General features: G+C 39.3%; 1 long non-coding RNA gene across 7 annotated transcripts; it reads left to right on the top strand.

The window, feature by feature from the left end:
* Positions 1 to 58,069: 58,069 nt before the first annotated feature.
* LOC125171317 (uncharacterized) lies at positions 58,070 to 100,718 on the top strand. 7 transcript variants are annotated; one of them, XR_007154270.1, is made up of 7 exons: positions 58,070 to 58,219; positions 74,513 to 74,554; positions 75,129 to 75,179; positions 75,612 to 75,742; positions 81,102 to 85,258; positions 99,978 to 100,072; positions 100,568 to 100,718. It is a non-coding gene; the product is annotated as an uncharacterized LOC125171317 (long non-coding RNA). The 7 variants fall into 7 exon arrangements; XR_007154262.1 differs by lacking the exons at positions 99,978 to 100,072; positions 100,568 to 100,718 and adding exons at positions 63,487 to 63,661; positions 97,243 to 98,269; XR_007154264.1 differs by lacking the exons at positions 99,978 to 100,072; positions 100,568 to 100,718 and adding an exon at positions 97,240 to 98,269.
* Positions 100,719 to 139,508: the final 38,790 nt, after the last annotated feature.

Here is a 139,508-nt window from a genome sequence, read left to right on the forward strand (position 1 = left end):
GCTTGGCCTTCAGCTGTTGTCCTTTCCAGCTAACTAGTAAATGTATTTGCATATCTGGATGGGTAGGGAGAGGTAGGTGAGAAGCTAATGTTTACGGAGAATTTAGGGTATTCACAGAGTAGCTGTGCTACATGCTTTATTTTATTTGGAGTTTCTTGGTTAACCTCTTTCAGTATTTTGCAACTTGACTCCCACTTCTTACAGAGCTTAAACTTTTTTTCGTAAACATTTAAAATCATATTTTAACACAATGGAACTTGGCGTTTTTAAGTTTACTATGATTTCCTCACATCTTCTTTTTTTACTTTAGAGAATACTAAATGAAATTTTAGCAAATCGCATTTTGAGCTCCCTGAAAAATGCTAGTTTTTTTTAAATGAAAGTGACATGACAAATTCTTACAGAATGACACCCCAAAGTTTTGGCTTAATTTTTTTTTTTAATTTGGACATTCGATGTGTTTAAAAGTAGAATACCCATGTAATTATGGCACACTAATTCTATTGGGATATTTCTTCATGTTCTAAAGTCTATGTCATGGAAATGTATTTGTCATTTTGAGAATGTTTGAGATACTTGTTACTATAGACACATTTTTAATTGGCCAGTATAAATACTTCTTGTTAAAACTTTTAATTTTTACAAAATCCAAGTTAATATTTAACACATGAAACAAAGTAAGAAATAAACCCTTAATGCCAAAATTCCACCATTAAGAAGTGCTTTTAAGTTTTCTGAACTTCATTTGAACCTTTATTTTCATTTAGGTGCCATTAAGGACTCTGAAAGGGGACTGACAGAAACATTGTCTGAAATTTGCCTCTAAAATGACTTTAACCTTTGAATGCATATTCCAGAGTAGCATTAGCAAGCAATAAAATGGGGAGAGAATTAGGAGAGAGAATGATTTCTGGAGCTCCTGTTCATGTCTGGTGTTTCTCTTCTGGCTGTATGAGTAATTGAGGTGTACAAAAACCTTGGGGACAGGATGAGTGGTGAGGTCAGTCACCAAGATGAAGAATACAAAGAAGGAAAATGTAAACTTTCTGCCCCACTTGCTTTTCCCTTTTCTCATTTTCCTCTGGGCTATTAATTCTGCCACCCAAGTCATGAACCCGGGAATGGCTTTCGTGATACTTCCTTTTCTCCGTCTCTACTCTTAGCAGTATCCGAGTCTGATGTTTCCTCCATTGTCCTTTCTCCTCTATGCCTTGGAATCCTTCACAAGGATAATTACAACAGGTTCCTTGCTGACGTTCCCCCCCCAGCCCCTGCCAGACTTCTCTCCAATCCAAATTTCATGCGGATATTAGAGATATCTCTCAAAACCACAAATATGACCATGTTACTTACATGCTTAAAAAACTTTAAAGGCTTTTCGATGCCTTTAGGATAAATCTTAATTCCTAGAGCTGGTCCTTATCTTCTGACCAAGCCTTATCTTTCACTGTGGGCCCCTTAAACTTTTACTCCTATCCAGGGTCACTGCATCTGGAGTGGTCGCTGGTATAACTTTAAGGGGGGTGCTGTTCACAGGGAGTCTGTGTTACTGACATTCCCTCTGCCTGAAGTGTCATTCTCTGCCTTGTCCTTCTTTTAAGATACATTTTTCCTGGATTTCTCTAAGTATTTCCCTTCCCTGAGAACAGAGCCCTTCTTCCTCTTTGGCCTGCCTCTACCCTGTATGTATTTCATATTTCTTTCATATTCCCTATAACTCTTAAATATTAAGTGTCCATATCTTCTTTTTTTTTTTAATTTTTTTAACTTTTTTTATTCTTATTTTTGAGACAGAGAGAGACAGAGCATGAACGGGGGAGGGTCAGAGAGAGAGGGAGACACAGAATCTGAAACAGGCTCCAGGCTCTGAGCTGTCAGCACAGAGCCCTACGCAGGGCTCGAACTCACAGACCGTGAGAACATGACCTGAGCCGAAGTCACCCACTTAACCGACTGAGCCACCCAGGCGCCCCAAGTGTCCATATCTTCTACCTCCTTCTCGTCTACACCCCTGAGTAAGGAGTAAGCCTTTTGAAGACAGAATTTCTTTTATTTGTTTTTATATCCTTAGCACTGAGCACTTTGCCTACCATATGGAGGTGCTTTATATCTGGAATAAGGGTATGAGTGAATGAACAAGTGAATAAATGCAACGCAATTAACTTTGGGTTGTTACGGGCAACACTGGGTTATCTCTTTACATTCTTTCTATGTGCATTTGGCGTGTGTTTCTTTCTGTATTTGCTTTGGTCCCATCCTAACAGTACCTGTCCCTCCTGATCGTTTTCTAGTTGCTTTCCCTAAAGCTTCTGTCTCTCACAGGATTTGGCTTTCTCCTGGAGCAAGTATTATCTGCCGCCACAAGCTATCTGCTCCTTTGGATCATATTTTCCTTCCTTTGTGGGGACGACCGAAGGTTTACCGTGGCTGCGCTGCAATTGGCAGCTGTCAGAATCAAAACTCATTAATAAAAAAAAGGATAATGCTTCAAAGTACATTACATTACTCCTTCAAAGTCCTTTGTGAACATTATCTTATTAATCATCACAATAGCTCAGGGGAAGATAAACATTGTTGGTTATCTTACCTAGATCATATTTTGAAGGAACTTTTTTTTCTTGTTATTGTTTGATTATGCTATGAAATGTGGATGGTAATTTTCATATTGGCTATTTGGATATAATTTGATATGCTGATGTAAAAATTTCCCTGGATCGGTAACGTGGTTTTTATTTTTATTTTAGCTGTCTCACCCAGACTCTTGTCAAATTCTTTCCAGGGAGCTGAGCAAAGAATAACAAGCGAAAGCCTCAGATATTTCTGCTCAAGGACTGGGATTTTTGGGATAGTGTGAGACTCATTAAACCATCCTTGGTTCATGCTCTAGAAATTGAAAGCTGAATTATCTGCGCGCATAGTAGGTGCTCAAGTGATGGTCGAATGACTGAATGATGCACTCATTTATAATCTGGATGTTTAGATGAAAGGTTTATGTAGGAAATTAGTATGCCCGTCAGGAACTCCACTAGTAACTGGTATCGAATAGCTAAAAGAGTATTCTTTTAGGAAAGGAATTTTATTTAGAAAACTGGTTTAAAAAAATTCACTCAATAATTCTGTCCCCGTCTCACCTCTAGTTTCCTGTATTTCCTTTTCTCATAACACTTTTCACACATTTGATAATATATTTGTTTACAACTTTCATTTCCCTTCTATGGCAGGGACCATATCTCCTTGTGTACCTGATTTATATGGCCAGTTGAGTTGACCGTTGAATTGAAACAAGTTAACTAGAGAAATCCTCTCTGTAGAACGATTGAAAGGAGGAAAGGTTGAATGTCAAACTTCTAGGAAGGGATTGCCTAATAGTTGGGCACTGTATTCAAATTGGGCATCAGTTACGCTCAGTGCTCTTTGGTGACGAGTTTGAAATCTTTGAATAATTTGACAAATTGCACAGTCACTGGAAGATTTTTTTCCTTTAAGAAATGAGCAATGTCACAGATGATTTCGGCACTTTCTGCTTTCTAAGATGGAGGCTTATTTTGTACGAGTGTCCCGGGGGGGAATCGCCATCCGTGCAACCATACCCCTGTTATCTTTGGTGCTGCGAAAGTGTGTTGGGGTGAGACTTCATGAAATTTACCTCAGATTTCTTTCTAGTTCAGGAAAACATTTCTGACTTCATAGATTCTGTCAGCTGTGCCCACCCCATCAACATAGACTTAAAACACCAGGCTAACATCAGGCTACCATGCTAATCTGCCTTTTCTCCACACAACAGTTTTGTGGCAATGGGTGTGGAGATGAGTGCAAGGGTGGAACATTTCTCTTGTCTTGTAGTTCTGTAGTTTTATTTATTTATTTTTTAGTAATGTCTACACCCAACATGGGGCTTGAACTCATGATATCAATAGTCACAACCTCCTCTGAGCCAGTCAGCCGCCCCCTTCTTAATGGTACTACAGGTAGTGCTGGCCTCCAGGACAAAGAAGGGTGCTTTCTGAAAACCCCCTCAGTGTGAATATGCTCTGGAAAACTTTCTCCAACCCCCAGGGCATTGTGACCCATTTTTGAGAAATGCCTGAATAGAACATGCAGGCTTCTCTATATATCACTTTTTAAGATTGGGAGGTAAAACATCTTTATATCTTTCTAAAATCTTGTTCATTCTTGCCTTTTTGTCTTTCAGTAAGAAAGTTGGTACTGACATCCCATTGAGGAAGCATAGCAAAGAAGATTAAAAGTGATTTTAGACTCCAGTTAATAATGTGTAGCCTCCAAAGCTCTGTGCTGTAGAGGAAAGAATCTTAGTCAAGCCTCCCAGAAAAATAATACTTTAAAAGCAAAATTCAAATTATTAAAAAAAAAATTCTTGGTGCACCTAAGTGGCTCAGTTGGATGAGCATCTGGCTCTTGATTTCGGCTCAGGTCGTGATCCCAGGGCTATGGGATGAGTCCATGCTGAGAGCATGGAGACTGCTTTAAGATTCTCTCTCCCTCTTCCTCTGCCCTTCCCCCACTCATGCTCTCTTTCTCCCTAAAATTAAAAAAAAATTCTTCATAAATCCAGATTCCTCAGTTTCAGCTCTTAAGCTTTGCACTTAGTAGAGCTCATACTAGAATTGATTTCCTTGTTTTAACAAAGTACTATTGTTTTGATGAAGTGCCAGTGCCTCAATTGTCCATGTTTTGCACAGCAATTTTTTTTTTTTTAAGTGTTTATTTGTTTTTGAGAGAGAGACAGACAGAGTGCGAGCCGGGGAGGGGCAGAGAGAGAGGGAGACACAGAATCCGAAGCAGGCTCCGGGCTCTGAGTCGTCAGCACAGAGCCCAACAAGGGGCTCGAACTCACGAATCGTGAGATCATGACCTGAGCTGAAGTCGGACGCTTAACTGACTGAGCCACCCAGGCGCCCCTGCACAGCAATTTTAAAGTGGGTATTCAAAGCAAGTGTGACCATGGTTGCTATCTTGAGCAGTCTGCTAAATCCTCAATGCTGAAAATTCACTCAGGAAGCTTATTGCAGCTTTTGGGAGCTACAGGATTCTTCATGTAACTTGATATTCCACAGACTTTTTTTCTAAAAGAGTGGAACCTATTCTGAAGGTAAACCTTATAGCTAGGTCATGGTTTGGGTGGAGGAGCCCAAGAAGTTGACAATAAGCAAGTGGGCCAACCAGCCCCCAACTTCTTTTCAAGCATGTTGACTCCCCTGGTGATTTAGCTTTTCTTGGTCCTGAGCTCTGTCATCTGGTGATCAGGAAATCAAATGTTTTCTAGAACTCTTGAATCTCTTCCTTGCAAACCAAGCAGTCACAGTTTGAAAGCTACTACAGCAAAGTTCTAGCTAGAACTTTGCAGTTGGAAGACTGAGAAGAATTTCCAAACTGTTTACCTTTCTGTTCCTTCTAAAAGTTACAAATACCCTCTAAACTAGAGGAATAATTGGACGGCGAAGCTTGGAAGATTGATATTAGAGTTGGCAAGTTTGAAGTTGTAATATCCATGACTTATTTTGGAGAAGGAAAGCTTATAACTGGATGGCCATTCTGTTCCAGTCTTCAAGATAAATTTAATTTGATCTATAGGAGTCAATCCCTAACCTTTTGAGTTGCCAAGTGGAGGCAGGGGAAATTGATGGGGTTCATTTTTTTCAAGCATCAACTATAAGACCCAATTGAAAGACTAACAGACATCTCTTTCATGTATTGGTTTCCTCCTCCCTGGCCCTACCGCCATTTTCCTCTCCCACACCAATAGTTCCAGCTCTGATATAGATAGAGCAGTTACTTACCTTCTTAGAGTTCAATTTTCTATTCTGTAACATAAGCAGACATTGCCTAAAATGATCAATATGGCCTCTTTAGTTGCTAACAATTGATAATTACGTGGGGTCTGGTCCCCCATGACCACACAGCCATGTCAGCAGTGCCCTACACAAGTCCACAGGCCTCCATTCTCTTGGATTCCCATGTACCTGACCCTGGAGTTGTGCAACACAGTGGTCCCATGTGGGGTGGTTTGAAAGGTGTGACCAAGTTTCACCTCAGCCGTAAAAAATCCTTTCTTTCCAGATGCTTTGAAATGTTGCCACTGGAGACCCAAGTTTAAATATTATTCTCTCCAGTATGATTCTTGGACAGATAACACATTAAATCATTAACAAGTTATGTGAATTGTTTTTATTTCCTCCATCACAGGAAGACCCTAGAGAAGTTTGAGAACTCTGGGTAGATGGGATGGGGGTTGGGGGGAAAACTTCCTTTTACCTCTTATGTTCCATGGCCAGGTCTAAGCATTGGGCCGACATAAAACAGATTAACAGGGGGAAAATATACACATTTTACTTAATATTTTTGTGTACACATAAGAGTCTCCAAAGGAAAATGAAGACCCAAAGAAGCCATTAGGCCCTGAAGCTTATATACCTTTTTGAGCAAAGAACAATAAACCGTGGGGATGTGACAAGACAAAGGGGTTTGGGCTCAGGTCAGTAGATTGTGGGATAGAGACTAGGAAACATACAGGGGAAACTAATGGATGATGGGGGTTATTTTAGTAGGTCTGTTTGTACGAGGCCTCGTTGGCATGGACTCCTTGCCTTCAGTGATAAGAATGTTCTTCTTTTCCTGGCACAGGAAGGGAACCTTTCCCATGGGAAATCTGCTTACCTGCTCTTAAGTAGAAAGGGAAAGTTCAGAAAGCCCTTCCCTCATTTGCTGTTTCTCAAGTACCTTCAGCTCAAAAGAATTAGTATGTCAAAGTGGCATTTTGCAGAGGCGTGCTCTGAAGCCCTTCACGGGAGACATGGTAATGGTGAGGAAGGGGGGAGGTAAATGAAGGTTTTTGAGCCAGAAGTAACTAAATTCAAATCTTGGATCCGTTGATAAGTTGTGTGACCATGGGTCATTAATTAATTAATTAGGGCATTGTAAGCCTCAGTTTCCAAATCTGTAAGACTGTGCTATATTCCCTTGGAGAATTCTTGTGTAGACTCACCTTTATACTGCATGAAGCACCTTATATAGTTGGCGCTCACTACATAGGGCGATTACTTGTTACCTCACCGTTTCCCCTGAAGCGAGATCTGCTTTTCGACATTTCGATCATCCAGTGGAAAAAAAAACTCAAACAGAAGTCTTGATTTTCAAGGGGAAAACAGGCACACCTTCCCACTTGTGGAACAACTTTTTTATTTCATAATCCTCTGTGCCTGTGGCACAGTCGGACCGGGATGCCAAGAAGTACTTGTTCTCTGATTTTCCTCACGCATCCTCCGGTACCTCTGAGTTGTTTGGCACATGTTTTGAAATGCGAAAATGGGATGGTGCTCTCTAAACGGTAAAATCATTATGTTAAAAGCTCATTTTATTTTCTTCCATTTGAATATCAACTATAATGCTGGAGATATTGGTTTTTTTTTTAATTTTTTTAGACTGGGTTTTTTCTCTCTCTTTTTTATCTGTCTTCCATTAGAGAAGTAGTTTTTGATTGCTTACACCATTTGTTTTGTGGAAATAAGAGTCTATTGTTCTATCAGAAAAAAAAACATACTGTAATAATCATTTAGAATGAGAAGGAAGGGAAGTATTTTGGAAAAAAATAATTCCTTTCCCATATTTCTCTTAAGTTGTATATCTTGGAACTAGTTTTCCGTTGTAAGGACGTTCTCTCTTGTTTACGGAAAAAAAAAATCTCTAAGAAGACAAAACCCATAGGATTTGTCCATTTTCCTAACTAATTTTCAGGCACAATGCAAAGCTGCCATTAAGAATCTCTGTTCTTTGTCCAGTCCAATTTAAAAATATTTCTTTAGAGATTACAAAAGATTTCAAAAACATGTTAAAGGACTCTTCTTAAAAAGTTGACTCCCCTTGGGAACTTGGAAATCAGAATTTTAAACTGTTCTTCCTAGCCGCCTCTGAAATTTAATCTTGAATAGCATATTATTACCTTCCTCACAGTGGTTGCCCTGATCTCGCTTTCAGACAGCGCGAGCACAGAGATGGGAGGCGGCCAAGCGGTGTACCCCACTTGGAGGTTTTAGTCCCATTTTCTTCTTTAAATCTCAGTTCACCCTGTAGATTGTACAAGTAGAGTCTTTTTATGGACATTAGTTCCTTTTTTCTATCTAGAAATATTTGCACCGAGGCATGTTTGTTAACAATTTTTCTTTGCCTATCTTAGGTGTGTTAGTGTTTTCCTTTAGCAAACAGATCGTAAATTCCGTGAAGCTAGGGGACCCTGTATAATTCTGGAATTCCCTACGGTGCTTAGTTCAGTTCCGTGTAGCTGGCCCATAAATACTGTACTTATCCATTTATTGGTTGATTATCTGTTGGTCAATCTGTAATCCAGTAGAAAATTAGAAAGAGGCTTGGGGCTCTCTCTTTACGTTCAATTCGGCTAACGGGAAAGAATTTCGAGAGCAAAACACCCACTTATTTCTCTGGCCTCATGACACACCCCTTCCCTCCTGACTCGGTTTGAGCTGTAAAAGACAAACCAAGACAGCAGCGCTCAGTTCAGCCTTATGCTTTGAAAGATGGAGAGATGGGGCAGGTTCTCAGAACGTTTTGTGTTAGATCTGCCAGGTGTAGTTTCGTTACACCCTCAGAGGGTAAGGCAGACAAACACAGCTTTTGGATGATTTACAGAGACACTTCCTCCGCTCAGGAGAGATAATGAAGAATTGGCTGCACTTCTATTTCACAGTGTTTTGTGGGGCTCTTCTTGAAGGAGCGATGTGATCACACAGACTTATCAACGTTAGTTTGTGGGAGAGCGGGAGAGCATTAGCCTTCGTCTGCTCCAGCTCTGCCATCGTATTCCAGAGAGGCTCAGAGAGGCTCTCTGAGCGGCCAGAGGCATCACCAGGATGAGATTCTTTATCTAGTTCCCCTTCTACCTTGCTTCACCACTTCTCTTTGATAAATAAAGGGATTATCCCAGGTTCAGAGACAAGCTTCATCTTTTTCTTTTCTGATCTACCTTGCTTACTAATAAAATGGAGATACCACAGTAATGAAAATGTTTGCAATTTCCACCTGTAACTCATGGAAGTTAATGTTGAGAGTTAGATCAAAATGTGAGGCACTGGGGGCGCCTGGGCGGCTCAGTTGGTTAAAGGGTCCAACTTTGGCTCAGGTCATGATCTCACGGTTCATGGGTTCGAGCCCTGCTTCTGTCTCTGTGCTGACAGCTCAGAGCCTGGAGCCTGCTTCGGATTCTGTGTCTCCCTCTCTCTCTGTCCCTCCCCCGCTTGCACTCTGTCTCTTTCTCAAAAATAAATAAGCATTAAAAAAACAATTTAAATTTAAAAAACGTGAGGCACTGTAAGCTACTTAGAAATTTACCATATAAGGTGTAGTTTTGAAGTTAAATTTAAAAAAAAAAAAAAGGACAATCGTGGAGCAAGGCCAAAGAGTAAATATCTACCATTGTTTTCCCAGTCACTTCATGCTAATACATTTAAGTTTGTATAACAATGAATACAGGATTTTTAGAAGATGTATAAAAAGTAGCTCTTAGGCATCTTGGTGGCTCAGTCCGTTGAGCGTCTGACTCTTGATTAGGCTCAGGTTGTGATCTCACAGTGTGTGAGTTTGAGCCCCAAGTCGAGCTCTATGCTGACAGCGCAGAGCCTACTTCCATTTGTCTCTTTCTCTCTCTCTCTCTGCCTCTCCTGCATGTGCTCGCTCTCTCTCTCTATCTCAAAATAAATGGATAAACTTCCAAAAAAAAAAAAAAAGTAGTTCTGCTGGAACCAAATAGCACAGGCTTGTTTTTGTTCCCATCACCACAGTTTAAAAGGTGTGGCAGGAGAAAGCTAACAGAGAATCTCAGATAAAACACAATATTGATATTTGGCATGCTCAGATGAATTTCCACCCAAAGATACCAACCCCCTTTACCCACACTAATTATGCCTCCTCACTAGGCCAGCCCATGGCACAGCCGGGAAGTTGGCAGAGGTTGACTTTGGCTCGTTCTCCTGCCGTATGTACCCCCTTTCTTTTTTTTTTTTTTTTTTGTGCTGCTCTCCCTGTCCCTTAAAGGTGGTTCCTCAAAAGGCTTAACAACCACCTGCAATAGTGCACTTGCCATCAATCGTTAAGAAAATAGATTTCATAGGGGCGCTTGGGTGGCTTCAGTCGGTTGGGCATTCGACTTCAGCTCAGGTCAAGATCTTGCGGTCTGTGAGTTCGATCCCTGCGTCGGGCTCTGAGCTGATGGCTCAGAGCCTGGAGCCTGCTTCCGATTCTGTGTCTCCCTCTCTCTCTGCCCCTCCCCCCTTCATGCTCTGTCTCCCTCTGTCTCAAAAATAAATAAATGTTAAAAAAAAAATTAAAAAAAAAAGAAAATAGATTTCATAGGCTTTGGCTGATCTACTGAGTCAGAGTATCTGTGAGTGGAGTCCAGGAATCTGCATTTTTGACCACACCCCCCAACACCACCCCCAGGATCTTCTGCACACTGAACTCTGACAACTACTGAGCTAATAACCTCTCCAGACTCCCAGAGGTTTATGTTGCTCTGCTGACAAACCTGCTCTTCTGAACTGTAGGTCACAGGTGTGATTTAATGGGAGTGCTCACCAATGATACTGCAAATGCTTTCCTTTGTTTTAGGACAGAGGGAAACCGATCTCCTTGTGGAATACTGGGCATTTGGAGTTGAGTGAGGGAAGCGATTTTTAAAATCTTTAAATCTTTAAAATTTTAATTTATTTTTAATATTTCGTCCTTTATTTTTATCTTGCACAGAGATATTTATTGCTAAGGACGCTAGGTCAGTAGAATAGGCTTGGTGTTAGAAATCAGAGAGTCTTGGGTTTAAATCTTGACTCCATCACTTATTAACTGGGTGATCTAACCAATTTATCTAACTGTTCTTAGCTTCACTTTCTTCATTTGTAGATTGGAGATAATAATTATACACACACACACACACACACACACGTATATATATATATGTATCTATATATGTATCTATCTATCTATCTATATCTCGTGTATATATATAGATAGATAGATACTATTCTAGGAAGTAAGTGAGAGGAGCATCTGGGGTGGCTCAGTCAGTTGAGCATCTGACTTTGGCTCAGGTCATGATCTCATGCTTCATGAGTTTGAGCCCTGCATCGGGCTCTCTGCTGTCAGCATGGAGTCCACTTCGGATCCTCTGTCCCCCTCTCTCTGCCCCTCCCCCCCTCAAAAATAAACACTAAAAAAAAAAAAAAGAAGAAGTAAATGAAATGGCTGTGTTTAGAGGCTTGCCTAGGATACATTTGATGCCCCAAACATATTCTATGCCTTATACTAATTGGTTGTGATGGGAGGTAAAGTGGTAATAAAGACACAATTTCCTTCTACCAAAGAGCTTAAGTGAAATCAAGGAGAAAGATCCGTAAATTGTTTCTATAGGATGTAAGTGTTAAAGCAACATTCATTCATTTGACAAGTATTAAGTTTTTACTATATGTATTTACAGGTATCTTCCAAGTTAGGCATAGACAGTGTAGTTAGGCATAAATACGACAAAGAAGCTTCCTCATGGAGCCTATGTGAGGGGTGGAGGACAGAATATAAACTAGTGCACAAATAATTAAATGGATGACTTCAAATATTGAGAAGTGCTATGAGAGGAGAAAAGCAGGGTCATGTTAGAAAGGTATATTGGTTTTGTAGCATCGCTGTAACAAATTATCACAAACTGGGAGGCTTAAGAACAGCAGAAATTTATTCTCTCACAGTTTTAGGGGCCAGAAATCGAAAATCAAGGTTTCCGGGAGGTTCTGAGGGATATTTTGATTCATGCTTTTCTTCTAGCTTCTGCTAGTTTCTAGCAATCCTTGGCATTCTTTGGCTTATAGGAGCATAACTACCTTTTCTGCCCCCATTTTCCCATTGCCTTTTTCTCTCTGCGTCTGTGTGTCTTCTCTTCTTATCAGTACACCTGCCATTGGATTTAGGGACCACTCTAAATCTAAGATGATCTCATCTCAGGATCCTTAACTTAATTACATTTGCAAACACTTTTTTTCCAAAATAAGGTCAACTTCACAGACTTGGACATAATTTGGGGGGTGCAATGATTCACTCCACTGCAAGAGGGGGTGTGGCTGGATAAGAGGTGGGTGGGCTACCTTAGTTAGGTAGGATGGTTGGAGAAAGCCTTTCTGAGGAGGAGATACTGAGCTGAGCCTTGGATCATGGGAAGGAATCAGCCATTCAAAGAGTTCCAGTAAGAGGGAATAACATGTGTGAAGGTCCTGTGGTAGAAATGAATGTGGCAGGCTCAAGGAAAGAAAGGAAGGCCAGTGTGGATGGAGCAATCAGAGTGAAGGGGAGACAGGTAAAGATATGGGATGAGGTAAGAGGTAAGAGAGGGGCAGATCACACAGGATCTTATAGTCAATAATTTTGTGCTTGGTTTTATTATTATTGCACTAGAAAGGCAAAGGAGAAGATTTATTGGAGAGATACAGTAGGTGGACATGCAATTCTGGTGCTCAGGGGAGAAGTCTAGACCAGATACATGCTTGCTAGTCATCCAAATATAGATGGTATTTTATGCAATGGCACAGGATGTGGTCACTTAAGGAAAGAATGGCAAAAAAGAGGGACAGAGTTTTGGGTCACTTTAGTATTTACAGTTCAGGAAGAGGATTGAGCAAAAGAGAGTACGAAGGAGTGGGCTGTGGATGAGAGGTAAAAAAGAATTCTCTGGTGGTGAGGAGGCCAACAGAAGACAAGTTTGGAGAGAGAACCTGGTCAACTGTGTTGAATAGTGGAGAGAGGTGAGTAAAGTGACAATACAACACCAACCTGGCAGAATGCACATCAGTGATGTCTTGCAAACAGTGGCTTTAGTGGAGTGACGGAGTTGAAAGTTCAACTGATGTGCGTGAAGAGAAAAGTGGGACATGGGGAAATGGAGACAGTAAGTTTAAGGTAGAATCTTTTAAGACTTTTTTAAAAAAATTTTTTTTAAACATTTATTTATTTTTGAGACAGAGAGAGACAGAGCATGAACGGGGGAGGGTCAGAGAGAGGGAGACACAGAATCTGAAACCGGCTCCAGGATCTGAGCTGTCAGCACAGAGCCCGACGCGGGGCTCGAACCCATGGACCGTGAGATCATGACCTGAGCCAAAGTCGGCCGCTTAACCGACTGCGCCACCCAGGCGCCCCAAGACTTTTTTTTTTAAATAGGAATATTTGGGGGCACCTGAGTGGCTCTGTGGGTTAAGTGTCTGACTTCGACTCAGGTATGATCTCGTGGTCTGTGAGTTCAAGCCCTGCATCCGGCTCTGTGCTGACAGCTGGAGCCTGGAGCCCGCTTCGGATCCTGTGTCTCCCCCTCTCTCTGCTCCTCCCCTGCTCACCCTCTGTCTCTCAATAATAAATAAACGTTTAAAAAAAACAAAGAATAGGAAGATTTGACAGATTCCCTTTTTTAAAAAGTTTTTATTTATTTATTTTGAGAGAGAGAGAGAGAGAGAGAGAGAGCGAGAGAGCATGTGCACAAGTGTGCAAGTGGGAGAGGGGCAGAGAGAAAGGGAGAGAATCCCAGGCAGGCTCCACACTTCGCGTCACACTAACCCTGACGCAGGGCTCAAACTCAGGAACCTGAGCTGAAATCAAGAGTCAGACCCTGAACAGACTGAACCACCCAGGTGCCCCTTAAGATTTTTGTTATGGAAAGTCAACGTGTAATTTGCCATCCTAACCTGGACAGTTTTGAGACCGAAGTGCAGTGGCGGGGGGGGGGGGGGGGGGGGGGTATGTTAAGAATAAATCAAATTATGTAATGAAAAACAATCAGATTGTCAAAGCGTAATTTATATACTGTATAATTTATCCTTTCAGGCACACAGTTTGATGAATGAAATTACATGACTTTTGAAATAATTACTTGGTAGCAAATGGGCTTTAGCAAACCTGGTGGATTTGTAAAAGTTTCTTTCAAGAACCATTAAAAAAAATTCTCTCTAAAAATAAATATGTGTAACAAAAAATTTTATCCTCACTATATTGATTTTCTGAACAATAAAAACAACATAAGCAAGATAATTATTCTTGGCATATGTTCACCAAATTGGAAGGAGTCCTTTACTGTATTTCTCTCCATTATTTTTCTAGAGAATGTGCTTTTTCCAATGTATTCTTACTATCTGGAGTTTTTTCATAAAACTGCCTGCAATCTTTTTCAGTGTTGAATTTTATGATTTAAAATTTGAAATTGTGACACTTTATTTATTCTTCTTTCTAAAACAGAATTTTTTTAAATTTTTTTTTCAATGTTTTTTATTTATTTTTGGGACAGAGAGAGACAGAGCATGAACGGGGGAGGGGCAGAGAGAGAGGGAGACACAGAATCGGAAACAGGCTCCAGGCTCTGAGCCATCAGCCCAGAGCCTGACGCGGGGCTCGAACTCCCGGACCGCGAGATCGTGACCTGGCTGAAGTCGGACGCTTAACCGACTGTGCCACCCAGGCGCCCCTAAAACAGAATATTTAAAATGAAGACTATTCTCTCTCTTCTAACACTGGGATATCTGGTAAGCTTAGAGCAGATCCTGTTAATTGAGGACATCCTCACTTCTCATTTGTTCTTTTTGAGAAGGGAGAGTAGACTGCTTAAATATTTGAGCTTATTTTATTTTTACACTTATTGTCTTTTTTCCTCCACTCAAATTATCTTTCTTCTCTACTATTTTTGTAAGACAAAGCCCTCTCATACACTCATCTTCATTTATGCTTATTTTGATTATTATACAGATATTGATGCCATAAAATTATAGTCTCTCTCAATTTCTTTTTACTTCTGTATAAAACATGATTTTTTTCAATAACAAAAAAGAGCTCTATCAAAATATTCTCCCCACAAGTGAAGAAATTCTAAAACACAATTGCAGATTCTTGCAATCAAATCTTGGATGAAGAGTGAGCTCTTATCACTGAATATATTCAGTTCCTGTTTGCTCTTGTAAGGGTCAGTTTCAGTGCCTTCGTATCTGTAAGCTTTGGTTCCAATCGCTGCAATTTGTGAAAGCTCAAAATTTGAAGGTTATTTTTAATGCCCCATGTATTGACTGCTTTGATTAAAGACTTCTAGCTGATGCTAAACAAAATACAACCCAAATTCTGAAGCCTTGTTTACAGAAAGCACATTACCATCGCAGGACACTTTGGTTGATTTACAAAGTAGAATTTCAGAAACACACGCTTGGGGCACCTGGGTGTCTCAGTCTTTTAAGCATGCAACTCTTGATTTTGGCTCAGATCATAATCTCATGGTTTATGGGATTGAGCTCTGCATCGGGCTCTGGGCTGACTGCATGGAACCTGCTTGGGATTCTCTCTCCCTCTCTCTCTGCCCCTCCCTCACTCATGCCCTCTGTACCTCTCTTGAAATAAACATTAAAAAAAAGAGACACTTATGAACTCCAATTGTTGTCAGGCATTAAAGTGAAGAAGAATTTACTGCTCTGCTGAAATAATTTGTATATTCAATATTTAGTAGTTAGTTCAGTTACTTTGTGTAAATATAAAAATAATATTTCTATTATGATCAGCAGATGACCACAGGCTTTTGCATGCAGTTTTGAAGGATGGGAGTACCAGAATCAATTCCTAGAACATATCTGCTCCAAAGTTATCCAAATTAATTATCCCCATCTGCTGCTGTCTGAGCATCTTTGTTTTACCAACCCACGTTGCCCCTGAAGCAAGGGGGTAGTTACATTGTATCACAAAAGGGTCAGGGCAAAGGGGATGATTTAACAGGCTGTCTTTGAGATTTAACCAAGTGTTAAAGTGAAATTGTTGGCTGTGCCTGTGGTTCACATACTATAGCTGCAACCGAGGCAGATATTTAAAGTACGAAGCGAGGGCTCTCTCACACCCCTTCCAACGTAATTTGAAGCAACTATTAGTAATATTGCCTCATTTTAAAAAACGAAAAAGTCTGGAACAAATGGTAAACCGGACAGTATACCAGGACAGCAGGTGTAAAATAGATGTGTTCTGGGGAAACTGGTACAAATGGTCACCTTATTTATGATACAGAACAGAGAAATGAGGCTATAGTTGGAGGGAGATACGAGGTCAAAAGAGTGTGTTTGTTGCTTGTTTTTAAGATGGGAGAGACTAAGAAATGCCCTCAGTGTTACAGCGTTTGGGGTAAAGGCTCATGATGCAGACTAGAACCATCAAAAAGAACTTTTCTTCTTGGTCAAGAGACCATCCTTGGAGTAGTTTTGACTAGAATAATATCAAGGAAGGGTTGGGGATGGGTCATCACAATGGAGGGACCTGCATAGTAAAGACAGGTTAAATGAAGCAAAACCCAAAAATAGAAGCAAATTTCTTAGGAGAATATATTTATATAGGAGCAGAGAAATGGATCAAGGGAAGAATCCTAAAAATAGGTGAAAAAAAGAGTCAGTTAGACAGAGGTCAGAAGAGCACAAGGTCATGAAGCCAAAAGAGGAATTTTGAATGTGAAGGAATGACCCGCAGAATCAAGTGCAACAGAAGCCCCAGAATGTTAGAGGTGATCATTGAGAGGTCACCTGGCAACTTCCAGGGCAGTGTGGTGGGGGTGAGAGCAGCAGTGATGGAGGTCACTGTGAGGCTGGCTGGCTGCTCCCTTACCTGCAGTGAGCAGAACGCTATCTAAAAGTACAAAAGTGCAGGCTTCAAGCTTTCCATCAGAACGGGCATGGGATTCCCTGGATGGTGCCATTGGTCCGCGTTTATGTTGAGGGAAGGGATGAAGTAGAATTGGACAGGTTTGAGAAAAAGGAGATGAGATGTCAATAGAGGATACTCCCAGGGAACCCCATCTGGATTTTGTCAACCAGAAAGGATGACAAGGGCAGATGAGGAGGGGCTCTTTTTGGACTTGATGAACAAATTAAATTCTGCAGTGATAAGTTTATTTAATTGTTTACTTACCTATTGTCCCTGTCACCAATTGGAGAAAAAAAAATCCAGGAGGACAGGCACTATTTCTTTCTTTTTTTCTTTTCTTTTTAAAAATTTTATTTGAGAGAGAGAGAGAGAGAGAGAGAGAGAGAGAGCTTGAGCCGAGTAGAAGGACAGAGGGAGAAAGAGAGAAAATCCATGCTGGGAGTGAAGCCTGATGCAGGGCTTGATCCCATGACCCTGGGATCATGACTTGAATAATCAAGAGTAAATGCTCAACCAACTGAGCCACCCAGGAGCCCCAGGACAGGTACTGTTTCTGTTTTACTTAATCCTGTATACCTGGTGCCTGGCACACATGTTAAATGCTCAATCTTTGCTAGTGAATCTAAGGACTAGAAAGGTCTGTCATTTCCTGAGGCTGCAGGAGACTTCCAAATATTGGATTAGGCATTCCAACAAGACTTGTAATGAATATAAACGGTCAATCACACTGTCATTTTAAGTTATCATTTTTATTTAAGAGTAGGAGCACAGACTGTAATTCAACCTTGGGAGGCTAAAATGGAGCCCCCCAAAATATAGATACATTATTTCGCCTAATATTTTCAAGAAGCGTGTGCTAAAACAGTTGTTGGACCGTGTTTTCACTGATGAGAAAATCAGCAGCTTGCCTGTGACAATCACACAGCTGGTTTGTAGTAGTGATCTGGTCTGAACCCAGCTTTGTCGGCTTCCAAAGTCCATGTTTACGTTCTTACATAGGTGCTCTGTGGATTCATGGTTTTCAATTATGTCTGGACATTCTGATGTTTCTTCCTCTCTTTTTTTAATTTCAAAAAGTATTTTTTATTTATTTTTAGAGAGAAAGAGAGAGCGTGTGAGCAGGAGCTGGGGAGGGGCAGAGAAGAGGGAGAGAGAGAATCCCAAGCAGCAGGCTCTGCACTGTCAGTGTGGAGCCCGATGTAGGCTTGAACCCACGAACCGTGAGACTATGACCTGGTCTGAAATCAAGAGTCGGCCGCTTAACCGACTGAGCCATGCTGGCGCCCCTGATGTTTCTTTCGATTGTCACTTTGAAGTGCTTTTTGGGTGACTGACATTGGCTGCAATGCCCAGTAGAATGTGAACTCCAAGAGGGTAGGCAGTTACTTTTTATTCCCTGCCATGTTTTGCTCCCTGCAATGTTTTCCTAGCACCTGGGTCATGGTATGTGCTTAGCAACTATTTGTCGAATTGATGGAGGAATGAAAAAATACTTCCAGGAGTGCTTTTTTTCTGGTAGGTCTTTGAGGTCTGTGAACATCCACGCTTCTCGGCGGGGTGGGGAGAGTACCAGTTTCAGCTCTTGCCGCCAACTGAATAAATGATGGATATCAGGGGAGGTGGAAGAGAACGAGTTGGGGAGAGGGCCTGAGGAAGCCAAGTACACGGATGGGGATGATTTGGTGGAGTCTACCTGCTCTGCAGTTTGGCCAAGCCTTGACGAAGACGCCTGTCTGTGGTTTGTCAATAACCCTGCCACTGAGCTTGAAGCTAAGGGTGTTTGCAAATGGTTGGCTGGTCCCGATCTCTTATTCAACGTAAAGAACAGAAATCTTTCCCTAAAGTTACCTAACTGGCTTCGAGTGGTGAGGATTATGAGCAAAACAGTATTTCAAGTGATGGCGATAAGTATGTGGAAACCTACTATGTATTTAGATCAGCACAAGACAATTTAATATTTACAATGATTCTTTTATTCATTCAATAAATATGTATTTGACACCTCCTCTGGGCCAAACATTAACAAACATTATGTTACTGTATATAGCTTATAGAGAATGCTAGAGCCACTGCTGACTTTCAAACATACTAATGAGGAACTAATCACTGTTAGTATGTGCAGATTATTTAAAGCTAGTCTGAATTAATTTTGAATGCAATCCATATTTGCTCTCCTTGTTCCCTGCCTGACAGACTATTATATTAGCGCATGGACCCACTTGGGCCCCTAGAGTTGATATAAAGATTATTTTATTTCAAGATTTTAAGTAATCTCTATACCCCATGTGGGGCTCAAACTCACAACCCAACCCAAGATCAAGAGTCTCACCCTTTACCGAATGAGCCTGCCAGGCACCCTGGCATAGAGATGATTTTAAAGTGAAAATATTTGATCTACAGAAGCTGCAAATAGAAATCTTACAGGACTTTCCCTGATCTAACTGAAGCAGAGCCTCCTGAAAGCACACCTGTCATTAACCTCCCTCAGAGGAGTTTCCTGAAAATTCAGTGTCATGGAAACAGACTGACCGTTCCCATAAGCAGCAAAAACCCCAGTAGGACTTCCCATACTCTCTTACTTAAAGCCCTAAAATGGCCCCCTTTTGTTAACGTGATATAGATAAACCTTACTCATTGCTAACAACTCCCATGTGCAAGCATAAACAAACCTTATCTTTTCTCCTTTTATTCTGTCAGTTAATTTGCAGGTCCCCAATCACTAGACCCGTTGGTAGAGAGAGAATTTTCCCTCCCAACATTAGCATATTATTGCCTAGCAATTCACAGTTTAACAGTAGGATTTTTAACGATGCAGTACAGTAAATCCAAGTTATGCTTAACATTTATTACTTTCACCAGTGCTTATAGGCAAAAACACATCCGGGGACATAGTGTTTAACACTATGTGTATTTGAATACTGACTGCTCCATTGCTAGCTGTGTGACCTTGAACAAACAAATTATTCTCTCTGTGCCTCAGTTTTCTTACCCATAAAATGGGAGTAAAAATAGTACCTCAAGGGGTGGCTTTGAGGATAAAATGCATTAACAAATGTAAAGCTTTTAGAATAGGGAAGGTGTATAGTTAGGGCTCAATTAGATAGTTTTATTCCAAGGTCTCCACAGGGGTGCTGGGGGTCTTGGCCACATCTCTTGCTGATATTCTCAACAGCAGCTATCCACTGTTTCCTTATTTTGTTTCTTGACCTAAGGGAGTATTTTTGAATTAATATCAGTGTTGACATAGAATGTTCTTTTTTTTTTTTCCAGAACACTAGTGTTTACTTTTCTATAATGTTTTTTTTTTCTTTTTTTTTCTTTTTTTTTTTAATTTTTTTTTAACGTTTATTTATTTTTGAAACAGAGAGAGACAGAGCATGAACAGGGGAGGGGCAGAGAGAGAGAGGGAGACACAGAATCTGAAACAGGCTCCAGGCTCTGAGCTGTCAGCACAGAGCCCGACGTGGGGCTCGAACTCACGGACCGCGAGATCATGACCTGAGCCGAAGTTGGACGCTTAACTGACCAAGCCACACAGGCACCCCTCTATAATGTTTTTAATGAAAAATTTTGTTGAATTAATTCATTCATTTATTTTGAGAGAGAGAGAGAGAGAGAGAGAGAACACAGGTGGGGAGGGGACAGAGAAAGGGAGGGAGAGAGAATCTCAAGCAGGCTCCACATTGTAAGCGAGGAGACCAAAGCAGGGCTCAAACTCACAAACCTGATCAAGACCTGAGCCGAAGTTGGACACTCAACTGACTGAGCCACCCACATGCCCCTATATAATGTTTTTTTTATTTTTAAAACTAGCTTATGGTTTCTGAATATCTTGGGCTCATTACAGAAACTTGCAAAGTTTTTAGCATTCAAAACCAGTGGAAATGTCAGTATACTTTGAAAGGTCTATGAGGAGTGCAAACGTGAAGCCACCAGTACTGTAAATAATTACAATAAAGAAAGTAATTACACCCACTAACTGGTACTTTGCAGGCCACTCGGGTTTCCAGAACTTGGCTGTGATGAGTTAGAAACAAAAGGAGAGGAAGAATAATCTGTTTCTAAGTGTATAGAATTTTGCTAATCTTGTTTATCTGAAGTCAGGGTCAATACTCCTACAGTTTAAATAGCAGTAATAATGATTATCATTTATTGACACTTACCAAATGTCAGGTTCCCGGCTAATCTTTTCATAAACATTATCTCATATGACCTTTAATGAAATCCAGTACGATAGGTATTATTATTTCTGATCAATAAATGAGGACACTGAGCATTATAAGGTTTAAATAACATGTCTAAATTCACACGTGTAGGATGTGGTGGGTGTTCTATTTGAAGCTACTTAGGAGTATCTAATTCTATACCCAGATTACTTTTTTTTTTAAGATTATTTATTTATTTTGGGAGAGAGAGGGAGAGGGAGAATCTGAAGCAGGCTCTGCCCTGTCAGTGCAGAGCCTGACGCGGGGCTCGAACTCATGAACCGTGAGATCGTGACCTGAGCCGAAATCGAGAGTCAGATGCTTAGCCGACTGAGCCACCCAGGAGCCCCAGTAAAGCCAGACTTCTTGGGGCGCCTGAGTGGCTCAGTCGGTTAAGCATCTGACTCTCGATTTCGGCTCAGGTCACGATCTCACTGTTCATGAGTTTGAGCCTCACGTGGGGCTCTGCACTGACAGTGTGGAGCCTGCTCCGGATTCTCTCTCTCCTTCTCTCTCTGCCCCTCCCCTGAGTGGGCTCTTTCTTTCTCTCTCTCTTTCAAAAGTAAATAAATGAACATTGAACAAAAACCGAAAAACCTAAAAGCCAGACTTCTTAACCACCTCACTGAACAGCACACATGGTCTTGGTATTCCTTCCGCCCTTGGACAGCTTCTGGAGTTTGCAGAGGAACTACACGTGGGAGTCATATTTTATGCAACACAAATCTCAGAAGTGGGCATAAGTGCATATCCACGTATGCAATGTAAACAAACATTAACAACACAAAGAGTTTTACTAAAAAATACTTCTGTGAATGCAAAGGACGTTAATTTCTCTTCCTTGTTCTCATTTCCTTCCTCCTCTTTACCCTTCCTCTTCCAGCTCCTCCTCTTCCTTCTGCACAAAAGACTAGAGGCACATGAAGACAGAATATGACCCTGGTTGCAGAGGTTGACCTGATCATACGGAAAGGATTAACTTCTGACCCCAGAGATGCTTTCAGTTGCCCTCATGTTCTCATGCTTTGCTTTGTTAGCCTTCATACTTACCATGCCTCTTTCCTCTAAAGATCTCAAAGGCTCTGAAACTCATGTTATTGTCAGAGGGATGTGACTCAAATATATGCAGATTTAACTTGAAATCTTAAAGAAGCATGAGTAATTTAGGGGAAGCCTTGCTTAGTTGGTGCCGACTTGCTTCTCTTTCCTGTGGTGAGCACGAATTTTCTGAATCAGCTAGTGTACTCTCTGAAGTAGAATGGTGACCTGGCACCTCTTTTTGTTGAATCAGAGGGTGCTGTGTGCTTACTTTCCCTTTGGGTTGAGTGTCTACATGAAGATCTTTCACGAGTACTTTTTATTCGTGGAACGCATCAGATAACAAGCAGCGGCAAAGGCTAACTCCGAGGGATGCCAGCAGGACTACTTGCTCAGAGGAAATAGTTGGTGATAAAGAATCATCTGCAGCTAAAGGCTTTTATTTCCCCTTCCCAGCTTGTTTCATGTTTAAATATTGCTTATACGGGGGGGAAAAAAAGCCAGTGATATTTTGAGTGTGTGTGCATTATTTTTTAAGTCGAGGTGATTCTAATATGATCAGCAGAAATCGTGAATGACTAATTTGGGTTCTGCTTGTTACAAAAACATCTGTGTGATTTCTTTTTCTGATAAGTACATTTGATTGAGGGTATTCCAGAAAATTCTGCTTTTTACATTTAAATACTCTCGGGAAATATTTATTTATGCTTATTGTGTACAAAGCTCTGTACTAGACACTGGGGAGGGAGGTTATCGGAAGGAAAGAGGAAAGAGACGTCAAGAAAACTACAACTCTTGCAAGTGCTTAGTATCTGGAAGAGAAGGCATCACATATACACGCTGGAAGGAGGGGAGAGTGGTTGGTCTCTTATATCGACTATGTGTGATATGAAATCTCCAGTTTCCAAACAGGGACCTTGAGGTTGGAATTATCGCTGCTAACACATCTGCTTCTAGCAATACCCTTTCAGATCTTCTGATTCCAAATATTCCTGCAACCATCACACGTCATTAATCAGCCCATGCTAGATGGATGTTAGCCAAGTGAACTGAAAGTAATAGAAAATACGAAGAAGAGGGGAAAACATCTTCCAAACAATGTAAAGCTCTTTTATTTTCTAGTTTTAGTGCTAACTTCGTGCGCTTTCTGTTCTGAGCAACGGTGTCCTAACTCTCGTCTCCCTTGTTCACCTCTACCCCAAAATACAGCTACCAAGTAGCTATTTAAAAATAATCATTACTCAGGGGAAGAAATAATGAAAGAATCGTGTTAAAGTCTTTTTGCTGTGAAGGAAAAGGGAGAAGGGAAGAATTTTCTAGGGGAAAGCGAAATACATTTTTGTAGAATCTTAGACTCAAGGTGAATCTTAGCGATTGAGGTGGATATTCCTCCAGGAGAAAATTCCTACTTTCCAATCCCTGACGGTTGCTCAAGTAGTTCCAAAGGCTTCAATGCTTCACATGACTTCTGGGTGACTCCTTTTGTGTGTCCCACTCTCAAGGATTAGTCAGGTTTTTCTCAGTCGCAGGTGACAGAAAGCTGATTCAGTGTGGCATAAGCAAAAATAGGAACCTATTGCTCTATGTAAGTGGGTAGACATGGTGAACCCAGGAATTTGTAGACTGTCTTTAACAATCTTGTCTCCTCTTTTCTCTGCGTGGGTTCAATATCAGGATCCTCTTTCCATGTTGGGGCAATAATAGTTACCAGTAATGATAGATTTATATTATCTTTGCACCTAGGAATTATAGTGAGGACCCAAGCTTCTTTCGTAAAAGAGCTCCAGGGAGGGGTGCCTGGGTGGCTCAGTCGGTTGAGCGTCGACTTCAGCTCAGATCATGATCTCACAGTTCATGAGTTCCAAATGATCTCGCAGCCCACGTCGGGCTCTGTGCTGACAGCTCAGAGCCTGGATCCTGCTTCAGATTCTGTGTCTCTATGTCTCCCTCTCTCTGTGCATGCTCTGTCTCTTTCAAAAATGAATAAACATAAAAAAATAAAAATAAAAAAAAGGAGCTCGTGGCAAAAAAAAAAAAAAAAATCCCAAGAAGGGCTCTGAAGCTGAGGGGTGTGGTCCTTTCACTTAAGTGTGTGGATTTGAGAGGGGGCAGGGTAATTTCCGGAGAATTATTAGGTGGCTAAATACATATACGTCTACTATATACGTATAATTCAGCATGTTCAAAACAACTCTCCGCGTCTCACTAAATCAGCTCCTCCCTCTTTATTTTCTTCTCAGAGAATGATTGTGCTAAACCAGAACACTTAGAAGCATCCTTTTCTAACACTAGGTGTTACAGTAAGTGATGAATCACTAAATTCTACTCCCGAAATCATTAGCAGTTAACACTGCATGTTAACTAACTTGGATTTAAGTAAAATATAAGAATTAAAAAAAAAAAAGAGATATCCCTTTCTTTTAACCTCCATAACCAATCATGAAGTCTTTTCAGTTTGGTTTTAATATTTCTCAAATCTGTCCAGTTCTATTCAATCTGATTATACAATCTTTATTCGGGTTCACCATTATCTCTGGATTTCTGTGAGCCTCCTAACAGGTTCTCCCTGCCTTCTGTCTAAAGGAGTACTCTGCAATCTAAACCCATCTCTCACTGACCTTATAAAGCAAAATTCTGATTATTTTACAGCCCAGTTTAAATTACCGCAATAGCTTTCATTGCCCTCAGGATAAACACAAAACTCTTTGCATGATTGAAAAGGTCTGTCATGATTTGATCATTGTGTGTACGAGTGCCAAAGAATAAAAATGTATTTTGATTGTCCATTTTGCTTGGTGGTCATTTAAAACTTTATTTTTATAATAATAGATTTAGCATGAAGCAGAATGCAAATTTTGAATAATTTTAAGAGAAAATAATTAGGGTAGATGTGCAGCACTCACTGACATCTGGCTCTCCTCTCTTTCTGGGCACATGGATGGATTATCCTTCTTGGCCCTAAGGTTGGATGCCTAGTTCTAGCTAATGACTTGTGAGCAGATCATTTCATTGCTGATGGGAGGCCTTCCAGAGTTCTCTTTCCTTTTGACAAAGTAATTTGCAACATTTCAGATGGCTTCTTCATCAGCTTGTAATTTTTTTTTTTTTAAGAGAGTGAGAGAGCGAGAGAGAGTGTACATACGTGGGGGAGAGGGGCAGAGGGAGAAAGAGAAAATCTTTTTATTAAAAATTTTTTTATTTTTTTATCTTTAGAGACAGAGTGAGTGGGGAAGGGGCAGAGGGAGAGGGAGAGAGAATCTGAAGCAGGCTCCACACTTAGTGCAGAGCCTGACACGGAGCTCAATCCCACACCCCTGGGATCATGACCTGAGCTGAAATCAAGAGTCACCCAGGCGCCCCCACCAGCTTGTATCTTTATGTGGGAATGGCGCTAAGCAGATTCTCTAGTCAGCTTGTTAGGAACATGAAGTGAGAGCCAGAAGCAAACCTTTCTGCTTTAAGCAAGTGTTGGGGATATTTGTCACTACAGCACAACCCAGCCTATCCTGCCTGAAGGAGTAAATCTTACCCTCCCCGATTCCAAGGGGGTAATTTTTCTTATTCTTCTGCTGTTAGAAATTCAGGTGTGGTTTGAAACGTACTGCTTTATGGCATCTGGCTTAGCACCATGTGTATACTAGATGCTTAATTAGTATTCCTAGAGGAGAATTCTTTCTAAATCTCGAATGGTTTAAATGTGATCTTTTCTGAAGTTAGGGAAATATATATTTTGGCTTTTCTATATAATGATCGTAGAGAATTAATTATTGAAATGATTTGTGACACATTTTATTTCTACCCTTTCCTTCACAAATGGTGAACACTGTTTTTGGGAAACATATAGTCATAATTCCAACACGCACCCTAGTACTATTTAGAAGTCATATACCACAGCCTTTCCCCAAGTTCATTTAATAAATACCTGAGGAGTTTTCAGCATAATTAAATGTGTTTCCTTCACCATGATAAAAATGTGATACTTTCAACTCTGTGAGAAACAGGCAAATGTGACTATCTGTGGATGTGTGTGTTACCCATATATTACAATGTCTGTGTTTGAAGTTAATCTTTTCCTGAACAGGCTTAAGAGAGGTCTCAGTGAATGCTTGTAAATTTGAGTCAGTGTTGGAGAGCAGTAAAAAATAAGGAATGAGCGGATTTCGACGAGATAGCCGTTTATTGCTATAAAAGTACACTGTGCTACCCCACCCTAAAAGTCATGGCAATAGGCAGCTATGGGGGCTCATAAAGAGCTAACAACACTTACACTGAACTACAGCAAATCCTGTGATGAACAATGCTGAGGCAGGCCATAAGATTTCCCAGGGCTGGCCAAATTCTCCTTTGATCAAGGGAAGATTGTTTCGTTCAGGTACAAATGTTTGGCCCCTGAATGTTGCACATCCTCTACTGATTTTGCTTGAATTGAGCACAAATTCAAGTTTTTAAAGACAAATATTTCCACATATCTAAGTATGGCAAGAATTTCTAACCTGGGATAAAGTGTAAATAAACTCTGTTAGGATATTAGTGTATATATTTTCCATACTTTTTAAATAGCCACATTTTTATAAATGCCTTTCGAAAGAATGTGCAGTTATAAAAATAAATTATAGGGAATGTAAAGATAAATTTGTAGGGAAATGTATTTTGCTTTACCTGCAAATTCAACCTTTATGTACAATTTTGATAACAGTTTGATAACAAACAATTTTGATAACAGTTGTTATGGGGCACTAGTATTTGTTTCATAGCATGATTAGAAATTTGATTCAGGAGAAAATGTCTATTTTTATATATTTGCAGTGTTGATTCAATGATTCAACTGCCACTTTCTTCAAGAAGCTTTTTCTGTTTCATGATATCCATACAGAGATTGATCAGAGCAATTTTGTGGTGCCTGGGTGGCTTAGTCAGTTGAGCACCTGACTCTTGATTTTGGCTCAGGTCATGATTTCTCAGTTGTGGGATTGAGCCCTGTGTCGGGCCCCATGCTGAGCATGGAGCCTGCTTAAGATTCTCTCTCTCTCCCTCTGCCCCACCTCCCTGCTCTCTCTCTCTCTCTCTCTCAAAAAAGAAAAAAAAACAAAAAAACAAAAAACAGAGCAATTTTGTGTAGATACTATCTTTTTTCCTCTTTCCCTTTCCTTCCACATATATACACATCTAGTCCGTGTTATGGAAATGGAAATGATTTAAACCTAACTGTATTAGTAGTAAATTACGTATATATTAAGAGATTTTAATACAGGTGTCTTTTCAGAAAACTTTCAGTTTTCTAAAACGTTTAAATCTTCTATTTTTTGTGGTATACTAAGCTTATATATAATAAGTATCTCTTTCATCAAAAAGGTATAATAAAGCCTCCTGCAGACTGGGACTATATGCTTTTCAACTTACACATTTCATAGACTTTAATATAGAAATTTCAAACTTTTTCATAAATATGTTTTTCATTAAATAGATTAGAATACTTCACTTTTTTTTCCCTCATGAGGCTCATTTAGGTGACATAATTCACTAATTTTAAAATTAAACTGCATGTGCATTACATCTCAATAAAACTGGGATAAAAACAAAATTAAACTCTTATTATCTTACGTCCCGTAACATCTATATTTTCATTGACATTTGTCATCATTATTATAGAGAATCTGAGGGGCTGCTCGTAGTGCATAGAATTCAATCAGTGTGCGCGTGGGAGTGGGTGGGTGGAGGTGGTTCACCTTGAGCACAGGCAATGGGCGGTTGCAATGTCCGTGGAGAACTTAAAAACAACTTAAAGGCAACTAAACATCAGTGTGCTTTCATTATGACCACAGGTCAGCATCACTAAACAATGTCAGAGATCACCGATTCCTCCCAGAGTGGACCGCTTCAAAGCCTTCCTCTCACCTAGTCTTAGTATGCCAATGCTTTGGACCACAATTTAAAAAAAAAAAATTTTAATGATTATTTATTTTTGAGAGAGGGAGGGAGACAAAGTGCGAGCTGGGAGGGGCAGACAAAGAGGGAGACACAGAATCTGAAGCAGGCTCCAGGCTCTGAGCTGTCAGCACAGAGCCCGACGTGGGGCTGGAACCCAAGAACTGCGAGATCATGGTCAGGTCTATGATCATGGCCTGTGCCAAAATCAGACACTTAACCTACTGAGCCACCCAGGCACCCCCGGGCCCCGGTGTTTTAAGCTAAATTGCTTATTATTTCACAGAAGTTAGATATTTCAAAGCTTTAACATTTTATAAAAAGAATTTTACAGACTTTTGAATGATCTTTAGTTTCAAAGAATTTGGCCATCTCAAGGCAGAGAGCAGTTTTGTCTTCATTTAGTGATGATAAAGGACACTCATTGACTAGGATTCTGGGCTCAAAAAGTTGAGAGTTCTTTTGGCAGAGGCGGTGGGGGTGGGTGGCCTTTCGAAACCTAACTCCGCCCTAAATGTTCAAAAAGAACTTTTCAATGTCTTTCATATTCTCTGATCTTCTCTTTTATCTGCCTTACTGTAAATGTGGGCAACTATACTTGGCCATTAAAGATAAGCAAAGGGAGCTGGCTAGAATTGAGAAACTGGCCACAAAGAATACATGCTTGAGTAATTAAGATATCAATACATCATTTTTATAGTTCTCATAATGTGTTTGCTGAGGACATCACCACAAACAACTCACAGCATGTGATTTCACTTCATTGAAAACATTAAGGGAACAATCATAATAATGCTTTTCTCTAGTGATTCCTTGATTATTTATTATAACTTTTAATAGTCGAACAACTATGTATGAAAACTTAAAGCAACAAGGTGATTGGAATACATTTATACTGAGAAAGGTAGTGTTTTTCGGTAAAAATAAAACTGACTCTAGATCCACCATTTACTAATTGCATGGTAACTTTCAGCAAGCCAGTTAGCACCTTACAGCCCACATTTCCTGGTCTAAAAAGGGGGAATGATAGTAGCTAAAGTAACCCTCCTCTGGGGTTATTGTGGAAAGCAAGGCAAACAGTGTATGTGAAATGACTTTGAAAACTCTAAAGCAGAGTTGGCAAACTCAAGTCTACGGAAGCCAGCAGACAACACAAATGTGTGAATCAGACTTAGTGTAACAATAGGGACACTCGGGTATATGGCTGGGCTGGAGAGTCTGACCCATGATTAAAGCCATTCAAATGTAATTATTTGTTTTGTCAAATGTACCAGTCAGACAAAGCATTCTGAGTTTCACTGGTTCTAACTCTAATTCAAAAAGTTAATACAAATGTGACTTTGTATCTATGGGGATGTGTATCACACCTGTATCTGAAATAAAAGCAAAAAAATTAGCCACTGAATGTGCTTGTCTAACAGCAGAAAGGATTTAGATGGAATAATAGGGAAAACTTTCCAAAAACTTCAAAATTATATTCTCCACATATCAGCTTGGAATACAACTATGGTTATCTACAACCACATGTCTGTGTTGGCACAAAGTCCTGTATCTTCCTCCTGAGTCCTCTCCTGCCCCTCCTCAACTGTCAAAGGTCCCGGAGAAGGGACCTTAGGTGGGTCAGGGGATAGGACACAGAGTCAACAGGGGCCACTGTCCTGGCTCTTTGTTATGTTTCGGCTGCTGTCCCACATTACTGCTGAACACATGTCCTGCACAGTCAGGTCACCGGTATCCATTGGCTGTTCTGCTCTGTGCTGGCTGGCTTCAGGCCCTCCAAACTCATGGTAATGTCTCATTCTTGGTGGGCAGGTTATAGCTGCTTTGATTTACTGATAAGCTTGCCTAATTTTCTTCCCATGTACAGTTTTGTGTCAGGTGTGAAGAGTCAAAGAACTGCCTGAAACAAACAAACAAATTAATAAACAAACAATGAATGAGAGTGAAAAAGTCATGTGCAGGATAAGGTAGAACACACTTGGAGAGGAAAAGGACAGATGAAGTAATGGCAGAAAATATGATTAATATTTAACTTAAATACTAGTTACTTTGGGGGAGATTAGAATAATTAGATATTTTAATAGATTAGAGTAATTAGAGATTAGAATAGTTAGATATTTTAATAGATTAGATTTAATAATTAGAGATTATAATAATTAGATATTAGATAAAGATATTTTTCAGCTAAAAATAAATGAGTATAGAGATTGAAAACTTTTGCAGTATTCTACACAAATCATTGAAAAGAGCTGAATACCTAAAAACTCTTGCAACATTTAAAATAATCATTTATTTTTTATATAAGTAAAATAGTCACATAATCAAAATTGAAAATGTACAGAATTGTTAGTGAAGGGAAATCTTTACCCCATGTCTATCTCTTGTCTTTTTATACAAATGGTGGCATTCTCTACATATTTTATTCTATGACTTTATTTGTTTCTTTTTTTTAAATAATTACTAGTATTATTAAAGACTGTTTTGTATCTTCCAATCAATGAGCTTTTTCCTTCTTTTTCTTCTGTTTTCCAATTACTATATGGTGGGCTTTTATCTTTTTTTTGAAAAACAGCACAGCCAGCTCAAAGTCATCAAACCATATCCATATGCTCAGAACTTTTAAAAAGGCTTTTAGTCCCTCTTAACCATGAGCGGACAATCAAGGGTTACTACATATTGGAAAAATACTTCTGACATGAAAGAGACCAGACAAATAGAGCAATGGAAAAAAAAGCAACTTTGAAAAAAATGGGGGTTATTCATGAAAAAGAAAACTTAAAAATATATATAGCATTTATAACCTTAGCAAGATAAAGGAAGCAAATGTATCCATGAAATAATAAGTGCATGATATAGAAATGGAACATTCAGGGAACAAAAGGCGTTATTGGATGTTAAAAGTATGTTAATAGAAATGAAAACCTCTCTAAGTATTGGAAAAATCAGCTTGAGCTAATAGTCTAGAAATTAGAACAAAAGACAATGATTTGGAACATACAAGAGCACAGATAAGAAAAAAATCATAGCACCGTATCAGAAGAACCAATACCTCAAAAGCACAAGTTACAGAAATAGAAAACTTTAGAAAAACCAGAAAAGATGAAATCATTAATGATATGATTCAAGAAAATTTCCTATAACTCTGAGTTTCCCAATCAAGAGTTTCTATTAGTGGATGAAACTAGATCAGTAACAAGATTTTTAGGGGCATTGTCTAAATGATGAACCAATGAGAAATAAGGCAACAAAGAAAAGGTAGAGTACCAAAATTACCTTTATTACTGAAAAGGTCTAAACTGGAGAACATAACTGTGCTAGTTTCCTAAGGCTGCTGTAACATAGTATCACAAACTGAGTGGCTTAAAATAACAGAAATTTATTATCTCATAGTTCTGGAAGCTGGGAGTCTGAAATCAAGCAGGGCCTCACTACTTCTGAAACCTGTATGGGAGGATCCTTCCTCACCTCTTCTAGTTTCTGGTGTTTGTTGATAATCTTTGGTGTTCCTTAGCTTATATGCATCACTCCAATCTCTGTGTCCATTGGCACACAGCTATCTTTCCCTGTGTGTCTCTCTTCTTCTAGGGTCACCAGTTATCCTAGATTCAGGACCCTTCTAATGACCTCAACTTAGTTACATCTGCAAGGACCCTATTTCCAAATGAGGCTATATTCATCGATCCTGAGGGTTAGGACTTCAAAATATCTTTTGGGGACACAAAATTCATCCCATAATAATAAATTAGGGTGAGAGCCAAATGGACCAACTACTGAAACTCAGAATATGGCCAACTTACCTTTATAGTCATGGTGCTTTACTTTGGGGTGGGACTCTTCATATCAAGTAAAACTTATGGCATGGAGAGCAGAGAGGAGCTCTTATTCCCTGCAGTAAGTTAACTCTCAAGAAGGAAAAGCTTGAAGCAGAGCTAAGCATGCTCAGGTTTTTTTTTTTTCCCTACTGATTTTTTTAAATTTATTTTTTATTATATGAAATTTATTATCAAATTAGTTTCCATACAACACCCAGTGCTCATCCCAAAAGATGCCCTCTTCAATGCCCATCACCTACCCTTCCCTCCCTCCCACCCCCCATCAACCCTCAGTTTGTTCTCAGTTTTTAAGAGTCTCTTATGGTTTGGCTTTCTCTCCCACTCTAACCTCTTTTTTTTTTTCTTCCCCTCCCCCATGGGTTTCTGTTAAGTTTCTCAGGATCCTCATGAGAGTGAAAACATATAGTATCTGTCTTTCTCTGTATGGCTTATTTCACTTAGCATCACACTCTCCAGTTCCATCCATGTTGCTACAAAGGGCCATGTTTCATTCTTTCTCATTGCCACGTAGTACTCCATTGTGTATATAAACCACAATTTCTTTATCCATTCATCAGTTGATGGAAATTTAGGCTTTTTCCACAATTTGGCTATTGTTGAGAGTGCTGCTATAAATATTGGGGTACAAGTGCCCTATACATCGGTACTCCTGTATCACTTGGGTAAATTCCTAACAGTGCTACTGCTGGGTCATAGGGTAGGTCTATTTTTAATTTTTTGAGGAACCTCCACACTGTTTTCCAGAGTGAGCATGCTCAGTTTTTTGCAATAGATTAGCTTAAGCCACTTCTTCTCCAGGGAGATATGAGTAAAGACTGCAAAGTGACAGAAGAGTTTCCATGTAAGGAAACATCAGGAGTGAGGGGAAAGCTTTCTTCAACACAAATATCGAAAACCAATTTGGAAAAAAAGTCCATAAAATGTAAAAAAAAAAAAAAAATTCATGACAATGTGACTTTGAAACCCCAAATTATATTAGAAAGACTAGGAAGTCAGGGATAAATTTCTCATCTTGTATAGGTAAACTCAAAGTTAACATAATTCTTTTAAAATTAACAACACAAGAAACAATAGGTGTTGGCAAGGATGCGGAGAAAGGGGAACTCTCTTACACTGTTGGTGGAAATGCAAATTGGTGCGGCCACTCTGGAAAATAGTCTGGAATTTCCTCAAAAAGTTAAAAATAGAACTACCCTATGACCCAACAATTGCCCTACTACGTATTTACCCAAAGGATACAAAAATCTGATTCAAAGGGAAACATGAATCCCGATGTTTATAGCAGCACTATCGATAACAGCCAAATTATGGAAAGAGCCCAAATGTCCATTGATTGATGAATGGATAAAGAAGATGTGGTGTATATATATACATAATGGAATATTCCTCAGCCATAAAAAAGAATGAAATCTTGCCATTTGCAATGACGTGGATGGAACTAGAGTGTATTGGGCTAAACAAAATAAGTCAGAGAAAGACAAATACATTATGTTTTCACTTGCATTTGGAATTTAAGAAACAAAACAGATGCACATGGGGAAGGGAAAAAGAAAAATAGAGGGAGACAAACCATAACAGATTTAACTATAGAGAATAAACTGAGGGTTGCTGGAGGGGAGGTGGGCAGGGGGTGGGCTAAATGGGTGATAGGTACTTAGGAAAGCATTTGTTGGGATGAGCACTGGATGTTATATGTAAGTGATGAACCACTAAATTCTGCTCCTGAAACCAATGTTGCACTGTATGTTAACTAGAATTTAAATAACTACTCAAAAAAAGTTAACATCATTCTTGACTTTGAAGATCAGGAAATATATATTGTAAAATACATGTTTTTTTAAAAACTGAAATATCATTATAAGCATTAGAACATTGGCTATATACTTTCTAAAAAAACTCTAGAGAGCATAAAAATAAACAAAGTGCAGTTCATAGATTATAGAATAAAAAGAAAACATCCAAGATGAAACAAGGAAGCACAGAAAGTATTCATATATAAGACTTTAAAAGATTAAACATACCTGTTCTAACAGTAATATAAACAATATAAAGACTCCATTAGGTGTCCCAGATACTCAGTTAATTAAATCACAAAATAATAATGGTCAAAAGCTGATCAACAAGTATAAGAAAAAAAGGAAACAAGGATAACAATATTGTATACAAAAAAATCACTAATAAAATGAAATTTATAGTGCTGAACAACAACAGAGAAAGATATATGAAAGGAAACTTTGCAGGGGTGCCTGGCTGGCTCAGTTGGAGGAGTGTGCAACTCTTGATCTCAGGGTCATGAGTTTGAACCTCATGTTAAGTATAGAGTTACTTAAATAAATACAAACTTAAAAAAAAAAAGGAAACTTTACAAATAAGAGGAGAAATTGACAGAAACAATGACCATTTCTCAATCTCTCCAGAACTTCCTTCCTGCCCCTTGTCTCAGATAAGGGCATACAGAATCTGAACAATGAATTAATGAAAATGAATTGATAAGTATATAGTACATAAACAAAATTATAATTCTTTTCAAGTGTTTATGGAATATTTCCAAAATTTGATCAGATATTTGTTCATAGTCATACACTAAGTCATACACTAAGAAATGAGCCACGTTCTCTGACTGCAAGATAAAAAAACAGAAATAAACAGTAAAATTTAAGACAAAATTCAAAATTTTTCAAATGTTAAAATTATTTCTCAAATCACCACTCATTCAAATTATTATAGTCTGAGTTTAAAAAATGCATATAAATCTTTTGGGGAAAATTGGATGGTACGAAATTCCTATTCTGAAGCAAATCCATAGTCCTACATTATATGACAAGAATAAAAGGAAATATATTAAGTATTCAACTCAAGGTGGGAGAAAAAAAAACTCTGAAACAACACTAAAGAAACAAAGTCAAAATACTCTGGAGAAGATTGTTATTTTGACACTGAACCCGTCTAGTTCTAAAAATAAATATGTCTAAAACTCAGTGGGAGTGACAAACAATTTTATTTATGATTCCTCTTAATTCTGCTCCTATAAGATGCTGTTGTGTGAACTGTAGAAGTATGTTCACCTAATTACAAGATGGGTTCCAGAACAACTGAAAGAAGACGGCTAATTGGAGAAAAGGCAAATGAGGAAATATATAAAGTAGTAAATGTGGGAAGGCCAATGCAAATTCTCGATCAGAGAATTGTTTTGTTTAGGTTTTACTGATGTTTTTCAAAAACGTATTTGCAAATGACAAACCCTAGACATTCACAAAAACAAGGTAACTACCTTTCAGGAGTAGATGGAGCCATTTGTTGGGTAGATACCATTTCTGGTAGTTAATCTATTCATTACCCATGGTAGGGTATCTGATATAGGAATCTATTGCATTGCTGAAAGGTGTGCTTCCCACCTGTCCCCAGCTTTATTAAGGTATAATTGACAAGTAAAATTGTATACATTTAAAGTTTACACCATGATGATTTGCTATATGTATACATTGAGAAATATACACCATTATCAAACACATCCATCATCTCATATTGTTACTTATCTTTTTTTGTTGTTGTGAGAATGCTTAGGATTTACTCTCTTAGCAAATTCCAAGTATACAATACAGTATTATTCACTAGGTTGCTATGCTGTACATTAGATCCTTATAACTTACTCATCTTATAACTGAAACTTTGATTTAATCAACATCTCCCCATCCTCCCGCCCTTAGTCCCTGGCAACCACCGTTTTATTCTGTTTCTAGTAGTTCAATTTTTTTTTTTTTTTTTTTTTTAGATTCCACATATAAGCGATACCATGCAGAATCTGTCTTTCTGTGTGTTTGGCTTATTTCACTCAGAATAATGCCCTCCAGGTTCATGTATGTTGTCACAAATGGCAGTATTTCTTTTTTTTAAGTGACTGAAAAATACTCTAACATATGTGCATACTGTAGTTTCTGTATTAATTCATCTGTTGATGGACACTTAGGTTGTTTCATATCTTGGCTGTTATAAATTCTGCAATGAACTTGGGAGTGCAGATTACCTCTTTGAGATACTGATCTTGTTTCCTTCCATTATATGCCCAGAAGTGGAATGAGTGGATCATATGGTAGTTCTATTTTTAATTTTTTGAGGAACTTCCATAAGGAACCACTGTTCCATGGTGGCTGCACCAATTTACATTCCCGCCTACAGCGCACAAGAGTTTCCTTTTCTCCACATCCTCCTTGCCAGCATTTGTTGTCTCTTGTCTTTTTGATAGTAGCCACTCTAACAGATGTGAGGCGGTATCTTATTGTGGTTTTGATTTGCATTTCCTTGATGATTAGTGATGATGAGCACCTTGAAAAAGTATGCTTTAAATATTGAAAATACTTTGGAACATTTGGAGTAAGTATTGGAATTCTAAAATGAAGACTGAGAAAACTTGTAGGCAAGAACAGTTATCATTTTTATATTTATATTGCTAGTGATTAGCAATTTGAATTTGTGCTATAATTAGTTATTGAATGAAGCCTCCTCAGTATGTGTATATTTATTATTCCTCAAAGAAAGGAATAATTGAAAAGTATGGAGAATAGCCAAGCTACGTGATAGAACTGGGAAGAAGTTCTTTGGGAGGGAGCACGAGTGATCTCTCTGAGGCGAGAAAACCTTCCATATCTTGATCTGGCTGGTTGTTACAGAATGTATACAGAGGTAAAAATTGCTTGATCTGCCCACTAAGGGTTTGTACATTTTACTGTGTATAAATTATGCCTCAAAAGCTGAAACATTTAAAACTGAACAGATGAAAAAAGTTGCGTGCAAAAAAGCTTATTCTTTAGAATGTTCGACCAACTTTTGCTACTTGTTTCTTTTCTCCTAGTAAGCAAAAGCATTTAAATTTGACTCAGTTTTGGTGTGCAATGCATACAACACCTTTGTGAAATTTGTTAGTACAGTTTTCTATCTCCAAATAGTATATAACTCTTATACTGGCACTTGTGACAGTAAGTGCAGGGTAAATATTCAAGATCATGTTCACTTTTCCAACTTTACAAATCATCCCCTATACAAGGAGCAATCAAAATATGTGTTGAAAATGGAGGATTTATCTAATCAATTTCCTAGACACTTTAAAAAATATACTTTTATAATTCCCTTAATACTGGCTATCTTCTTGAGTCACAGCTGTGAGCAAAATATAAAGAGCACGAATTAAGACTGTTCAAGTGATTTGAACAAGGTGGTAATTTGTTCTCTAGAGATGGCTACTTTAGTCCCTTTCTCAACTTAAATCCGTTTTCTCTGTGGCTCCTGGCTGGCTCAGTCAGTAGAACATGTGATTTTCAATCTTGGGCTGAGTTCAAGCCCCACACTGGACATGAAGCTTACTTTAAAGAAAAAGAAAAAAAATCCATTTTCTGAGAACATGTAACAAATTCACAATTACAGATGGCTCATATTTTTCACTTATAGCTAGCATGTGAGGTCCAGTTATCACTTGTTGGCATTAGTATAATCTCAGAAACATTTTTCCCATGGTCAAGTTGGGTTTCAAAGATTGCATTTATCAAGTCTTGGAAATTGACAAGCATTTTGGGTGGGAGATATGTGTTACTGTCTGTGCCCTTGACTCAGCCCTGGGGTGTGGTGTTTTCATTTGGACACATTGGGTCAGATTGAATTGTACCAGCACAAATGTCTACTGAGCTTGTTTTTAAACTATGGATCTAATCTTAAGGAAGGTAAGTTTTCTAATTATTTTTAATGTTTATTTATTTTTGAGAGAGAGAGAGAGAGATAGAGTGTGAGTGGGGGAAGGGCAGAGAGAAAGACAGACACAGAATCCAAAGCGGGCCTCAGGCTCTGAGCTGTCAGCACAGAGCCCCACGTGGGGCTCAAACTCAGAAGCTGTGAGATTGTGACCTGAGCTGAAGTCTGATGCTAACCAACTGAGCCACCCAGATGCTCCTAAGTTTTCTAATTTTTGAATGGGTATGTTGGTTAGAGCAGGAGGACAGGAATACTACAAAATTATTTCTTAAAAATTAAGTAACAAAGACAATCTTTGAATATTTAACCAAATCCTTCCATATTTAGGACTCATTTATCTAGTAAGTATAAAAAGAGAATCTACAAGTTTATTACCTCAAATTGTGAACAAAGTATTTGCCAGGACTGTTAAACACATATGAGTTTAACTGTGGCATTAATGTACAACTTTGTGAGTGTAAAGGATTTTTCTTGCAAGAAATTTAATACACTTCATGCCTTAGGTGATCACCCTTAACCCTTTACTAACTCATTTATTCTACCTTGTTTAAAACTCAGCTATACTTTACTTCTTGTCATATGAATCCATTTGAATAATCTCACTCGATAGTTTTTAAAATTCTCCAAAGAGATTAATTTTAACTAATTCATCTCACTCGATAGTTTTTAAAATTCTCCAAAGAGATCAATTTTAACTAATTCATCATTTTTGTTTTACAGAGCCATTACTGGGCTCAGATTACCTCTCAAAGCAGAAAGTAATCAAACTGTATCTATCAGTATGTTAAGGAAGATATTTCTACATTGGGAAAGCTGTTGGACTAGACCTCCAAGACCCTTCAGACTCTAGGATACTAGGCCTGGATACTATTTAGGGTTAAAGTAACCAACCAGGGCTCTTGCCTGAGTATCTTCCAGGCATTTCACTTCTTTTATCTCTAATCCTCAAAACAATGTGGTAGGGTTGGTCTTCTTTTCCCTGTGCTACAAATGAGGTCACGGACACTCAGAGAGGTGCATTTAACTGGTGAGTTGTTTATCTGAAATGCAGAACTAGGTCAGTCTGATTCCGGAGTTTATATTCTTTTCATTGAACTTGCACTGGGTGCCGGGAGGATTCTGGGAAAGCACGGTGGTGTGGAAGGACATATCTTTCCATTATTTTGTTATTCTCTTTTGTGACATAGTTTATCACATGGGGAAAACAAAAAGCAAGACCAGCCTGTGTCTGAGGACTTTCTCTCTTCTCGCCCAGAGGCTGCTCCCCTGTGTCCTCTCACGGCCTATGATGTAATGACGCTCCCCTATGTTACGATGGGCTTATCCTAGTTTCTAGTGTCATTGGCTTTCTGAGCAGCAGCAAGAGGCAGGACATAGCCAAAGCAGAATGAAATGTCTGCCTGTAAGTGGGTTCCTGAGGAGTACAAAGGGACCATGTGCCTTCAGAGAGGAATCGAGGCAACACCATCCCGCACCTTCTCTAATGGGCTCAACCCATGCATGCCCTTTTTGTCAATATATGTCCAAACATATATTGGGCCTCCTGAGCCTTGCATGTGTATTAGTTGGGATTGCCCTGTTTTCTGCCTCTGGGAGTGATTCCGTCTCAATAGATAACTGCTTATCATAACCTACCTTAAAAAAAAAATAGTTTATTTCTTTTGAGAGAGAGAGGATCCCAAGCAGGCTCCACGCTCTCAGCGCAGAGCCCATTGCGGGGCTCAATCTTATGACCCGAGCTGAAAATCAAGAGTCGGAAGCTTAACTGACTGAGTCACCCAGACACCCCATATGACAACCTAACTTTCAGCTGGAAATGATACTCAGCTTGAGGGTGCCACAGTTCCATGGCTCTGATTCTCTCGCCTTTGTGGTGGCAAACAGATAATGCAGAATGCAAACAAATAAACCCAAACAATCAACAAACAAGCACACAAACAAAAGAACTCATGGGGCATGGAAACAACCTCCGATTATCTTTGCCAAAAAAAAAAAAAGTATTCATTTTTGAACCACATGCAAAGAATACACAGACTTTTGAGTCAGGTCAGTCTATATTGGAATCCATCTTTTCCATTTATTGTTCTATAATTTTGGGCAAGTCATTTAACCTCTTTGAATCTTTGTGCTTTATCCTGTTAAGTGGGGATAATAATTTTGACCTTATAAGGTTGCTGTGAGGAAAAATGAAATCCGTGCATAAAGCCCCTGACACAATCGATGGCAGTGCATCCTGGGTATACAGGCTGACTTCTCTTTCTGTCCCTCCCTCCTGAGTCTACTGGCTTCTCTAGGAGAAGGTTGCTTTAGAAGGTGAAAGGACCCTTTCTTCCCATTCATTTAGAGGCATCAAATAAGCTTTGTCTTTTAAGAATCTTGAACTGTTTATTTTGTATGAGTTTTTAAAAATAGCTTAGTTAGCAATTCAGGAAACACAATTACAAAAGGATAATCTAGACTCAACAATGACTGTGGTGGAAAAAAGAACAAAATGAAAAACAAAAGAGAAAGAAACAAGGAGAATGCTGCATACATTATTTACAAACTGGAACACTTTCTACGCACAAACTCCAGGCACCTCATTACTTTGTAAACTATATATTCTTCTCAAGTATGGGGCACTTTAAGTTAATGATGTGATCCATTCATCCTGCCATCTTTTATTTATGTTTTCTTCAACAGTGAAATGAATAGTCAGAAACAATGCCCTGCTTATTCTGTGAACAAGAAGAGGAAAGGGAAGTGTAAGTGTGTGTGTGTGTGTGCGCGCGCGCATGCGTGCGTGCATGCTTTTCCCTATGATTTAGGACTCAGGATGATTTTAACCAATACTCGCACAGGTTTATTTTTCAAACCTCTTAATAATATTTAGAAACAGAGCCTAATACTAAGGACAAAATACTAAGGCAAAAACTCTGTGGACCTCTCTGTTGAAGACCAACCCTGTTCCTCTCCTGCTTCAGTCTGATTACCTCTGGGGAATGTGCTGTTCCTTGGAACGAATCAGCCTGTACAAAATAAGAGAGGTTGAAAAGTTTAGGACGTGGAAAATATGTGGAATTTGCTCTTGAATAATGATTTGTAGTTTTCTTTTGCAATAAATATGACCAATGACCCAGATAGGAGGATGGCAATTACTTAATGAATCAAGCTTCAGAAATGTAAAAACACTTCATAATAAAAATGAAAGCAATAATAGTAGGAAGCCAAGTTAAGTAAACAAGTATAATGCTCCTTGTATCTGTAGATGTACATTTACAAATTCCAAAGCTATGACTGTGGAAGGGATTATTCTAATGATACCAGCAGTGTCCATTTCCAATGCGTGTTGAATTGGTTCTTTTGAATTTGTGGACGGATAATGTTCCATGCTGAATTTCCACACATATCTGGGAGTAAGTTAGCTGGGACGATGTGTCACTCACGTAGGACTGTGATGTAGCAGCCCCACGGCTCTGACAATCATTTACTGGTGTGCAAGTCGCAAAACTCTAACAGGTTCAGGTCTTTCAAAGTAAATCATTTCCAAGTCTGTTACAGCCTGTGTAGAAACTGCTTTTTCGCTCTGTGGTATATTTAAAATCTGCTGTCCGTGTGAAGCTGTCCTTGACTACTGACCATTCCCTTAATTTGTGAAGTGGGATATGTTTCCAAACTTTAGAGGAGAGGAAACTGCCTTTATAAAAAGGTGGGGGGAGGGGAGAGGAGGCAAAGCTGTGAATGAGCATATTCTGACCAGTGTAGAGCTGTATCTACATGGAGCCATTTTTGCCTTTTAAAAGAAAAGTCGGCAGCTATTTACCTTAAGGTATATGGTACAACTAGGTTGGTGACTTTGGGGAAATCCCAGTCTTTCTTATAAAACAAAGGATTGAATTAGCTGATATTTAAGAGCATTTCCAGCCCTAAGACACTGGGAGAGCAAAATAACATTTTCAAGGTCAAGAAAATCTTTTAGAAAAATGCAGAAAGCTATTTGGACGTTAAACAAACAAACAAACCACACTGTAGCAGCATTACCTTCCTCCCTCTTCTCCGAGTAAATTGTAGTAGGTAGAGTAATCCGAGTTATTTGATGCTGTTATCTCCAGTTGTTGATTTCTCCATGCCAACGTTTCTCAAGTATTAGCATGTATAAGGATCACCTGAGAAGCTGTTGAAAAGGCAATTGTACCTCCAGAGATTAGTTCAGTAGCTTGAGGGAGGAGTCCAGGAATCTGCATTTTATTTTATTTTATTAATTTTTAATGTTTATTTTTGAGGGAGAGAGAGAGAGAACGCAAGTGGGAGAGGGGCAGAGAGAGAGGGAGGAAGAGAATCCCAAGCAGGCTCCGTGCTGTCAGCACAGAGCCTGACGTGGGGCTTGATTTCACGAACCGTGAGATCATGACCTGAGCCAAAATCAAGAGTCGGATGCTTAACAGACTGAGCCACCCAGGTGCCCCAGGAATCTGCATTTTAAGGACATTCCAAGAAATTCTACTGCAGGGATCACTAAAAGTTACAGTATGCTCAAGGGAGAGGGGAAGTTTTCCTGGGAGTTCCTGGGAGTTATCCAGCTAGTGGGAGCAAGGGGAGTACTTCAGGAGGCTACCTCTGCTTAAAGAAACTCAGGTTCCGATGTTGGAGGTAGGGAAGTGTGCAGTGTTCATTATGAGGCTGAATCACTGCCAGAAGTTACTGGTCCCATTGAACCAAAAGCAACAAATAACAAACCTACTGAAAAAATACTGTTTGAGAAGAAAACAGTTCTAGTATGCAAGCAATTAGTAGAAAGTAAGGGCATTAATTGAAGAAGCATGAAGATAGGAGAGAATTCTTATCAAATTTCTAAAACATGCCAGGTACTCTCTTTTAATCCCTGCCACAATTTATGAGCAAAGAATTAGTCCTGTTTTGCAAATAAAGAACCCCAGACTGAGAGACCCAGTAATTCTCAATGTGACTGCACATTAGAATCACCTGGGGGGAGAGGGGGAGCTTTGAAAAATTATCCATGCCTGGCCCACGCCCCCAAAGATTCCGATATCGTTGCCCAGACATTGATATCTTTATAGCCCTGGAAATGTTGATACGCAACTGGGGGTCAGCACCACTGACGTTAGCCTATGTTAATGGGATGAAAATGATTCCCAAATGAGCACTCGCAATGGACCTCCTTTGACCTATTCTGGGAACAATTCTTCACTGTAGCCCCAACCCCCAAGGTAAGGAAGGTTGTTGAGTAAAAATCATATTTTATACAAAATGGGAAATTTTGAATAATGTAACTTATGTTATCCAGTTATTACTGTGATCCTGAAAGGTCGATATTATTGTTATGATCCTCCTTATAGGTGAGGAAACTGGGGTCTGTGTTGTTTTTAATTCTCTTACCTGCTCAGGATAAAAAATTGGAATTAAACTCAGGATATTAGAGTCTTTCTTTGGAGTATACCACTCTTCTTACCTCAGAAGTTATGTTGTCTAGTCGTCATTTTCTAAGTAACTAAAGTTTTACTATCCCAGGTAGTTGGGAATTATATTTTAAAAGACTTTCTGAAAACAGTGAAATCTTCAATGTATTTATCAAGCCTATCACAAGGTCATTTAACCTCCTGGAGGTGTTAGCTTTCATGATTGTTAAATAAAAGCAATGACATTAAACATATTTAGAGATGCCATGGTAATAAATAAATATATTGTAAATGCTTTTGGGAAAAAGATTTTATTTTACAAAATGAGGAAAAACAAGTTTTTCCCTCCATATAGAACACTAATAATATGATAGTAATTCCTTAATATTAATGTTAAAAGAAGTAACAACTTATGGATTTTTCAATAGTTTAAAATTAGGACTATGAAATAACATCAGCACTCATTTAGTAGCATTATACTTTTTTTTTCGTGATTTTCTAGTGTCTTCTTAATGCGTGTAATGCTATTGTAATCGCATCGATTTAAGGAAAGGGTGAGTAAAGTTTTCAGGATGGGGACTAGGGAGATGAGGGCATTCTTTTTTTTTTTTTTTAATTTTTAATTTTAGAGAGAGACAGAGAGACAGAGAGAGAGAGAGAGACTGATCTGGGGACAGGGGCCGAGGGAGAGAGAGAGGATCTTAAGCAGGTTCCATGCTCAGCGTAGAGCCTGACATAGGGCTCAATCCCATGACCCTCGGATCAAGAGCTGAGGTGAAATCAAGAGTCAGAGGCTCAACTGACTGAGCTGTGGTGGGTGCCCGAGGGCATTCCAAATGGAGGGGCCGTTATACGCAAGGAATGGAACAAGTGCAGTGTGACTCAGAGATAGGACAAGAAACTAGAAAGGTCAAGAAACTAGAAAGGTAAGCGGGGGAAGATCATAAAGTGCACATATGCCGAAGAAACAATTTTGAACTTTTTCTTCTAAATCTGCACTGTCCCATATGGTATCACCAGTGGCCACATGTGGCTACTGAGCATTGGAAATGCAGTTAGTCCAAATCAAAATAGGCTCTAAGCATAAAATACACTTTCATTTTCAAAGACTTAGTCTGAAAAAAAAAGTAAAATACCCAATGAATAAGTTTTATATTGATTATATATTGAAAATCTTATTGTTGCTATTTGGATCATTCAAATTAATTACACTTGTTCCTTTTATTCTTTTATTATTATTTTAAATGTTTATTTATTTTTGAGAGAGAGAGGGAGAAAGAGCACAAGTGGAAGGGCAGAGAGAGAAGGAGACACAGAATCCAAAGCGGGCTCTGGGCTCCGGGCTCCAGGCTCAAGAACCACGAGATCATGACCTGAGCCAAAGCTGGACGCTCAACCGACTGGGCCACCCAGGCACCCCACCCTTGTTCCTTTTAAATGTGGCTACTTGAAAATTTAAAGTTACTTAAGTGGCTTGCATTGTGTTTCTACCGGCCAGGACTGCTGTAGATCAGCCTTAGCAAACTATGACCTGTAGGCCAGTGCCCAGTTTTGTAGGGCCGATGAACTAAGAAATTTAAAAGAAATTGCTTTGGAGGCGCCTGGGTGGCTCTGTTGATTAAGCGCCCAACTGCGGCTCGCAGTTGGTGGGGTTCGAGCCCCGCGTCAAGTTGTGTGCTGATAGCTCAGAGCCTGGAGCCGGCTTCACAGTCCCTGTCTCCCTCTCTCTCTGCCCCTCCTCTGCTTGCACTCTCTCTTTCTCTCTTTCAAAAATAAATAAACGTTACAAAATTTTTTTTAACGTTTATTTATTTCTGAGGAAATGAAAAAAAGTTTTCTCAAGAAATTCCTTTAGAAGAAGGAAGAGGAAAAGGAGGAAGAGAGACAAAAACTGCATGTGGCTTAAAAGCCTCAAATATGTGCTGCTTGGCTCTCTACAAAAAAGGTTTTGCTGGCCTCTGCTCTAGATTCTTACCACTCTGTGTCCTGTGGAACAGGAGCACTGGCATCTCCCAGGAGCCTGTCAGAAATGCGGAACCTCAAGCTCGAACCTGGACTTACTGAGTCAGAATCTCCATGTCAACAAGACCTGCAGGTGATTCATGTGCTTGTTAAAGTGTAAGAGGTACAAGGGTAGATGATAGTCATTGGAGGATATTTCAAAAAGAGAGTGGTGGGTTTATTTTCCCACATAAAACCCCTTTCTTTTACACCTAGAATAAGTCAGTTTGTCCAAGTACTTTGTAATATTTCTGTGGAGAGTATGGATAAACATTTCATTTTCCTGAGCTGACATTGTGTCTGAGATGAATTCAACTCTATATTAAAGAAATCAACGTCATGGGGTTTGGTCTGATTCAATGACTTTCAAAAATTTTTTTGACTATGAATGACAAGGAAAATATTTTTTTATTGGGGCACCTGCGTGGCTCAGTCGGGCAAGTGTCTGACTTCAGCTCAGGTCAGGATCTCACAGTTGGTGAGTTCAAGCCCCACGTCGGGCTCTGTGCTGACAGTTTGAAGCCTGGAACCTGCTTCGGATCCTGTGTCTTCCCTCTCCCTCTGCCCTCCCCTGCTCATGCTCTGTCTCTCTCAAAAATAAATAAACATGTAAAAAAAAAACCTTAAAAAATATTTTTTATTTTCACTGGATGTCAAAGTATATATATCTATAAATATATAGAGAGATATATAAACATAGATATATTTAACTGAAATCAAAGTTACACAAAAGAGTATTTGCTTTTACTGGAGACACGCGGCCGTATTTTCTATTGTATTCTATTCTTTTCATTCCAATCCATTCCATTCTATAATACTCCATTCCATTCCATTCAAACCAGTGTATTTCTAGTCATGACGGAGTACCTGGCACTGAACTAACCTTCCCACTAGAAACAACTGTGAAATTGGGTGAAACATATCCAATGCCTGATTTGAGTCAGTCAACTATTAGGGAAGAAAACTTAAGAGGTATAGCTCGTAATCACCCATTCTGTTAGGGATAATTTCCTTATTGTGTTGCAGAGAGTTGGGGTCTGAGCTGAACATGGTCATTCCATTGAGTTTTGGAGGAGACACAGATCAGAGTTTCAAAAAGCTGACATGGCTGGAATCCATGAGTCAGGGCAACAGAAATGAGAGAGCGAAGGGATCCCAGGAGTCCTTCCTGGGGTCACCCAGGAGTCCATGGCTGAGGGCTGAGCTGTTCCTCTTGTGCAGAGAGCAGCTGAGAGCAGGTGCTGTAGAATTGGGAGCAGAATGGGCTAGGATGAAGCAGGCTGGGGGAAGGGTGTGCAGAAAGAGCTTGGAGTTCTGGCCCTGCCAGAAAGGGGAGATCACAGCACCACCCCTGGAGCCCAAAAAAGACAGCACCCAGAGGAAGACCAACTCCGACCTGCCCTAACAAAGCCAATAGCCCCAAAGCTCCAGAGGAGACAAAGTTCGTAGGGCCAGGTCTAGTTAGCTTTGGCCACACATTGCAGCCCAGTCCCGTCTGGTCAATCTGACGATCACGCCCTTGGTGGAAGGGTACAGTTGGAACTGACCAAATCAGCTATTATACCTGAGGTGGAAAGAGAACATCAGAGTGTATATTCTACTGCTACTGTATGTAGCATTTTCATAAATGAAGCCTGTTATTTTGGTTGCCCCCCCAAATATTCATTCATCCATTTATTACTTTGTTATTAAATAATTTCTGAAGAGCTATTATGTGTCTGAGATGGAGCTGGCAGTAGGGATACAGAGATTTAAAAAGACAATTCCAGCTCTCGTGATGCACACAGATAATGTGTGAAAGATAGTGTGAATCTCTATGGAGCTATTCCAGTTGAGAAGTGCAGTGGTGTCCCCTTATGTGTGGGGATGTGTTCCAATACCCCTGCGGAACGATGTCTGAAGTTGTGGATGGTACCAACCCCTATATACATATTTTCCTGTGTGTACATATCTATGATACAGTGCAATTTATAAATTAGGCACAGTAAGAGGTTAGCAATAATAACTAATCGTAAAATAAACAATTGTGACAATACAGTGTAATAAAGTTATGTGGTCTCTTCCTCAAAATATCTTATACTGTATTCATCCTTATGACGATGGTAATGTGAGATAATAAGATGCCTACGTGATGAGATGAAGTGAGGTAAATCACGTAGGCATGTGACGTAGCATTGCAGCTGCTATGGACCTTTTGACTGTATGTCAGAAGAAGGATCATGTGCTTCCAGACTGTAGTTGATCACAGGTAACTGAAAGCATGGATAAGGAGACTACTGTACGTTGACATTTTGTAATTTCCTTGTATTTGCAATTTTTTAATGTTTATTATTTTGAGAGAGAGAGAGAGAGAGAGAGAGCGCGCGCGCGCGCGCGCGAGTGCAAGTGGGGGAGGGGCAGAGAGAGAGGGAGACAGAATCCGAAGCAGTCTCCAGGCTCTGAGCTGTCAGCACAGAGCCTCATGCGGGTCTCGAACTCACAAGCAGTGAGGTCCTAATCTCAGCTGAAGTCTGACGCTTACCTGACTGAGGCATCCAGGCTCCCCAGACCTTATTCTTTTTCTTTTTTTCTTTTTTTTTAAATGTTTATTTAGTTTTGAGAGAGAGGCAGAACATGAGTGGGGGAGAGACAGAGACAGAGGGAGACACAGAATCCAAAGCAGTCTCCAGACTCCGAGCTGTTCAGCACAGGGCTCAACCGAGGGCTTGAGCTCAGGAACCATGAGGTCATGACCTAAGCCGAAGTCAGATGCTCAACCGATTGAGCCACCCAGATGTCCTTGTAATTTCCTTACATTTCTAAAAAAATTTTCCAGAGTCATATTCTTTTCCTGGTGTTAGAGTAATGTTATTCTCCCATCCCCCCCATAATTTTAGCAGTTTTACTGAATCAATAATTTATGAAATATCTGTTCTGCTGCTCAAACATTTATTGCTTTATTATTTTGGTAATATCTGAGATAATTATGCAAGTTAGCTTCCAAAATATCCTTGTTAAATGTTTAATCCTTCATTACTATATATTAATTTAGAGAGTTGAGGTTCAACTGGAGTGTAATTCTAATATTTCATTAGAACACAAAAGTTAAGGCAGTTTAGGTTAGTGTTGTTTTTGATGTTGGAGATTTTTTATCAAGGTTTGTTTGTTTGTTTTTCTTTTAATTGTGATTCAGTTAAGAAGGATTCATCTTGAAAGTAACTCAAAATAAGGGAGCCTTATTGATGTGGTGGTGATTCTGTGACATATGCCTGCAGACTGCATGGTGGGAAAGCCTGAGTTTATTGTTAATTGTTAAGGCTTCACTGTACACAGAGTGTATTGGGAGTTGTGGTCCACATAAAAATAACAGGCACAAGCTCGACTCTCTCTGATCTCTTGTTATAAGGTGTATACAAAATAGATAAACATTTATGCTGTAAGAAGTATTGGGAAAGAACTCTTTGGCAATAGTATCACTTATGCATAGTAAATCTTTCAGACAGACTCAGTTTAATCTTAACAATAATTTGTCTTAATGTGCCTGAACTGTGTGAATGTCTGCAAGTCAATTCTTGTAAAGAGGCCACATACAAAACTAAAAAAAAAAAAAAAAAGGCTTGCTGAAAAATAATCTCAAATGAAGGCCTCTTCTGTGGCCTCCTTGAATTCTTTCACATTATTAATTTTTTTTTCCTCTCCCCCACGTTCTTATTTTGGCTGGAAGGATAACTTCGAATAAAATGCTGAGAAGGAAGATGGTCACAATTTAAAAAATTCACTGGGGTTGGTTTTTGCCTACTCCTGCCTCAGTATAGAGTGGGATTGTTTGCCACACACAGTCATGGTTATAGAAATAACATGGTGTCCTCAGGTCCTACCACTGTTGGGTGAAAATCTCAAAGGGAATATAAATCACCTAAATGAGGAATCCTAATCCTTTTCACAGCTTTCATAGTTATGAAAAGGCGGTCGATTTGTAGCATGTAAGAGAGAAGATGATTTTACTTTGTTGGAATAATTCAAACATCTGCTCCTTACTTTGAATAGATTCTGATTTATGTGCCTGTACAAACTTGATATCTATAAAACCGACTCGCAATGTAATATTTTGAAATTTTATTCTCTCTTTGCTTTAGGGAGCTCCAGAACCTAGGAAGTGACTAATGATATTGCATGAGATAGATTAACTTAATTCTTTCATCATCAATTTTTGTTTGTGACTACATGGTAACAACCATAAAAATAGAGACTAAGCGTTCATTGCTTGGAGCGTTCTACTTTCCTGTTGTGCAGCAGGACGATGCAGCTATGTTCCATAATTTAAAGAATGCCTATATACTCCATGAGCATCATGATGATTCAGCAATTCAACTTTATGCAACGAAAGCAAAAAGAAGAAAAGTAGAATATTCAGATTCTGACTTAGTATGGTGCGGCCCAACACTCCCCAACCAAACACACTCAAGCTTTCAACTCAATAGAGCACCTTAATTAGGAACTACATAATATTGGAAGTACGTGTTTCAGCACAATCAGGTACTGTGTTATCTCGACAGTTTAAGACTTAAAAGAGAAACTCTTTCTTCTTTCTTCTTGCCTGATTTCCCTTAAACTCTTTCCCCTAGGAAAAGGATATTGTTTATCTTCCCCCGTGTTGATGACTCCAATAACATGTGTTGAAAGTTTGCAGAATTGCGTTGCCACTGTAGATCTATTTCTCACGTTACTCTTCAAATCGAATGTTCTGTAGTATCTAAGAGAAACAGTGTTTCCAAGTCATTGTGGTTGTCGTTAAAAAAAAAAGTTTTTTTAAAAAACTTTTAATCACTTTAATCACTTTGATCACTTTAATCAAAGTGTTCACTGTTTCTTCCATTCTTTCTCCCATTTATCACTACTTCCTCGTCCTTTGCTTTCTCATTCCAAGGAGCTTTTTATGAATTGTCTTTAGTTAGGGTATAATTTAAGTCTGATTTCATAAGCCGATTACTGTGGAACCAGATGACAGAAGAACCTCCCAGAAGAGCACACTTAATACAGGAAGTGAGGTTAATGATTCAGTGGGTGAAACTCTTATTTCTGACTCATCATGCCACCTAATAAAATGCTATATTCACAAAGGAGATTCAGTAAACGTTTGTTGACTGATTACTACACCGCTGCTAAATCCTGACTATAAGAAAAATGCCATGTAGAAATCATCAATTTCAGTTCTGAAGATTAGGAAACAGAAGCACGGACAAATCAACTGACATGTCTGGTAGAATACGTGGAGGAGTTTGTCTAGAAACATTTCTATTATTGGCTCCATTTTAGGTCCCTGTATGGTTTCCCTTTGCTCTCTTTCTCATCTCTTGAACAGGTACATTATATCACTATACATACTTACCTTCGAAGGCCTTTGTAGATATTTTTTGGAACAAGGCAGTAAAAAAGCATTAAGTCCTAAACAGGTACCAAGACATTAGATTCAGAAATGGACCTTTGCCATCTGACCAAATTGAGTGTGACACAAATTGGTGTCCAAGTTTCACGTAGTTGATCAGAAACTATGTGGTCATCTGTGACAACCGGTTCAGTCTGTCAAAGATGCAGAATTGAGTCTGCGATTGGGCAGTAGTTTCCAATTACCCTGGCAGCCTTGGAGAAGTAGTCCACTCTTGAAAACATTCTTTCGGAATTACCTTGCCTGGTTTAGTTGGCGGACCTTAAATTTTCAAAAGCTCTAGGCCGTCATGAGAATGCACGTATATCCATACTCACAATAATTTACACGGACTTTCAGCAAACTTAGAAGACCCTGAATCTATCTGAGGACTTTTCATGGTATCATAACCTATAGAATACACATTTTTGGCTTAGAGAGCCAGTGCACGTATCTACTTTTGTTCGTTCATTTGCCAATTTTGGGGGTATGGGGCTGGGGAATGGGGACCAAATTGTCAATCTTTAAATCTATGTTTATAAAATCAGTGGAAAAATTATTTCCTTTCAAAGCAGAGAGTAAATTTGTAAAAATTTGTTACTGCCATTGTACAGATTTGATTTTTTTTGCTAAAATTAGAGATTTTATCTCATTGAATGCGATTCCTAAAGTTAAACTTCTACTATCAAAAAGTCATTCTGGTATTAGAGTTCTTTCCAGTTCCAGAAATGAGAATCAAAGCATTCCATGAGGGAGAAAGGATTTATACCAGGAGTCAGCAAACTAAGGCAGGAGGACCAAATGGGTCCTACCATCTTGTTTTTATAAATAAAATTTTATTAGCATAGGGCTGCACCCATTTGTGTTTGCCTGTAGCTGCTTTTGTGCTATAGGAGCAGTTGAATAGTTGTAACAGAGATTGTGAAGGCAGCAAAGCCTAAAATATGTGTTATCTGGACCTTTTTAGAAAAGTTTACTCACTGCTGTCCTATACCAGTCTAATTAAAAGCATCATAACCTCAGTGCTATTGATTTTTGAGGCTGGATACTCTTTCTTGGGGGGGGCGGGGCAGGAGCTATCTTGTGCATTATGGGATGTTTAGTTGCATCCCTGGCCTCTTCTATCCACTGGATGCTGGAAGACCCTGAACCCCTCTGCCCCGATAGTGACAATCACCAAGGCCACCAGACATTTCCAAATGTCCCGATTGAGACCCAGTCTTTAGCTAGCTAAAGTCTCTCTTCTTGGCTACAGGAGAGAGGAGTCCATACCTTCTCCATGACTTAAGGATCTCTTCCACTGTGAAGTTTTTCATTAGAGCATTCTTTCTTTCAAAGAAGAGATCTATTCTGCTATTACATCAGTTTATCTCTCTTTTAGTTTTTCAAAGAGGTAGAATACTAGTAATTTCTACCTCTTAATTAAAAATACCTTAGGGGCGCCTGGGTGGCGCCATCGGTTAAGCGGCCGACTTCAGCTCAGGTCACGATCTCGCGGTCCGTGAGTTCGAGCCCCGTCGGGCTCTGGGCTGACGGCTCGGAGCCTGGAGCCCGTTTCGGATTCTGTGTCTCCCTCTCTCTCTGCCCCTCCCCCGTTCATGCTCTGTCTCTCTCTGTCTCAAAAATAAATAAACGTTAAAAAAAAAAAAATAAAAATACCTTAAAAAACGTTGTACTTGCTAAGAAGTCACCCCTTTCCTCATTATTATATTAGCTCTTCTTTCATCTTTTATTTGAAGCATGGTTAACACACAATGTTATGTTCGTTTCAGGCACACAACACAGTAATTTGACAACTCTGTATGTTATACCCTCATGAATATTATTACTATTAAGTGCTATCATCACTTCAAGCCCAAATAAATTAATTTTGATTTTTCTACTACGGGAAAAGAAGTAGTTATGTAAATGCAAGATATTATTACTACTCCTAGTTTTATTATTGGTTTCTTCTCTGATGCAGCTTGACCCCATTGTGTAGAACTGTCTCCATTAAGAAATTTCGTGAATGAGAAAGATTTATAACGAGTATCCCAGTCAGAGCATCACTCTCTGAGAATGTGAACCTGCTTCCTTTTCTAAACACTTCAGTTAACTGATTTCTACTCTTCTATTTTTTTAAAAAAATATTTATTTATTTTTGAGACAGAGGGAGAGAAAGAGAGTGGGGGAAGAGTTTAGAGAGGGGGAGAGAGAGAATCTCAAGCAGGCTCTGCGCTGTCAGCACAGGTCCTGACATGGGGTTCGATCCCACCAACTGTGAGATCTTGACCTGAGCCTAAATCAAGAGTCGGACACTTAACCGACTGAGCCACCCAGACACCCTTGATTCTACTCTTCTTTAAGTATTGCCTTAAGAATTATATTACAAGTATTTTTTTTTTTTTTAAGATTTTAAGCAATCTCTACACCAAACTTACAACCCTGAGATCAAGAGTTCCAGACTGTACTCACTGAGCCAGCCAGGTGCCCCTACAAGTATTTTTCTTTTCCCATCTTCATTTAATGACAAAGCCTTACACATATATATGAAATCCTGAATGTTTCTTCCATCTTTTCGTTAAAAGAGTTGCTTAAAAGAGAAACGTTCTTTAAGAATTTTCTCTTAGGCTGTCATCTAAAAATAAATCTTTCTCTTCACTTTTAGATAGATAAACAGGGTTATAACTTTAGCCATTTAAATCACATTGTTGAACCTGATGGTCTGTGTACTTTCTGATCGAAGTAGATTTTACCTTTTAATATTTATCTTGAGTGGATATGGGTGAATTGGTTTTGTGAAAAACTCTTGTAGAAATCAGGCAAGAAATACTTATTTCCTCCAGAGTCTAATCTAAGGTCGATGACATTTACACACAGAGAAAATGAAGCTATTTCATCACTTCAGAATGAACTGAAGTGATCTATCACTGCAAATATAGTTTTTAAAAAACCGCCACACACAGATTATTGAGAAAACGTAATTTAGTGGTCAGAACAAAATTAAATATTTAGAGGAGTGGGAAGTGAGTTAAAAATAAATTCATTTACTCCCATGCTAGAATGACCTGCCGTCATCCCTTCTGACTTTTACCTGATGAGGTAAATATGACCTAAGGTTCAGGAGGTTGGTTCCATACGTGTGACGACTGTGACATTGCCATGGTTCCGAGCAAAATATTGTTTCTTTGGCACTGCTCACATTGTCATTACCATTATGCAACCTTAATTTTCATGTAGTTTAAATTATAGAACCATCAGAGTTTAGTCAAGTTACCATAAAACAATCCAACAGATTGTTTGCCTCTGTATTAATAATTCTTTTCAGGGGAGATATGTTCCTTTCTTATTTGGATATAAGAAATAACTTTAAAGTATCAGGAAAACAACAGACATTAACAATGTTTTCTCTAACACGAGTGCCAAAGTGATCAAAATTCCTAACGACATGCAAGTTGGAAACATGTAATGTTTTCTTTATTTTGTCTTCAGTGATACAAGGTGGTCTCTTTTTTTTCTTTTGTTCAACAATCGAATTTCCAGAGCCGGAAAACTGTTACCCTTTCATACTTGGGTTGATAGTCACTCTGACCTTCTTACACAAAGAGTGAAAAAAAAAAATCACTCCAAACCCACAAACCAATGTTTTTATTTTGAAGAAAAACCAACTTTTTTTTTTCCATGAAAGGGACAAAAAAAGAAAGAAAGAAAGAAAGAAACCATAGCAAACAAATGTTTTGTGATTCACAATTGCACGCTATTCACAGTTGTGGTGGTTATTATCCAATTATATGTGGTTTCTCCTGTATCATCTTGTCTGTGTATTTTACGGGTGTCATTTTGTTTATTTTTGCTCTGATTATTTTAGAATTAGTACAACATATAGTATGTCTGAGTGCATCAGTTCACTTCAGGCCCAATCTTGTAAATCTCCACACCCATTTTGCATAAAAGCTCCCACAGATCAGATAAATCATGTGTTGACAACCTGCGTGTGGGTATGGTTACTTGAGGAAAGTCCTAACGCTCCTCTTTCCCCATTTTCTTCCAGTTGTTTCATTTATATTCACTCATTCATGTACTCAAAAATCATTTAGATCCTCATGACATGCCAGAGGTGGTACTTTCACATTTTCTCATTCATTCTTAGGTTGATTCTGTGGTCTCAGCGTATTTATTTTCAAGGTTTCAGGGAGGTGGAATTATCCAAGATTACATAGGTAGTATGCATGGCTCTAGGATTTGTTACTTTTCTGCAAACTGTATTTGCGTGGTTGGATTTGTATGTTTATGTGATGAGAAAAAAAGAGTTTAATAAATGGACTGTAGTGTTCCTAACTGAATCACTGTGAGGGGAAAAGATAAGGTGAAATAATTTATGTCTCAGAGCAACAGCATAAATGTCTTAATTATTAGGTTGTATATTCAAGAGAATGCAACGATTGTCTGGAAAGTGAAATGTTTGGTCAACAAAAAATGTTTTTCCTGTGTGACATTGCTATGGTTTTGACTGATCTGAGATGTTTCGGCCCTTTTGGAGTTCATGGCATAGGTTTGCCTATCTCGTCCAGTGGGGTTCTCCAGCCTACCTTCTTTGTGTCCTTTTTCTGTGCAACAGAGGAAGAGATTAGCAGGTATGTGGCATTTTGCTTGGTTTTAAATAAGTTGTATTGCATTTCTTAAAATCTTAAAAGCCGTTTAATTTTTTGATTGTATAAAACATACATAACATAAAATTTACCACCTCAGCTACTTTTTTAAATGTTTATTTATTTTTTTGAGGTGGTGGGGAAGGGCAGAGAGAGGTGGGGACAGAGGACCTGAGGAGGGCTCTGTGCTGACCGCAGAGAGCCTGATGCAGGGCTTGAACTCACAAACCGGGAGATCATGACCTGAGCCAAAGTTGGACGCTTAACCGACCGAGCCACCCAGGCACTCCCCACTTCAACCATTTTTAAGTGTGCAACTCAGGGGCACTGTTGTGCAATCCTCAACCACTATTCAGTTCCAGCACCTTTTTTCATCTCAGAAACTCTGTATCCATTAAAGAGTAACTTCCCGTTCCTCTCTCTCCCCAATATCTGACAACCTGTAATCTATTTTCTATCTCTATGAATTTGATTATTATAGGTACCTCATATAAGCAGAGTCATGCAATATTTGTCTTTTTTGAGGCTGGCTTGTTTCACTTAGCATGTTTTCGTGATTCATCCATGTGGCGCGTGTACCAGATTTCTATTACTTTTTAAGGCTGAATAATATTTCATTGTGTATAGATGCCATATTTTGTTTATTCATCCCCTTATTGAGGAACCTTTGGGTTATTTCCACCTTTTGGTCATAGTTCATGAATAATGCTGCCATGAACATTAGTGTGCATCTGAGTTCCTGCTTTCAATTCTTTTGAGTATATACCCAGAAGTGGAATTGCTGGGTCCTGTGGTAGTTTTATATTTAACTTTTTGAGGAGTCTCCAAACTGTTTTCCATAGCAGCTGCACCATTTTACATTCCTGCCAACAATGGACAAGTGTTCTAATTTCTCCACATCCTCGCCAATGCTTTCTTTCTTTCTTTCTTTCTTTCTTTCTTAATAATAGCTCTCTGAATGAGTGTATCTTTAAATTTTTAATAAAACATTTTCCATGATTATAATTAAAATATGCCCGTAGATTTTTAGACTTATTTGTTTTAAATAATGGACTCTCCCAATTTGCATCTTTTATTTCTGAGTATATGCTAAGGGCTTATTGTTGGGAGAATTTTCTGTGGTGGGTGGTGGGGGGAGGATGTCCATGTTTTGAAGCACTAAGCCTGTGCAATAGGATTCCTAATCAAATAGAACTCTGAACCCCCTGAAATTAATTTATACAGTTTATACAATCTAATCTTTGTCTGAATATTAGGCATAAACTCTGCACACTATTAGAATGCGTTCTGAGGGGGCGCCTGGGTGGCTCAGTCGGTTGAGCGTCTGACTTCAGCTCAGGTCATGATCTCACACTCCGTGAGTTCAAGCCCCACATCGGACTCTGTGCTGACAGCTCAGAGCCTGGAGCCTGCTTCAGATTCTGTGTCTCCGCCTCTCTCTGCCCCTCCCCTGCGCATGCTCTGCCTCTCTCTGTCTCAAAAACAAAACACAACAAAACACAACCATTAAAGAACACATTCTGGGAATCAAGAGAGCAGTAGCTTTTGCAGTGTAAAATTCTGGGGTAAATGAAAGACACGTACACTGTTGATTCTTCTAGGTGAACCAGATCTTCCTGATAAAAACAAAGCAGATACGGAAGATCCTGAAAACAATTAGCAACAGCCTTTATAATTATGCAAAAACGTATTGAGAAGAATGTCATCCATCACCCAGGGGCAAGCATGAGACCAGATAAATGCTTGAGGAATTGCTATGCTGTCCCTCAAAACCCCCCACCCCACCACCCATGTAAACTGTGAATGAGGAAAAGAAAACAAGGCTTTTGGTAAAATGTCCAAAGAAAACCTAATGAATAACACTTCTTTCTCATTACACCTAGGTTTCTGGAAATTGTGCTAAGAAAAATGTTCTGAGGCCTAACTACAATGACATTGTTTCTATCATGCCATATGTTTTGAGAAAATGGAGTTTTTAGCAAAGATGCTTATGACCTTTTATCTTATTCATCTAAACAGAGTTGAACATGCTTCTTTAAAAGCATCAAAAAGTTGGAATGAAAATAAGTTCTTGTTTGACTTACTTGTAAGAAGATACTAAAGCCAAGACTTGGAGTTCGCTTGAATTCTTAAGTAGATGGCCACATGTTAATGGATGTTGGGCCAAGGTGGTTTTATTTTGGGAAATTTCTAATCTTTTATGACTTGTTATGGTTCTGAAACTTCTGAAATACTATTTTTGTCACCTTAGCAAGAAATCAACAATTGAGATAGAACTTTATTTATTTATTAAAAACAATTTTTTTAAATGTTCATTTATTTTTGAGAGAGAGAGAGAGAGTGAGCAGGGGAGGGGCAGAGAAAGAGGGATACAGAATCTGAAGTAGGCTCCAGGCTCCGAGCTGTCGCCACAGAGCCTGATGCAGGATCGTGAGCCCACGAACCATGAGATCATGACCTGAGCCGAAGTCAGGTGCTCAACCGACTGAGCCACCCAGGTGCCCCTAAAGATAGAACTTTAAATTGTAAGATACACATTTGCTTCCTCCAGTAATTGAAATTTACATATTGATTTATCAGGACATTGTGCATATACATCATGTAAGTCTTTACTAGGATTTTTTATCATAATCCCAGCTAATGCAGAGCCTGGCACATGGTAATAGTGCATGTGGGAGGGAGAAACTTTTTTTTTTTAATTTTTAATGTTTATTCATTTTTGAGAGACAGAGAGTGAGGAGGAGAGGGGCAGAGAGAGAGAGGAAGACACAGAATCAGAAGCAGGCTCCAGCTCTGAGCTGTCAGCACAGAGCCTGATGCGGGGCTCGAACTCACAAGCCGTGAGATCATGACCTGAACTGAAGTCAGATACTTAACTGAGCCACCCAGGTGCCTCAAGAAGCTTCTTAATCTAGACCTGGAAGTTTAGGAAGTGAAAACAGTATTTTACAGGCTGTAATGATAGGTGGAAGGCAGTATTTGAGGAGCTTCTGGAAATGGGGAGTGATTCCTCAGAGACTAGACAGGAGGGAGGGCATTAAAAGGAGCAATTTGTGGGTCAGGATTGGAGTTGATAGCTTCCGCGTGACTCTTAGCTCATGAGTTTTCTTCTGACCCATCCCACTACCCAAGTTTCCTCTAGTCTGATGTATGTGCTCCTCCCTTTTGCTTATCTGTCATACCTGTATGTTCTCTGTGACAACACTCAGCCTACTGTCCTCTGGATGAAAGTCCTGGCAGAGCAAAAATAACCTCTTGGAGTAGTGATGTCTCTCTTCCAGAGCACTCCACGACACCACTTCTCAGCTACCACTGCTCAGTGGCTAAAGTGATTGATTTTGAGGTGGGTAGATATGTTAAATACATCTAAGAATAGATTAGTCATTAGGCACCTGAGATGTTGAAGACTGTGGCTAGCCATAGGCATTTCATCAGTCACCCTGAACCCATTTCCTTTGGTTGGTGTGGAATATTTTTAAAAAGCAGAGCACATCTCTAAAGAGACAGAAAATGGGCAGATAAAAGCTTAGGGAGCCACACGTGAGAATGCATGTTTTTCAAATTGCAATTTAGTATTTACTTCAGTGACAGGGTTTATTGGTAGGTGGAAGGTTTGATTCTTAAAAAATCTTTGAAAACGTCAGGCATTTTGAGTTCCCTCTCTATTCGTGTATATATTTTACTTGTATATATATTTGTATACTTGTATGTATGTGTGTATATGTGTACACACACATATATATATTTATAATCAGTCTCCATTCCCCGCCCTCCTGACTTTTTGCTCCCAGCAGGGTCAGGAGCGGGTCGAATTGCTGTGTTTAATCTTTACGAGGGGTTCTCTGCCACAGTGCTGCAGCTCCCTCTGTCCCCCCACCTCTCACACAAAGTCTTGGGCTGGTCCTTCTTCTGGAGAAGTGTGTGTGGTGGTGATGAGGGTGGGAAAGAAGTGCTCTGGCATTGAGATACTTTCTCTAGGGGGGGAAGGAAGGAATTTTTCTTGGATCACTATTGCCTCTATAGTTTGTTAGCTTGATCATCTGCATTTCTTCATATATAGTTCACTCGTGCTGAAATTTTAATTTGGAATACTTTGCTGTTTTGTACTGTATCTATCAAGGCTTCCAGACAAGATGCATTTTATTTCCCATGTTCTTGTGCTTGTGTGAATTTCCCAGCTGACCCTCACAGTGGTGAGCCAGGGGCAGTCTCAGCAGAAGGATGCTGAATTGGGGACAGCGGGTGTCAAATAACAGTCTTCCCCTAATGCTATCACCTTCTAGACCAGGTTACACTAAGAGGAATTTTACCCCATCATAATGAAGAGTTTTTAGAGAAAGAATATTGTGAAAAACATCATGCTATTTGAACACATAGTGCTTCAAGTATATCCGTGTGGCCATTTTAATCAAACATAGTCAGGGATACTAGGCATGTGTCACATAGAATATGAGAGACACAGCTAATCAGATCTGACCCATTTCTGTGGTACCTATCATGTGACCATCTGCCAGGTCCAGACCGCTTTACAAGATGATTCTGATGAAATTGTTAATAAAAATGGCAGACATGTATTGTGTTCACCATATTACACATGATGCTAAAGGATCTATGTGTCTGGTGGTTGTCCAATACTTTATGCAAGAGGAACTATAATTATCTCATTTTACAGATAGGGAAACTGAGGTATAGTACAGTTAAGGAGTGTGTCCGTGGTGAAGCATCTGGTAAGCAGCCAAGCTAGTCATTGAACCTTAACTCCCAGACATGCCCCATATGATACTGTGTCTCCAGGCACAGCTAGGCGGTGGCCTCCTTTATCCCACCTGCCTTCATGCTGTGTTCACCTTAACCTATGAACTGAGCTAAATGTGGTCTTGTTTATATCAAGCAACCTAGAAACTCTCTTGCCCATGAAGCCCCCATGCTTACAAGTGGCAGCATTTCCTCTGAAAGGAAGGTGAAACGTTTGCCAAAGTGAATGTGTATAAACTTGTAAAATAAGTTCATTACGTGAAAGGCTCTGTCTTTTTTTTCTTCTTCAATTTTCAATATTTAAAGCTTGTTAGAATTTTTACAAAAGACTTAATTATGTATTTTTTTTAAAATGAATAATATGTTTTTAACCTAATAAAAAGTTAATGAAGCAGCCTCACAATACTTTGTTTGGAAGGAAATAGAGTTTAAATAGTGACCTATTTTTCCAGCCAAGAGTTGATATAAACCAAGCTGTCATGTTAACTATTTCCATTAGAATAGAATCATGTTAATTACAAATTCATTTTGGCTTAAAAGTATAGTTGTCAGGGGCGCCTGGGTGGCTCAGTCAGTTAAGCATCCAGCTCTTGATTTCAGTGCAGGTCCTGACCTCACAGTTGAGACTGAGTGACACGTAGGGGGATGGAGCCTCATGTCAGGCTCTGCGCTAAGGCAGGAAAGCGCTTGTGAGTCAGGTGTACAGGATATAGTGAAGAGGCAGCCTTTTCCTCACGGCTCTTTGTCATAGATGAATTGACCATACAAACAAGGGTTTATTTCTGGGCTCTCTGTTCTGTTCTGTTGATCCATGTGTCTTATTTTTGTGCCAACACCATAATCTTTCGATTACTGCAGTTTTGTAGTGTATCTTGAAATTGGGGATTGTGATACCCCCAGCTGAGTTCTTTCTCAAGATTGCCTTAGCTATTCAGGGTCTTTTGTGGTTCCATACCAATTTTAATATTATTTTGTTCTAGTTCTATGAAAAATGTTGTTGATATTTTATAGATTTTGCATGCCTTATTTTAAAAATTGTTTTCAAATTCTTAAATGTATTTTTTGTTTCCTTTCGGTTTACTAATTCTTTGAAACTCAGTGTGACATTTGCTTTATGGTCAAATTACACGGTCAGTTTTTAGAAATACTCCATATGTATTTGAAGATCATGTTTTGCCAAGTTGGTGGACACAAAGATCTTTACAAGTCCACTAAAATCAAACTTAAGTACACAACTGAGTACTAACCAGGAAATGACTCTTGGCTGGGGAAAGAAAGAACCACCTGAGAGGATTAGAGGTGACAGTGTGTGGGGCTTCCATGCGACTGTGAGTAGTGCCTATTCCCACTAGCCAGACTGGAAAAACCTCATGATTCATGCAGGATTAGGCAGAGGACACGGAAAGACCTTCCATCATACCGGGGAACAATTAGCCCTAGCTTGAGCACTGCTTCAAGCCCACATAACAAATCTTAAAAGAAAATCTGATAGGAGCAAACTGTGTCCCGGAAAAAAAGATTGAGAATAATTTTGGGAAAACAAAAATATCAAAGAAGGTATAACTCACAATATCTACCAGCAATAACAGAAAGCTCTCCAGAAAACACTCAGATATTTGGAAACTAAATAACATGCTTGTAAATATGGGTCAAAGAAGAAATCAAAAAGGAAATTAGAAGTTGCTTTGAGCTGAGTGAAAATGCAAACACAGCATGTCAGAATTCATGGGGTGACATTAAAGCAGTATTTAGGCGGAAATTATAGCACTAAATGCCTCTTTGAGATAAGAAGATAGCTCTTAAATCAGTGACCTCAGCTTCCATCTTAAGAACCTAGAAAAACAAGAGCAAATTATATATTAAGTAAGAAGAAGAAAAGAAATACTAAAGATCAGAGTGGAAATAAATGATCTAGAAAACAGAAAAACAAGAGAGAAAATCAATTACACCCAAACCTGTTTTTTTGAGATTAAAAAAAAAAATTGATAAATCTCTAGCTATGCTGATCAGAGATGGCATAAATTACCGATATCAAGAATGAGAAAGGTAACATCGGTAGAGAGTTTACAGATAGTAGAAATATAACTTTATGCCAATAAATTTGCAATTTAGATTAAATATTCTCATTCTTTGAAAGACACAAACTAACAAAACTCAAGAAGAAATAGTTACCCTGAATAACTTTATGTCAACTTAAATAATTGAATTTGTAGTTAAAAATCTCCCTATAAAGAAAATTACAGGGCCAGACAGCTTCATTGGTGTTTTCCACTAAATATTTAAGAAAGAATACCAATTCAAAACAAATTTTTCAGAAAATTGCAGAGGAGTGAATATTTTCCAATTCATTTTATGAGTCCAGGTTATTCTAATTCTAAAAACCACACGTTATATAAAAAGAAAACTATAGACCACAATCTCTCATGAAAATAGATGCAAAAATCCTAAACAAAATTTTAGTAATTTTAAATCTAACAGTGTATAAAAAATATAATACATCATAACCAAATGAGGTTTATCCCAGGAATGCAAGGTTGGCTTCAACATTAAAAAAATCAGTCAGTGTAATTTACCATATTAGTAAACTAAAAAGAAAGAGCATATGATTGTCAAAATATATGAAGAAAAAGCATTTGGCAAAATCCAACACCCATTCATGACAAACTCTCAACAAATTAAAAATAGGGGGTGTCTGGCTCAATCAGTTGAGCATCCAACCCTTGATTTCCACTCAAATCATGATCCTAGGGTCATGGGACTGAGCCCCGTGTCAGGCTTTGCCCTGAGCACTGAACATGGAGCCTGCTTAGGATTCTCTCTCTCTTTCCCTCTGCCCTTCTCTGCTACTCTCACTCTCTCTGTCTCTAAAATTAAAAATTAAAAATAAAAAAAGAGGATTTTCTCAATCTACAAAAACCCCATAGCAAACATCATATTTAATAGTATAAGACTGAATACTTTCCTTCTATGATTGGGAGCAAGACATAAAGATGTCTGCCCTTATGATTTCTAATAAAATTGTATTGGAGATTCAATTGGTGATTCAATAAAGTTAAGAAAAAAGTAATAAAAGCCATTCTGGTTAGAAAGGAAGAAATAATGCTGTTTTTATTCACAGAAAATATGATTGTCTATGTAGAATATCCAATGGATCCACAAATAAGCTACCAGAACTGAATGAGTTTAGCAAAGTTAAAAGATACCAGATCGACACATAAATATGTGTTTTATTTCTGTATAATAGCAACAAGCAATCAGAAATTGAAATGAAAAGGATACTATTTAAAACAGTGCAATGGGGCGCCTGGGTGGCTCAGTCAGTTGAGCATCCGACTGTTGATTTTGGCTCAGATCATGATCTTGTGGTTCCTGAGATTGAGCCCCACATCAAATTCTGTGCTGTCAGTGCAAAGCCTGCTTGAGATTTTCTCTTTCTCTCTCTCTGCCCCTCCCCACTCAAAATAAATAAATAAACATTTAAAACTTAAAAAAAATTAAAACCGTGCAATGGACTTAATGTTTGTGTTCCCCCCAAAATTCACATGTTGAAACCCTAATCCCAATGTGATGATATTTGTAGGTGGGGGTCTTGGGAGATAATTAGCTCATGAGGGTGGAGGAATGAGATCAGCGCCCTTCTAAGAAGAGGACAGAGTACTAGATAGCTTTTTTTCCCACCATGTGAGGACACATCAAGAAGATGAAGATAAGCCAGAAAAAGGCCAGTCACCAAGAGCTAAATTCTGACGTAAGCCTGGAGAGCTGATACACCTTAGAGACAGGGCAGTAAAAGTATATTGTTGGCCTTGGAGCTGAAGCTGGGGGTAAACTGCTGTTGGTGGTCTTTATTAATAGGAATTGGAAAAAAAGAGCGTATCTGCATCCCAGTGACCAGAAAGTGTGTTAACTTACTGAAGCAGTGAAACCATACCTGGTACAGTAGCTACAACTGGAGTCGCTGCCTGGTTAAGCTTATGATAATCCGCCATCATTCTCCAATAGCCTTCTGTCTTCTGCACAGGCCACGTAGGTGAGTTGAATGGGTGTGGGATAGAAACCAACACTTCTGCATCCTTCACGTCCTTGAGGGTATTACTGGCCTCTACAATCTCTCCAGAAAGGCAGTATTGCATTTCGCATACTATTTTCCTAGGCAGAGAGAGCTGTATTGGCCTCCATTTGGTCTTTTCCACCCTAATAACCCTCACTCCACAGAACAGGGAACAAGTGCGGGGATTCTGCCAGTTAATAAGTGTATCTATTACAATTATGCATTCTGGAACTGGTGAAAGAACCGCAGGATGGGTTTAGAGACTCACAAGGCCCACTATGAGATAAGCCTCCTTTGATTTTTCTCCATAAGCCCCTTCTATGATGGTAGGCCATAGTCATGTTTTGAGTCTCAGAATTAGTGTCGATTCAGAGCCAGTGTCCAGTACTCCCCATAAAACAGTTACCTTGGTAAAAGGCCCGAGATCCCTTTAGGGAAGGCTAGGAGAAAAATGAACAGTGTAAGTTTTTGGCAGTGCAGATCAAGGATCAATTCCAACAGATCAATTCCTTATACAGATCAAGGAAGAATTTAGTAGACTTCTTGTCTATTTCACCTCTAGAAATACTACGATCAAATAGCCAGTGCCATAGTGATGTACAGGTCAGACTATCCTGATTGCTGCTTTTACTCTGTTGTCTCTTACAGTTGCCATGCCCACCTTGTGCCTGGAGGCTGAATGCTGCCACCTGGCCCTGCCAGCCCGGGGTTCCAATTACTTCCATTGTATCTAGGTTTCCCAAGTCAGTGACCTAGTCCCTACTAAGGTCTGGCCTACAGAAAAGAGTGAGTGATCACAGAGCTTTTCAAGGATGCTGGGGCTCTCCTCACAAATTTCGTTTCCACAGTTGTGATAAAAAGTATGCTTTCTAGGCTTCTGATGTGGGAGAGTAGGCCTTAAATGACAAATTCATTCTAACGTTCCACTCTCCCCACATCTCTGAATCCCTTCCTTTACATTAAGCCAAGGCAGATCTGTCATTTCTAAATCACTCACTGTGGGCCACCTCTCGGTCTATGTTTTAGTCAACCAATGAAACTGTTAGAGCTCTTCTTAACTCCCTGAGCTGCAACATTAATTGCAGAATCTAATTAATCTAATTAATTGCAGAATCTTAGTGAGTCTGTATCAATGAATTTGGCTCAATTTCCACTGTTACCCCACACCCTCAACATCTGTTCCTACATAGGTCCCTCATTTAGAAATCCGTATAAAGTCGAAAACTCAAATACTTCTGGAGTAGAGCAGACCTCCTCATGGGTCACACTTTTTACCTCACCTCTAGGGATCTGCTGTGACTTCAGTTCAGTTAGAGGTCTAGAAACAAAAAGGAGTGGTAGGGGTGGGTTCTGAGGAGAATCAGGATTGTCTTTTATAGCACCTCCATCAGAGGAGACCATTTCAGTTTCCTCGGGCAATGCAGGGTTAATTCCCTCAGACTGGGTTAATTCCCTCAAAGAAGACTTTTCAGAATTTAGGGACTCAACATTTCCAGCTTTATCAGGGTCGACTCACACATAGCCGTTCCAACTTACAGGATCCCATCCAATACTGTCACTAAACAGTAGGCACTTTATGAGGCTGGGAGTTGGGCTTGCATTGTAATTCAGCTAGTCACAGGATAAGATCCTACACTAGATTTTCAGCAATCTTGACCCTGTGGCTACAGAAGATACAGTTCTCTCTAGGGCACACATAGAAGATCTCGGGTAATGTATGCAGCACTTGAGCTAGGAATTCTAATCCCTGAGCTCATCCTTTTATTTTACGACTTTGTCCAGTGACATTAGGAGCAACAAGGTAATCTCATTAAACTTGTTAGTTTTCCAAAAATGTTGAAAAGTTTCATATACATGGTGACCCAGCTCCTAGCTTCTTACACTAGTTGATTAGAAGTGTCCAGTGGAGATATTTAGTGTGTTGCTATTACCAGATCAATCCATGGACTATCAGTGCCCTCTCTACTACTAGAAATAGAGTAATTAGCATCTTTAAATCTAATCATATTAGAGGGTCCATTCCAGAAACCCCAGAAACAATTCAGAGAACTCATTCTTAAAATTCTATTCCTAGAGAACCATTCTTAGTATCAAAGTCTGTATTGGTTGGGTTCTCCAGAGAAACAGAATCTAAAAGGGTTTCTGTGTGTGTGTGTGTGTGTGTGTGTGTGTGTGTGTATGTGTGTGTGTGTGTGTGTGTGTGTGTGTGTACGTGCACGTGCAGGGGTGGGAGGGAAGAGGGAGAGAGAGAGAGTTATTATAAATAATTGGATTGTGGAGACCGAGATGCCTCAAGTTCTACAGTTGGCAAACTGGAGACCTGGGGAAGCTGATGGTGATGTTCCAGTTCCAGTCTGAAGGCCTGCGAACCAGGATAGCTAAGAGTGTAAGTTCCAGTCTGAGTCTGAGTCTGAAGGCAGGAGAAGACTGATGTCCCTGAGTGAAGACTCAGGTGTCAGGTAGAGAGCAATTTGTTCTCATTTGGGTCAGCCTTTTTGTTCTATTCAGGCCTTTAGTGATTGGGTGAGAGCCACTCACAAAAGGGACAGCTATCTGGTTTATCAGTCTACTGATGTAAATGTTAACCTTTTTCAACACCCCCCCTCCCCCCCCCCCACACATACTCAAAACAATGTTTGACCAAATATCTGGGTACCTTATGGCACAGTCAAGTTGGTACATAAAAATTAACCATCGCAGATGGTAAGGGTTAAATTTGCCATTGAACAAGAGATGGAAGCTGCCTGATAAAGTTGGCAAAGCCAGTAGATGAAAAATCCTGTATTCTCAGGACTCTGTAGTACCCATGCTTACCTGCCCTGGAAGCTTCCATGGAGGCTCCTACATGAGGAAATTCAATAAATTTATAGCTTGTTTAAACTACTCTTATTTTGGTTTTTGTTACAGCCTTTAAAACCAATATCAAAATTATATTTTGCCTTTCGGGTTCTTGAATATATTTGGCTCTGGAGGAATTCAGAGTGAAGGAAAAATATTAGGTTCTTTTGGAAATGTTGTGGATTTTCTCCCCTATATGTGTGTCAATATCAGGATTGAAGATGTAGATAAAAAAAAAAATAAAGGGGCGCTTGGGTGGCTCAGTCGGTTAAGTGTCTGACTTCTGCTCAGGTCATGATCTCGCAGATCGTGGGTTTGAGACCCTCGTCGGGCTCTGTGCTGACAGTTCAGAGCCTGGAGCCTGCTTCAGATTCTGTGTCTCCCACTCTCTCTGCCCCTCCTCCGCTCTGTGTCTCTCTGTCCCCAAAATAAATATAAACATTAAAAAAAAATTTTTAAATAAAATAAATTTGTAACAAAAAGGGCCTTTTTTTTTTTTTATGGCCTTAAGATAGTCTACAAGGGTATTTTGCCAAATATATAACAGGATTTGATGTGGGGGTGAAATTCTATCTGTAATTCCTAGTTCTTTCTTTCTTAAACTGGTGAAAAGGCAGCTAGGGGGACACCATGTTGCGGTCCTTGAGCAAACTCTAGCTTTGACTTGGAGATGAAATATTTGTCTGGCGAATCTTACCTAGCAGTGTTGAGGTTTACATGAGGGCTTGCTTTTTATTAGGCATGTACTGATCTGACTTGTTTGAGTTTTATTGGCACTTACAACCATGAGAAGATCACTGATTCATAACAGCAGAATTTTAGGTGATTCATTCAATTCATTAATCAAAATGATTATTTCAGCAATGATTTACATTTGAGAATCAGCAACTAACTTATCTTTTCTGATTTAAAGGTACTTGAATTATTTGGTATCAAAAGACTGAAATATTTGTATTTGTTGAAGTATAATTTATGTAAGATAGAATGCACATATCGTGGGTGTTTCAATGCCCTGTAACCTCTGTCTACGTCATGGAGATATTTCAGAAGTAATCACATCAGGCTTTTATGAATGGGTATTGATGGTGAAGGAGAAAATAACTCAAAGATTTCTTCCAGATTTCTTGTTTAATCAACTGGCCATATGTAAATACTATTTCCTGAGATTGTGAGTACTCAGAAGATTATATGTTAATATGAATGTGAGTGTGAGTGTGCCCATGTGTGTGTTTGGTGGAGAGAAACATAGATGGAAATGTTGGTGTCAATTTTTGACATACAGATTTTTTCAGTGCTTCCAGAACAAGTGGTGATGCTTATTAGACACTTGTCTGGAGTTCAAGAGACAAAGAACTCAACTAGAGATATAAATTTGCTCATAATCAGCAAATAAGTCGTTATTGAATGATGGTAGTGGGTAAAGTTGCCTACAAAGAAGTATCTAGCTCTTGGAGGTAACTAATAGATTGTTTCCTAATATGGCTTCCATGGTGGACTAGTTCTGTTAGATACTTTGATAAAATTACTTTGTGATCAAATAAGTTTAGAAAATGCAACCAAGAGTACCCCTCTCTTGAAAATGTACAAGATACCTTATTGGATTAAAGACGAGGGAGTCCACTGTATCAAAATATGTTTCACATTTCATAACGCTGTGTTTCCCAAACACCCCCCACTGTGATACTAAGGAAGAAGGAAACCAAATCCTACCAGTCTTATGCCTTGTGGTTTTACCTTGTGGATGACCCACACCCAAGCAAGTTGGCCCTGGGCAAGTGGAATTCGGATTCACTTTCCAGTAACAGTAGGATAGACAGGTCTTTGCGCTTAGAGTTGCAATGCAATCAAGTATTTTTATTTGTTTCTGTTTGCCAAATGTTTAACATCATATTTAAAGCAAATTATAGGTTCTATGTCCTACATATATACTCATTTTATTTTTTTAACTCAATTTAAAATTTGATATTGGTGTTAATGTTTAAATACTAAGATAACCATAACTTTGGTTCATTGTAGTACTATAGCAGAAGATGTTAAATCACTTAAAGATGAATATAATTAATGAATATAATTGAATTGAATATAATTAATGTCCTTCTTTCTTTGTTTCTTACCTAATATGTTTATGGCTTTAAATAGGCTGTAGCAGTGGGGTGGTTGCTTAATCTTTCCAATGGGGCAAGGAACCCAGGCTGTAAGGATATGTAGTGCCTATTCAATTAAACAGGATTATTTTATAGTTTAACAAGGAAAAAGGCATCTGGGTATGATATTCTAAAGTAAAATTGACTGGAATACTCTTATGCACTTCGTAGGTTCATCCAGTGCCTCTTTGCTGCTGACCTTCAGAGGTCATCAAGCTGTCTCAGCCATATTCCACTCTACCTGGATATCCATAGGCACCTCAAGCCTGAGGTACCCCAGACAGAGCTTGTTATCTTATTCTCACCGAAAGGAGATGTGGGAAAGCTTTGATTGTTTCTGTTATAGTTACTTTTCCTCTTGGTTTTCTATTTTGCTTCAAGACATTCATTGATTGATTTTGCGCAGCTCAGAAATTCAGTCAAGTATCCTCCCCTCTCTTTTTCAAATCCAGTCAGTCACCAATTCAGTGGGTCTGAAATGCTATTGCACCTCTGGACTCCACCCTGCCCTTGGATGATAGATTGTCTTGAGTCAGATCATCATCTCTCATCTGGGTTGTTGCAATAGCCCTTATCTGGTTCTCTGCCTCTACTCTCTCAGGATTTCAGTCCCTCTCCTGTCTCCACCCTTCTGCTAGAGTTATCTGTCTAAAACACAGATCTGATCAAGTACTTCTGCTTTTACAATCTTTAATGACCATCTACAGGGAGACAATCTTTGAGTGGATTAGAAATCCTAATCTGATTTCAGGTACTTTCTTAATCTCATCTCCCACTTCTTTCTCCACTTCTACTTACACAACTTCTCCCAGACACAATATGGGTTTGTTATTCTCTGTCCCTATGGTGTGCTTCCATCCTCTGTGTCCTTGCCTTTTCATCACTCTCTGTTGCCTTCTTTCTCCTTAAATTCTGACTTCTACAGGTAGAAGGAATTTCCCACTCTTCTTATACCTCTGTCACAGCACTAAATGTGTTATGAAAACTAAGTGTATATGTGTAACCCTATCCCACGATAGATGGTGAGCTTCTCAAGCAACGGTTGGCAAATTTTTTCTGTAGAAGACTGCAGGCCACAGTTGTCTCTGTGTTAACTACTCAATTCAGCCATCTTAATGTGAAAGCATTCACAGATAAATTATAGAGGAAACGAGTGTGGCTGAATTTCTATAAAACTTTACTTACAAACAGAAATTTGAATTTCATGTAATTTTTACACGTCACAAATATTTTTCTTCTTTTGCCACCCCCCCCCCCCCCACACCACCAACCATTAAAAAAATCTGACAACTATTCTTAGTTCTTAGCCCACACAAACACAAGATTGGACTGTGGACTGTAGTTTGCTAAGCGTGTTCTAAATGGTAGGGCTATTTCATATTTATTTTCATACACTGCTGGTAGGTAACAAAATACCTGCACTGAACGAATGTTTGCTAAAATGAATCATATAGAGACAAATGGTTTTCATTTTACGTTCTATTCTATTACAAACTGTGGTGGTGTGACAGAGTAAAATTTTTTTAATTAACTGAAGATGAAGTAGAAAACCATTTTTAAATTTCAACCTTTGTTTGAAAATCTTTCTGAGGTATGTTTTTCCAATTTTCTGCCCTAGTAAGTACAGTTTAGTGAATACATTTAATGATTATCTTGCAGTGCCCCCAGGTCATGATTACAGATAAGAATCTCTTTGTGCAGCCAACTAAATGTAGATTATAGAAGGTATAGCTGATTGAACCCCAAATGCATATAGCCTGGGATTTACTTCAGACACTGCTTTCTTGATGCACAGGTTCAAGCTGTGCTATGCACTTCTTTTCTAGTGATCTCTTTTCTCTGTAAAGTGGGGCATAGGAACCCAGACTCAACCAAACGAAACTAATTACCGAAAGGTTCTCATTCTTTGGGTTCCAGTTCTATTGCTCCCTATATAGGGAATGAACGCTGAGCATTGGTGTCATTGATTGCTTCTGTCTTTCTTCTTAGCCCCTCACCCAAGGGAGTTAAAAGTGCAATGTTGTTAAAGAGAAAACATTGAAAACAAGCAAGTTTGTAACACTGACCTAAGGAAAAAAAGTCATAGGTATCTACAGCATGGATCCCTCATTTTAATGATCCAGTTGAAGTTTTCTTTTAAATTAGAGTGCCAAAATGGAAATTCAGAATAATATAATACTGGAACCACCTAGGAGTCCCTTCAGGTGGTGAAAGCACAGAGGCTCGTGATTTTTTCCACCCAGAGTTTACCTGAGCACTTTTCTCTCTTCTACTCGTTGTAGATTGTCTACCTTGTTTTTCAGCATGGAACAGTGGTAAAGGTACTCATCTGGATCACAAGGACTTGAGTCCCTATTTTTGTTCTATAAATCCTTAAGTATGTGCTAATATTGATCCTTACTTATTTGAGTAAATGCAGTCAGTGTGGGATCCTAGAATAGATCCTGGAATAGAAAAAGGACATTGGGAGAAAACTGTAGAAAGTTGAATTACATTTATAATTTAGTTAATGGTTCTGTATCAGTATTATATAATGTTAATTTCCTGGTATAAACATCACATAGCTCTTATATAAATTGTAAACATTCGGGGAAGCTGAGTGAAGAATATTTGGGAACGATATTTTTGGGGCAACATTTCTGTAAATCTTAAATTATTTCAAAACAAAAAGAGAAAGAAGAACAAGACCAAAAGGAAAAAAAGAAATCTTGTTGGACCTTCCTTCAAAATATATGTAGAATCTGGTCACTTCCTATAACCTCTGTTAAAACCATTTTGACTCAATTCATCACTATCTCTCACTTGGATTATTATAATAACTTCCTAATTGGTCTTTTTGCTTCTATTCTTGGTCCCTCAGAGTCAATTTTCAGTGCAGTAGCCAGAATAATTATAAGCAAAAAATTAAAACTCTACAGTATACTGCCATTAGTCTTAGGGTGAAGCCCCAAGTTCTTACATTGGTGAAGAACAGCCACCATCTGGCCCACAGTCCCCCCGTGGTCCCCCCTTGCACACTTTCCCACTTCTCACTTCCTCCAGCCATGTTGACCTCCTTGCTGTTCCCTGAACATATCAGGAACATTCCCATTGTAGAACCTGTGCACTGGCTATTTCTTCTGCTAGGAACAGTCTTTCTCCAGATACCATTATGTTCTCATGTTTGAATATCATTTCAATGAGGCTGACTTACACTCTTTAACAATTTTACCCCCCACTGCCTGATGCTCATCTGTACTGGAACTTGCATTCCTCTTAGCGCTGTTCTACCTAAAAGAAATTTCCATTGCACTTCTCATCTTCTAAGACACTGTTTAAGTTTATGTATTTATCATCATCGTCATTGTCATCATCATTATCACCATTGTTATTAATGGGCTAGTCTCCCCAGACTCAAATGTAAACTCCAGGAGAGCAGGAATATTTTCCTATTTTGTTTCCTGGTATATCTCAAGAGCCTAGAAAAATTCCTGGCATAGGGGCACCTGGGTGGCTCAGTCGGTTGAGTTTGACTCTTGATTTTGGCTTGGGTCATGATCTCATGGTCGTGGGATCCAGCCCCATGTCGGGCTCCATGCTGAGCATGGAGCCTGCTTGGGATTCTCTCTCTCTCTCATAAAGAAAGAAAGAAAAAGAAAAAAAAAAATTCCTGGCACAGAGTAGGCACTCCATAAATACTTGTTAATGAATTGAATAAAAGGTAGGATAGACAGAAATTGAAAACTACTTTGTTGGTAAAGGAAAAAATAGTGTGTAGTACAACTTTATGGCTATTGATTTGGGTCATGGGAAGGAAAAATGCCCCACTAATCAATACAGAAAAAAATATATATAATTTTCAACTTGTTTTATTTTGTATTTTTAAAAAAATTTACATCCAAATTAGCATATAGTGCAACATGATTTCAGGAGTAGATTCCTTAGTGCCCCTTACCCATTTAGCTCATCCCTCCCTCCCACAACCCCTCCAGTAACCCTCAGTTTGTTCTCCATATCTATGAGTCTCTTCTGTTTTGTCTCCCTCCCTGTTTTTATATTATTTTTGTTTCCCTTCCCTTATGTTCATCTGTTTTGTCTCTTAAAGTCCTCATATGAGTGAAGTCATATGATTTTTGTCTTTCTCTGACTAATTTCACTTAGCATAACACCCTCCAGTTCCATCCATGTAGTTGCAAATGGCGAGATTTCATTCTTTTTGATTGCCGAGTAATACTCCATTGCATATATATACCACATCTTCTTTATCGATCATCCATCGATGGACATTTGGGCTCTTTCCATACTTTGGCTATTGTTGATAGTGCTGCTGTAAACTAGTACAAAGCATGTGAGGGTGCATGTGTCCCTTCGAAACAGCACACCTGTATCCTGTGGATAAATGCCTAGTAGTGCAATTGCTGGGTCGTAGGGTAGTTCTATTTTTAGTTTTTTGAGGAACCTCCATACTATTTCCCAGAGTGGCTGCACCAGCTTGCATTCCCACAGAAAACTATATTTCTAAAGGAAGGTATTTGTTGGATATACCAGTGAAAATGTCCAATAAACTTGAACATGTAGCTCTGCAACTCGGGGTAAAGGTCTGGGGTGAAGAGAGAAATTAGGAAGCTTCTATTTATAATTGTAGGCATGAGAAGAATGAGAAAAATAAGGTCTCTTGCAGTTTCGAATATATTTGTTTATCATATCTGCATCCTAAGATGAGGAAGCCTGAGTGGCATGGAGCTCTGGAGGGCTGGGGGTGGCTGGGGATGGAGAAGAGCTCACGAATGAATGTGATAGGGTGCCAGAAGTACGTTTTACCTACTTCACAATCTGGCATAGAGCTAAAGCATTTATGGTTGAGGAAGGTGAAGGATTAGAGGATGCAACCAGGCAGCTCCTTGTCATTTAAAGTGAAACAACCAAAGGATGATGGGGCAGAGCTTCTAATGTCCTACCTAAAAATGAATCAAATCAAATCAGTTTTAACATACATGCAGGGTTGTTTTGTTTTGTTTTGTTTACTACAACTGGGCTGGAATTGGGGCAGGGTAGGGGTCAGAAATGGGGCATGGAGGGAGGATCATGGCCTAGCTCTTACTTTTCTAAACTCTAATAGTCGAATACTCAGTGGTATTTCTTCAGTCTTTTAGACCATCACCTTGTCCCTTCTTTGGAGAATAATTTTGTCATTGAAGCTTTCACTTTGGCAAGAATCCAATTCATCAAGGAAGACAGAACTCCGTGTTTGCCTGCTTCAAGGCAGAGTTAAAGTCTACTTTGGCAAGCCTTACAAGGAAAAGAGAGAAAAGAAAATAAGAGCCATAAATCATCGGAGGCCAGAATACAGGATTAAAGATACTCAATCCATTTCAGAGAGGACTTTTGCTAGCATGTTCACCTAATGACCCTGTATTCTCCCATCAGCCTTTAGATCCTCCCACTCCGTGTGAACTACGGGAGTGACATCTTATGTTAGAGGCAGCTACGGGGAACGATGAGAATCTGCATGACTGGCATAAGGCTTACTTCTTAGTGACACTTCTAAGGGTCATTGTTCTTAGGTAGGGTCCATTTTGAGAATTTCATGTTCGTGTTTATGTAACAGTACATCTTCAGAAATAATAAGCAGTTGTAACTCAACCCCTGTTGGTCTGTGGTAAACAGAGGAGAATGGCAGGGTTCCCATCTTGTAACTAATCCGCTCCCCTTCACATGACTAATTTAAGTTGTGCATTCACAAACTCTTGGTGAGAATCAGATTTTAAGGGAACATATACTTTGTGAAATTGGGCAATTTTTAAAAGCCCAGGCCTCCAGATTTGTGTTCTGTACACTTGAACTTTAATGAACTTTTCTTCCTTTTCAGATAGGCTAAGAACACCTCTACACCTCATCATGAGTCACCTAGGTAATTATTACCTGTTGATTTTATAATAAAATGCTACTTATCAAATCTATCATGTCACTCTTTACATTATTAAGAAAAAACAATTTACATGGGCCAAATTACACCTGGAGACTGAGGAGAAAAAAAAAACTGTTATGATTTGTTTTTAAATTTAACGACATTCTGTGTCAAGAAATCCTGCAAGGAACCTTCAGATAGTACAGGGAGCTTTACTTCTCACGTACAGAAGGCCGTCCTGCCGTAACTCCGGTTATCAGTATCCACTTGGAAATGAGGTAATTTGAACAAGGAATCAACACTTTGGAGCCTCCCCTAAGCCTTCATGTTATAGCTTGAATTCAGTTAAAGGCAGTCCTCAAAGGATCGCCTGTCAGTTCATTGTTTTCAATTAGAATGTATTTACCCTGAGAGAAGAAAGAAGGAAACTGGCATTTATTTAGCCAGGCTTTCCTGCTGTAGTGTGTTTCCAGTGTAATGATGCATGTACCCAAGAACCTAGTATACTGTGAATAAATATTTGTTGAATGAATAAATAAGTAATTAGCCAATGACAAAGTGTTCTCTTTGATTCCAGGGACAAGGGGAGCCTTTCAAGCGCAGTCATCTATTGTTTCCTGGAGCTGAGGTAATATTAATAGAGGAAGTGCTCATGGACCTTCCATTGGTGGCTTCTGTGCCTCAGAATTAGCACTAGAAAAGTGCCCTCAATTTTCCTGCATGCTGAAGTGAACTAATCCTCGTTGAGCCGGGAATAGAAGGTCAAGGGTCATAACTGTCATCTTTCTGGGACACTCAACTTCCTGTCGGGGTCCCTGGGCCACACCCAGAGATACTCAACAACTTCACAGGGGAGGACTCTCGGGTTCCTCCTCTCCCTCCCCTAAATGTTCACTAATCATTTGGAAGTTTGATTTGGGAGTTGTGCTTTAAAGCATCTGGCTTAGTTTTGAAAGACAGCAATCACTGTTTCAGATTCCCCCCCACCCCCACCCCCCCGCCCCCCCCACCCCCCCGCCCCCCCCCACCCCGTCTCTTTTTTTTTTTTTTTTTTTTGCAGCATATGTGATGAGAACAGCCTTGGTCAGAACCATGCAGCAGCCGAATAGTCTTTGTGTCGCAGGAGTGGGACGCTTGGATTTTAGTCACCTTCTTTGCTTGTATAAGCCACAGAAACAAAAGCTAAACCTGGTGCGTAGCTGTGGTTCAGTTCACCCATGATAGGCCCTGAGAAGTTAGCCTTGGTTTCAGATATGTGTAAGTAAGCCATGGTGATTTGAAGTTGGGGAGAATGAGATGTGGTTGATGACATTTCCTGAGGATCTGTTGAGTAAGCGGTCGACTCATGTTTCTAAGGAGCATTCGGTTACTTCAGGTCAAAGAGATTTGCATGAGAAATTTGTGCACCTGGAAATATAAATTGCACGCTTAATAATTGCATGTGCAGTAAGGGAAGTTTTATTAAGGCCTCGAGGAAGATTGGACTCACTGGCCATACGTGCTAACAGCAGTGAGGAGAAAACACGGGTCTAGTTGAAAGGGATTACAATCTGGGTTTAGAGCAGGTGGGCGCTAGGATTCGGAACATTCTGACGATGCGACCCGGAGGTCGAGCTGGGAAGGGCGTCTGGGCTAAATGAGCAGCAGCAGAAATCCAGTGCTTTTCCTTTTTATGTGCAACACTCAAGTTTTGTGGGGAAGATTAAGCCTGAGAAATCTAAGAACAGTTTGACTAGTTACACTCTGGAAATCTGGCAGGAGGAAAGGTGAGTGATTAAGGTGGTTTCGGTCTAGCCCATAGTGCTCAGCACTCTTTGGCACTGCTTGGTTTGGCAAAATTGTTAACACCCTTCTGGAGAGAAGCTTGGGGCTGAGAGATTAAGGGCATTACAGGTCAAAGGTTGACTGTGTTAATGTATTTATTTAGGAAACCATACAAAAGCCCTTATTAACCTTGGCTTTTGGAGACCGGGGTTGTCAATCCTTCACTTTCGTGATCCCATTTTCACCTAAAAATGTTTTTGAGCAGCTCAGTATCAAAACAGAATCTATGTACCTCAGGTAGAAACATGTTGAACTGCGTGGTACCTGGAATAAATACTACGTACACGGGCGGCTTCGTTGGTTAGCTACCTATCACGTGAGCTCTTCTTTCGTTCCTATAAATTTAGTTACTATTTCAGGAGAGAAGGTAAGTTATTTTTCAAAAATAGGGTGGAAGGAGTGTTCTCTATTATTAAAAAAAAAAATTCCTCTTTCAAAATGAAGCTTTCAGATTCCGAATCGTTTAGGGGAGCACTGTCTACCTGAAAAAAAAAATACGAGGTGTCTTTTAGTCTCAGGGGGGTTTAGCAACAAACCATTATTGTTTGCAGGCTGATTGTTCTGAGAAGGCGAGCTGCCTTAATGACAGCTTAGGCAGTAACAATCCATGATATAGTACTTACTTGGATGTAGCAACAACTGTGCTCTAAGCCAAGAAGAAGGAGGAAAAAAGTCAGTATCTTGTGCGTGAGAAGCTTGTAGATACCCTGAGGTGACTTCATATAATTCTAAAATAGCAGGTAGCTTCTTGCATAGCTAATCAAGGCATCAGCGCCTGGAGCAAGTGGAGGTGGCTGACAGTGTACTTTGGTTTCAGATGCATTCAGCTCTTTTTGAGTGATATGAGCTTAATTCATATTCTGGTTTCTATACTAAAAGTTTATGTGTTCTGATTTGGCAAATATCCTCCCCCACAACCTGACAGAGCGTGCTTTGATAAAGCTGCCAATCTTAACGTCTTACTTGCATTTGTTCATTTGTTCATTATATGCGGTGAGAAAGTTTGTACAGCTGAATAAAGGGAAGAGGGTTTTTTTTGTTTTTGTTTTTTGGGTTTTTTTTTTAAGCATTGAGTTATACCCCACCCTCCACTTCCATTCATTGCTCAGCAAAGGACAAAGGCGGCTCACCTGAAAAACTTGAAATACACCCTGTAGGTAAGTGGAAAGAGCTCACAGAGAAAGGAGTCATCCTGACTTTGTAAAGTAGGTAGGTCATTTCTGGAGAGAGCAGCACCTTCATGAAAGTGAAGGTCACAGAGTGACATGCTTAGATAGTTTTAATTGCCAGCGTCTTGAGGTCTTCCAAAGAAAGTGTAACATCAGTGGATGGCTTTGGTTTGTCATTATGTCCATCCAAGCTCTGGGCTGTGGTTTTGGTTCTATAAATCCCTCTGGTTTAAGATGTAAAGGAAACAACTTCTCGTAGGGACCATTGGCCACTTGCTAGGCAATCACTGTCGCGAGGCAGATCTGCCTTATAAAACAGAGGGCTCAGGCTCAGTGCTCAGGAAGCTACAAGTGGAAACTCCACATTCAAAGAGCCCATAATTTTACTCTAATAGATATTTAGCAGCTTAAATGAAATAACAAGGAATACATTCACTCAGGCGCCATCCAGGAGGATTTGCTGGGTATTTTACATTCCACTCTTTGAAAGGAAAAACATAATTTTTTATACTTTCCCATGATATATGAATATTTTGGTATGCAAAGAGATAATACATAGCATACCTTTAAGGCTAAATCAAGTTCTGTTTGGCCAAAGGGATTTACTGCTATCAGTATAATGCAGGCCAGTCAATCAAGTTGAATTTTTCCTCCAAATCAGTGCATTAGCGTTCAACCAGGCAGCCTCTTGCTTTTTTGGTCTGGTTTGTTCACATGCTGCTCAATTTTCAGGATCAACAAATATGAATGCTGTAACTTATGACTCCATGCCTGTTTCTCCTTACTCCCCAGGACCTAGCTCTCGGGGGTAGTTTGTGGTTTCAGTCATTTTTCTTTTTATCTTTTATTTTTTATTTAAAAAAAAAGTTTTCTTTGTTTTGAGAGAGAGCGTGCACATGAGCGGGGGAGGGGCAGAGAGAGAGGGAGAGAGAGAATCCCAAACAGGATCTGCATCGTCAGCATAGAGCCTGACTTGGGGCTCCATCTCAGGAATCGTGAGATCAGGACCTGAGCCAAAATCAGGAGTGGGATGCTTACCCAACTGAGCCACCCAAGAGCCCCTATGATTTTTTTCTGTTAGCCACTCAGAACTCCATGGGTCTAAGCAGAGCTTATCATCCTGCCCTCCTTCCAGTCTCATACACCTTCAAGTCACAGCCCTGATTCTTCTTTTGATTCCCCTCTGACATCTGTTCAGTGCCCTCCCTCCACGGTGCTTGCCCTCCTGTAGTCCCTCTGTGTCTCTAGTCTGGAGTCCTGTCACATCGACAGGACTGAGTGTGATGGTTACTATGGCAAAGCACTCAGGCTCTGCAGTTAGAACAGACCTTTGCACTTAGTGTACCACTTCTGTTACTACCCAGCTGAAATGTGGGGGAAATAATAGGACTTCCTCTTAAATAGGAGCAGGCTAGTAAAATACTTGGCATGTTGCTTGGATAGTTAGTGCTCCATAAATGTTGGTCATTATGAGTGTCCGCTGGTCTTCCTCACCTCGCTGCCTCCTCTTGTCACCATCAGCAGAGTTGTCTTCCTTCTACTTGGAATCAATCAAGCTGCGGCCCTTCTCAGAAATCCTGGGTCATGGCTAGTCCTGTTGGCTCAGGTTTGCACACATTCGGAGCCATCCCTCCATAACTACTTCATGCTCAAGTCGTCCTCTTTGCGCCCTTCCAGCCCCCTGGGACAAAGAGCACAGCCCATTCCACTCTTGCACCTCGGTGCCTTTGCTCATGCTCCACCTGGCATGCTGCTCTCTGTCTCTGCCACTTGTTAGTATTCTCCTCATCCCTTGAGGTCCTGTTCAAGTGACATCTCTCTCCCCCAGGAAACCTTTTTATATAAATATGTTTGAAGTCTTTTTTGGCCATCTGGTGAGAATTGATTACTCTTTTGGTCACGGTCTCATGTCACTTTGCTCGTACCTCTGGTGAGACTTGCCCAGTTGCATTTTGTAATAGAGTTAGTTGCGGATATCCATCTCCCTCACGGGATTCTGAACAACTTCAGGGCAGGCATTGTAGCATTAAAAAATCTCGCTATCTACACAGTGCTTTGGTCATAATATATGATCAATAAATGTTTTAGAATTGAATTAAAATTAGATATTATGCAGATAGCATCTAAATATCTGTAAGTGGACTGGAGCCACTGGGCACATTTACTATAAAACTTAGTAGGTATGTGTGACTCTGGTGATACGAGTGGGCCCTCCAATGTCTTTGATAGTCAGCAGCAGGGGGACTCCTCACTCACCCCAGAGCCTTGATGAGATAGCAGATAGAATGTGAGCTGGTGGGCAGGAGTCATCTTTCACATGGCTCGCAATGGAGAGGTTAGAGGATAGGGGTTTCCTCCCTTGCTAAGAGGGTAGAGAGAGGAGAGCTACTCTTGCTCGGTACGTAGTCCTAAAATGTGATTCTGGGTCACTCCATGGTGAGAGCTGGACAGGGAGAGTTGGGATTTACCCTTGGATGACAGGAGGTTGACATTTCCTAAAAAGCCCGATTCCAGCATAGAGGACACCCTTTGTCATTGGATAAAACGTTCACTAGTGTGCAGGTGGGAAAGGTGCCCAGAATGTGTTGAAACCTCTTTCCCCCTTCTTTTCTGGTGACAGGGCGGTGGCTGGGACATGGCTGCCCACCTCAGGACTGCAGTTCTTGACAAGCTTGGCAGCTAGGTTTTAGGCAAAGAAATGTGCTTAAAATTTATGTGTGCAACTTCTCACTCATTTCCTGAGGGAAAGTCTCTGGCACTGGGTCTCTACTTTTTCTTCTCTTCCTACTGGCAGGGATGGAAGTCATTGAACTGACCTTGGAAGCCATTTGTTGAAGATGGCAGAGCTGTGTCAGCTTGGCTCACTGAACGCCTGGGCGAAACAGAGCCTCCTGTTGCAGAGAGAACAGTATCAGCCGCTACATTGCATTTATTATAGTGGCTGTCGGTTCCCCCATACAGGGTCTTTTCTTTTCCCACAGCTGTCCCCAAATATTTGTTGAACACTGACTATGTGTTAGGCCCCCACTACGTGCGAGAATAAAAACAAGAATGAATGATTCTCAGTCTCTGTCTTTAAGGAGTTTATAGCTAGGTCCAACAGATAAGACACATTGTGATAAAAAACTATACAGGCATGCTCTCGCCAGACCATGGCCAACCTATAACCTGAAGGTTATAGGAAGAAAGAGAGGTTCCTTTCAACTGTAGTGAGCTAGAGAGTCCCACGAAGGAGCTGGGTTAGAAAGGTGGAGAGATGCAAGGAAGACATTCCGGACGGGCAAGTGCAGTGTGTATTTTGAGATTGGGGGAGGTGATAGTGAACTCACAAGTTTGGACAGACTAAAACAATTTGTTTTGGACCAGGGAGTAGCAGTAGTTACCTCTGGACAAGTTGTTGGGATGTGACTGGGGCAACGTCTTGAATACCAGAGAGCCTTGGGAGTTGGTTTCTCCCGGCAGCCAGCGAGGAGCTGTCTAAGGCAACATCATTGCATACCACTGTGAATCTTCCAGTTTGCATGTAGTAACCCAAGCAACATTTTGTTTGTTCACAGATTTGTTGTCCTGGCACCTCGTAGGAAGCTGTGAGAAATTTGCTTCAGTCTCTAAAGTACAGTTTTCTACAAATAGCTGGTTTGTGTACCGGGGGCCTACGGCCATTCCACAGAGCCAACTTCAGAGGAACAAATACATGGATGGTTGTGTCAATGGCTCAACCCTTTCCTTTTAACTCCACCTTGAAAACAAACTTCCTGTCATCTCCCTAGGAAGATTTTCTACATTTTCTACACCAGTGACTTCTTACTGCACCTGTCTTTGTGTAATTACTTCTTTTAAAAAAACACAAGTAAACTTTGCATGTTTAATCTCATTCTTCTTACCTCACTAACTGGCATTTTATTGATTTACCTGTTCAAGAAGTCATGTTCAGACTCAGCACCTCTGCAGTTACTCTTGTTTGTTTTTATTTATTAACCACCTAGCAACATAGTCTTACGGGAGCCCTCCTTAACAATTGGTATCCTACACACATGTCTCCAGTATTGTGTCGATTTTTCCAGCCATACACACATGTTTCTTCCTTTTGAACCAGTAGCAGGAATCTCAAAACTTGAGAAAGTCAAGCTCAGAGAAAGTTGACTTCTAGGTGGTTTTCCTTGTCTTATCTCCAAAGAGTTAGATGTCTGTGGTCTTGAAATGGCAAAAGTTTAGATGAAGGAGAGTTTGACTGCAGCTGGCAAAATTTGAGTCATAACTTTCAACTTGGGCGGGCTAGCATTAACTTCAGCATGTTCCCTAAACATGTGAGGGTAGAAGGCCAAGATGCCGGAACAGCATTCTGTGACCCTTTGTCCAAGAGTGACCTTTCTTGAATTATTGAATCAGATGTGGGAGAAGATGGTGTGAAAATAAGAAGGCTTCTCAGATGTTTGAATTTTAGAAGACATTATTCTTGCCAATATGATGGAAAATGTTGTATAATTCATTTTAACATTGTAGAAAATCAGGAATGGAAGCTCCTTTTGGGCCATGGGAAAAAAAAACCTCTCAACTTATAAATGTTGATATCTTAGTAACTGTTTAACTTATGGAATATTCTGTGGGTCTAATCAACAGAATTGTGATCAACAGTGTGGTGATTTAGCTTCGTTTTTATCACATTCTGGCAAGTTGTGTTTAAACAGGTCATGATATCTTATTCTTTAACTATTATCTCTGTGTTTCCCCTCCTTACAAGAGCAGGGCTGTCATTTAGAGAAGTGAGCTCACGTTGGTGCTAGAATCACAAGGATGCTTTTGCTGCAATATGGATTTGGAGTGTACAGTGTAACCATTTATTTATCTCCATCCACATATGAATTAGCTTGTTTTCCTATCCCTCCCTGGCAGTTGCTGTTTCTTCTTTTAGTTTTTGCTTTTTGTTCTCCCTACACATTATTTTTCTTAGTTTCTAAATACCATTGTTTTTGTTTTTAAAGTTTATGGTTGGGGATGGGGGACAATGGGGAATGACTGTTAACGGGTATAGGATTTATTTGGGGGGATAATGAAAATGTTCTAAAATTGATTATGGTAATGGGTAGATGACTCTGAATACACACAAAGAAAATAATTGAATTGTATGCTGTAAACATGTGTATTTCTTGAGCACCTTGTAGAACCAGATTCTCTGTGGGCCCTAGGATCCGTGGTGAATAAAATGAATAAGTTCCCTGTCCTCAAGGGATTGATATTCAAGTGATGGAAATAAATGCTAAATAATTAAAAAATTGTTTTGTATGGTAATAAATGCTCAAGAGAATATTTAAAGGTGAAAATATTATAGAGAGTTTATTTTAACTTAAGATAGAATCTTCAGGAGAGTTCTCTCTGAGAAGGTAGCATTTCAGGTGATCCTAAATGATAGAAGAGCAGCCAGACGTGTGCATACTTGGGGCAAGAGCACTCCAGGCAAAGGGAATATACAGGGTCAAGTTCCAGGGTGGCTGGGTATACCAGAGGGCGCATGATGCAGGTGTTGTAAGGGGAAAAGCCCTTTATTTTTGTTGTAATTACAATGGACAGTCATTGGGAGATCATAAGTAGGGGCATGTTAGAGTTTGATTTCATCTTCAAAAGACTTCAGAGACCAGTCAGAAGGCTGTGATAGTGTTCCAGCTGTACTTGTGTTGTAGTGACATTGGGGAGATGTAACACGTGGTTGATTTTGGAGGCACAGCCCAGTGTATGTGTCTTTTATATTTCCTAGCATAATGTGGCATATACAATGCATGCTTTGTTGAATGGATGAATGTTTGGAGAGGGCCGTAGGGGGAGAAATATCTAAGTAACAACGGAAGGCCAATGATACATCAAACTTTGGTGCCATGAAATATTGACTTTTGAATTTATCAGTAGTTGTTGACTTCTTGATGGATGCTACTGTGGATTGTAGTCCAAACTTGTAATATCAGCAGCGATAATGCCAGACTAATTCCTTGCATTTCACTGTTCATCACAATGCAATGCGGAAAAAGAGGATTTAATTTGAGGTGAAAGATATTGTGTAATGGAGAAGTAAGGGTAGCTTTACTTTTAAGGTAATCTCTTTTCTATACCTTGATATCTTCCCATCATTGCCTCTACTTGTCCTGGTGATATTTGTTAAGTTATCAACACCTTTAAAAAAAAACCCAAAATCTAGAAATTAGAGGGTCAATATCTTTGTAGTGATGTTCATTTGGGAGCAGAAATGGAAATCATGAGATATGGAACCTACTCTCTGCAGGATCCATCTCATTATCCAAGATATAAGGACACCATAGGAGTCGCTGAGAATTGCTTTCCATATTTAGATTTCTGGTTTGTCAGAAATTAACTGCATCACAATAGGTCTACGCTCTGTTTCTGGGAAGCAGCTGGCATGGAAGGGAAAGAACATATTCTCTGAATATCAGTTTATATCCTGGTTCTCTTGCTTACTGCATGAGCTTGGGCAAAACACTTCATTTCTGGGTTTGGTGTGCTAAGCTGCGATATGGTGGCAGTAATCCACTGCTTTCAGAAAATAACTGCCTTTCAGTATAATTTATATAGGAGATCACCTATTTAAAGTAATTCAAAACATGGTCTCTTTACTTCCTTTCCCTTTTCTTTCCTGAGGAAGTAGTTGTCAGGTGTAATTTTATTGCTTATCAATATTATACTTGTTGTATGAACATAGAGGGGCTGTAGTTCTGTGGAAAAGTCTCACCATGGTGCTAAATTGGGTGCAGAGTTCTGGCTTCCCTTTAGGACATGCATGGATAACCAGCATAGCCAAGGATTAAATGAGTGGATGGTTTTCTGTGATTATGCCAGAATCTCAACCAATGATAAAGATATACGACCTGGCAGAAGTAAAAGTAAAGGTTATAAGTACATTTGGATGAAGGCTACCGAGACTGGAAAAGGATTGACCTTCCATTCAGATGCGAGCTTTTGACTTGGTTGCACTTTGCTTCCTCTCCAAACTGGCACTTTATTTTCAGCCCTCAAATAAAGAGCAACCATTTGATTTTGTAATGTAAAAACTATTATTGCCCTTAGGAAAAGGATTACTGAACTTTCTGTACCTAGTGTTTATGCCTTTAATAAGCACAGTGTTTCCAAGAGAATTGAATGCCTTTTTGTACTGTGATGTTTTTCTACCACTACATCTGAGTTTTGTACCTTAATGTCTGGGAAACTTGTTTTTATAAATTCACAGAAACCTGACAAACAGTAGGAATTTGTTCTCTGTCCTGTAGAGATGGGCAAATCCCTAAAGAGCTTGTTGATCTCATGCTAGTTACTTTGCTGTGAGCCAGGCGCCTTTCTTTTCTAAGGGAAAGATTTATACAGGGGAATAAGGTTCATGGGAAATAGCAGACTCAGGTAACTGCAGTGTTAACAGGCAGCACCACATATCGTGGGTTCATCCACTTACCTATGGAAACTCTTACAGGCTCTAACATTTGATTGTGCTTTACAGGTTGCATATAGTATTGCATTTTGATTCCAACTATGGCATCATAAAGGGCAATGACATACAAAGACCTGCTACTCTCCTAAATATTAAAAGCCAAAGCATGAAGAGGAAGAGTTTAAGTGTGGGGCAATGAAGCTGGAGAGAAAAGCAAGAGTCAGATGGCAAAGTGTTTTGTGTGCCAACTTCAAGACTTTAAACTTCATTCTAAGAAACTTCAGGAAGGTAAGGCAAAATCATGGGAGGTTTGCATGTCAGGACGTGAAGTTTTCAGTCATATATCTTAGATATGTCTTTCTTGGGGCTCTACGGAGGTTTGATTTGAATGGAGAAGGCTGGAAGCAGGGAGACCAGGTGGGTAGTTGTGGAGAAATTCAAGTAAACAAAAAGGAAGTCTAGAAGTGAGTACAATAGAGAGGATAGAGAAATTGGGACAGAGTTGAGTGAGTGAATGAATGAGTGAGGAAAGAGTGGTAATGAAATAAAGGCAGTTGGAAGATATGACTACTTCACTCTTTTGGTTAGACAATTTCTTAACCAATCAATAGATTAAACTGTGTTGAAAGAAAGATTTTTGTAGTTGGTGTCGGCAAGATGGAGTAGGAGATACCAGCCTTCATCCCCCCTCCCTCCCTGCCCCCTAAAGAACAACATTAGGCAGCTATCCACAAAAGAAAATAGCCTTGGGAGGGCTCAAGAGTCCAACCAAGGACTTAGAGCAACACGATGGAGCCAAAACAAAAAAGGAAAAGAAAAAGAAAAAAGGATAATAACCGCACAGAAAGGATCACTGAGAGATGAGCTTAGCTGAGATATCCGGAGGTGGCTAGGGACCAAGAAGATGGGGTAATCAATATCAGTTGCACAGCACGTACCATAATGGCCCTGGTGGCCTGCTCTGCAGAGGACTCTGGGCAGCCCCGCAACTGAGGCCCCACAGCAGCCAGACTCCCCACAGCTTTCACAGAGGAGAACCTGGTGGTATTTGTTGGCACAGACCCCAGTGGCCTGCTCTTCAAAGGACACTGGCAGTTTTTGGCGCTGAGGTAACCAGCAACCGCCACAGTTGAAAATTCCCCAGAGAAGGAGTTGCTGCGGTATGTTCTCTAAAACGAGCCGCTCTTTTACCACTCTGGGACCTGGGCTGCGCCTCAAAACCCTGTGCACACGTTGGATCCTGGAGCCACAGCTGCTGCACAGGCACCCCCGTTTCACGACTCCAGCTCTGTAGCTGCTGTTTGTGCACAGGCACTCCAAACAGTGGCTCAATGTCAGGCATCAGAGTTACCCCTGCTGGAGGTCAGCCAGTGCTCCAGAGCCTGGAGTTGCTGTCACTTCATGTGCACTTGCACTCCAAACCCCAGCTCTGTGGCTGCTCTGTGGATACCCATGCATCAGATACCAGTGCCACCACCACAGCTATGGTGTCAGTGAGCCAGACCCAGCCCCTACAGGGATTCCCTGAGGCCCTGACATTCACTGTAGGAGAAAAAGAGATCAGTTTGTCTCCAGCAGCTTTCATAACCAAAGACCCCAACCGCCCTAGCTCCTTCTGTGGACACCCACAGTTTTAACATTGAGGACTTTGCAGTCATTGCCAGCACTGACATTAGCTGACAGATCTGCACAGAGACTACACCACTGGGCCTTTCCCAGAGTGGGAACTGCTACAAACAACCCAGACAGCATCCTCACACTTCACCTGCAGGTGAAGGTCTTTACTTACCAAAACCAATTCATAAAGTTGGAAAGTTGCAACTACTCAAACAAATGTACAGACATCAGCAAGAAACATGAAAAATCAAGGAAACAAGACATGACCATATGAACACAATAACTTTTCAGTAACTGACCTCAAAGGAATGAAACCTACAGCTTCCTGGATAAGGAATTCAAAATCATTGTTTGAAGGAAGCTCAACGAGCTGCAAAAGAACACAGATATTTGACACCAAAAGCAAAGGCAACAGAAGCAAAAATAAACAAGTGGGACTATATCAAAGTGAAAAGCTTCTTCACAGAAGAAATAGTCAACAGAAATGAAGAGGGAACCTATGGAATGGGAGAAAATATTTGCAAACTATTAGATAAGGGGTTGGTATCCAACATATATAAGGAACTCCCACAATTCAATAGCTAAAAATCAAATAGTCTGATTTCAAAATGACCCGAGTAGATAATTTTCCAAAAAAGACATATATAATGACCAACAGATACGTGAAAAGATATTCAACATCAATAATCATTAGTAAATGTGAATTAAAACCACAATGAGGTATCACCACATACCTGTTAGAATGGCTATTATTAAAAAAACAAGAGATAAGTGTTGGCAAGGATATGGAAACAAGGGAACCCTAGTGCACTGGTGGGAATGTAAATTGGTACATCCACTGTGGAAAATAGTACAGAGGTTCCTCAAAAAATTAAAAATAGAACCACTATATGATCTAGCAATCCCACTTTTGGGTATATACCCAGTGGCATGATATCTATCTTAAAGAGATATCTGCACTCCCAGGTTCATCACAGCATTATTCACAATAGCCAAGACATGGAAATAACTTAAGTGTCCATTGACGGATGAATGGACAAAGAAAATGTAGTATAAAATTGACTATTTTCTAGCTATAAAAAAGGAAAAAGACCTGCCATTTGGAAATCCATGATATCATGGATGAACCCGAAGGGCATTATACTAAACGAAATTAGCCAGACATTGAAGGACAAATACCGCATGGTATCACTTATACATGGAATGCAAAAAGAAAAAAAAAAATCGAACTCATAGAGTAGAATGGTGGTTGCCCATGGCTGAGGGGTGTGTGTGTGTGTGTTGGGGGGGTGGGAATGGGGATTTGTTTGTAAAGGGTACAGTCTTTCAGTTATGAGTAGGTTTTGAAGATCTAATGTACAGCATGGTGACTGTAGTTAACAATACTGTATTATATACTTGAAATTTGCCGAGAAAGCAGGTTTTCAGCATTTTCGGTGCACAAACACACACAAAGGTAACTACATGAGATGATGGATGTGTTAATTAGCTTGATCGTGATAATCGCTTCACAATTTATATGTTTACCAAATCATCATGTTGTATGCTTTAAATAAACACAATTGTATTTGTCAATTATACCAATAAAGCTGGAAAAAAGAGAAATATTTTCAGGTAATATTTACTGGGGGTGTTCGGTTTAGTTGACTATAGCCCCTGGACACAGCTTCTTTTTCAGTCACCTCCAAGACACTGCTTTATCATCATTCAGAATTTCTTTGTAGCTGATTCCCCCTCTGAAGTAACAAATTTTATTGAAACCAATCAAAGGAAAATGAAAAGAGGTAAAATACTGCATATTTATTTTACTTCTCTGTCTACTGTGATTTCTTTTCACCCCAATAAGTTTTTAATGCTTGTAACAGACTTCATTTCTTCTTACTTTCACATTAGGGAAAAAGGGAGATCTAAATTGAAAGATACAATAATAGTAGTACATTTTTTAGATTATAAAATTTAGAGGATAGCAAATCAGATCTGGTATGCTTGGTGTGGAATTAACGTATTATTTGGATGTTTCCCACCTTGTGCCTTCCATAGGAAATATTTACAGTTTCAAATTTATACTCTCTTGAGCCACAAGATTACAAATGAAGGAGTCATATCATCTGTGAAGACCAGATTGCTGGAGAAAATAGGGGAGATGCTGGTCAAAGGGTACAAAGGTTGAGTATAAGGAATGAATAAGTTCTTGATATCTAGCAGTCAGCATGGTGGCTATAGTGAATAATACTGTATTGTATACTCAAAATTTGCCGAGAGAGTTGATCGTGATTGTTCCCCCCCCCCCCACACAACGATGTAACTACGTGAGTTGATAACTAGATATGTTAATTAGCTTGCTTGTGGTAATTATTTCACAATTATTTGCATATCAAAACATCACATTGTATACCTTAAATGTATACAATTTTTATTTGCCTAGTAAACCTCAATAAAGCTGAAAAAAATAAAGAAATATAAACATCATCAAAAGCTAAACTATTTACCATAAATGAGGTGCATAAATGCCTGTCAATAACCCACAAAATAACAGTAAATTTTAAAAAAAGAAAGAACATACATTGCGATGCATATAGTAGGCATTAAGCAAAATTGTATCATCACCCATGTAAGAAACATATGCTGTGAGCAAATTATTGAGTTGGGGTCAAAAAAGTTGAGAAGTGAGTCCAAAAACATATAAGAAATGGTTCTTTCCTTCCAATGTAGTTGATGAGACATATACATCAATATACATTATCTGACAGACTAGAGTGGGATAGCAATACAAGCCAACATTGCAAGACACCAAGCAACTTATGGTTGAAAACCAAAGGGATGATGGTAACAGTAAATGTCCAAGAGGGAAAGAAAGTTATGTGGGTCCAAGCGGTTTAGGATGGGTTCCATAGAGTTGGTATAGATGGAGAGGAAGGGAATACAAAGATAGAGACATGACAGTTTGTTTTTGTGGAAAGGAGAAATAGAGAATTGCAGTCCAAAATGTAGGTTGGTGTCCAAGGGTAAAGACAATCTATCTTAGATATTAAGAGCCACTTCTGAGTCTTGGGTTTGAATCCTAGAACAGTTCTCACCAATTTTCTTTGGGCAAGAAAGCATCTTGCTAATCGTCAATTTCCTCTTTATAAGATGTGGCTAATAATGGTTATTCCTTAGAGGTGTGTGTGTGTGTGTGTGTGCACATGTACTAACTGACATAATGCATAGATTGCTTGGTAAAGTGCTATTTAGTGAATGGCAAATGAAGGAATGTGAACCATGTGTGTCCATAGGTAACCAGGGATGGGTTTTGATGTGTTCAGTGACATCACGAAAGCTGCCATAAAAAAGCATGTTAGGATAATAATGTAAAAAAATGACTGCGGTAAAAAAGGACTGGGGAGGGGGATGGAGTTACAGGCAAGTACAGTGCTTAGGAAGCTATTACATTAAATCTATCATGAGCAATTAAATATCCAAATTATAATGGCAATAACAGGGATTGAAAACAACAGCAAGAGAGGGTTAGATTTAAAAGCTTTTGCGCAGAAGAAAAATAGGACTTCATGTCTGATTGAAAATGGATTAAGGGACTAAAGGTAAGGGGAAATGTACATAGAGACTTCTGAAAGTTTATGATTCTCTGACTCAGGAAATGGTGATCTTTTTAATAGAAAAGTATGAGGGGGCAGCCAGTTTTCAGAGGGGAAAGGTGGGGCTTGGTTTTTGATACATTGTTTCCCAGTTAGGATGTAAAATAAAATTGCTGAGGTACAGTTAAAGAGGCTCAGAGGGCAGGGCTACCGCTGGTAGAATCTAGAGGAGCAAGAAAGGAACCTGCAAAGAAGGCAGGTGAAAAACCAGCAGGGGTAGAAGGAGAATCCAAGGGATGTAGTAAAAATACACCATAGAGGAGGGAGATGCAGCCTGGTGTGCCGGGTCTGACCTGCAGGTGACACCACAAAGGTGCCTACCAGATGGACTGAGACTGCAGTTATCGATACAGATGCCATCCCTAACTTTTCAATAGGCTGTTTCAGAAACAGTATGGGTTGGGAGTCCAAGGTGAGGTGAGATCAAGGCAGAAAGGGTAGAAGGCGACAGGTGAGAAGTTTGGCCATCAAAAGAAGCAAACTGTAGGCAGCAGGAAAGCAGATAGGCTTTCAAGATGCTTTTGGAAGGTAGAAGAGACAGAACAATTCGATGGGGGAACTTAAACATGAGGAAGAGGGGATCATCTCAGAGAGATGATAGAATGGGAAAAAGGCAAGGAACTGGGATATCCCTACTTATTAGATAAGAAGAAAGGAAAAACTGGTGGGTATAGAAATAGGTATTTTGAACTGGGACTTGCATTGGCCTTGGAAAAAAATGAAATTTGAAAATGAAACTGGGAATTATCTCCAAATTGAAACTGAAAAAACAGGAGGCCACACAAGGAAAATGAGGGAAGTTCTAGGAAAGAATCATGGTATTTTGGCCATCTTTAGAGTAGTAAAAGAACAACAAGCATCACGTCCAATACTGTAGGGTGAACAAAGGCCTGGCCAACTATATTAACCCGCCGTAAGTCATGAAGATGTCGGCACCTCATCAAAGAATTTTCAGATAAATTAACAAGTACAATGGCAAATTCAAGGTAAAATGGTACTAGGGAACAAGGTTGCTTTCAGTGATGGACGGTCCTACATTGTGAAGGCAGGGAAACTTGGCATTTCCTGATCGGGTGGAGCTGTGAGAGATTAGGAAGAAACAAAGAGAGAAACAAAGCCTAGTAGAGTACAACAGCTCAGAGTGTTTCAATGTCAGTCAACAATCAGTGGCATTGCCCAGAAAGAACATTGAAACAGTGGAAGTGATCCAGAGAGTAAGAAATTGTTATTTTCAAACCAACCAATTAGAAAGTGACATGACAGACTATAAATAGGCAATATGTCAGCATTGTATCATCAAACATCCTAGGTTGACAACTCAACCAAGCGAACAAAATGTTAGGGTGGGACTGGCCATCGTGAAGAGAATCTGCTGGTCAAGCCAAAATAAATACGATTACATGTGACATTTCAGAATGGCAAGGCTTCAAAAGAATAGCAGATGAAATAACCCTTACTAATAATGAATGAGAAGAGAAAAATACCCTGGGATGATGAAGAAAGACAAATAAAAGAGAAGGCAGACTTTAGATCAATAGTGGCTTAAGAGCAAGGACTGCATTTTAAGAAAGCTGTCATTTACTCGTTCTTTGTGCCTGAAGGTCCAAGTCTGTAACTGGCAATAGGAGATGTTTCTTCTGCCTTAAATGGCAGTGGGGTCCTATGCAATCATTTCCCATTTACAAAGGAATACAGCTGAAATGATGATGCTTAAGGTCACGGCTAGCTTTGAAGTTCTGTGATACTTGATGTTGAGGCACACATTTTCGTGTAAGAACCTGGACACAGTTGGATATCAGAGGAACATTGCTTTAGGAATCAGAAGAATCAGAAAGCTTGGATTCCAGTCTCAGATCTGTGTGATTGTGTATCTTATGACACGTCATTTGATTTCTCAGTATCTCAAGTGCCTTGTGTAAAATAACAAAGAGAGGCTAAGTGCTCACTGAGATCTTTATTACATTTTAAAAATCTGTGTTTCTACAAGAGTAGGGAACCACACTATTGACTGCCTAAATAATAAGGTTGTTCTTTGCCAAATAACATTAGGCTTAGAAACAACTATTTGTGGGTGATAGAGCCTTTCTAGAAAATTAAGGCTTCCTCAGGAGAAGGGATCTGATGCTAATGCAAAAGCACAGAGATAGCACTAAAGCCATTGGACTGAATAAGGTGACTTCTGGAGTGAGTGTAGATAGAAGGGTCTTCTGAAGATTGAGCCCAGCTTTACAACTTCAAGGTGGGGGAGATCTAGCAAAGGAGATGGGGACCAGTCTGTGAGGGTATAGGAGAACTAAGAACAAATAAAGTCTAGGTGGCCAAGGATAGAAAGCATGTTATGGAGGAGGCAATGTCGTCAAGTGCTATTGATCAGAGGAAGATGGTGGTTGAGAACTGTCCATTGGACTTGGTGATGTGGGGTCATTAGTGACACTGATAAGAGCAGTTTCATGGAATGGTGGGGGATGAAGGCCTGACTGAAGTAAGTCGAAAGAAGAACAAGAGAGAAGAAAATAGAGCTAAGAAGCACAGAACCCTTTCAGTGTGTTTTGCAGGAAAGGGAAGCAACCATTGAAAAAAAGATACAAAGTCAGGAAGTTTTGTTTTGTTGTTCAATGAGAGTTATTCATTCAGTGAGAATGATGCAGTAGAGTAGTAAATTGATGATACAGGAGCCAATAGATAACAACAACAGAAAAAATAACTAAGCAAAGTCATTTCAGATTGTAGTAAGTACTGTGGATATAAATAGGATATGTTAGCCAGGGAAGCATTGGGATCACACTTTAAATAAAGTGGTTAAAGAAAGCCTTTCTAAGATGTTTGAGATGAGATCTGAAGATTTTTCTAGTTGCTGTTGAGGGGGAGGCGGGGAAAGAGAGAGAGAGATTGAGAGAGGGAGAGAGATTGAAAGAGAGGGAGAGATTGAAGGAGAGATCGATTGCAGAGGGAATATAAAGTACAGATGACCCACTTCAGCTTGGAATATGTGCAGTGTAGGGAAGGGGGTCCGTATGGCTGAAGAAAAGGGAAAAACAGAAGTGATGCTGAAGAGTGGGCAGGTCCCAGATCTTGTCATTGTTTGTAGATCATGATGGGTTTAGATTTTATTGTAAGCACAAAGAGAGGTCCCTGGAGGATTTTGAACACGAGCATATTTTAATATGATCATTAATAACATTGTTAATAACAATTTTATCATCTTGCATTTTTAAAATACTTTATAAGTGCTGAATCTCTTAAGTGGAAGCTCATGGAGCTCACGTCATTTGCTTGAAGGCTTAGCACAGACTTGGGTGCTGAGCTCAGTGGGATGCAGAGCAAAGACTCAAACCCAGTTCTACTACTTGCAAAGCCAGTGATTTTTTCCCATCACTCTGCAGTCCACCATTTTTAGCTTTTGCCCATACTCCCCACACTCAAATCTGTGGCCCTGTCAATACCGCCTCTCGACTGAAACTTCCTATTGTTTTTCCCTTGCTCTTTTCTTTGATTTTTGAACACATCAGGATTAACCCCAGGCATAGAAGATATACTTGAAGAAGATTGTTTTTAATGACAACATTATTTTTATTGGTAAACTAAAATATTTGATATTTCAAGCAGAGTAGATTAAGACTTATGTCAGATATATAGGACAGGATTAATAGGGGACAATAGTTTTGATTAAAATCAGTACACTGTGATTGAAACATCCGAATCATATTTTTAAAGTCTGTAGCATAGTTCTTCACTTGAATGTATTAAATTCTTAGGTTAGTTTGCCAGGCATTTTGATCATTATTTTTTGGCATAATTCAATGAGCAAAAGGACCCTCTTCAATCTTTGAAACAGAGAAAGGATTTCCAAACTAAAGTCCATATTTTAATCGATGTTTACTTAAGGAAGACTTGCTTATCAATCTTTTAGATTTCTGCTTGGAACTAGTTGCATGTGATTTCTTTCGAAGTATAAAAAGCATTTACCATAACATAGAATGTGAAGATAAATATTAGCCAGGTCTTCACATAGTCATAGGGCTGATCTAAGTGAAATCACTCTACGTGGCTCAGGCACAACAAAGGATTTACCTGTAAGGCTACAGTCAGAGTTAAGTGGCTAAAAATGTCCCATTCGTTCAAGTGGCTCCAACCTATTAAGATGTCCCCAAACAGAAGAGCTGAGAAGTCAGGTTGTCACCGTCCCCACCACGGAAACAGGCCAAGGTAAATCAAACTTCCCTAATATTTTACTCACTTCCAATCAGCTACAGTCACACAGAAACAATATTATTATTATGGCTTTACTCACGGCAGAAAAGTTTAAGTTGTTGAAGATTTAGTGCAAGATATGACCATCTGTACCAAAACATTCAGTTTACATGCAGACTGTTGAACGTTTGTTTTAGTGGGGCCATAAAATAAATGCAGCACGAGATTCCTCTGTAGTGTAATTTTTATCACCTTATGTAGGAATAAAATAGTTTCTTTTGAGTTTAAAGGGCTGACATCAAGAGGCAAGAGGGAAAAAACGCCTCACCCTAAAACTAATTGTTTTGCTTATTAACATAGAAGAATAATGCACAGCTACAACCTTTACTGTACATAGATTACAAAATTAAGGAACTACTTTTACAGTAAGTCAAATTGTTAGATCATATTTTTATACCACTAAATCCTAGTAATATAAAAAATAATCTGTCAGGAAATCTACAAATGATTCAACCGCAAGTTGAGACTTGGAAACAAAAAGAATTGCATAGTACCCACCTGTATCAGCTTAGCTCTAATTATATAGATGGAATTATGTGTTATTTTTTTCGTTCAGTAACCATTTACTCAGTTCAATTCAATAGGTAATAATGGAGAACCTACCACATGCAAAGCCCTGTGTTAGGCACCACTAGAGAGGCACAGATAAGTAAGACATGGTCCCTGTTCTCAAGGAGTTTACAGTCCAGTGGAGGAGATGGATGAGAATACAACTAAACCTAACATAGGTCTGGCTGTGACAAATGCTGCAAACAAGAGTATAAAAGAAAGTGCCATTCGTTTTGCCCAGAGGATTCAGGAGGGGTTCACAGAGATGAATGGTGCGTAGAACTTCTCCAGACAGAGAGGGAACAAAGGGCTTTCCAAGTAGAGGAGCACTATGATGGAAAGTATTTAAGTTTGACTCGAGCATGGAGTCCTGATAGAGGGGGCATGGATAGAGATGGACCTCTGTGGGAGAGGAAAGATACTGGAACTGAGGTAGAAGCCAGAGCCAAGTGAAGCCTTGATGGAGACAGGAACCAGAGTATACACAGTGGGAATGGAAATGAACCAGGGACCTTGTGGGTCTTGTGATTTTTGTCTCAGTCGTGTTCTTTTGTCATGCCTAAATTACCTGCCAGGGATTTTCTGTTCTTTCTTTAAGACTCAGCCCTAAAAACCATATCCAGGTGAAGCCTTCCTCCACCTCCTGGAGGGCATATGTGTCTCCATTCTTGGTACCTCCATAGCATGTGGATCAGACCACGCTTGGAGTTCTTGTAAGCTACATCCATATGAGGAGCAGATTGGAAGGTGGGCTTCATTTTGGATTCACTGTTTGCAAGGGTAGTTTTAGGTGGAGGTGGGCAGTAGGCAGCTAGAATCCCCATCTGTGGCTCAGGAAGAACATAGGGTTTAAGGTAAAGATATGGGAAGAATTTGCATAGAAATGGTCTTAGAATTGGATTAAATTTAGGGGAAAAATAATGACTCAGTTTAGAACACGTTAAGTTTCAGAAGTCTGTAAGACATTCCTGTTTTATTTTTTAAACCCCGTACTAGCTGTGAACTTAAGTCTTTAACTTACACTCCAGATATGTCTGACTAAAAATAAAGTGTGTCGTTTGGTGAGGGGCTCAAAGTTTTTATTGGAAAAATTTTAAACATGTTTTAATATAAAACAACATGAACCTTTTCTAAAAAATTCTGAGTCAGTATTTTAGTAAGATAATGGAATGCCTAATTGGGGCATATACTACTTAGGAAGCTATGGATTATAGTTATTATTAGAAAGACGTTGCTTATGTGAAAATTGACAATTAGCTTTCAAGAGCAAGTCAATTCATGAGTGAATAGATCCTGCTATGAGATAGACCCAAGTGTGTGTTGAAAGGAGCCATTGGTCCTCCACCCAATGCCAAATCACTGAGGAATCATTCAGACAAAGGGCAAATCTGTAAGGGCAGATGTTGTGGAAGACATAGTTGGTGTGTCTCTGGAAAAAAAAAAAATGATTGTGAAGTGTCACAAGTTACTCTAAGTGACAATTTCAAGAAAAAAAAATTCTTTTGCTGCCAACTGTATTGGGGAAGCTCTTCAGAAAGGGTTTTTTCTAAAGAGAAAAAAAAAGTTACATCTTTGCTTTTGTCTCTTGCTGTTCTGAGTGTTGATAAGTCTGCAGTTAGGATGGATTTTTCCATGTTGGATTCTAAATAAGAGGAGAAAGGAGGAGAGCTTGGGAGGAAAGGGGATGCATGGAGCAGAACCTGCAAGAGAGGAAGGGGGGATGAAAGAGAGTGAAGAAAGCAATTTGGAAATGAAAACCTCTTGACAAAGTTCAAGAAGGTGGGGCTAGGGTCAGGAACAGAGGGAGGAGGAATGTTCATAGAGGAAGGTGCTAGAGTGATGAGCATAGAGGCAGAAGGCTATTGAGGAAAGAAAACTGAGCATGAATCGATGATGCTATGGGAATGAAAGCAGGGAGAACCCAGGCAGCAACGTCAAGAGGAGACATTACTGTTCGTGCCAATCCGTATTTATGAAAAGCATTAATCTCTAGGGATGATGATGAAGATGGCAGAAAAAAAAAGGACACAGGGAATTTGATTATGAGACTGTCAGAGATCTCTAAGCAGTTTTGAAAATAATGGGACAGGATGAAGATTGGAAGTGGTCAAAGGAAGAGAAGAAATTGGGGTGAGCGAGAGAAGAGAGGGACCAACTGAAAAGAGAGGGATGGGATGGGAGCAAGTGGTGGGTGTGCTTAGTTTTCTTTTGTTTTAGCAGGGAGGAGATCAGAAATCACTTGATGGAAGGCCATCAAGAGCCTCAGAGGAACCAAGAAGGACCTGAAAACAGAAGACCAGGAAAACCATCTTCAATAAGAGCAAAGAATTGAAAATAGGGAATCTAGTAAAAACGGGCAGGCGATGGCTCTCAACCTTTTTCCACCATGCACACATGATTCAGAATGTTCCTATGTTCTGTGCTATCATGGGAGTACATACTTTCTGGCAAATCAGCTGTGATTTCACCTCATTCTCATCCACTCTAGAAAGCCTGTCAAAGTGCAAATGAGAGCGACACTGGATCCCCTCTCATGTGGCCGAGTCTCTAGCATGCATGAGCCAGAAAACAAGAGAAAGGGAAGGTCTAGAGTATGGATTAAGGGGATAATGTGCTATCAGGGAAATGGACAGGGGGCTTTTGTGTCTCAGCCATTTGAGGTTGAGAGAAAAGGAAGGGGGGAGGGGGGGGGGGCTTAAGAGAACCTCTCTGATGAAGTTATTCAAAGAACCGAGCCTTGAGCAGTAAAAAACAAAATGTGTTAACGGAGAAACTTGGATGGGGGCGAGAGTGAACACTGGGGAGCCTTGGGAAGATGGAGAGAATACGAGCCAAAACCCAGGCAGTGCGACAGGGAAGAAATGGTGGGGAGACACAGAATCTGGGAAGGAGTCCTCAGAGCAGAGATGGGAAAGCTGTCGGCTCTGTCGTTGTTTCACTGCTGGGCAGAGAGCAGGCATCGCCCCAAGATCCAGGGGCCGGCCTGGGTGACCCAGGGTCCGCCCAGGTCGCGGGGTGGTCCTTAAAAGCAGTCTTTTTGTTCTTTGGTGATAACAGACTGGTGGGTCAGATATACCAGTTTTTTCCCCTCTGTCCCCTTCTGTCAAATTATGAAAGCTTCATGGGCAATGTGTGTTTTTAAGTTTTAAGCACCACTCAGTCAGAGGGGATTTTCCACAAGGACTTACAAAAATGCAGATTACACTGTAAAAATGCTTTTCAGCCAATAAAAGTCCTGTTTTACTGAGCGAATTTCTTTATGATGTTTAACTTTGGTTCAGGTTCTGATTCCGAGAAATGAAATTTGGTGGAGTGAAAAGGAAAAACAATGTGGAAAGAAGAAAACCCCAAGATAGCCATTTAAAACCCCACAATCAGACCTTGTTTATGTGATATGGACTCAGAGCTTTCTCTTCAAAAATGCATGCGATTAAGAAAATACTTTGAGAACCTAATAATAGGTCCTTGAAACCTGAGATCCACCTCTCATCTTTCTAACTCTTGGGAACGCAGTTAATAAGAATGTATGTTTTTAATACACCGATTCTTAGCAACAAAGTAGTTCTTTAATTAGTACAAAACTCGAATAATGCATTGCCTATTATCGTGTACTGCACGTAACATTTGGTAACTTGTACTGGCAGATTCGTTTACATATGTCACCACTGTACCTGTAATTTAGCTTAATGCCAGGTCAGTGTGCCAAGTGTGTGTGTCTGTTTTTTTTTAAATTTTTTTTTTTTTTTTTCAACGTTTATTTATTTTTGGGACAGAGAGAGACAGAGCATGAACGGGGGAGGGGCAGAGAGAGAGGGAGACACAGAATCAGAAACAGGCTCCAGACTCTGAGCCATCAGCCCAGAGCCCGACGCGGGGCTCGAACTCACGGACCGGGAGATCGTGACCTGGCTGAAGTCGGACGCTTAACCGACTGCGCCACCCAGGCGCCCCGTGTGTCTGTTTTTAAAGCTTTCCCCAACAGTCGTTTCATGGGCCTTCACAGTAGTAACTGAAACAGTGTCTGTATTAGGAAATCGTAATCAGTCAAAATGACTGTCTCTTGCAGGGATCCACTATAGTCTTCACTCGCATGAGGGCAATGAGTGGTTCACTTTTTAGAAAATTACTTAGTATTATCTTAAAAAATGGGAAATACCGGCCGAAGGTGTAGTCAGTACGGTCAGTCTGTAATTTTGCCGAGGGGGATGCTTGGTGTCTTTTAAGTGAATTAAGTCAAAATCAAAGCGTGGGACTTGAAATATACTTGAGACCTGGTCGGATGGTTAAGGCACAGGACAGACCAGATGTAGTGATCTGACAAATCCTTTTTGGTGTAAGTTGTTCTAATTTCTCACATCACCACATGCAGTTTTCTGGTGTCGGGAATCACTTCTTGACAGAGAAATCAAGCTTCTCCCACGTGACCAATTTGCCCCAAAGGAGGATGCCTGAAAGAGAATGCCTGCCAGTCCCTTTCTGTCCCGATCTCTGTCACCGTGGTCTCTACAGGTGTTGCGGCTGGAAGCGTCAGAAGAGAAAGGACTCCAAAAAACATGAGGAAACCTCAACTTGCAACTATTTAAAAGTACCCTCCTCTCTCTTGAACCGTCAGTAGGAAGTGTGTGGTTTATTCCCTCACTCCACACCGGATTTAAGTGGGCAGATAGCAGCAGGATTTTAAAAGTTTTTCATCATGACTTAAGTCTCTAAGATTTAGAGTATTTTGTTTGTCTGACTGTCTCACCAGTACAAACCTTCGCCATCGATATTAGAATGGAGAATTCCTTCCTTTGGAATTCACAAGCATAACATACATAATCCTTTATCTCTGGCAAAGCTATTAGCTTCTTGGCCTTTGGCTGGTAGATGTATACAGTATCTATAGTTATTGCATGCGAGTGCTCTCAACTGACTTGCAAACCCTTTGATCAAACCAGCTAAACTTGATTTTCCAGATTATTCAAGAGACAAGGCACACATCTATCAGCTTTACAAGTCCTGGCAAGAATCAAGACCCCATGCTCCCCCACTCCCTTCAACAGAATCAAAGGTAAACAGGGAGCCAGCTCTCATTTAAATATGTAGCATCGAGATCTTGCCTCCACTTTCACAGTTGTAGCAGCAGAAGAAAAACAACAGTCGAAGTAAGAAAAAGGTTTCCTTGGCAAGGATGCCAAACTAAATAATGACACCCAAAGCAAAAACATGCTTCACTGAAACTAAACTTCAGTCAATTCAGCCTGCTTAAAACAAAGCTTTTTTTGTGATTTCAAAAGTGAACATTGTACTTTGCTCTGGCAGCCATTTCTGTGTTTTTGAATGATCCGATTATGCATAAATCCCCGGCCTACAGGTCTTTCAGCACCTCTATCCCGCGAGTGATTTGAAAACATGACTGAGAATTTCTATATACAGTGCCTGCCCTTTTCTTCCTCTTAACCTTTTGAAATATACACTTTGACTCCACTGTTTTGACATACATTGTCATTGTGTGTTTTCTCTCTCTCTCCCTTTCTCTCTTTTATTGCTTTGGAAATATTTATAGGACATCAGGGTCTCTGCTTCCTGTTCCCTCGAAGCTCATGTTCTTCATCACCCTGCCATCCACGTCTTGCTACGGTGCTACGGACTTCACTGGGACAGATTTGAAGTAGCCATATGCGTCCGCCTTTGTGATTTGTCCAGTTTGTAGTAAAGAGACAGCAAACAAAAATCGGTTTTGTCGTTGTTGTTGTTCTTAAATAATTAAAGCTGTGATGTTAAGGCCTTTATTTGAACAATGGCATGTGTGCTTGGCTGGTGAGTAGCCGACGGACTAACAGCATAAAATGGTACCCGTTTGAGAACACATGGCCACATCGTGGCTTGGAAGGGGTTATTTTTTTTTTTTATATGAAATTTATTGACAAATTGGTTTCCATACAACACCCAGTGCTCATCCCAAAAGGTGCCCTCCTCAATACCCACCACCCACCCTCCCCTCCCTCCCACCCCCCATCAACCCTCAGTTTGTTCTCAGTTTTTAACAGTCTCTTATGCTTTGGCTGTCTCCCACTCTAACCTCTTTTTTTTTTTTTTTTTTTTTTCCTTCCCCTCCTCCATGGGTTTCTGTTGAGTTTCTCAGGATCCATATAAGAGTGAAACCATATGGTATCTGTCTTTCTCTGTATGGCTTATTTCACTTAGCATCACACTCTCCAGTTCCATCCACGTTGCTACAAAAGGCCATATTTCATTTTTTCTCATTGCCACGTAGTACTCCATTGTGTATATAAACCACAATTTCTTTATCCATTCATCAGTTGATGGACATTTAGGCTCTTTCCATAATTTGGCTATTGTTAAGAGTGCTGCTATGAACATTGGGGTACAAGTGGCCCTATGCATCAGCACTCCTGTATCCCTTGGATAAATTCCTAGCAGTGCTATTGCTGGGTCATAGGGTAGGTCAATTTTTAATTTTCTGAGGAACCTCCACACTGCTTTCCAGAGCGGCTGCACCAGTTTGCATTCCCACCAACAGTGCAAGAGGGTTCCCATTTCTCCACATCCTTGCCAGCATCTATAATCTCCTGATTTGTTCATTTTGGCCACTCTGACTGGCGTGAGGTGATACCTGAGTGTGGTTTTGATTTGTATTTCCCTGATAAGGAGCGACGCTGAACATCTTTTCCTGTGCCTGTTGGCCATCCGGATGTCTTCTTTAGAGAAGTGTCTATTCATGTTTTCTGCCCATTTCTTCACTGGGTTATTTGTTTTTCGGGTGTGGAGTTTGGTGAGCTCTTTATAGATTTTGGATACTAGCCCTTTGTCCGATATGTCATTTGCGAATATCTTTTCCCATTCCGTTGGTTGCCTTTTAGTTTTGTTGGTTGTTTCCTTTGCTGTGCAGAAGCTTTTTATCTTCATAAGGTCCCAGTAATTCACTTTTGCTTTTAATTCCCTTGCCTTTGGGGATGTGTCGAGTAAGAGATTGCTGCGGCTGAGGTCAGAGAGGTCTTTTCCTGCTTTCTCCTCTAAGGTTTTGATGGTTTCCTGTCTCACATTCAGGTCCTTTATCCATTTTGAGTTTATTTTTGTGAATGGTGTGAGAAAGTGGTCTAGTTTCAACCTTCTGCATGTGGCTGTCCAGTTCTCCCAGCACCATTTGTTAAAGAGACTGTCTTTTTTCCATTGGATGTTCTTTCCTGCTTTGTCAAAGATGAGTTGGCCATACGTTTGTGGGTCTAGTTCTGGGGTTTCTATTCTATTCCATTGGTCTATGTGTCTGTTTTTGTGCCAGGAAGGGGTTAAAGAAGCAGAGGAACACTTACCGGGCTCCACGTTTCTTTGGAAAGGCTCTGAACTAGCAATGCTGGCACGATCTGCTCTGCTTACACCGTGAATAAAGTCCCAGAGTAATGGTCACTTGACCATTTAGGTCCTTCCCCCTAAAAACTGGAGACATCTCCCCATGGTTTTGGCTAAATTCCTAAATGCACCATCGTATTGTGTCTTGGGAGTTCCCGCTGATGTCAACAGGATACATTCCTTACCTCACTCTAGGACACCATCTGGCAGCTCTCTATTAATGCTCGTTTGGCAGAACGAGTTGATTGAGGGTTGCCTTCCCCACTGGGACCTTGAAGGTGTGAATGACAAGCATGGTGAAGCCAGAAATGATGCTTTGAACCGGGGCAGATGCTCCTCGGGGTGGGGAGGGTGGGGGGGGAGGGCTGCTGCAGAAACTGCAAGGCTAATTCTCCATAAGTTGTCCCAATGCCCCAGTATAGTCATAAACTGATCTCTCAAAGCCAACTCTGGGATAGGGTAAGTCCACGAACCATCATGCGACTTCCCTGAAAAGTTCTTGTTGCTAAGACCCGCTTTTAAGAATAGATAACTATATTTAGAAAACTCTGTGGATCTCTATCGTGTGTGTATGTGTGTGTAAAACTGCCCTCTCCTGGTTTTTCCTCCTACCCTTGTGGCAACTTGTTCTCAATCTCTTTTGCTCTTTCTTCTCATTCTAGATGTTCTAGTGAGATAACATTATCTACTGGTAGAGTTTCAATTGCTTACTATATAATAAGTACTCACAAATGCAATCTCAAGGCAACACTGCTCATTAGGGTTTGGAGTCACATATCCGACTAATTACTAGACAGCTGCTCTTCAATGTCCTGTTGACCCCCTTCTGTCCTGTGACCTGTGACCTGCATCTCAGTGAATAATATCACCTTTACCACATTTGTTCAAGCCATAAACCTGAGAGTCCTTCCGATTCTTTCTCTTCCCTTACTTCCCACATCTAATCAAACCAGGCCCTATCGACTCTTCCTCTCCAAAATCTCTTAGATCTACCCATTTCACTCCACCTTCTCTGGCACATGCAGTCCATGACTCTGCACCATTTCCTGCCTGGCTTATTAGCTGGGCTCTTTGCCTTCAGCCCCGGAAACTGATCTCTCTAAACTATAACTCAAATCTGCCAGTCTTAAAATCTGCCTTAAAGCCATCAATGGCTCCCTCTTGCTCTTAGCATAAAAGCCAAACCTTCTAACATAGTTTACAAAGTCCGTACATCCTTGAACTCTGATTCCCTCATGGCCTTAACTCTTTACCCTTCACCTCTTAATGCCACACTTCAGATGCCACACTTCAGATTTACTTCTCCATCTTCCCTCATTCTGATTGTTGCCTTTTACCTGGTTATCTTAACTCCTCACATGTGGATGATGCACTGAACCTCGAGTCTTGTTTCTATGAGGCTGTGCTTAGGAATCCTTCTCTAATGTTTCAGCTCCAAGTTATAGCACTCCCTATTGCCCCTCTATACTCCAGCACATCATACATTTATCTCTGTGCACGATGGTCTCTTTAGGAGTTTCTATTTTTCACCCTTCCCCCACCAGGAGGACAATGACTTGCCAAATGTCCAATATGTACTATGTAGTTAATAAATATTTCGATAAAAAAAGAACAAATGAATTCATCAAAACAGGAGCCATCAATACTAACAGGCTCCAACTCATCGGGTGAGGCAAATATGTCTCATTCTTGAATCCAGTGCTAGTAGAATCAAATTTAATTGAACAGAAAGAAAGTGAGGGAAATGGTAGGTCTTTCAGGATTCTTAGAGATCATCCTCATTTGATGGGTGAAATAACAAAGTCCCGGAGAGTGTAAGTTATTTCATTATCATACCAGAGGATGACTCCTTTTACTCCTGAGCCAGTATCCTATTTTTTCAGGCATTAACATTTCCGCTGCTTTGAGATATATGAAATGGTAACCCACTTTTTGAGTTTGCTTGTTTTAATGTTTCTTTTCTGGCTATTACTAAGTTGAACATAGTTCTGATATTTATTGGCCAAGGTAGGTTTCTCTTTATTCAGCTGCCTGTTTGTATCATTTGTTCATTTCATATTAGATCATTTTTTTCTTATACATTTTTAGGAATTCTTTATACATTCTGCATACTAATTCTGAGCCATTTGACTTGCAAATATCCAGTAAATTTGAAGATATATACAATCTGTGACCGGTAGTTCCATGCTTAGGCAAATACTTTTGAGAGAGTCTCTCGCACATGGCCAAAGAAACATTTAAGAAGATTGTTCTTGTGGTGCTAAAGGCACAAAATTGGAAATAGCCTAAATGTATATTCCGTAAATGAATAAATCACCAATTTATGATATACTCAAATATTGGAAATGGAAGCTTAAATTTATGAAGTGGCTGTACACATTGTTAGCATTGATGAAGTCAGAAAATATGTTGCCCCCCAAAAGCAAATAACAAATCAATACACAGTATTCCATATACATACAATGTCACAAAACAATTCTTTAAAAAAATATACTTTTTAATGTTTATTTATCTTTGACAGAGAGAAAAAGAGAGACAGAGAGCAAGCAGGGTAGAGGCAGAGAGAGGGAGACACAGAATCTGAAGCGGGCTCCAGGCTCCAAGCTGTCAGCACAGAGACTGATGCGGGGCTCGAACTCACAAACCGTGGGAACATGACCTGAGCCGAAGTGGGACGCTTAACCAACTGAGCCACCCAGGTGCCCCACAAAACAATTCTCAATAATGTTTATAAGTACATATATGTAAGGTAAAAGCAAAAGACAGAATGTACATCTTTGAGGCCTGGAAAAACAAGATGAGTTGGAAGAGCTTAGAGAAGAAGCAGAGTTCTAGTGATGGGAGAAGTGTCTAGTAAAGAGGGTGGTGGGACAACGCAGACCATGAAATACCTTGCTAGCTGACACAGAGTTGGAAAGAGTTGTAGACTTATAAACATTATAATTCCTGGAAGGAGAAACCTATCAGTGGGAATAATAATGTTTGATTATACCTTTATGACCCATTTATATGAATAGATTATAGGAGATGAAAAGGAACTCAAAGCTCATCTTGAAGTTCAACTCCTTCATTTTAGCAACAGAGAAAATAGGCTTAGAAAAGTCAAAGTGTAAAGATAAGGGAAGATAGTTTGTGCCAGAATACTGGGCTACAATGAATCCAGTCATTCAATATATATGTTACTGGCTGACTTCTTAATTGGTGGGTCGCCTAATTGTACCATAGCCATAGTAGGTTTGGGAAAGACTGGAGCAGAGAATTTTGATTAGGTATGGATTTGATTTTGATGAATGGGCCATAACAAGGTAGAGTTTTGAACATCAAACAGGTATCGCCAAGTGGGCAGTTGCCTGTGATATGGGGTGTTTTAGAATGGGGAGACATAGGACATTATAGGGGTCATTGGAGTTAAACTACCTCACAGTTTTGCCTGGATAAGTCCTACTTGCTAGCTGATCGATATCACGTTGGAACCATTTGGACCCTTATGGCTCCAATAAAGATTATCTCATTAGGTAGCCCAAGGCTAAGAGATAACTATAAGGTCCCTCTGTGATGACCTTACAGAAGTTGACCTAAGGAGTCACCACCATTGATGGGTTATTTTTGACTTTTCTAAGGGTTTTCTTAGGTTGTGAGATCAGAGAAACACCAGTGATGTCCACCTTTTTCTTGGTGACATCTACCTCAGGCTCACTGTCGGTTCCAGTCCAGATAAAGGTAAAGGAGGCAGCATAAACCACTTTGTCTAAGTTAGCTCATTCATCAGCTTTCCCATCATAATTGACCTCACATTCCCTCAGAGATACTGGTCTATGGACACCAGAGAAGCTGGATATCTCCTTTGACATAAACATATGGGGTTGGTCAGAGATGAGATTCTTTTGAAGGTATCTTCAGGAGTTTCTTCCACAACATATCAATACTGTGATGAATCAGATTAGCTAATTGCATTTTAAAAGGAATAGGGAGTTTGTCCTAAAGCAGAGATGTAAGACTGGCAGGTTTCAGCATGTTGATGATAGGCTAGACCAAATAAAAAACATCATAGCTTTAACCTTCTCCTGGCCAGCTCTTAGACATCTTCTGACATCTTCAGGTTAAGTCCCTCTATTTTATACATTCTCACAACTCTACATTTTCCTTTGTAGCACCGTTCAGTTTTTTAATTAAATACTCATTGGAATAATATGTGTTTAATGTTTGTCTAGATAGACTGTAAACTCCATGACTGGAGGGATCAACTCTCTCTTAGTGTTCGCAATATTCTGGAGCCCTGGCCTGGTATCAAGTTTATCATAGGCACTCAACACTGAGTGTATACATGATTAAGTGAATGAGTATAAGGAAAAAAAAATGGAGTGGATCAAGTATGAGTGGATACATGGGTAGTATTGGTGGAGCAGTAGGGCTATGTAGGCCACCATGGGTTAGTCCCTGTCTTTCAAGCAATCAACCAGGGGTGAGGCAAGAAGCAGCAAATGTTTTAGGGGCAGAACAGAAAAACCCCTGGCTCATTGGGGGGTACCAAGAACCTGTTTCTGAGAATAAAGGAAATTATTCCTGGAGAATAATTATTATCCAGTTATCCCTGGAGGTATTCCAAAGTCAATTTTGCCTATTTAAAATTTTTTCCTGGGTTAGCCACACCACAATGCTCTGAGTGATTACTGCGATGTCACCCTGCAGCCTCAAAAGACAATGATGTCTAAAGAAGGACCATGAGAGTGTTTCTTCAAATGTAGATTTAGTCCTTATGGAGTTTGTAAGATTGGACCCTGGTAATCCTCAAATCTTAACACAATGGTTCCTTGTAACCAGCATTGTCTTTTATGACTTAATTGAACTACCCATTAGTTAGATGACTCAGGACATAAAGGCATTACGTAAATATGAAATATTATTACTATACCATAACCATTTGATTCCAGATGACTTACCTTAAAGAACAGTGTATTCACTTCCACTTTCCCATGACATTTAAGTCTTGGTTTATGAGATTCCCAGAATGGGATGTTCAAAAAATTTAGAACATAGAATTTAGTTGTCTGTGTGATCTAGCTACCTCCCTGTTTATGTGCTATGTACATTGGTCAAAAATATAGTAGTCTTATATGATGTGAAATATTTTATCTTTGGTTCTGGATTGAGGAATATAGATGTGAGTTTCATAGTGATCACCACTGTTCTTTACTTTAAAAATCAATATTTCAGGGGTGCCTAGTTGGCTCAGTTGGTTAAGCGTCCAACTCTTGATTTTGGCTCAGGGCATGATCTCATCGTTTGTGGGATCAAGCCCTGTGTTGAGCTCTGGGCTGACAGCATGCAGCCTGCTTGGGATTCTCTCTCTCCTTCTCTCTCTGCCCTTCTCCTGCTCTCCGGTTCAGAGTAAACTAAGAACTCCAAGTTAGTGTTGCTTCTTTTGAAAATGTTTTGTGCACTTACAAGTTAAAGGGTTTTTCTTTTTTCTTTTTTTTTTTTTTTTTGTATATGAAAATTTTTTTTTTTTTTTTTTAATTTTTTTTTCAACGTTTATTTATTTTTGGGACAGAGAGAGACAGAGCATGAACGGGGGAGGGGCAGAGAGAGAGGGAGACACAGAATCGGAAACAGGCTCCAGGCTCTGAGCCATCAGCCCAGAGCCCGACGCGGGGCTCGAACTCACGGACCGCGAGAGCGTGACCTGGCTGAAGTCGGACGCTTAACCGACTGCGCCACCCAGGCGCCCCGTATATGAAAATTTATTGTCATGTTTTCGTCATCAAAACTTATGATCTTGGTCTTTCCTTCTTGCCTTTGTCTAAGGCCAAAAGAGAGACATTGCCTACTTTGACAACCTTAAAGTGAACTCCAGGAATATCACCAACAGTATGCCTTTGCAACCAAATCCAGCAACCAGAACCTCATCATTTTCCTCGATAAAAATTCAAACAACCATAATTGGGCACAAAGCTTGTGATTTTTTTTTTTTTTTTTTTTACCATTCTTGATCAGCTGGACCCTGACATACTTCCTGATGGCAGAATTTGGCTGTTTGGCCTTCAACACTTTTTCCAGATGTGCTGTTTTTCTAATAAGGGGGTATCATTAGTATTTTCAAAAATATAACCTCCCTGACTTCCTTTTGTTTAAATTGAATTTGCTTATAGCAACATGAAAGCTTTTTCTTCTTTTTTGAAATAGACAATGATCTAAATTTCTTTAAAGTGATAGACTTTATTTTTAAAAGCAATTTTAGGTTTTCAGAAAAATTGAGCACAAAGTACCGAGTTTCCATTATTTTCTCTCTCCTCTGTCCCTGAAGTTCCTCCTATTATTAACATTTTGCATTAGAGTGGTACATTTTTTACGAGTGATGAGCCAATATTGATGTATCATTATTAATTAAAATTCAAAGTTTATATTAAGTTTCACTCTGTGTTATTCAGTTCTAATGGTTTTGACAAATGCCATGTAACCATTACAGAAATATATAGAATAATTTTCCTACCCTAAAAATCTCCTGTGCTTTACCTATTCACCCTTCCTGCCCTTCCCCAAATGCCTCAATGGTTTCATTTTATTAAAAGTAGAATAATATTCTTTTAATAGCAACATAGAAGAATGCCAGAAACATGGCAAATACCAAATGGACATGTATACTCTATTATTCTCTATTATTTTCTATTATTATTTTCATCTTATTACTCTGAGTTCTGCTTTTGAACAATACATTGATAAATATGAATTTAATTTCTCAAGAAGCTTATCAATGAATTCTTTTCATCTATTTTTATCTCTAAATTCTCTGGAATAAGAAGAGCAATTTTCTTTCTTCCTTTCCTCCTTCTTTTATCAAAGGTGAGAGAGAGGTACTGAATTGTCAACCGTGGTTGATGGTAAGTACAACCACCTCTCGCCTCCAAGTCATACACTCCCATCGGTAACACCATCTTCAGCAGCATCAACATTACCAAGAATCTTTATTAAGTACCTAAATGTGCACACTGCTGTTGGGCTTATCAGAAGGAACTACTTGACAGCCATTCTCTGGATCCTTGAGACTTGAGACTTGCCCAGAACTTGTCCTGCCTCCTAGAAGAGGTGCTGAGATTAGGGAAACCTTTCACTCTGCTTTGCCAACCAATCAGGCTTAGAGCCCCGAAGTGGATACCCTCTCTCTCAACATTGCTGCAATGTGTTGAATTAAAACACATATAAAAGATGGCAGAGGCAGTATCTCTCCATTCTTGAGCAAAGGAACAGGAATTTCCCAGCTCTGTAGCAACTGAACTCCCTAAAGAATAGCTTGCTTAATTCATATGAATATTATATTACCTTCTTTGGCATTCATAGACGCCAACATGTCCTCTAGAGCATGGTACTTAATTGTTTTTCTTATTAGTTCAAAAATAAAACATGTTGGATACATTGCCATGGCTGCTTCTCTAATTAATAAAAAGACTGTGTTGAGTTTAAAAACAACTAACTCTTTTCATGTCCAAGTTACTTTTAGTAGCTATTATAAATTATTACCTCCTTCCACATCAGAGGTGTCTTATGACTAAAGGAGGAGACTGCCCCCATGATGCTCTTTAACAATGACTCTTATGTTTCTTTTGGTAAACTCATAATGTTAATTACACTCTGCAACAGATGGAGTGCCTTCCATCAAGGACCTCAATGCACCTTACAAATGTCATGAGTCATCAAAGCCCTTCTTTAATAGAGGTAAGTATCTGTGGTCACAATTTTATAGTTAAAGAAGCACAGAGAAGGTAAGTGTTTTTGTTTTTTTTAAGTGGAATATGTTTTAGTCAAAAAACTTAGTCATCTTTTACGAAGGCAGAGACACTCAATGACTACTGAATGAAACTCAATGAATATAAATGAATGAAATGGTTCTTCAACAAGATTTGGCTATCCTGGCAATGAACACCTGGACCATAGTAATTATTTTGAAGAGTGATGAATAGATCAGAAAGGATTTACTGCTAATTAATCAGTCTTTACAATGATTGGTGGAGAAAATGGTGATTTAACCACCATAATAATACAGTAAATCTAGAAAATAGAAATGACCAAACATTTTAGTAACATTGATAAAGAAACATTGAAATTTAGAGTTAGAAGATTCTAGAGATTGTTTAGTCAATCACTTTAATATTTCAGATAGGAACAGTGAGATCCAGAAAGGTTAAAAGGGGCTTGCATCAAATTATTCAGCTTTTAAAACCTTAATTTCTTTATACTCCCTCCTCCTTCAGAAAGGTTTTAATTTGACTCAGTCACTCAGCTAGAATCTAGGTTCCTGACCTAAATTTATCCATGTTTCCACTAAATTCCATTTTATTTTATTTTATTTTGTTTTATTTTATTATTTATTTCCATTAAAAAAAACTTTCACCATTGTCCTTCTGCATTCTAACAATCATAAAATTATAGAATTTGAAAGTTCTAAGGAGGTCACTTTTGTCGATCTTCCTCTTTTAATTGGTGAGGAATCTGATATTCAGAGAGTTTAAGGGAATCACTCAGGTTGTGTGGTGAGTTACTGGCAAACAACTGGAATCTCTATTCCCTCTTCTTTCACTACTTCAGAATCTGGAATTTAATCTATAATCAAGATCCCAGTAACCCCAAACACCAATATAATTTCATCTTAATTTTTTTGAAATCCTCTTTTACTAAAGACAAGTGAAAAGTAAACCAGCTAATATTAGGGATTAAAAAAAAAATGTCCAGAGCATGTCATTAGGTCAATAGTAATTAAGATTCCACCCATTTATTTGATATCTTCTGAACTTGTGAATCCAGACAATGATGACTATACTTATCATAAAGGCACAGGTACTAACGATCCCAAAGTGCTTGCTGAATTTTCAAAGATTGAACCATCTCCATCAAGGAGGTTGTATATTTTTGTTCATGATAAAAATTGACAGCCATAGGTAAAATGATGGTAGTCTTGATCGGAACAACTAAGTAAAACAACACATTGATTCTTAACCATCATTGACAATTAATAATTTCTAGCATTTTTAGGTGTTGAAGTTTGCATCATCCCTGTCTACAGCAGTAATTCTTTAATTAAATGGAAATGTCAAATAAAACAGAAGACTGCTCACATGAGTTTTCAAGATGGACTTTTCTCTTATTTTACATTGGCTTCCTTCTGTAAAAGTTGTCACACAATTATACACTTTGGATCAACTTGCCTATATATATATATTTTTTTAATTCTAAAATGAAAGTATTCATATGGAAGAAATCTTGCAATATAACAATTATTTTCCATTTGTATGATGGTTTTAAGTGGAGTTGATAAAGGCCTTCTATTATTGAGATGGGAAAGGTGGGGACAGGGTGGGGGTGGGGTGCTGAGGGGAGTGATCAAAACTTTCCCTTGTGCCATAGTTACCAAATCCTCAAGTGCTCCTGCTGTGTCCTTAGTTTTCTTGGTAGATATAGCAGACCTAGGGAGGTTTGTATTGAGCTCTAATTCTGCAAATACTCACCTCTAGACTTATTTGCTATTACTGATAATTGTTCTGCTGCCTTTATAGCTTGTTTTCTTGACACACATGAGCTCACCATAGGAAAATGATTCTCTGCTATTATTTGTATAGGAAATTAACCAAGGAGTTCCCCATTACTCTGTTTATCTCTCTGTGTATGCTAGGGTCTTTGAAAGGCTGTAAGTGGAATTTGTACTGTGAATTGAATGTTAATAAGATAAGGATGGGACGCCTGACTGGCTTAGTCGAAGGAGCATGTGGCTCTTGATCTCCGGGCTGTGAGTTCTATCCCCACGTTGGGTGTAGAGATTGCTTAAAAATAAAATCTTTAAAAAAATAAGGTGAGGATAAGAAACAAGTTTATCCTTTCCTTTAGAGCCCCCAACTGCCCTGTGAGCAGGAACATCCTCTCACGACAGGCACAATGTCCCACTTCTACACCCGGTTCTCCATGAATACGTCAGGACAACTTCAAGAGACCCTTTCAAGACAGTTTGAATTTTCTAAGCAAATCACTCAAGAAATTAGCATCTTCTACTTCAGTTAAATGCTCTGTTTTATTAGGAGGAGAGCTCTGAAAGTTTAACATGCTGCTCTTTTTACCGTCTTTTTCAAGAATAGTAAAGGGTTAGCAATGGTATTTAGTACAAGAAGCAAAGCATTTCAAGTTCTTTAAATAAATACATCAATAATCTCTTTTATTCTTGTATTTTCTAAGTACAAATGCTTATTTTTATAGATTGTCCTTTTGTTCAGCTCTTACCTTCCTTTCCTTGTCTAGGCTCTTAACTTCAATGTAGAAGAGACAAGGGATCTATAAAAAAATATTCTAGGTTTATATGTAAATGATGACCAGACAGAGAACACTCAGATGGGAAAGTTGAGACTCTGCAATTTTTTTTTTTATTCTTCCCTAGAGCTGATTGATAGGGAAACCTAGGGGCAAAGTTCTAATCCATGGTTATCACATTTTGTGCTATTACCTCTTCCACCATCTGAAATACCAAAGTGTTTATTTTTTTTTTTATTTTTATTTTTTTCAACGTTTTTTATTTATTTTTGGGACAGAGAGAGACAGAGCATGAACGGGGGAGGGGCAGAGAGAGAGGGAGACACAGAATCAGAAACAGGCTCCAGGCTCTGAGCCATCAGCCCAGAGCCCGACGCGGGGCTCGAACTCACGGACCGCGAGATTGTGACCTGGCTGAAGTCGGATGCCTAACCGACTGCGCCACCCAGGCGCCCCAGAAATACCAAAGTGTTTAATAGCAGCTGAAATGGAATCCACATCACATCTTTTCAAATTAAATAAATGGCTTGAATTATTAGCTTCATTTGTTAGAGAAAGAAATAAGGATTTCCGTGTATTACCTGAACCCCAAAGTATTGGCCATATAACTAGTAATTGAAAGTCTAACTTCAAGTTCTGGCTCTAAGAATTTGAATTCCGGTCAGTTCAACAAACAGGTAAGGAGTTTTCAGCAATGTGCCATGCACAAGGCAGTTTAAAAATTGTCATATGGGGGAAAAAGAGAATCAGAATGAAATCAAGGTGAGTTTTCAGGCCACTGATTTTGGCTTTTAAAATTGTGACTGTTGAGAATTATATACTTTTCAGCGTAGTCTGTTCTGTAGTCAGGAAAAGAAAAAAATGAAGAGAGAAATGTGGTGCCCAGTGAATACTCAGGTATAGGAGTGGAGTGAATAATTGGTAACTAAATTATTTCAAACTGATTGAAATACAAATTTACTTTTATACAACAGAAATTTAAAAATTTACGTGACAAAACTCCTGTATATTACTGTAATTTCTAAGAGCCGTGTCTATCAATAATAATAACTGAATCTTTATCATATACAAAGCATGGTCCCAGGTGCTGAGAGGATCCAGAAATAAGAATCCAAGAGGCTTATTCCAAGCAGTGTTCACCACTAGGTGCTAACATGGAATGTGTGCTAATACAGAGTCATGACTTTTGTTTTACCAATGACAAAAGTCTTATGTCATTTGTTTGCATTATCCATTCAACAGCCTTAGTTTATATAACCTCCCACTTTCAATAGAATCTACAGAACTTTCCTATTGACTATTTTTTACTGTATCTTTTTAACATCCTTGTAATCAAAGTAATGCAGTTATTATTATCTTTATCTAATAGACAACAAACTGAAGTTATTAAGAAATGAAGTCAATTGTTCAAGGTCAAGCAAAGTCGCCTGACTGCCCCATTCATTTTTCACTAAACTTTCCTGCCTGAAGGATACTTGAGCTTTCTCAAGAAAAGTTGGAAGACACTTAATAATTTTTTTCAATAAAACTTTTTCTAATTAAAATATTTTACTATAATACCATACAAAGAAAGGAAGGGAAGAAAAACACCTGTCATCCCACTCACCCCAGGTTGTTTTTGTAGATAATTTTCTATGCTCGTATAGTGTTTAAAAAATGAGATTGTAGGGGCGCCTGGGTGGCGCAGTCGGTTAAGCACCCGACTTCAGCCAGGTCACGATCTCGCGGTCCGTGAGTTCGAGCCCCGCGTCAGGCTCTGGGCTGATGGCTCAGAGCCTGGAGCCTGTTTCCGATTCTGTGTCTCCCTCTCTCTCTGCCCCTCCCCCGTTCATGCTCTGTCTCTCTCTGTCCCAAAAATAAATTAAAAAAAAAAAAATGAGATTGTATTACAAGAACTGTTTTGTGTCCAATTAATGTTGAATGATTGTCTTACTAACTGTGAGAATGAACTATAAAAGAATTTTTCCCCTCTTTGTAGCTTGTGTTCTCTGCCTTCCATCATATACTTAGTATATTTCTTATTTACTAAATGAGGTTCAGTTGTTTGGAGGTAAAATCCATACCTGGTTCACCTTTATTTTTAAACTCCTTAGCACTTAGCACTGTATACTGATTAGAGCGTGTATACTCAAACATTTGTTAATGAATGAATGGTTACTTCCACTGGGAAAATACAACACCAAGGCATCAGTGACAGTAAATTCTCTGCTCACTGAGCTCCCTGATGTCTGTGGCTGGGTCTTTTCTAACGCTAGTAGCGTAGATGGTAACTGAAAGCCTAACTTGAAATTCTGGGTCTCATATTTCTAATGTCTAATTCAGTATCTACCTGGTTCCACACAGGCATTCTGTGTTTGTGGGATGAAGAGAGCAAGGAAAGGAGGAATGGGAAGGACAGTAGCTTATGCTAATGATGCTCAATTGTTTCATCCTGTTTAAGAGCCACGGACTGGGGCGTCTGGGTGGCTCAGTCGGTTGAACGTCTGACTTCAGCTCAAGTCAGGATCTCATGGTCCGTGAGTTCGAGCCCCGCGTAGGGCTCTGTGCTGACAGCTCAGAGCCTGGAGCCTGCTTGGGATTCTGTGTCTCCCTCTCTCTCTCTGCTCCTCCCCCGTTCATGCTCTGTCTCTCTCTGTCTCAAAAATAAACATTAAAAAAAAAAAAAAAAGAGTCACGGACCACTCAAAATGCTTTATCGGGATCATGTCGTTTACCTCTATGAGGTAGATCCAATCAGTTTCCCCATTGACAAAAGACAAAGCACAGAGAGAGAAAGTGATTTGCCCAAGCTCACACAGCTGATAACTGGTAGACAACAGGATTTAAATTCAGTGTTCTTTATCACGGAGTTATACTGCCTCTTGATAGAACCACATGGAGTTTCAGTACAGCACAGACAGGAGGGAAGGAGGAAAGAATGGTTACTAGCAGAGCATCAGTGATAGCCGATACATGATAGTGGTAGAAGCACAAGAGAAAGATCCAAAAATCTTACGTCTCAATAATAATCTTTCCTGATTCATTTGACTTCATCTAATATCTCTGGATTCACTATTCTAATCTGCTAAATGGGTATAATCATCCTAGAACCGATTTACTCAAAGTTGTTAATTTATGTAAACACAATTTCCACTGAGTGAAGTACAAAGTCCTGGTACTATGTCAGCTGAATATTCTGATCGCCCTTACATACATGGCACAGTGCATGTAATTAATCTGTTATGCTCAACACATCTTCACATAGCAAGTAAAATTGACTTTATTTGACTCAATAGAAGCACTAAAATGAGCAGTAATAGACTCTCCATACATTCTTGGCAAAGGCAGTTTGATAAAATACACACATCTTAAATATTATCATAGACTTTCTATAAAATTTTTACGATGGAGCATGGATGGAGTCTCAGCTTAATGCATGATGCATTGGGCCTTACCCAACCACCTTCCAACACAATGGTGGGGAAGAGGGTGGGAGGGGGTAAATGTCTAATCAGAGGAAAGAGCTCCACCTACTGATCAACAATTCCACTTCCTCCCACAGCCTTGGAAATTCATGTTATCTGCACCTTTCGGAGCACAATTACCGCTACCCCCACCCCACACACAGGCAAACATACAAACCCTGTCATTTATTGAGCATTTATTACTTGACAGACAATTCACAGCTATTTCCATTAGTTCTAAAGGCAACCTTAGCAGGAGTAATCAACGGCAGACCTGAACCCAGATCACCTGCGCTCAGAGCCTGAGTCTGCCATTTTCTAGGTGTGTGGCCTTGGGCAATTCACTTTAGCTCCCTGGGCCTCCATGTCCCCGTCTGTGAAATAAGGTCTATAATAACATCTATCTCATTGGGTTGTTATGAGGATGAAACGAATCAATGTTTTTGAAGAGTTTACAAAAATGCTTGACATATAGTAGGTACTTGTGAGAAAGATTTCAAGAAGGAGAGAATGGTTGAGGAGGCTGAAGTTTATAGAAGTTTGTCACAGAACTCTTCCAGAGGAGCTGAACACAGACTCTCTGACCCTCAATGTGCTCTTAAGCACTATGCTATGTATCTTCTTAATATGAGATATATCATCAAAATATAACCTAAAGGAACTAAGGAGGACATGCATTTGGGATCTTGTTCACTGATGGCGACTTTCTATTTTAATTAAGTTTCACCTTTTCCATATTAGTTCTCCATTCTTATCTTGGATTCTTAATCGGTGCCCAACCCCCCAGATTCATCCAATTATTACTATAAGAATTTTCATGAAAACTAGCAATAATTCCCCCAGATTATTACGGTCACAGAACGTTTCTCATTCTATTTTTCTGGTAATTTTGAGGGCTTTTCCTAAACATCTCCTTGCTATTGCTTACAAATTTCTTATTTCAAGGTTCTGTCTCAACCTGATTGTTAAAACCACTATCCAACTTCTAATATAAAGGCCTGCAGCAGTAATGATCATGTGTTCACTATATTGAAGCTGCTTGTAGGAATGCTCACGAGGATCATAAAGGAAAGACTTCGTGTTTTTTATAAACTTGAATTAGTGCCGCTAAGGCAGTAACTTCAGACTTGCTGGAAGAATTTGGAATTTGGGTTGAACAGTAGGATTTTGATGACTCCTAATTGAGGTAAATAGGCTAAAGGTGGAGGGAAATATTAGACAAAAGTTCTGAGCATCAGCAACCCCAAAATGAAGATGAATAAGAGACAGATCCATAGGAAGACTGGTAGCCTATGGTTTCTTTTCCTTGCTGCATCAATTAGAAGGTATAGTCATGATAAAATGATATGTGAGATGGGATAAAATATTTATTTGAGAACATTTTCCCAAAAATAATTAATTGGGGTGACTATTGGTGATTTTTCACACCATTTTAAGCATGGTTGGATCTCTTTATATTTTACATGGGATTTACAAAGTTTATTAAGCACCCAGGGGGAAACAAAGATAATCAAAATGTTGGGAAATAGAATACATGAAGAAAAAACAAAGGACTGTGGGGAATGTAATCTTGGGGAAAAGCAATTAGGGATAACATAAGGGTTTTCAAGTCTATGGATTGCTTTTTGTTAGAAAACCAAGTTATTTGTTCCCTATTTCAATAGAGATCAGAAATAGAAATGGACTTGTCGCAAGAAAGCTTATGTTTACACACAATAAAGAACTTCTTGATTAAACTCTAGAACTTACGAGGGAGGAAAATTGTGGGTCTTTGCTTTAGGAAATCTTTAAGAATTGAAAAGGTAAGCCTTGGGTAATCTCATGTGGTGTTGGGTTGAAGCAGAAGGCTTAACTGGAATTTCTTTAGGTCTCTTCTAGTACTTAAATGTCATGATTGCATAAATAAGAATGCATCCACAAAGCAGGAAGAGAAGTAGACAGAACAATCAGGCGTGACCCACTTAGCAATACAGTTGTTATTCCTGAACAAAGATTTTGGAAATCTCTGTTTTGAATTAGAGTTACAATAGCCAAAACCTTGTGACCACCTTGGAAGATTCTGGTTGGGCATTCTTTTTTTTTTTTTTTTTTTTTTTTTTTTTTTTAGCTTTATGGGTAGGGTTGCCTTGAGTAACAAAGGACATAATTGGACAAAGGACATTTGTGTGGAAATTTGTGACGTGTGTGTGTGTGTGTGTGTATCTAAAAACAGTTCATGTTGTAATAAATATAATATCTTAAATAAATTTGTCTGAGACAGACACAATTTAGTCAGTTACTTTTTGGTAGTTTTCTAGTGATAGATCCTGGACTGAAATTTAAGGCTGATGTCTAAATCTGGAGGTGATGGTGAGATGTCCCCCAAGATTTTGGAAATTAGGTCGTCCCTTATTATTTTTTTAAGGTTAACTTAAAAAAATTGAAGTTAAAAAATTCTTGCACAATGGCTATGATTAGCCATTTAATATGGTAAATGGAGAATTTAAGAACAATTGACACTTGAATCAAGGTAAACTGAAGGAATATCAGCAAGGAGAACTAGAATGTAGTTCTAACTTTATAAGAAACTTAGACATTTACTTCTTATCCTGTCCTGGAGAAAACCTCTGTGAATATGACAAGACTCATCAACTATGGAAGCTTTGAAAAGGCCAAGTCACAGAAGCCAAAATTATCAGGGGGGACTTGGTAAGACTCTCTTCTATTGGCTGAATGTCTTACATTACTTAAGGTTCTCTTAGTCCTCACGTTCTGATTCCATCCATACTCACCAAGATGATTTGGCTTTCCACACCACTTGACTGTGGGAGATAGTGTATTGATCTGCCAACTCAGTCATTCTAACCTTTTTGACAGTTAAATTTTTCATTGTAAATGACTTATAGATCAGTCCCTGTGAGCTGAATAAATGTAAATCTACTCAGGAGAGATGGTTCACCATCGGCATGCTGATATTAGTGGTCTGAATCTGAATCTATAGGTTTCATATCCCGTTCTATTCACCAAGGCAAATGCCAACATTCAGGGGTTTTATTAGCCTCTCTCTCTCTCTCTCTTTCTCTCATTACTTGCCTTTTTCAAGCTGAAAAGAAAATATGATTTAAAAATATTTTCACACAAGTGACTCTTCTCCAGCTCATACACATGAGAACTCCCTCACTAGTCCTAGAGAGTGGAAGTGAGAAGACCAAGTTAAGACTCAGGAGAAAGAGGAGAGACTCTCAGGCTGTCCAGCAAGAAGAATTCTTATGCCACAAGTGAGTGAAAAATGACTCACAAGGTCAGCAGCCACACTTATCAGAGACTTTGTGCCTCAATGATTTTGAAATATAACAGCCCTGGTATTTACTGCGACATATATTAGCAGTTTAGGAATGGCTTTGTCTAGATAACTGGGGTCTCTATGGTGCCATACATCATAAAATTCTATAGACATACATGCATTGGCTTCAGATGGTAATGGGTTTCCTGACTCTTGCACAAGTACTCTAGTGGATCTTGCTACCACACCAACTCCAGTTGTGACCTTATCAGATTTCATAGGCTAACTAGGCTTTGGCTCGGGTAGTTTGTGAATGGCAGTGGTCCAAGAAAAACCAGGTGCTACAGGAAGTGGAATTGGTGATTCAGTCAGGTGCATTCTTCCTTATGATTCAGGCTGACCCACTAACTCATCATTGTGAGTGGGCACTCTGCTTTCAGGGGTGCTTATGAATAAGATGTATAGTAAAGGTCTTAATCACTTTTGCTGACTGAAGAGCTTTCACAGAGATTACTCTATGTAATGCCTTCAGAATTTCAAAATGGAGGAATCAATTCTATTGTGGTAATAACTGTTGTTGCTAATACCATTTTAGGTATGCTATATGCTCTACTTCCTATCTTTACTCAGTATTGAAATGTAGAATATATTATTACATACTCAGGCATTTTGCTCAGAGGTACTTTTGCACTTGGCAGTGGGTAGAATGTATTTCTTCTTCTTTTGTTTTTAATTTGTCAATTCTGTGGACTTTAAAGCAATACTTATAAGTAAGGTTACGTGTTCATTTCATTTGTTTACGCTCTTTCTTTAGAACTTAAAAAGGACTCTGAGGGAGAAGCAAATTAGTAAATAAGGAAATGGAAGCAAGAAGAAAATACAGCTGAGAATGTATGGCAAGAGAGGAGTGAGCAAACATATATTAAAATATCTAAAGCACATATTATTGCTAACCTATAAAATACAATTATAACTAACTATTCTCGCCTAACTCAGAATAATGATTTAGGTCTTTCGCTTTGCTGTGAGACGGATCCGAGTTTACATCTGAACTCTGCCATATACTAGCTATGTCATTTTGGGCACGTTACTTGATGATATAGACTGTAAAATGGAGATAAGAATAGTATCTACTTCAAAGACTTATTAATAAGTATTAAAGAAGATAGTCCATGTAACATATTTAGCATGATGTTTGGTACATAGTAAAGTCTATCCAATGGTAACTTTTTATTATGATAATAATTATTATATTAATTCCCATAAATTGATGATTGGATGGAGAAGTTCCCAGTTGCCTTTTTTTTCTTAACAGCTTTACTGAGATTCAGCTGCTTTTTATTTTTATTTTATTTAAAAAAAAAAATTTTTTTTTTCAACGTTTATTTTTTTGGGGACAGAGACAGAACATGAACGGGGGAGGGGCAGAGAGAGAGGGAGACACAGAATCGGAAACAGGCTCCAGGCTCTGAGCCATCAGCCCAGAGCCCGACGCGGGGCTCAAACTCACGGACCGCGAGATCGTGACCTGGGCGAAGTCGGACGCTTAACCTACTACGCCACCCAGGCGCCCCTCAGCTGCTTTTTAAAAACACGTATGCTTTTGAATATTAGAAGAAGCATGAATCCAGCAAGCCGTGAAGCATATGACATCATTCAAATCCATTTTTTCCTAAGCACAGAGCAGGATCTCTCAATGACACCCCCAGTCAGCTCCTTCAGGGCTGTAACGAGGTTCTTGCTGTATTTCAGCCGTGCCTTCTCCTTGTCACTTTCAACTTTTCAAGGCTACATCTGTGATACCTACAGGTTTTGATGGCCAATACAGGGATCTGTTAACAAGATATTCATTAATTTTATAAACAGTTGAAGTTTGCAGAGACTAGTTTTTTGGTTCGTCTTCATTTTGAAGTGACTTGAAGATCTACTTATCTTGGCTGCCCCTCATTGTGCATGACATGGAGAAAATGGAATCTTCCCAGGGCTTTGGCAAATACCTTGTATAACCTGCACAGATCCTCACCTAATCCTTCCGTCTCTTCTTCCTTCTTGAGGAGCTGTCCCTGATTCTCTGCCATAGGCACAACCACCTACTTATTGAGAGTGAAGCTTTGATCCTGAAATACAAGCATTATCATAATGAAGCTGAAGCTGCCTTGGGCAAGATCACAGCTCACTATGAATTTGGGGAAATAAAAATCTGTCAAGGAAGGTAAAACCAAGGGGGCAGGGGCTGGTTGTGGAAAATGAGGGGACCTCACTTTCCTTTCTAAAAATGTTTTATGACATTAGGGAAAAAGATCTAATTCTAGGTATTGTTAATTTCTTGAGGGCATCTACTATAAGGAAAATAAATCATCTGCCAAAAGTTTCTTTTCAGACACCCCATATTTTTTTTCAACATTTCTTTTTATTTTTTTCTTTTTCTTTTCCTTTCTTTTTAATTTTTGAGACAGAGAGAGAGAGAGAGCACGAGTTGTGGAGGGATAGAGAGAGAGGGAGACACAGAATCAGAAGTAGGCTCCAGGCTCAGAGCTTTCAGCACAGAGTCCAACGAGGGGCTTGAACCCACGAACCTCAAGATCATGACCTGAGCCAAAGTCGGACGCTCAGCTGACTGAGCAACCCAGGTGCTCCAACATTTCTTTTTAAAATATAGTGATAATGTTTACCTATAATTCAGGTAAATTCAAGACTAGCAGAATTTTCCATCTGAAAATAGAGCAGCCATATTTGAGGTGATAAGCTTAAGTGTTCTGGAAATGAGCTCATCAAGCCCTCCTGTGCATTTCCCCAGCATCTTCTGTGAACCTTTGCCTTTAAACAGATATTCAATTAAGTAGAGTGGTTAAACTGCTAAAATAAAATCTCTGCACTGAGTGTATTTGTCCTTGTCAGTTTTTACCTGAGCAAATGCAGATCTTACACTTCAAACTTTTGTATAGTCTCTGAACTTGTTCTCTTCTCAAATTACCAAATATGGTTACTTTGGTGAGCTCTGGAATCAGAGTGGGTTCAAGTTCCAGTTCAAGCACTTAGTTGTGTGCCTTAAAGCAGGCCATCTTGGGGCACCTGGGTGGCTCAGGTAAGCATTTGACTCTTGGTTTTGGCTCAGGTCATGATTTCACAGTTGATCAGATCAGGTCCTGTATCAGGCTCTGCAATGGCAGTGCAGAGCCTGCTTGGGATTCTGTTTCCCTCTCTCTGCCTCTCTCTGCCTCTTTCTCTCTCTCAAAAATAAATAAGTAAGCTTATTTATTTATTTATTTGTTTTTTTTCCCATTTTATTTTTAAAAAATTTTTTTTCAATATATGAAGTTTATTGCCAAATTGGTTTCCATACAACACCCAGTGCTCATCCCAAAAGGTGCCCTCCTCAATACCCATCACCCACCCTCCCCTCCCTCCCACCCCCCATCAACCCTCGGTTTGTTCTCAGTTTTTAAGTCTCTTATAAGTAAGCTTTTTAAAAAAGAGCTAGAAAAAAAGCAGTCCATTTCATTTTTTTTTAGTCTGAAATTTTTTCATCTCTAAGCTAAGTATTAATAATAAGTTTGTGAAGGTTAATACATGTCAATTGCTTAATGTCCTACCTAGCACATACAACTTGTGTTATCTATTGCTGTATTATAGTCATCAGTATTTCAATGTTAAATGTTAACTCCAAAAGAGATCAGTTTAAAGGATATGGATATATGATTTATAAAAGGAGAAATTCAAAAGGCATCTAAACTTATGAAGAAACATCCAAGTTCAGAAACACCCAGATAAAGGCAAATTAAACATTGATCATTTGTATTCAACAATTGAAAAAGACTATTGAAAATGATAATTTTCTGCTTAGGCAAAAGCACTGTTAAACAGGCAGGTACTCTCGTACCTAAGTGCGAGATTATAAATTGTTATAACCTTTTGGGAATATGTATCAAGGGTTTTAAAAGTTCTCATACTATTTGACCCTATAATTGGATGTGTCCCTTAAGGAATTAGTCAATGAGGCTGTCAGAGATTTTTATTAAAGCAATATATATAATAATGATAATTGTGAGACTAATGTGTGAAAAGAGATGAATGGTAAAATCTACCAATGGGATGTTGTGAAATTTAAATAGAGTTCTTATAGGGCACTTAAGGTTAGGAAAAATACTACAATATTATACAACTGAATAGAGTGTATGATCTCACTTTGTTATTACATGTGTATTGTATGTGAGTGTTAGTGACACCTTTAGACATCTCCACATGAATGGCCAATAGGCATCTCAAACTTGACCTGTCTACATCCTAATTTTTTTATTCCCAGCCTCCAGTCCCTAAATCTCTCCTTAGTCTTCTTCATCTCGACAAAGGGAAATAACATCCTTCTAGTGGTTCAGGTCAAATCTTTCCTGAACTTCTCTCTTTCTCTCATACCCACACCCAATCCAGCAGCTAATCCGTTTACCTCTTCTTTCAAGCTGTCTCAAATCTGACCACTGTCCATCTCCAGCTGCTTCTCTGGCTGAGGCCTCTGTCATCCTCTGGCTAGGTCACTGCAGACGCGCCCCGGACCTGAGTGCTCACACCAGCCCTTCAACCCACTGTGCTCTTTTCTCAGCACGACATCCAGGGTGAACCTTTAAAACACGTCCAGTCATGTCACTCCTCTGTTCAAAGCCTCCAAAATAAAGCCAGCGCTCTTATTGGCCTATAGAGGCCATTCTGACTGGCATTTCTGCTCTCTCTCTGAATTCATTATCTACCACTCTCCTCAAACCATTGGTTCCAGCCACTCTAGCCCTTTGTGTTCTTTTCCAGTGGGCTTTTCCACCTACTCTTTCCCTCTACCAGAAATGGTTCATGTAGCTGGTGCCATCACTATCTTTAGGGATTTGCCTGCGTGTCACCTCTCCAATGTGACCACTCATGTTAAAGGACCCCTTAGATCCCCTGCGAGAACGTTCAAACAAGCTCTCAGGGTCCGTTTGTGGGAGAACGTAGGGTAGTCGAGCTTCCGAGACTCCAGACACATCCAAATGAGACACTGCACGTGGCTTTCTTTCTTTCTTCCTTTTTTTCTTTCTTTCTTTCTTTCTTTCTTTCTTTCTTTCAAAAAGACCCCCAGCCTTAAAGCCCCAGTATTTCCTCTCTCTGCTCTCTTAGATAATCTTTCAAAATAACACTCACCACCAAATGACTTACTTATACTTTCCTTATGCATGCTTTCTCCCTCATAGAATGTAAGCCCTCTGAGAGTTAATGACATTTTTTTTTGCTCACTGTTGGATCTCTATTACTTAGAACGCTGCTTGGCTTATTTATTGAATAACCAAGCAAATGAACAAATAACATATCTTTAAATTAATTTGATGTTTTTTATTTCCTTGTTTATACTTTTCTGTACTTTAATTTTCAAAAATGAGATTTTTTTCCTTACTTTTATTATCAGAATAAAAACCACTATAAATATTGTTCTTTTTAATTTTTAACTTGGCAATTGCTTAGTAATTTAAGGACTAACTGAATACATGAATCTTCCAGTCTTGTCTGTATTTTGTCTATGCAGCTCACTATACAGCCCAAGTCAGCCTGATAAAGGGCGAAGTTATTTGCCTTTCCTTAACTCCTTAACTCTCACTTCCTCTTTTTCATGGCATTATTGAAAAATACCATATTTTCCTCACTTTCTAAATCTGAATCACTATGTATTCAACTGGTGAGTTAATTCCTTGCCTGTCCTTTCAATTTATTACTACCATTATGAACACCTTAATTACTTCACTGTTTGTAACCTTTACATTTCTATCACCCCTCTCCTCTTCTTCCAGTAGAGCAAATGCTATGTTGTGGTCGGTGTATCTGTGAACATACAAAGGATGCTAATATTTATATGATGGTCCAAGTTCTGGGAATCTGGTCTAGTCATTTTACATATGCTGTATCCTTTTATTCTCAGAATAACCTTTTTTAGCAGCTATTATTGTCCCATGTGACAATGAAGAAAATGAAGCTCGGGGGGCTTTGGAAACTCACCGAAGAGCACACAGCTAGGAAGTAGGAGAAAGCACATCTAGCTGACTCCAAAGCCCACACTCGTTCCACTTTTATAATACACTGTGGTTGCCTCCCAGCTTGCAATTTGTTTATTTCTACATTTATACACTGCCTCTATTCAGAAAGGATTTGAAGGAGATGATGCTATTGTTATTATTACTCTGGCTTCTACCTCCATTCTGCCCAAGCCCAGGAGGCTGGGGAGGATGGCATGGGCTGGAGATGGGTTGGGGGAGAAAGCTCATCCTGTCCCCAAAACCCATCATCTTTAGCATCAATTACCAAGGGTGGGGAACTTGTAACAGAATCTGTAATGTGGGGTATGCCTGGTAGAGGCAGTGTTGGGGGTGTTTGCTATAGGGCGATTCTAACCTTAGTTTGGTAACCACTAACTATACTAATAGGTCTTTGATTTAGAGTTTCCATTGGTCCTTTGGTGACTATTTTCATTGCAAAATGACTTTTTCTTTTGATTTTTTTTTATTACTAAACATATCCTTATTCAATCTTCTTTGTGGAGAATAACTTCATTAGTTTTTAAGAAGGGAAAAAGATTGTAACTAACGTCTGTGGAGTAACACTTTAAATATATTATCTTGTCTAATCTTCACAAATCCCCACGAAATAGATCTCATTATCCTTTTTTTTTTTTAACAGATGAAGAAATTTGGGTGGAGAAAAATTAAGTAATTTACATGGCAGGGCCCTAATGTAATTCTGTGGGACTTTAAAGTCTATTTTCTGTCTACCACTTTGTGTGTTCATTCTAGATTTTACCTATCTCTGCAAATATTGACATATGTTGGATTATGGCTCTGGCACCCAGGATCTTTTTAAAAAAGAAGAACATATAGAACAGTTTTAGAGTTTGAGGCTGCTGAGGAAACCGGCATTATTCCAACCAAGTACAGAAATGCAGTCTCCTGGGCTTCCCAGGAGGTCTGAGCATTGGCATACTATTGATGTATCTATTTATGACTTGCTTTCTGATTTGAAATAGGTCTCTACATGTTTGTTTGTAATAAAAAGATGTTGATATTCCTTACCAAAATTAACATTACCAGGCTGCTTTGATGTGTAAACATTTGTGTAAGAAAGTTTAAATGTTGACTTGTCTGGGACAACATGAGGATTAGCAAAATGGCTTCCTCAGCTCCCTTTCTTATTCTGACGGATATAATGCTATTGCTAAACTCACACTGCAGTCATATGTTATTAATGATATATCACTTATCTAGAATGTGATCTTCTAAAAGTTGCTTGCACTTGGGAAGAATCAAGTTCATCTCTGATGGTATTTAAGGGGCTGTAGAAGTAAACTAGTTCCACCAGTGTCGGGAAACTGTGAGTCATTTCATCTCTCATGCTATCTGACTCTGAATGAAGAAGGGCAATGTTCACATAGAAACCGTATAATTTGTCACGTTGAGAACAGACTGATCTTGTTCTAATGCTCTTGCAGAACTGCAGATATCTTTATATAAGGAGAAGTTTTCAGAATTTAATAAAATAAGGTTCAGCCTTAAGGAATGTGACTAATACATCTGAGATGTGTGACTCAAAACACGAGAAGGAAGAGATGCTTGTAGTTTTAACATTTGAACAGTTTTGAGTTACTTGAGTTTTTTTTTTTTAGAAAAAAAATAATAGCTCATTGTTTTCATACTTAAAACATACAAAAGTTCCTTTAGTTCATAGACTTAAAGGAGAATCAACCACTGGACAGAAAAAGATTAAAAAAAAAATGGTCCCTAAAGGATAATATCTTAGTATTGTTATCTCATTAAAAAGTGAAAATACTTGATGCAATTATTTGCATATTGACCTTAATGTGTGATATCAATCCCAAGATAATTTCTTAAGATATTTTTCTAATGTTCACATTTCCCTGAGTACTTCGTGCCACTCCCAGGTGTGTGTGTGTGTGTGTGTGTGTGTGTGTGTATGATTAGGTCTGCAGACTTGTGGGGACAAGTGTACATGCAAGTGCATGCAAAGGTAATAGCCAGCCCATCAGGGATGTCAGACATGCTGTATATTGGAAATGGGCGACGTTCTATGTTTGATGACCCTTGCCAAACTGCAAAGTGCAAATTGGCAAAGTGAATTTTAGCACTCACAACCATAGTTTTGAAGATGGAAGAAATACATATTTACTCAAATCCCTAATTCAATAGAGTTGCAGACTGAGGATTTCTTTATAGCACATATCCCCCCTTTTATACTTAAACATGCCACAGATTGTTTACCTCACCACATAGTAAGGTTGCACAGTGTTCTCTCTTATGTTCTCAACACTTACTGCATAGCATATAGTTACTACCAATACCTGTTAGCTACTGAATAGATGAATACATGAATAAGTGAATGAATGGTTAATGATAGAATGAGTCTCAGAAAGGCTGTACAAGCACAGAACCAGGAAAAGAAAGCCAGGTATTTCTTATTCTTCTATTTTATAGTCCCTGTGAATTCTCTTTAGATGACTTAATTCCTTATTCTCTTTTACTCTTTATTCCTGGAAATACCACCTGTTCTTAGCTGAACCAGGCCCTTCTTTCCCCTATTTTCACTTCTTTCCCAAAGTTTTGTTTAGTAACTGGGAAAAAAGCAACTTCTTCCTCAACTCCACTTTGTCTGAACATGCAGCACACATGAGTCACTCATCACTTCTAAGACACAATTGAGCCTTCCATCGCTCATGTTTGCTATAAATATTTACTGCCCTGATCTCTGATGTACTTAATGTTAACACAATGTCTGGGCAACCTCAGACCTTTGATATATCTATACTAGCCTCAGTATTTGTCTAGTCTAAGATCTCAAACTAATTTAGGTTCTAAATATGGGATCCATTCCAGTTAAGTCAAGGTTTTTGACAAAGTTGAAAACACTGTGTCTTTTTTTCTGGGTTGTTGTTCTAGGTGTTGTTCTAGAGAATGCCTATATGTCTATCCATCTATCACCTGTCCCCAAATTCTTCTAATGATCTTATGGAGTAGAAGGTGTTAGCCCCATTTTTTTTTTCAGATGGGGATGTTGAGACTCCAAGAAGTGGAGTGACTTTTAGTGCTACATCCAGGATTCAAAGTGAGATCAGTTTGATTCTTCAGATGAAGTTTTTTCCACGACACTGTGCACTTACTTCTTCCCACTCTGTACTTGTAGAGGTCATTTAAAGGCACTGGGACCATTAAGAACTGACCAGTGTGTGCCTATCAGAGCAGACAACTACTTGTTACCCCTTGCAGGTCTCTAGACCCTGGGAAGGCAGAGAGAACAGGAGAAAACAAGGGTGTAGAAAGCTGTTCTCTTGACACATCTCTCATCCCAGTTTATAGTGTTACTGAATGGGGAGTAAAGAGATATGACCACTTCATATTTTCAGAACCAAGGCTCATTAATCTCCCTTTCATATCTATGGGGACACTTCATTTTTACTCACTTGAGCTCAGAATACCAAGTTGGGGTGGGGACATCACAGCAATTGGTCAGTTATGTTTTAGAAGGCATTTGCGTATGATTTCACATTACTGCTATAAAAATATTCTCACACTTTTCCATTTTCACAGCTCTCATTCACTTTCTCCATTTGAATACTATCTATATTTTGAATAAGTAGACATGCAGTGTCTATCTTATGAGATTTACTCTAAAAGGTGCCAGGAGGATATGAATATGTATAGTGTCACTTCTGCTCCCTTTCCAATGGAGGAGAAAGGCATGTGACTCTGGCAAGCTAAACTGAGGTCAACGCTATAAATTCCCTCATTCATCCCTTCCATCAACATTTATTAGGCTCTACTATGTGAAAGACATAAAATCGTAGAATAAAAGGCAGACTGATAACATGAAGGATGTGCAGATAAGGAGGTACAGAAGAGACAGAACTTACAGAGAACAGAGAAGGTTTCATGAATAATGTGGCATTTGTACTATATCTTAAGTAGAAAATTCTATACAGATTTATAAGAGATGGGGTCAGGTTACAGAAGGGAAATGGTAAGTTGGCCAGTTTGAATGAAAAAAATTTGAAGAAAGCAAGTGAGGAAGAGGCCAGAGAGGATTAAACTCTTTCTGGAAGACAGGAACCACGTTTAACAAGATTGCTTTATCTTGTCAGTATGTACTTGGAGTGATGCGCAAACCTCACAAATCACAAGTGTAGATCAGTAGGCCAGAAAATATATTTATGGAAGACATGGTGGTGGTAGTAATGGTGATGCTGTTGGAGGTGATGAGGACTGTGGTGATCTGGTGTTAGGGCTGATAGAAGAGGAAGAGAGGACACAGTAGGAAAGGCAGACTATTGGGAAGGGAATGGAGATTCCACGTTTTTCCTCTACCACATTATTGGTGAAAGTCTATCTTAATTCTACGTAAGGAATGCAGCATCAAAGGTGGTATTGCACAGGGGAGATCATGAAATTGATAATGCAGTAGATTTAATAGTCAGCTAAACTAATTAAAAGAGGCTATGAATCTAATGAATGTGATCAGGCCTCTTTCAAACAAAAGAAGACCCAATTAAAGACACGTAAAACTGCTAACAAGGGAACAACCTAAGATATATAATTAACCTGTAGAACTTAGTGTCAGAGGATAGAATTAATGGATAGTATTAATTTAAGTAGAACTGTAAGATGTAAAAAGCATTTGGCACTTACATGAATAAACAATGTTATTAGTATCTAATATCCCAAGAGATAAGTATCATTATCATTTGTTAATGTCACTTAAGATACTGAAATACATATTCTATTACTTCCCTTATGAAGTTCAATAAATATAAGAATCTTACATTATACAGGCTTGAGTTAATTAGGAGTTACATGAATTCCATAGTGCAACATTGTTGAAATAAATAGAATCGACATAGCAATTAATCTATGTTTTTGTTGCCAGAATTGTTCTCCCTTTTTTTCAGAATTCCCATTAATATTATTTTCAGCTGGTTTTCAACGTCCCTACAATGGTTTCCATTATTGCCCTAGGGACATTATTCTTTAAAAGAATAGTTGTTGCTGTCTAGCGGCTTTTCTTTACTCATTGGCTTCTTCCTTTCTTATCCATCAACTAAATCTCAAGTCCAGATGTACATTCTTCAAAAAAAAAAAGGCAAAAGTTCTTAAGTCTTATATATATATTTATTTCTTCCTTCTAATTGGTGCAATTCCATATTCTTGAATCCTTTTTTCCTGAGCTGATTTCTTGCGTGTATTCATTAGTTTGACAAACATTTTGGGATGCTGACAGAAGGTTTGGAATGGCAGAGGGAGGGATGGCTTTGGAATATGACAGGTCAATGTTTAGATTCTGGCTATGGTGCATAACATCCAGGTGGCCTTGGACAAGTTGTTTGACCAACTTGAATCTTGTCCTTCATTTGTGAAAGTGGGTGGAAATGCCTCCCTAGCAGGTTTCTTGTAAAGATTCAAGACAATGTCTGTCTAGTGTCCATATGATGGACACTCAAGAGGTGTAAGCATTTGGGGCTATTTTCCTTACTCTGTGGCAAATGCACTGGCCTACTTTAGTTTTGCACTATTGTGCCTTAGGGAAGAATTCAGAGCAAAGTGTCTTTTAGCTTTTTTTCATTTCTGCTGGTGCTTCTTGCTTTCTATATATTTTACTTCTGGAATCTCATTTCATGCCTAACTAGACTCTGAGTCTCATCAGGAGACTCCCAGGGCTCCTGTCTATTTTCCAGAGTTGGTATATTTGTGCTGGCTGACTAGGCTACAGGGAAGGCCACCCCTGCATCCTCAGAGAGCTCACTTTGATGCAGACAGTGTTTCCTTGTCCTTTCTTCCAGATTTATGGGCTATTGTAATGATAGGGAAATAAAAACTTTATTTTATGAAATAATTTTGTTCCTGATTTATAAGAAGGAAATGACTTTGTAAGAAGGAGATTTCTTCTACTGTAAAGGTTCAAAAAGACATGAATGGTGTTTCTGGAATAGTAGAGAAAATTTTATCTGTTTATTGCTGCCTGCAAAATAAAATATTATGAAACTGCAACATAACATAAAACGTACCTGCGTGTTTCCTTGTTGCTAGCTTATATTTTTAGTGCTTGGCTGTGTTTTAGCTTTGGGTTGTTTTAGAAGTATGTCAAACAGTGCCCCCAGACTTGAAAATGGGAGAGGAACAGAGAAACATCCCCAGAACGAAGATGAGAAACAGAGATAGGTAGAGAGTGAAATAAAATCCAAGTAGTTAGGGTGCTAGGAATCAGGGAGTCTTGCAAGTTTAACTGAGTCAGGGTTTGCAAAGGAACTGCAGTAAGTTTGGAGTCCAATGCCTGGTATAGGGCATTAAGGCAATAAATATCTGTTGACTGCTGGCAGCTACATGACATCTTCCAGTTCTCCATACAGAAGAGACCAATCTCTCCTCTTCCTTTTAGTCAAACCTTATAAAGGAAAAACTTACAACTTCTTTAAACTACTGGAGAGAAAACTTCTACTTTTTCTTTCACCCTTTCCCTCTCAAAGTCTCGAGAGCAACATCCTGAGGTTAGGGCAAGGAGAGATTGCATGTGTAGCTCAGGGGTGCTAGGCTCCCCTCCCCTTTTCTGTCTAGTCTCTCTAGAAGGTGGACACCTACCTGTCCTACTTCTGTCCCTCCCATCAAAGCACACCTGTCTCAGGGCTTAACACTTACTACCAAAAGACAGGCCAGAGGCCTACCTGACCCTGGGTCCTGATGGGGGCACTCATTCTGTAGTCTCAGACTACACAGACTACTCTTCACAGTTCTTCCCACAAAGGTCTCCAGGTCTAGATTTCTGGGAAATTTGAGGGAAGTCTCTTTCCAACTAAAAACCCAATCTTATTTTCCAGTCCAGGCTTACAACAAAAAGGTATTTGGATTCCTATCTGACTTTAGAGTATATGTTTCAGTGGATGTCAGTCTCAGAGAGGGTAAGAGGATAAGGTGTGTTTCATGTTCCTCCTTACAAAATGCAAAACTTCAGACCTCATCATCCCATGGTGAATTCACTGGGGAAGCTTGAGAAATAGGCCCAAGGGCTAATTTACATCATTATCACTACTATCATCATCAACAACAAAAACCCTTGGAGAGATCAAGGCTGTGGGCTAAGCAGAGGTGGGAGGTGTGGGTGCTTATTAAAACACTGTTCATTGGTCTTTTTTTTTAATGTAAAGTTTTGATTATATTAGGTTGTTTATTGAACACAATGATATAGTCTAAAGTATGGTGTAGCTGTATGAGGCTTGTTGAGATGTATGGCAACCCAATGGCCTTCTACCCTTCTCCTTTTCTCCAGTGGAAACCACTTCTCAACTCCTATCTATAACTGGTTCTTTTGGTATTTACCTCCAAATGGTTACTTCTGGATTTTGAACTTATCGACATTTCTTATTGACTTAGGCTTTATTTATTGACTTCTCACTTTGGAAAATAAGGATCTGGGTCTGTTTCACACCCATCTACCTCCACACAAACAACCTTCCTGTGCCCCATTTTCCTAGTGTAGTTACATTGTAATGTTGGCTACTTCAATCTTCAGGATTGCGTTATTGTGATTGTGAAAGAATTACTGGCAGCTTAATTCTATAGCATAAGGTCATTGCTGCTCCTTTTCTGCACTACTCTTTGTTTTTTCATGGAATTAGTAATTGTCATTAATTCAAGCCCAAACTCGTGCATTAGTGCACTAGTTATTCTATCAGTTTCACTTTTGGAAGATGTCTCTCCTGGAGATGACCAATCTTGCTAGTACAGGCTGGTGCTCTACTGTCATCTTGGGATCTCTTTTCACTATAACCCTGAGGACTCCCTTCTATCACTTTTGCACCGAATCCATTCCTTCTTGGACACTAGGCCTTGTTCTTTGCAAGGAGGACATCCTCTGTTCGTTTCCTGCCTAAAACACTCAATCTAGAGGAATCAGATGTTATTTTCCCCAGAGATGAGTCTCTAGTCATGTAACTCTCCTCAAAGTTAAGAGAAGTGAGTTACTTCTTATGATTCAAGATTTTCCAAGCAATTTTATATTATCACTAGGTTATACTCTCATAATGAGAACCATCCATGAGAACCTTATTGGAATTTAGAGTTTAGTCTATTATCATGATTAAAAACTCAGATTTAATAACACTGAACACACACACACACACTCCTTTACTTTTGAAAATCCCATATGATGGACTCACAACACAGTGTTTCATCTTCCTATTGCTGCTGTAACAAGTTATCACAAACTTAAGTGGCTTAAAATAACACAAATTTACTATCTTACAGTTCTGGAAGTCAGATGTTTGAATTGGCTTTCACTGGGCTAAAATCAAGGTATGGACATGACTGTGCTCCTTTCTGAAAGTCCTATGGGAGGATCCATTTTTCGCCTTTCTTAGCTTCCAGAAGCTACTTTCACTCTTCAGCTTATGGCTCCTTCCATTTTCAAAGTCAGCAAAGACCAGTGGAGTCTTTCTCATGATGTCATCTCCCTGGAGCTGACTCTTTTGTTTCCCTTTTTCCTATTTTCCCCTAGTGCGATTATACTAGGCCCACCCAGGTAATCCAGGATGATATTCTTTTAAATTCAGCTGATTAGCAAATTTAACTTCATCTACAAGTTTGATTCCTTCTTATCACGTGATGTAAAATAATCACAGGTTTGGAGGATCAGCACATGGACATCTTTGGTCATTATTCTGCTGCAACATGCAGGAACTCTTTTTTCCTCTAAAATGCATTCATTTTTGAAATAGATATGACAGTCTTTAACTTTGCACCCTGAAACTATTAATTTAACGGCATAGGACAAAAAATGAACAATAATTCATTCAATCCAAACTTGGGCAATTTAAGTCGGCAAACAGCTGGGACCCTGCATTTGTCCTCAGTTTACCAACTTCTTTGGTCTTGATAAAAACAGATACTTTTCCACCATCATAATCTAGACAGAGAAAATATTATTTTAAACCACTTGGTCCTCAAAAAAAAAACTCAGTATAAGTGGTTTAATTCATTTGATAGAAATACAAACTTTTACATTCTTCACAGTACTTTGGGTGGTTTTACTTACAGATTTATTTCATACAATTGATTGAAAATAAAGTTATTAGTGTCATTATACCAACACTGAAAAGAATTCTAACAGCAGTATACACCACACAAAATAACAACACACACACACACACACACACACACACATCCACATACCTCCCTATTGTTAATAGTCTAGAAGTCAGAGTCAAAATGGAAAGATTTGTTGTAAAGATATTAACACACTAATAATCAATCATAGATTATTGCTTCAAGACATACATTGAAAGTTAAAATAGCAGGCATTTTCCAGGAAAATGAATATGTAATACTCTAAAGGGCTGCATCTTTCTTTGGTCCTTCTAATAGGCTCATGGTTTCATTTCCTTTGTTTTGCTCAAGTCAGTAATGCAAATGTTAAGATCCCTCTCTCTATTAGTGCCCCTTTACAGTAAGTTGATACTTTGGAGCTTTTAAGTGGACCTAAATGGTTTTTAGACATTTTCATTTCTGTTTTCTACCAACCAGGAAGGCCCTAAGGGTGGAGAGTCATGCCTTCTTTGCAATTCTTCACAGTTCCTATAGAGTTTATTACAAACTTAGATTTTTGTTCTTCACTCGGGAATATAATAGTTGGTGAGTAGTTGCCTGTAGAAATGAACAGGGAAAGAAACGTTGTTTACATGGGGAAATGGTATAACTTCTAAACTACTAAAGTACATTTTTGAAGCCCATTTTTGAGTTGAGACTCAGAGTGTAGAAAACTAAAGGTTTTATAAGATATCTTTAAAAAAAATTTTTTTTAACGTTTATTTTTGAGACAGAGAGAGAGCATGAACGGGGGAGGGTCAGAGAGAGGGAGACACAGAATCTGAAACAGGCCCCAGGCTCTGAGCTGTCAGCACAGGGCCCGACGCGGGCCTCGAACTCACGGAACGTGAGATCATGACCTGAGCCGAAGTCAGACGCTTAACCGACTGAGCCACCCAGGCACCCCATAAGATATCTTGAGGGTTATTTTACTTTAAATTAGTGATGCTGTCTCTCTGAGCCCAATGGCTCAAGAATCAAAATATGTTAGAGTTAAGCTTGAACCACTCATTCTGTCCCACTCCCCAAGTTTCTCATTTTTTTGGGTGCCCGATTTAGAGACACTTTATAAAACATGATGGTTTTCTAAGCTATAAACTAACAGGCAACTCAGAATATGTGTGTGGGTCATCTTCTGTCTCCAAAGTTGGTGAAGTAAATTGCAGCAAATGACTCATTTCTCACAGCTCCAGCATGTTAAATCAATGAGTGTGTTTGCTTGACTCTTGTCTCCTAATGAGCTGAAACAGATAGAACATTTCTCATGCATCCAGATGGGATTATTTTGGAAAGTAAACTAATGCACATGCCCACACAAAATTCCTCTGCTATCTCTGGCCAGATTCTGTTAGCTGCTCCCCAAGATGATTTACCGGCCATATGAGACTGAGCTGCTCCTGAATGTTATTGGCACCATAGGAATTCTTCCAGAAGACAAATTTTTCTATTTTTCTTTGTTCAGTTTAATAATTTTATGTACAATATTTTTTTTGGAGATTTTAGATATTGTGTTTGTATGTGTACCTATGAGTGTGGGGGAGGTTTACATTTTATTACAGCGGGTGGAACTGTATGTTAGTACAGTTATTTGACTTTGGATTGGTTATTTATGTCAATGATTGCTAACATTTAAAATTATTTCACAAAGTTTACTCCCCTTAATATGTAAAATTCTCTTATGAGTCACTAAGAAAAAGTACAAACAACCCAAAAGAGAAAAGGAATTTCCTTTGGTTATGTAAACCGGAGCAACTTCTAGAGGCATTTTTCAATTTGTACCAAAAGTGTGATAAAATATACTTTCTGTGCTGCCAGCAGTTACACTTCTAAGATCATATACTAAGGAATTAGTTTATAATAGCCATGGGTCAAATCTTAACACAAGTTTCGCTACAAGGCTATTAAAAATAAACACAAAGTCTTGAAATAACCCAACTGCCCCCAAATAAGGAATTGGTCCATGTTAGCTCAGGCCCTCCAAAAACAGAAGCCAAGATAAAATTAGCAATACAAGACGTTTATTAGGGTAAATGGCAGTGAGGGGAAAATGCAGAGGGAGAACCATCACACCGCAATGCAGGTCTCACCCTTGTGAGAGAGAGGGGGAAGGAAGGAAGTTTGAGCTAAAGAGCTTTAGACAGTAGTGCAGTTGAACAGTTTTGGCGAGGTTGAGAGTTCTTAAGCCAAATTGCCTATCAAAGAAGTCCTGTGTCTCTCAGGAATGCTCATGGGAAATGTGACCTTTGCTCAGATTCAGTGGTGATTCAGAGAGCAGCAGCTGAAACCGTCAGTCAATTATACTCTATGCAATAGGAGATTTGAGAAGAGTATTTTTACAGATACCAAGTGTTAAGCAAGTTTTGGCATGACCGCATATGGATTTAATCATTACAGTGAACTGAAGGAGATGAATGTTGACAAGGGAAAATATTATAATGTATTTTTCTTCACAATTCTATGTTTAAATTTATAATTAAAATATTAATTCACTTAAAATTTTAATTAACTTTATATCCTTTATCATATACATAAATTAACCACAGATCATCTTTATACCTTTTAAAATTTGGGAAAAAGAGACAACTGAGATTCGAAAATGCACTAGAAAGACACTGCAAAGACAGGGGCGCCTGGATGGCTCAGTTGGTTAAGCATCTGAGTCTTAATCTCGGCTCAGGTCATGATCTCAAGGTTTGTGAGATGGAGCCCCCTTGGGATTCTCTCTTCCTCTCTGCTCCTCCCTGGCTCGTGTGCTCTCTCGTGTGCCCTCTCGCGTGCTCTATCTCTCTCTCTCTCAAAATAAATCAATAAATCAATAAATATTTTTAAAAACTAGAAAGAAACTACAAAGACAATTCAGTCACTTCGCATTTACTATAATTTTTGCTTTCCTAACCTTTGATGCTAAGTTTTGATCACAATAATGAGAAAGGAACTTATGAAATTCCATATTGAGCACAGGTCAGTCATACATGAATATTAAATTGAGAAAAGTATTCCAGTTAAAGTATAAGGCTATAACTGAGGTTATTGCTTTAAAATATTTTAAAATACAATTCCTCTTATTTTTCTGGAAAAGACATGAAGTATGTGCGGTGGATACAAGGCTAAATAGAGAAACAGACCTTGTCGATTACTTAGACTTTATATTGCACATAGGAAAGGCCAGGGGAATAACAGGGTACAGTGACTAATAGCAGTAATGAGTAATACCAGTTCACACTATGATGAATCTGGGACCTTCTCTTTCTGACCATGGCTTGTATGCACAGAAGATCAGCACCCCCCCAAGGGTGAGGAGAATAGGTGGAGAACAGGAAAACCCTCCTGCTGAGGTAGGATTTTAAATATGTCTGCTCTGTTCTGTGTTCCCACACATCCACCTGTGAAGTACATCATTCAGTGATGATTAATAATTTCTGTGACGATGACCTTTGTATACATGCCAATTTGCAATTAGCTACTTCAGATGGAAAAATGGAATTTTAGAGCTGGAAGCAACCTTAGATTACACTAGTCCCATGATAGTCTATGAACAAGAGTCCCATGGTCAAATAAGCTTACATATTATTACATGGCACAGCCCCTCCACTTATGATAGTAGTTAGTATATTAAAAGATATGAGAAATCTTGTAAAACTCCATTTGATTTTTAAAATATGGTATTTATTTTTAAAAAAATTTTTGTTTAGTGTTTATTCTTGAGAGAGAGACACAGAGTGTGAGTGGGGGAGGAGCAGGAGAGAGGGAGACACAGAATCCGAAGTGGGCTCTGGGCTCCGAGCTGTCAGCACAGAGCCCGACGTGGGGCTCGAACCCACAAACTGTGAGATAATGACCTGAGCCGAAGTCGGACGCTTAACCGACTGAGCCACCCAGGCACCCCAAAATACAGTATTTCTAAATAAAAGTAAAAATCTTCCTCCATGTAAATCTCATGTTTCTTCATGAGACACACTGTGGGAAACCAGAATCTTATCCTATCTTTTCATTTTTATGTGAAAACTTTGAGCTAAAAGGGTTCAATTTACCTGCCCACAGTCACATAACTGGGTTCTGGAAGATGGTGCTAAGACCAAAGCTGGCTGGCTCAACAGTGCTACTGTTAAAGGTCACGTGGCCATTTTGCCATCTTTAGGTAAAGGTAGTTAAACTAAGTAGACCTTTGGGAACTTGGATAAAAACATCTACAATAGCTGATTCAGAAAGTATCCAAATATTGTGAAGTGTACCAAAATGACAAGTAGAAAATAAGATTCGTTCTCGTCTTCCTTCCTCCTCAGCTACTGTTTTCAGGATGTGTTTTAGATTATTGGGCTGAAGAGCAAATTTCCTTGAGGAGCTGCTTCTGAGTAGCAACTTATTAATTGCTTCTGAAACGATTTTGAGTTATGTTTCTTTTATTGGATTCCATTGTGGAATCCTACAGAGTGTGCTGCTTTTTCTTCGATGCTTTTAGAGTTATTATGAAGGCATCTATTTGGCCAAGTGGAAAGCAGACTGAAACGCAACCCTCTAAATGTACGCTTTGGGGTGATTGTAGATTCTTCATCTCCTAAGGGAGACTGAGCATCTGGACCCTCAGGTTGCCCCTTCTCCTGCCTTGAACACTGAACTAATTTCCCAGAAGATTAGAAGTAGATTGATGTAAGGGTGTGCAGGCTGGGGGTCAGACCATAGGCTAACTGGCTCTTCCAGTTGTTGATGTTTTTGTTAAAGTTTCCAGTGATCTTGATGCCTCATGTTGAGTAAGAGGTCCAAGAATGTAGCCAGGTCGCTGGACTGAGACCAACTATACAAATTCTGAAGCTCTGCTGGGTTTGCACCAAGAAACACAGGTGGTCTTACCGAGCCACTTCAATCCCAGCCTGGCCCGAGAAGAGCAGCAAATACCTGGGCGTGTTTATTATTCTCTAACAAATATTTTCCCATTTATTTCATTTTTAAAACAACCAAAGACAAAGCTTATTCAGCTGTAAAAATGAATTTATGTCTTGATTC

This window comes from Prionailurus viverrinus, chromosome A1 (genome assembly GCF_022837055.1).
Source record: "Prionailurus viverrinus isolate Anna chromosome A1, UM_Priviv_1.0, whole genome shotgun sequence".
In the NCBI taxonomy this organism is placed as follows: Eukaryota; Metazoa; Chordata; class Mammalia; order Carnivora; family Felidae; genus Prionailurus; species Prionailurus viverrinus.